This window comes from Dendropsophus ebraccatus, chromosome 5, assembly GCF_027789765.1.
Source record: "Dendropsophus ebraccatus isolate aDenEbr1 chromosome 5, aDenEbr1.pat, whole genome shotgun sequence".
In the NCBI taxonomy this organism is placed as follows: domain Eukaryota; kingdom Metazoa; phylum Chordata; class Amphibia; order Anura; family Hylidae; genus Dendropsophus; species Dendropsophus ebraccatus.
Genome location: NC_091458.1, coordinates 28101260 through 28245438, shown reverse-complemented (window position 1 = coordinate 28245438; position 144179 = coordinate 28101260). Strand labels below are relative to the sequence as shown.

General features: G+C 46.1%; 5 protein-coding genes across 10 annotated transcripts in view; 3 read left to right on the top strand and 2 right to left on the bottom strand.

The window, feature by feature from the left end:
- DYNC2H1 (dynein cytoplasmic 2 heavy chain 1) overlaps positions 1–19252 on the bottom strand; it is a 276780-nt gene extending 257528 nt beyond the window's left edge. For all 3 annotated transcript variants that reach the window (XM_069969745.1, XM_069969746.1, XM_069969747.1), the window contains exons 1-4: positions 18936–19252; positions 5294–5464; positions 3659–3797; positions 3425–3543 (exon numbers count right to left, since the gene is read on the bottom strand). In XM_069969745.1, the coding sequence (XP_069825846.1) occupies positions 3425–3543; positions 3659–3797; positions 5294–5464; positions 18936–19115 (609 nt within the window). In that variant the 5' untranslated portion in view covers positions 19116–19252. The remainder of the gene's footprint in view (positions 1–3424; positions 3544–3658; positions 3798–5293; positions 5465–18935) is intronic.
- Positions 19253–40934: 21682 nt separating this feature from the next.
- On the top strand, positions 40935–55460 carry KCTD14 (potassium channel tetramerization domain containing 14). 2 transcript variants are annotated; one of them, XM_069972018.1, is made up of 2 exons: positions 40935–41306; positions 54746–55460. In XM_069972018.1, the coding sequence occupies exons 1-2, from the start codon at positions 41247–41249 to the stop codon at positions 55415–55417; spliced, it is 732 nt and encodes a 243-aa protein (XP_069828119.1). In that variant the 5' UTR covers positions 40935–41246; the 3' UTR covers positions 55418–55460. The 2 variants fall into 2 exon arrangements, with proteins under 2 accessions (XP_069828119.1, XP_069828120.1); XM_069972019.1 differs by lacking the exon at positions 40935–41306 and adding an exon at positions 48087–48241.
- A 17199-nt stretch (positions 55461–72659) lies between these two features.
- On the top strand, positions 72660–102556 carry INTS4 (integrator complex subunit 4). Of its 3 annotated transcripts, XM_069969740.1 has the most exons (24): positions 72660–72790; positions 75039–75236; positions 75439–75556; positions 77316–77422; positions 77572–77757; positions 78056–78106; positions 78231–78319; positions 78422–78542; positions 78691–78762; positions 79351–79525; positions 79795–80000; positions 80903–81045; positions 81371–81486; positions 83146–83279; positions 83799–83956; positions 84393–84486; positions 84704–84784; positions 85373–85503; positions 86396–86455; positions 86603–86762; positions 87691–87834; positions 88147–88267; positions 89567–89787; positions 102053–102556. In XM_069969740.1, exons 1-23 carry the CDS (start codon positions 72737–72739, stop codon positions 89758–89760), a joined length of 2913 nt encoding a protein of 970 aa, XP_069825841.1. In that variant the 5' UTR covers positions 72660–72736; the 3' UTR covers positions 89761–89787; positions 102053–102556. The 3 variants fall into 3 exon arrangements, with proteins under 3 accessions (XP_069825841.1, XP_069825840.1, XP_069825842.1); XM_069969739.1 differs by lacking the exon at positions 102053–102556 and having other exon boundaries at positions 89567–90138; XM_069969741.1 differs by lacking the exon at positions 102053–102556 and having other exon boundaries at positions 75042–75236; positions 89567–90137.
- Positions 98072–115960, bottom strand: AAMDC (adipogenesis associated Mth938 domain containing). The gene is made up of 4 exons (XM_069969743.1): positions 115744–115960; positions 103162–103301; positions 99103–99198; positions 98072–98322 (listed from the first exon to the last, which is right to left on the bottom strand). Exons 2-4 carry the CDS (start codon positions 103285–103287, stop codon positions 98182–98184), a joined length of 363 nt encoding a protein of 120 aa, XP_069825844.1. The 5' UTR covers positions 103288–103301; positions 115744–115960; the 3' UTR covers positions 98072–98181.
- A 202-nt stretch (positions 115961–116162) lies between these two features.
- On the top strand, positions 116163–142088 carry RSF1 (remodeling and spacing factor 1). The gene is made up of 16 exons (XM_069969726.1): positions 116163–116585; positions 122811–122902; positions 127964–128056; positions 128572–128777; positions 129403–129545; positions 130275–132079; positions 135895–136098; positions 136914–137018; positions 137253–137332; positions 137468–137522; positions 137601–137707; positions 138000–138079; positions 138239–138452; positions 138537–138751; positions 139032–139226; positions 140689–142088. The coding sequence occupies exons 1-16, from the start codon at positions 116390–116392 to the stop codon at positions 141258–141260; spliced, it is 4362 nt and encodes a 1453-aa protein (XP_069825827.1). The 5' UTR covers positions 116163–116389; the 3' UTR covers positions 141261–142088.
- The last annotated feature ends 2091 nt before the right edge of the window (positions 142089–144179 follow it).

The window sequence follows — 144179 nt, the reverse complement described above, 5'->3', positions numbered from 1 at the left end:
GTCTTTTTTAGTAGTCATGGGCCCCCCAGGAGCTCAGGGCCCCGGGCTGCCGCCCGAAACGCCCCTATTGTAGTCCGCTACTGCTCCCAGCTATATTTTACACTGGGGTCTATGGCTAATTGGAGTGAGGGCACACCTGAATGTGTGGCATTCTAATTAAAATCAAGTGATGTTCATCTGGCCAATACTGCAGTATTGGCCAAGTAAACGTCAGACATCGGCCGTTGTTTGACACGGCCATGTCAAACAAGGGCCGATGTTCATACCCAGTATAAATATGGCCTTAAAGTGGACCCGTCATCAAAAATACTTTTGACATGTCACAGGAACACGTCAACGTGTTTATCAGAAAAACAAGCAGGAAGCTTCCCAGCTGTCAATCATCTCCATCCAGGCAGCCCCATAGACTTATAATAGAGATCCCCATGACATGTCAAAAGCTTTTTATTTTTTAATGACAGAGCTCATTGTAGGTAGTCCCTACAAAATTAGAAGATTGAAAAACCCCACTGCAAATCCACCGCATGTGGCCGTACTCTTAAGTGGCAGGCACATGTTTTTATGGATGTATGTGTTATTTCCGTCATTCTTATATTGAGAAATGATTAAATGATAGTACAGCAGCGTGCACAAAAACAGATTAGCAGATTCTCTCTATATATATTAGCACATAACGGCCATATAGTACTGCAGGTTGCTCGTATCTATGCACCAGGAGACAGGGTATCCCGTTTTTATTTGGCATTTGTTACCAGTTTTCTCCATTTCTAGTTTTTGGTTATCCTTGAGCTAGTGGGTATAGATTTCATCAATTTGCAGCACACACACTCAGAAGCAGCAGCACTGAGGACATTACAGAGCAGTACTGAGAAGTGTATGATGTGAATCCACCTTTGGGAAAAGATTTAATACTTATAGTAAGCTGGAGTACAGTCTATTTGTAGTCTCTTATCAGTTTCTGTCTCTCTCTCTCCAGCCAATTCCACTTCTTCTTCCTCTTTTTTTCCCAAAAGACTGTAACCCAATCCCTCGGTGAGGAGTAATTTTTCAGACTGAACAAAAGTTTTGGAAGAAGCAGAACTTACAGGAAAGTCTCTTTGAACAGACCACCCAAAATTTCAAAAGTGGGCTCTCCCCTAATCCTGAATGTCAGTATAATGGAGGTCACCCAGCTCTCCCCTAATCCTGAATGTCAGTATAATGGAGGTCACCCAGCTCTCCCCTAATCCTGAATGTCAGTATAATGGAGGTCACCCAGCTCTCCCATCATCCTGTATGTCAGTGTATAATGGAGGTCACCCAGCTCTCCCCTAATCCTGTATGTCAGTGTAATGGAGGTCACCCAGCTCTCCCCTAATCCTGTATGTCAGTGTATAATGGAGGTCACCCAGCTCTCCCCTAATCCTGTATGTCAGCATAATGGTGGTCACCCAGCTCTCCCCTAATCCTGTATGTCAGTGTAATGGAGGTCACCCAGCTCTCCCCTAATCCTGTATGTCAGTGTATAATGGAGGTCATCCAGCTCTCCCCTAATCCTGAATGTCAGTATAATGGAGATCACCCAGCTCTCCCCTAATCCTGTATGTCAGTGTATAATGGAGGTCACCCAGCTCTCCCCTAATCCTGTATGTCAGTGTATAATGGAGGTCATCCAGCTCTCCCCTAATCCTGAATGTCAGTATAATGGAGGTCACCCAGCTCTCCCCTAATCCTGTATGTCAGTATAATGGAGGTCACCTAGCTCTCCCCTAATCCTGTATGTCAGTATAATGGTGGTCACCCAGCTCTCCCCTAATCCTGTATGTCAGTGTGATGGAGGTCACCCAGCTTTCCCAGTATCCTGTATGTCAGTGTATAATGGAGGTCACACAGCTTTCCCAGCATCCTGTATGTCAGTATAATGGAGGTCACCTAGCGCTCCCCTAATCCTGTATGTCAGTGTATAATGGAGGTCACCCAGCTCTCCCCTAATTCTGTATGTCAGTGTAATAGAGGTCATCCAGCTCTCCCAGCATCCTGTATGTCAGTGTAATGGAGGTCACCCAGCTTTCCAAGCATCCTGTATGTCAGTATAATGGTGGTCACCCAGCTCTCCCCTAATCCTGTATGTCAGTGTGATGGAGGTCACCCAGCTTTCCCAGTATCCTGTATGTCAGTGTATAATGGAAGTCACCCAGCTTTCCCAGCATCCTGTATGTCAGTATAATGGAGGTCACCCAGCTCTCCCCTAATCCTGTATGTCAGTGTAATAGAGGTCATCCAGCTCTCCCAGCATCCTGTATGTCAGTGTAATGGAGGTCACCCAGCTTTCCAAGCATCCTGTATGTCAGTATAATGGTGGTCACCCAGCTCTCCCCTAATCCTGTATGTCAGTGTAATGGAGGTCACCCAGCTTTCCCAGCATCCTGTATGTCAGTATAATGGTGGTCACCCAGCTCTCCCCTAATCCTGTATGTCAGTGTATAATGGAGGTCACCCAGCTCTCCCCTAATCCTGTATGTCAGTATAATGGTGGTCACCCAGCTCTCCCCTAATCCTGTATGTCAGTGTGATGGAGGTCACCCAGCTTTCCCAGTATCCTGTATGTCAGTGTATAATGGAGGTCACCCAGCTCTCCCCTAATCCTGTATGTCAGTGTAATAGAGGTCATCCAGCTGCAATACACACACTGCTTCTCCCTAGTATCCTGAATAGTATACAGATGTATACATATCTGTGCTGCCTGTGCAGTTTTCAGGGTTGCACGAACAATACAAGGATTCTTCATGCAGCCCATCTGCTCGATTTCTTGTGCCATGTCAAGGTCCTCACAGATCAGTGCTTGTATGCGGCCGAGAATTCTCACGTAAAGAAACCCTCAGTCTGTCTCCCAATGCACAGATACTACAGAAACTACTGTGCACATTCCTGCACTATAAGCAATTCTCTAAGATAACTGATCATGATGGATCCTATTCATTGTGATGGGACTTAAACTCATGTGAAACAGACATCAATCCTGTCAAAACACTTTATGTATGGTTTTTATTTATTTATGTATATGAAGTATAATGATTTCTTGTTATTGCTTTTCAACTCTCAGAGGCAACTGGAGAAGAACTAAAAAATTGAAAATAGGTAATAACTTATATAATCATTATACAGACACTGGTAACATGTTTGGTCTCTATGGGGGGGGGGGGGGGAGATTTATGAAAACTGCCCACAGCAACCAATCACAGCTCCTCTTATATTTTACCAGAGATAAAAGCTGAGCTGTGAGTGGTTGCTGTGAGCAGTTCACACCAGGTGTATATTTACACCCTTTCATAAATCTCCCCCTATGCCTGTGCGTGGTCTTTTTCTTCTGATGCATGACTGATGTATTATTGGCTCTCCATGTGATTTCATGCATCCGGTGTTATAAAGAAGTAAGTATGCTCACTTTTTCAATAGCTTGAAACAAACTCGAGAAATGAGCCGCTCTCTCTCTGACTCCTTGCTTACTCCGGCTGTCGGCAACTTCAGCCCAGAACTGGAATTCATCAGAAGGAGTTAAGATTCCTGCAATATAAAATATTTGTATTCTTTATGTATCCGATTTTAAAAGGGAAAAAAAAAACAATCGCATTCCCAATCACTTTTTAATAATTGCACAATAGTCTATACAAATACACACCTTGCAAGTCATCCTCTGCTCCAGTCTTAGAGCCCCCCCTGCTGGCCGCAGTCCTCCGCAGCACACTGCCCAGACCAGCCTCCAGGTCACTAAGCAATGTTTGTAGTTTAGGGTCAAACTCCTTGCTCCATTTCTCATCCTTAATAGAACAGAAAGCAAGTCATTGGTAACATTACATTATCCATTATTTCGGAATTCTTGCAGAATTGCTAGCCAAAGGTTGTCTTGTGATAGCCATAAATAAAAGACATTCATAGGCCTGGTTCACATCACGATTTTGCTATCCCTTTAATGTTTTATGAAAACAAATGGCTGCAGCTGTATGCCATCTGTTTCGATAGGTTTTGCATTGACTTACATTATGAAAAAGACAGAACAAAACTGATTTGTTTTTTTCTTACATTATCTGTACGCTTAAATGAAACACTCCAAAAATGGATCCAAAAAAACATACATGAGGGCAATGGGACAAAAGTGCACAAAGAACTGCACAAACCCCCATCCCACCCCAGCGCATGAGCTGTGAACTAGCGCCTATCTGTGAGCTCATGTACACAGAACATCAGGACGTGTATAGGGCTTCAACATTAGAAAGTGAAGAATAATTCAGCCAGAGCACACTAAGGCTATAAGGCAATGTTCACACAGAACATTTTGAGGGTCAAAAAAAAATACACCTGTATTTGGGGGGGGGGATTGATATATATATATATATATATATATATATATATATATATATATATATATAAACATTTTTTAGCAAATTTAACCCTTTAAAGACTGGGCCAATTTTCATTTTGCGCTTTTGTTTATTCCTCCTCGTATTTAAAAAACCATAGCACTTGCATTTTTTCACCTACAGACCCACATGAGCCCTTATTATTTGTGACACCAATTGTACTTTGCAATGAGAGACTTAATTTTTCCATAAAAAAATTGCAAAACTGGGGGGAAAAATTATTTCTGCTTTGAAATTTGTCACTTTTTTTATTTCAAAAGGTTTCATATTTACGGCTTTCGTCCTATAATAAAAATGACATGCTGCGTATGTTTCTCAAGTCAGTACAATTATAATGATAGGCAACTTATATAACTTTTATTTCATTTAATGGCTTTTAAAAAAAAATAAAACCTTTAAAAAAAAAAATGTTCCTCAAATTGCTCTATTACCACCCTTATAAAGCTTTTGTTGTTTAGTTTATGGTTTTATTTGAGGTGTAATTTTTTGCGCTGTGTAAAACATAGTTATTGTCCAAAATAAGGACGTCACTTTTTATAGCTATACTCATTACAACATGTGAACTGTAAAATATTTTCCATTGAACACAGATAATTCTCCCTGTCAATCAAGCCGGTCTGGGCAGGAGGCAGCAAGGCTGGTAAATAGTGACTTTAGGTGAAGCACCCTTGCGGTCAGCTGAAGGACTATATTATCTCTGTGCCTGCTATTCTGTATACAGATCATAGTCAGGTCATAATGACTGCAGTGTATGAGCGTCCAGATTGCAGGAATGGTCCATCAGAATATAGTTAAAGGACCCGTATAGTAGAGGCCATGTAGGTGAGCATTTCATTTTGGGTTTCTAGTTTCTACTCTGTCAGTAGTAATTCAGCATCATTAGATTTCTTCCTTACCTTCAGTAACAATGGAGCAAATATCTGCCTGACCGCCTGGTACAGAGTATTGATAGGAGAGTCTAACATGGAGGAGACCAGGACGTTCTCATGGAGGTTTTCCTCAGTGATGACTTCTGGGCGGATTTTAAAGAACACAAGAACCTTCTCCTTAGTATCTCCAGGTTCAACCTACAAGGACAGAAATCAAAATCACAATGTCAAAGGATGCCAAAAGCCTTCTGACAGGGTAGAGTCCTATACCTTACAAAAGAGTAGTACCCTGGCCCCTATACTTTATTATACAGCAGCATCGGGGCCTCCGAACCCTGCAGTACCTTATAGGAGAGCAGTTCCGGGGGCCCTACACCCAGTATACCCTATACCTTATACAGCAGTACCAGGCCCTGCACCCTGTATATGCTATACCTTATTGTACAGCAGTACCCAGGCCCTGCACCCTGTATATGCTATACCTTATTATACAGCAGTACCCAGGCCCTGCACCCTGTATATGCTATACCTTATTATACAGCAGTACCCAGGCCCTGCACCCTGTATATACTATACCTTATTATACAGCAGTACCCAGGCCCTGCACCCTGTATATCCTACACCTAATTATACAGCAGTACCCGTGCCCTGCACCCTGTATATACTATACCTTATTATACAGCAGTACCCAGGCCCTGCACCCTGTATATCCTACACCTAATTATACAGCAGTACCCGTGCCCTGCACCCTGTATATGCTATACCTTATTGTACAGCAGTACCCAGGCCCTGCACCCTGTATATGCTATACCTTATTATACAGCAGTACCCAGGCCCTGCACCCTGTATATACTATACCTTATTATACAGCAGTACCCAGGCCCTGCACCCTGTATATCCTACACCTAATTATACAGCAGTACCCGTGCCCTGCATCCTGTATATACTATACCTTATTATACAGCAGTACCCAGGCCCTGCACCCTGTATATCCTACATCTAATCATACAGCAGTACCTGGTCACCAGTTTTACAATAAAGAGGAGGAGAATGAAATGCTGGAACCTGAGGATCCCTGGATGGTATGGAAGAGGTGTCAAACTCAAATACACTGGGGGCCAAAATTAAAAACTTAGACAAAGTTGCAGGCGAACCTTAATATTTATTGAAGTGTCTGGATCACTCTATGGGAGGAAGAACTTGCCCGCATGTCATATCTATAGTTCATCTTAGGCGCTGCATTTTTAAAACACCTCCTACCCTCCTATATACAAACTGCCCAAAATGTAAAAAATGTCCCCTTCTGTAGCCCATGAGGTATCATGTCCCACAACAGTACTCCCTAATACTGCCCCATAGAAAATTTGCCCCAACACTTTAATTACCCCACACTTTACCCCCAAAACAGCACCCCCCCCCCCCCCCCCCCCCCCCCCCCGTCCTCAGGTTGTGTGAGGTATTACAACTCAACTACCTTCATTTTAGTGGACCTGAGATACAAAAACCACATTCAAACTGAGGACAGGAGCGGTGCTGTCTCTGGCAGAAAACAGACACGTTTTTATAAGCCAGTATAACCCCTTTAAATACAGGGTAGTATGCCGATGAGGGGTGGGGGACCCGGCTCCCATTTCCACCCCTGAGCATCTTCTCATGTACACAGCAGCCTACACCATATACAGCATTCACATTGCCTGATCTCAGGTGTCCACAGCCCCTTATGACAGATTTTTCCTTCTTGCAGGATTTTTTTAGCAGACCCTATTGATGACCCATATGTCCCACCTGGTCACAGACGGACACGGGAGCGCTGCATTGGAGTAAAGCCCCTATTCCACGGAACGATTATCGTCTGTATTCGGACGATATCAGCCGCTACGGACGATAATCGTCCCATGGAATAGAGTGCAACGATCAGCTGACATCGTTCATGTCGGCTGATCGTTGCAGTCGCTTGTTTTTCAACATGTTGAAAAACAAGCGACTGATATAGCAGCGATCTGCTGCCGTCGTTCCGTTGAATAGGAGCATCGGCAGCAGACGCTGCTATATCCTATGGGCTGCCCGGACGATCAGCGATCCCCCGGGCAGCCCCCCCGCAGCTCCCCGCCGCCCCTCCCGCACTCACGAGGACGAGGAGCAAACGAGCGATGAGAGCGCTCATTTGCTCCTCTTAACGACCCGTATAATAGGCCTTTAAGTTAAGTTGTATATTTTATTTTAGATGCCTTTGCTTCTCTTTGCGATACATTCTACGTAAATTATTAGATCCTCTTTTAACCCTTGAAGCAACTGTGCAAGACCCTGTGAGAGCAGCCGATGTGCCCCATCCAATACCGCTGCCTGAAATCACAGCAACTGCGCAAGACCCTGTGAGAGCAGCCAATGTGCCCCAACCAATACCGCTGCCTGGAATCACAGCAACTGCGCAGGACCCTGTGAGAGCAGGTGATGTGCCCCAAACAATACCGCTGCCTGGAATCACAGCAACTGCGCAAGACCCTGTGAAAGCAGCCGATGTGCCCCAACCAATACCGCTGCCTGAAATCACAGCAACTGCGCAAGACCCTGTGAAAGCAGCCGATGTGCCCCAACCAATACCGCTGCCTGAAATCACAGCAACTGCGCAAGACCCTGTGAGAGCAGCCGATGTGCCCCAACCAATACCGCTGCCTGAAATCACAGCAACTGCGCAGGACCTTGTGAGAGCAGGCAATGTGCCCCAACCAATACCGCTGCCTGGAATCACAGCAACTGCGCAGGACCTTGTGAGAGCAGGCAATGTGCCCCAACCAATACCGCTGCCTGGAATCACAGCAACTGCGCAAGACCCTGTGAGATCAGGCAATGTGCCCCAACCAATACCGCTGCCTGAAATCACAGCAACTGCACAAGACCCTGTGAGATCAGGCAATGTGCCCCAACCAATACTGATGCCTGAAATCAAAACAGCCGAAGAAGAACAAAAGGCTGAGAGTCTGAAGGTTCCTGTAGAAACAAAGACCACCAACAGGTCCGTGCTCAAGGCACCCCCTGTCATAGGCGCTAAAAAAAAAAAAAAAAAATTTCGGGGGGCGTGACCAACTATGGCCGTGTGAGGACGCTTCAGCCTGAGCTCCTCCAAACCCAGACTACAATCTGCTGGCATCGGCCCTCTTCACCATGGGGAAGACCGCTAAAAAGAACAGGGGACACTCCTTAACCCGCTCTACACCCCCTCAGGGGGATATCGGGGCATATTTTGCCCGCCCGGAGACACCGGCACCCAAATCAGGCACAGAGCTGCAGGACGCAGAAGATGGCCGCCACCATGCGGACGAGGCGCCCGACCACCCCACAGCAGCCCGCACAAGGTCATCTGTGGCCGCACTGGAGCCCCGCCACCTACCGAGGTCCTCCGCTGGCACCGACGCATCCCTGCGGCTTCCGGAGACGACTGCCGCGGCCTCCTTGCAGCTGCACACGCGGCCCGGCGGGACCTCCGTCGGCCATCTTGATTCTGAGCCGAGCGGCGTGCAGCGGACCCGGAACGAGCCGGAGGAGCGGCGGCAGCAGGAGGACACTGACCAGAGTGCCCGGCAGGTACCCCCTCCCGCATCAGAGGCCCCGCACTGTGCCCCCCTATCTGTGGCACTACCGCAGCGCCGCTCCCAGGCCGACCCCCCCATCGGGCCTACTACTACTACTGCGGCCTTGCCGCCTACGGCCACACCAGGCCTCAACCCCCTGACAGCACCATGGGACGGCGGTGCGGTGCATAACCCATGGTTTGCACCCCCAACACCTGCCCAAGTCCAGATGGGGGACCCCCTGCTCTTACCCCAACCTGTGCAAGGGGGGCTTTCTCCGGCCTCCTCATCCCACTGGTCCACAGGATCCTCCTGGGGCAGCTCGCCTCCCCATACCACGGCAGCTGTAACCCACACGGTGGCCCTTATCCATGCACCGGCCACTGCTGTCTCACCTCACGGGCGAATGTTATCACCTAGGAGGCTACCGGACATTCCTTCCTCCCTAGAGGGCACCCCCCCTATTTTCAGGGTTTGCTCCCCATCTGCGACCTCTGGGGCCCCAGACTTGCCATTTCCACTGACTGCCAGCCGCCCCTCAGTATTGGATGACAATAGGCCGGTATCCCTGGCGGATCTCAGGGCTCTTACCCAGTCCCTTCCTACTAAAACCGACATTTCCACTCTGGCCAAGCAACTGCTAGATGAATGTAAACATGAATTTGCGCAATTTCGTGCTGAACTTACAACGGTCTCATCTAAAGTAGATGTATTGGAAACTGCGCAGGAGACTACCTCCACGACTCTGCTAGCCCTTCAACACGATGTGCAAGTACACTCTGATCAGCTGTTTGTCCTGCAACAACACATGGACGATATTGAGAACCGCAATAGGCGCAATAATCTCAGGATACGCGGCCTCCCAGAATCTGTGCCTTCCTCTGATTTATTTGCAGTGCTGTCTACCATCTTTAATGACCTCCTGGAACAACCACCTAATACGCACATCGAGATAGACAGGGCGCATAGGGCACTACGGCCCCCTAGCCGAGACAGTCAAAGACCTAGGGACGTCATATGCCGCATCCACTTTTACTCTACTAAAGAAGAGATCCTCCTGAGAGCCCGACGCCGACGCAATGTTTCCTACAGAGGTGTGCAACTGCTTATCCTACAGGACCTCTCCCGACACACCTTGGCCCAAAGGGCCGCTCTCCGCCCGGTGTTGGACATCCTACGTGACCGTAATATTCCCTTCCGCTGGGGATTCCCCTTCGCCCTCATTGTACGCTTGAATGGTCGGTCCCTCACCCTGCGCGCACCAGAAGACATCCCGGGATTTCTAAGAGATTTAAACATCACAAACATCTCTATACCTGAGTGGCCTTCACTACTGACCTCCTCTAGGAGCACCAAAAGGCCTTTCTCGCCCCGATCTCCCAACTCGACGCCCGTGGGGCCCCGATCCGCCAGGCGAGATGGCCCTCGACCTGCCCCGGCTTCTCCCGCGCACTCCCCAGCCCACGCTGACTCTCGAGCCCGCCTTCCCTGGGCCATGGACAGCATCTCGTCTCTAGCCCTGTAGCTACCCCCGTTATTGTTTAATCAGTTTCTATGATTTTCAGCCGAGTTATGCCTGTAATTTGTTTGCATTTCATCATCTGGGTCTAGGAGGGAGCCTTAGGTCTATGTCTTTACATGCTTAGCTGTCTCTTCCCCCCAATAGGTAGGAAACCCAGCCTGGATAGTTCCGGGTCTGGTAGTACTCAGTTTGAGGTTCTTAGAGTATACGCTGCAGTTTTGCCTTTACTGCTGTTGTTGTCTTTGTGTGCACCCCTGTTTGTCTGTGTCTCCCCCTCCCTAATTTTCTCTGTCTCATTTCACGTCCCAGTCCCGGACATTCCCAGGAGATCTTCGGCTGTGCCTACCTGCATCTTTCCTGAATGGCGGATTTACATGTAGCAACCTACAACGCGAGGGGATTGAACACGCCCCAGAAAAGATCACAGGTTCTCCACCATTTCCACCGCCGGAAGGTACATATACTCTGCTTACAGGAGACACACTTCAAAACAGGCCATGCACCCACGATCCGCGATAGACATTATACACAATGGTTCTTCGCCAATAACCCTGACTCTAGAACCAAGGGTGTGGCCATAGCTATACACAAGTCCCTGCCATGTCAAATATTATCCTGCACGACGGACCCAGCGGCGCGATATCTAATACTTACCCTATCCATTAGTGGCCATATCTTTACCATAATTAACACTTATGCCCCGAACCAAGACCAAATTGCTTTCCTCCTGAATCTAATTGATCTATCCCTCCCCTTGGTTAGGGGGACCGTACTTTTTTGCGGAGACCTGAATCTCACGTTAGACCCATCCTTGGACAATTCCACAGGCCGCTCTAGTTTCTCGTACCCAGCGATTAAAAAAGTTAAGAAAGCCCTGCTCCAACTACAACTTTATGATGCCTGGCGCTTGATGCATGCTGCGGACCGAGACTACACCTTTTTTTCTAATCCACATGGGACATACAGCCGTATCGACCATATCCTCATCCAACATAGTGCATTGCCGTGGTTGGCGACTGCCTCCATAGGCAACATACTATGGTCGGATCACGCCCCTGTCTTCTGCTCCCTTACCCTACCGTTCCTATCGAAGACTGCGGGGTCCTGGCGTTTAAATGAGTCTTTGCTTCTGGATACAGTATGTTTAGCTGACCTGAAGCAAACTATAGTGCATTTTCGCACGGACCATGCTGCAGACACAACCTCCCCCATTATTCAATGGGAGGCGCTTAAATGTGTGCTCCGGGGAGTGCTTATAAAGCACGGCTCCAGGCTTAAAAAAGCGAAGGCCATCTCCCTGCAAAAAGCACTTGCCAAGGTTTCTTCCCTGGAACTGGCCCATAAGCGTGCCCTGTCCCTACCCATATTGCGGGACTTGCAGGTTGCCCGCTCGGAAGTTAGACGCCTCCTTGAGGCGTCCTGGGGGCGACTTCTCCAAACTTGCCGTAGCAAATTTTATGAGTACGGCAATAAGTGTGGACGCATGTTGGCCAGAGCCTTGAAGAATCGGATGGCACAAATGCACATCGGATGCATCAGGAATTCCGCACACCACCTCACACATCATAGCGCGGAAATAGCATCCACCTTCCATGCATATTATTCCTCCCTGTATCACCTTCCGACCACTCGGGTCACGACTCCTGGGCCCTTCTCTCCTCCACCCCTCGCAACGCGTCTCCCCGCCGAGACCATTGGAAACTTGGAGGAACCGTTTACTGCGCATGAACTCGCCTATGTGATTTCACAATTACCCGGAGGGAAGAGCCCAGGACCGGATGGCCTGACTGCTCAGTTCTATAAAGCCCTCTCGGAATTCCTCTCCCCTATACTGCTCCTGGCCTTTAATTCTATCTCGGATTCTGTCCCCTTCCCGCCCCATGCCACCACCGCACACATCACTCTTATCCCAAAACCGGGCAAAGACCCCCAGCTCTGTGGCAGCTATCGCCCAATTTCCCTGCTGAACGTGGACTTAAAAATTTATTCCAAGCTACTAGCCAACAGATTGAATGCCCACTTACCCTCCCTCATCCACCCTGACCAAGTGGGCTTTGTGCCAGGGCGGGAGGCCCGCGACAACACCCTTAAAACTCTGGATATTATCCACTATGCGCGAACGCGCCACATTCCTCTAATGATCCTTTCCCTAGATGCCGAAAAGGCTTTCGATAGGATTTCGTGGCCCTCCCTGACACAAACCCTGCAACAGATTGGAATCGGCCCCTCCTTCCTTACTAAAATATTGGCCTTATACCAGAACCCCTCGGCTCAATTGAAGGTGAATGGGATGTTTTCAGCCCCCTTCTCCATTTTTAATGGCACCAGGCAAGGATGTCCTTTATCCCCCCTCCTGTACGCCTTAATCATGGAGAATTTACTAACCTTGATCAGTTCCGACCCAGATATCACGGGTATCTGCATCGGGAACCGGGAGTATAAATGCTCAGCCTTTGCGGATGACCTTCTTGTCTATATTACTAATCCGCATGTAGCCCTCCCCGCCCTGATGGCTCGGTTGGAACAGTTTGGAACCTGGTCCAATTTTAAAATCAATCTCTCCAAATCAGAAGCCCTGAACGTGTCCCTGGACCCCGCATTGGTGGGTACCATTCAATCCAACTTCCCATTTGCGTGGCCTAAATCTGGCATCACATGCCTGGGTATCCGCATTCCCCCCACTCTCTCTCAACTGTTTGAGGCAAATTTCCTCCCTTTGCTAACCCGCTTTACCAAGGATCTTGACACCTGGAACAAGAAAGAGTTTTCTTGGTTCGGGAGAATCAATATCTTGAAAATGACTCTAATGCCTCGGCTTCTGTACTTGCTGCAGACCATCCCCATCCACATCCCCATTTCCTTCTGGAAACGAGTTCAACGTTGCTTCACCTCTTTCGTGTGGTCCGGAGGACGGCCCAGGATTAGGCGAGAGACCTTATCTCGCTCTAAGGATGCGGGTGGGGTTGGTCTGCCGGATTGCCGCTTATATTACCTGGCCTGTGTACATGCTCGTATACTGGACATGGTCCATCATTCCAATTCTAAATTATGGGTTCAACTAGCGCAGGCACAGTGCCCCAGACCTCTCTCCACCCTCCCTTGGACTTGGTCACCTTCCCTGCGAGATGACACTGCCTTATCCTACGTTACTCGACATACGTTGGCCTCTCTACATTTGGCGGGCAAATCCCACCCCCTGCTCCGGAGACTCGGACCGTTGACCCCTATAACACACAACCCACAGTTTGCACCGGGACTTTCCTCATCCTTCTTAGGGCTCCCAGCCGACAAGGTCCTCCATTTTCACCAGGTACTTAAACAAGGCGCCTTATTAGCCCTATCAGTAATCCTGGACACGACCCCACCTACAGTAAAGCACTCGTTTGAATATGCTCAATTGCAACATTTTTACTCCACTACTAAACGTACCCACACTTTGCACCAGGAGCTGACAGATTTCGAACAATTATATATGTCCCCTTCCTGCCCTCCACACATCATCTCCGTGGTATACCAGCAGTTATTATCCTCCAGTTCTCGGCACTTACCGTCTTTCTGCTCGGCCTGGGAGACAGAGTTGGGAAAAAGCTTCACGCCACAGCAATGGTCCAAGGCCTTTTTCCTATCCCACAAGGCAGTACTGGCGTGCAAATCACAAGAAACTAGTTACAAAATAATCTCCCGATGGTATCGTGTCCCCTCTCTTCTCCATAAGTGGTATCCCACGGTACCTGATGTGTGTTGGCGATGTGAAGGGGCCGGGGGGACCATGTCGCACATATGGTATACATGCCCGCGGCTACGGGGATACTGGTCGACTATCCTACGTACCATACACACTGTCACAGGGTCCTCATCCCCAACACTCCGGAAGCTGTACTGTTATATATGTTTCCCACTGCCCAATCCCGTTTCAAGAAGTCTTTAGCTAGACATCTCCTGCAGGCAGCGAAAACAGTGCTACCCCGACGGTGGAGATCCCCGGAGCCCCCTACATTAGATGATTGGTTCGCTGAAATTGCCCAAATACATGATATGGAGAATCTTATTGCGGTCACCCCGTCAGCTGTAAAGAAATACACAGCCACTTGGAGCCCGTGGTTGCTCTTTCGTTCTACCGATTCTTATAGAACCGCGGCTGTCTGAACAATTCTGCCCTTTTCACCATGGGAGTTGTCCTCCCCCTCGCGTGGTCCATTTTCACCGCCCTATTGGTAGGCACGACCGAAAGGCTTGACATAATGAACGTCATTATAGACACCAGCCGTTCAACTAACACCACCCCCTTCCCCCCCCCCCCCCCCTAGTGTTTGTGTCTTCTTGTCCGTGTCTTTTATGTCACTAAGTCTCAACATTTATTGCTAAATTCATGCAATTGTCACTCTGTAGCCAGATTTTATGGCCCTGCCAGGTATCAATCATACTTGTTTGCCCACATGCTTTGCTTTGTACTGCCTGTATATTGCCTGGTTACTGTGTTTCTTTGTGCCTTATGTCTTAAGTGGGACTCAACGTCCTTTGTTTGTTGTTCTTATTGAAAATAAAATAAAAAACTTTAAATTTAAAAAAAAAAAAAAAAAAAATTCATGCCTCGCAAACAGCTGTCATTCAATAAGGTGGTGCATGTCCGGCTAATGCCTCCTGACCACCATGATTGTAAGGCTCGAATCTCTGAAGAACATCAAGAAAGAGAAATCAAATATGACCCCATGTCTGTAACCTATGACCTACCACCCCGACAGGACACTGTGACAGAAACCGATCTACAGACACGACCACCCCACTAGTCACCGGCCTGTCACATCGCCAGACGCTTTATACAATTCCTGCGGGTTATCTGGTGTGGCGCAAGGTATGGGGAAACTAATATAAGAGACGCGCTTTATCACATTACAATTAACATGTTAATAAGAATAAATTAAAAAATGATACGACGTCTAAGTGTGTGATTTAAAGGGTTTTAAAGAGAAACAGTTAATCTCTAGATGGCGGCCATCACATTTTCAGCTTGGTGTACCAAAATTCGGCAAAAAAAACTAACATAACTCGGGTGGTGTGTCACTTCAAAAACAAAACATAATTTTGCAATATTTATAGTTTAACCCTTTAGTGACCACCAGTATGCCCCTTCACAGCAGTCACTAACAGCATTTGTTTCGATACATACCTCTTTTTATGGCATTGCGGGGGATCAGCTGTCAGTATGACCGCTGATCTCTCTCTGTAACTACCCAGAGCGGAGAACCCTCTGCTGCAGGTAGTTTAACCCATTAAATTCCTGGGTCACCAGTTTTACAATGGAGAGGATGAGACACCTGAGGATCTCTGGACGGTAGGGAACAGGGGTGTCAAACTCACAGTGGGCCAAAGTTAAAAACTTGGACAAAGTCGCAGGCCAACCATAATATTTATTGATGCGTGCGTACAGCAGTAAGGGAGGTGCCGCCGCTTATGCACGTGCTGGTTTCCTATGGGGTATAGCTTGGCTGCAGCTTCCCTATGGCAGGAAGCATGCAGTGTCCTGGGCGGTACGTCTGACAGTGACATTGATGCCAGTGGCATATTCACTCTAGCATGGGCCCCAGACTGTTCACAGATCCGACTTCCCATTCCATAACTATAGTTCACCTTGCACTTTTACAACACCTCCTGCCCACCCACCCATGTACAAGCTCCCCATCCACACTGCCCGAAATGCAGTATTATGTACCTCAATAGTAACCCCCCCTCCAAATACTGCCCCATAGAGTAGCTGGCCCAACACAGTAGTTACCCCACTATTTCCACTACCCAGTAGGAAATCCCATAATAGTGTCTCATATAGTAGTCAGCCCCCCTCAATAGTGTCTCATATAGTAGTCAGCCCCCCTCAATAGTGTCTCATATAGTAGTCAGCCCCGCTCAATAGTGTCTCATATAGTAGTCAGCCCCCCTCAGTAGTGTCTCTGATAGTAATCATCTCTCCCTAGTGGGCAGCAGTACCTGGGCCCCACACCCTGTATATACTATTATACCTTATTGGACAGCAGTACCTGGGCCCTGCACCCTGTGTAAAATATTATACCTTACTGGACAGCAGAACCTGGGCCCCGAACCCTGTATATACTATTATACAATATTGGACAGCAGTACGCAGGCCCTGTACCCAGTATATCCTATAACTTATTGGACAGAAGTACCTGAGCCCCGCACACTGTATATACTATTATACCTTATTGGACAGCAGTACCCGGGCCCCGCACCCTGTATATCCTATACCTTGTTGAACCGCAGTACCCGGGCCCAGCACCCTGATATCCTATACCTTATTGGACAGCAGTACCCAGGCCCCGCACCCTGTATATAGTATTATATCTTATTGGACAGCAGTACCCGGGCCCCGCAGCCTTTATATCCTATACCTTATTGGACAGCAGTACCCGGGCCCCGCAGCCTTTATATCCTATACCTTGTTGGACAGCAGTACCCAGGCCCAGCACCCTGTATACACTATTATACCTTATTGGACAGCAGTATCCGGGCCCCGCAGCCTGTATATCCTATACCTTGTTGGACAGCAGTACCCGGGCCCCGCAGCCTTTATATCCTATACCTTGTTGGACAGCAGTACCCGGGCCCCGCACCCTGTATATCCTATACCTTGTTGGACAGCAGTACCCGGGCCCAGCACCCGTAACTATACTATACCTTATTGGACAGCAGTACCCGGGCCCCGCACCCTGTATATACTATACTATACCTTATTGGACAGCAGTACCCGGGCCCCGCACCCTGTATATCCTATACTTTATTGGACAGCAGTACCCGGGCCCCGCAGCCTTTATATCCTATACCTTGTTGGACAGCAGTACCCGGGCCCCGCACCCTGTATATCCTATACCTTGTTGGACAGCAGTACCCGGGCCCAGCACCCGTAACTATACTATACCTTATTGGACAGCAGTACCCGGGCCCCGCACCCTGTATATACTATACTATACCTTATTGGACAGCAGTACCCGGGCCCCGCACCCTGTATATCCTATACCTTATTGGACAGCAGTACCCGGACCAGCACCCTGTATATCCTATACCTTATTGGACAGCAGTACCCGGGCCCCGCACCCTGTATATACTATACTATACCTTATTGGACAGCAGTACCCGGGCCCCGCACCCTGTATATACTATACTATACCTTATTGGACAGCAGTACCCGGGCCCCGCACCCTGTATATCCTATACTTTATTGGACAGCAGTACCCGGGCCCCGCACCCTGTATATACTATACTATACCTTATTGGACAGCAGTACCCGGGCCCCGCACCCTGTATATCCTATACCTTATTGGACAGCAGAACCTGGGCCCCGCACCCTGTATATACTATACTATACCTTATTGGACAGCAGTACCCGGGCCCCGCACCCTGTATATCCTATACCTTATTGGACAGCAGTACCCGGGCCCCGCACCCTGTATATCCTATACCTTATTGGACAGCAGTACCCGGGCCCCGAACCTAGTATATACTATACTATACTATACTATACCTTATTGGACAGCAGTACCCGGGCCCCGCACCCTGTATATACTATACTATACCTTATTGGACAGCAGTACCCGGGCCCCGCACCCTGTATATACTATACTATACCTTATTGGACAGCAGAACCCGGGCCCCGCACCCTGTATATACTATACTATACCTTATTGGACAGCAGTACCCGGGCCCCGCACCCTGTATATACTATACCTTATTGGACAGCAGTACCCGGGCCCCGCACCCTGTATATCCTATACCTTATTGGACAGCAGTACCCGGGCCCCGCACCCTGTATATACTATACTATACCTTATTGGACAGCAGTACCCGGGCCCCGCACCCTGTATATACTATACTATACCTTATTGGACAGCAGTACCCGGGCCCCGCACCCTGTATATACTATACTATACCTTATTGGACAGCAGAACCCGGGCCCCGCACCCTGTATATACTATACTATACCTTATTGGACAGCAGTACCCGGGCCCCGCACCCTGTATATACTATACCTTATTGGACAGCAGTACCCGGGCCCCGCACCCTGTATATCCTATACCTTATTGGACAGCAGTACCCGGGCCCCGCACCCTGTATATACTATACTATACCTTATTGGACAGCAGTACCCGGGCCCCGCACCCTGTATATACTATACTATACCTTATTGGACAGCAGTACCCGGGCCCCGCACCCTGTATATACTATACTATACCTTATTGGACAGCAGTACCCGGGCCCCGCACCCTGTATATACTATACTATACCTTATTGGACAGCAGTACCCGGGCCCCACACCCTGTATATCCTATACCTTATTGGACAGCAGTACCCGGGCCCCGCACCCTGTATATACTATACTATACCTTATTGGACAGCAGTACCCGGGCCCCGCACCCTGTATATCCTATACCTTATTGGACAGCAGTACCCGGGCCCCGCACCCTGTATATCCTATACCTTATTGGACAGCAGTACCCGGGCCCCGCACCCTGTATATGCTATACCTTATTGGACAGCAGTACCCGGGCCCCGCACCCTGTATATACTATACCTTATTGGACAGCAGTACCCGGGCCCCCGCTCTTCTCCCGGACAGGAGGAACTCGTTGCCATCATCCAGAAAGCGGTCTAGCTCCGCGCAGTCACTGAGCCGCTCCCCGGCCGGCAGCCCGAAGTAGTTGTGCACGGTGCTGAGGATGAAGTCCTTCCTCCGGTCCTCTCCCGCCGGCATCTTCCCCGCTCCACAATCAGGCGTCCTGACACTTCTATGGGGCCGGAGGAGGTTGTTGAAGAGCCGCTACCATAGCAACGCGGGATCAGCCGCAACTGCCTCTCCAAACATGGCGGCGACGTACAGACGCGCGCGTGCGCAGAGGAGACGCCGGGTCCGACACGCAGAGCGCGCGCGTGGGACGAGGCCGGAGTGTAGCGGACGCCCCGCATTCACATCACTGCGATTCTATCACGTCTATCTGTATCTAGGAAAGCTGAGTGTCACCTAATATGGCTGCCAGTCCTGTACTGTTATAGTCAGAAAGAAGAGAGGAAGCCAAGTGCATAAGATCAAAGGGGCTGTGTGACCCCTCAAAATAAATAAAAATTGGAAAAAAAAATTCTGTGCCTTAAATTAAATTATTCATTGTTGCATTATAAGCGCTATTGTTTTTTGCTTTTTCTAGACACGTTGACAGGGGTTGATATAACTTTTTTTTTATTATGAGTTTTTTTAAATTCTTCAAATAAGAAAACATACAACAAGTGCCCAATAGTCGCTGACCAAAACACAGTGATCATAACAGATGAGGTGTGGCAAAAACCTATCCAAGGTATACTGATGAAATAACATAGGGCTAGCGTAAAGCATGGAATCAGGGGGGAGAAAAAGACAGTTAACACACGGTATTTGGTTGTACAACAATGGCCGTTGTAGGAGGTCGCAACAACGGCCATTGCTTATTAGCTCTGCTTAATTGCATAGCAGTAAATGGATCAACGGCCATAGTGCGTACACAGGTTAGGAGGGTTTGGGGGGGTTCATATAACTTTTACTCATCTTTGTGAGGGTGGTATAGCGGTATAAATGTGTCAGTCCTTTTTATCGTTTTATTGTCTGGGTCACAAAGACTTCAGTGCCATATGGTTGTAATTAGAGATGAGTGACTTTACAGTACAGTGGTACCTTGGTTTAAGAGTAACTTGGTTTAAGAGTGTTTTGGTTTAAGAGCTCACAGTTTTTCAAAATTGTAACTTGGTTTAAGAGCATTTCTTTGGATTAAGAGCTCCCTGTGCTAGGAGGCAGGGCGAGTGGAGGAGGGGCATGGTCTGCATAGCAGGGTCTACAGCCCTGTACTCCGACCAGGAAGTCTCCCTCACCTACCAAATCATAGCAGATCCACTTCAGGCTGGGGCTTGCATCAGGGGACAGGACGGTGGAGGTAATCTCTCCATAGCTGTAACCCCTCTATCCCCAGACAGAGAGCGCTGCTATACTGTGCCCACATCTGTCCTGCTCATTCCTTCATGCTCCCTGAATTCTCAGCAGTCTCTAGCGTGTGCTCAGCATGCAGGGCCATTCTGTGGCCTCCCTTTTCTGCTTGTGCACGCTTTGTGGGGTTAGCGGTCGCTGACCGACACAGTGGTGATTTAGTGTAGAGGCTCATGTGGGCCAGGGGACCTGCACACGGTACATGGGGCAATATGGTTTGATCAAATTATATACCAACATCCTGGCGTTGGTTTTTCAAATATAGCTGAGAGGAATTAGTGTCAGCCATAGGTGTGAGGGGCAGCAGCTCCTTTCTCTCCATGTCCAGAACGAATTATGCTCGTAATCCAAGACACCACTGTACAAGTGAATCACTTTGTTAGCCCGGCAATCGTCTTATCAGCCTGAAGTCTGTGCCGCTCCACCCTAGGTGGCTGGAAAAGCTGCATCCAGTCTAGGGAGAGATTTCCCAGAACTGGACCCAGCTTTTCCAGGCATCCGCTGTGGAGCGGCACGGACTTCAAAAGCAGCAGGCTGATAAGCTGATTGCCGGGCTAACAAAGCGATTAGTTTGTACTGTAAGTTCACTCATCTCTAATTGTAATGCTAGTAAATATGTGTAGCTTTTATTAATTTGTTTTCAGTGTTTTTAAGCTATGTAACCAATAATAATAATAATAATAATCCCAGCACTAATGGGTAAGAACAGGTGGCGCAATTGGAATCACGATCCCAATTCATATATGGAAACCCAGCCTTAGGCCAGAGTCACACATCTGTAATACGCAGTGTGTATAACCGTTGTATATTCCAGACTGATTCACTTTTTCCCATTCACAGGATAGGGGTAAAGTAGGAGATTGCGGGAGTCCGACCACCACACCCCCCGCCGACCCATGGAGTGACAGAAAGAGCCGAGTATCCCGGAAGAGCAATGTACTCGGCTCCATAGGAATGAATAGAGCCACAGGTCACACATTGTACACTTATCCTGTGGATAGAGGAAAAGTGATTTTTTTCCTGGAATACCCCTTTAACCCCTTAAGGTCAATGCCAATTTTCATTCTTGAGCTTTTGCTTTTTCCACTTTATGTTTAAAAGGCCATAGCACTTGCATTTTTCCACCTAGAAAACCACATGAGCCCTTATTTTTTGCGTCACTAATTGTACTTTGCAATGACAGGCTGAATTTTTGCATAAAGTACACTGGGAAACCAGAAAAAAATTCAATGTGTGGTGAAATTGAAAAAAAAAAAGGCATTTCATTTTATTTCTTTTATACCCTGGGGTAAAACTGACTTGTTATGCATGTTCCTCAAGTTGTTACGATTACAACGATATATAACATGTATAACTTATATTGTATCTAATGGCTTGCAAAAAAATCAAACCATTGTTAACAAATATATGTTCCTTAAAATCGCTCCATTCCCAGGCTTATAGCGCTTTTATCCTTTGGTCTATGGGGCTTTGTGAGGTGTCATTTTTTGCGTCATGACATGTACTTTCTATCGGTACCTTAATTGCGCTTATGCGACTTTTTGATCACTTTTTATTAAATTTTTTCTGGATTTGATGCAACCAAAAATGCGCAATTTTGCACTTTGGAATTTATTTGCGCTTACGCCGTTTACTGTGCGAGATCAGGAATGTGATTAATTAATAGTTCGGGCGATTACGCACGCGGCGATACCAAACATGTTCATTTATTTGTTTGTTTATTTATATTTATAAAATGGGAAAAGGGGGGTGATTTGGACTTTTATTAGGGGAGGGGATTTTTTATTAATAAAAACACTTTTTTACTTTTTTTTTTTTACAAGTCCGCTGGGGGACTTGTATATACACAGCACTGATCTCTCATAGAGAGATCATGATGCTGAGGCCCGGAACGGGCAGAAGAACGGATCTCCCCCCTGCCATTGCATCGCGGGGGGAGATCCGACCCACTAGACACCAGGGAGATTATGAATGAAGCACTTCGGTGCAGCTGTCAGGTTTGACAGCTGCATTGAAGTGCTTAATTAGAGGCACTGCCCTACCCGGCGGGACCCCTCTCTGAACACCCCCACGGCACCATGATGTACCAGGTACGTCATGGGTCGCTAAGGGGTTAAACACTAAACTATTAGGCTATCTTCACATGCTGTACAAACAATAGCCATTCTGCCGTGAATGGCTGTTAAGTCACACAACTTAAAGAAGCAGTTCACTTTTTTTTTTTTTTCGCCCCCCCTCGGGTAGCCGCTGTCAAGTATACTTACAGAAGATGATCGGTGTACTGGGGCGTAGCTCCGGTCCCGTCCCGCGGTGCCGTTCAAATCGGGCGCGCGCTCACTTCCGCCGGCGCTGTGACTCCTCTTCTCGGCCTTGTAATTTGAACGCCGAAAGTCACGCGCTTCCATAGAGAATGCAAGGAAGCGAGTGACTTCTGGCGTATAGTCACTGGTCAGAGAAGAGGACTCACAGCGCCGGCGGAAGTGCGCGCGCCCAATTTGAATGGCACCGCGGGACGGGAACTGACCTACGGGAACGGGACACCGATCATCTTCTGTAAGTATACATGACAGCGGCTACCCGGGGGGGCGAAAAAAAAAAAAAAGTGAACTGCTTCTTTAAGGCCAACATTAATGGTCATAGCGGAACAGTCGTTGTTTGTACAGCATGTGAACATAGCCTTAAACTGACAGAGCCATGTGGGTTCCGTATTGTAAAGCTGTAGCCTCATAATGATCTATATGATATATATATATATATATATATATATATATATATATATACACACACAGTGGTACCTTGGTTTAAGAGTAATTTGGTTTAAGAGGTCACAGTTTTTCAAAATTGTGACTTGGTTTAAGAGCAGTGCTGGGTGGGAGAGGGAGTGGGGGAGGGGGCATGGCCTGCATAGCGGGGTCTACAGCACTGTACTCCGACCCAGGAAGTCTCCCTCACCTTCCAAATCATAGCAGATCCACTTCAGGCTGGGGCTTACATCAGGGGACAGGACTGTGGAGGTAATCTCTCCATAGCTGTAACCCCTCTCTCTCCGGACAGTGCTGCATGTATGTGCCCCCATCTGTCCTGCTCATTCCTTCATACTCCCTGCAGTCCTTGTGTTTCCCATCCTCTCCATTACTGTACAGTAACTTATATAATCACATATTCTGCTGTTTCTGAATGTTTGTTTCATCTGTTCTACATGTTATCCTGCACTTTATATGTTTACCCCTGCACTTTATATGTTTACCCCTGCACTTTATATGTTTACCTGCATCAGACATTGGCGTTGTTACTGGCTCATCCTGTAATTCTAATTATGTACAATGGCTGGACCATGGACAAATAAAGCATTTATGCCTGGTGTCTATGAAAATTAGTCTGTAAGCTCCAACGAGCAGGTCTCGTCTATACTCTGTATTTTGTATTTTTTGTTATTTTTATTAACTATGTAATTATTTATTCCAATTTTACTGCGTATTATGTACCTCTGTACTGTATGCATAGAAAAAAAAGCGCTGCGGAATCTGTTGGCGCTATACAAATAAATTTATTATTATTATTATTATTATTATTATTATTATTATTCAGAATAATAAATCATTAGATTGGAATGTGGAACCAATTGTCTGCATTATTTCTTATGGGAAAATTTGCTTTGGATTACAAGCGCGGTCCCAGAACGAATTATGCTCGTACTGACCGCATATTACACAACTCCTGGCCAATGTGTGTGTGTTTGTACTGCACTTTCATGCTTACACAGACAATAGTGCTGATCTATTGATCGATTGGTCAGAACAAGCTTCTTAATATGTATACAGCTGAGCTGTTTATAGTCTGTGAGGTTGGATACTGCTTCTTGCTTTTTATGTATCTGTTTAAAGAAAGCGACAATCTTACACTGTAGTATAAAGAGATCAATGAACTAGTACAGAGAAATTGTACTGTGGCAACCTAGCCACTAGATGGCAGTCTACAGACTACAGACTTCAGACTACACACAACTACTGTTATTGATATGCTACCTATTAGATTAGTTGTAAAATGGTATTGTATAGCTCAGGTAGAAAGAATGTATTTTTTATCAAATAATATGCTTCTATTAAAACTGGTGTAACTTATTAGGCAATGTTCACACACAGTAAAAGAAAAGCAAAATAAGGCCATATTTTTTATGTAATATTGCACACCATTGAGGTCAGTGGGGAAATTGATGGCAGTGCATACAACGTATAAAGGAGGGGTGGGGATCCTTCGCCCCTCCAGCTGTTGCAAAACTACAACTCCCATCATGCCTGAACAGCCAAAGCTTTCTTAAGAGCTGTATGTTAACCCCTTATTATATATACAGTGCGCTGGGATCAAGGGAGCTTTAAAAATAAATAATAATTGTATACGTAACTATACTACAGTACTCTATTCTCATGTGTCAGCAGAGAGGACATCGTGGATAGTGTCAGCACTTTCTAATATAACTTCATTGAAATAAACATCATTTTGTAATTATTCACCATTTTATTTTGAGTGATAACAGGGGCGATAGGAGCCCCTCTGAGTCTCCAATGTTTGTGTCAGGAACTGCAGGGCTGTCCAAGCCTTGGTCCTCAGTTACTCCACCAGCAGAATAGTGAGTGCAGCTCTGGAGTATAATACAGGATGTAACTCAGGATCAGTACAGGATACGTAATGTAATGTATGTACACTGTGACCCCACCAGCAGAATAGTGAGTGCAGCTCTGGAGTATAATACAGGATGTAACTCAGGATCAGTACAGGATACGTAATGTAATGTATGTACACAGTGACCCCACCAGCAGAATACTGAGTGCAGCTCTGGAGTGGTGATCCAATTAGTTTTGGGTGTGGTCCTGCTGTGTGAGGCTGTGCGAGGCTGCTGCTCCTGAGCTCCAGGCAAGGAAGATCTGCCCCTGGGCCTGCTCTCTCCTCCCCAGGGAGGGAGCAGGTTTTCAGGCATGAGCGAGCCAAGGAGAGTCCCAACTCCTGCCCCCCGAACCAGGTCCGTGGGGGGCAGAGGAATCCAGCGACCAACAGAGGGAATACCATCAGAGGTCCCAGGGCTGAGGCGTTCTACTAGGAGGTGCAGCGATGCTTCTCCAGCCGCCCCTGAACCTGAGGTAACAAAGGGTAGCCGCAAGGCTACAGCAAGTTGTGGAACTACAAGTGCCAGAAGTTCTGGAATAACTGTGGAAACCAGCCAGGAAAATCTGTGCAGTGACACTCCTCCTGGAGCAAGGCTGTCTGCCCATGAAGGTGTGGAGGAAGATTGGGGGGTGCAGCGGTCCCAAGAGACGGGGCAGACCTATGGCCTCCGGATTGCTGCAAGCCTCTGTGGGTATGAGGAAGCCAGAAACCAGCTGTACAAGCTCCAGGAGGAGGTATGTGCTGTAAAAGCATTGATGGACACTGCTGCTAAGCAGCAAAAGGCTGAGCTAACAGCGAAAATGAAATGTCTGAAAGTTGACATCAAAAAGATTGTGAAAAAGAGAACTTTTATTTTGGAGAACAGTGGGCCGTTTAAAGAGAAACTTCAGAATGATGATCGTTTTGCTCAAACAGAGAGAGAAAGGCAGAGAAGGCTGAGAGGGCTCCAGCCAGAGAGCCGGGTGGAGGAGGAAGGAGACGCTGCGGAGGTACGTGATGTTGAGCCGAATCCACCCGGGGGTCCCCAACAACAGACCACCAAGCTTCAGGAGCAGGTAACATTTGTATATTCCCCCCTCCCTGTGCCCCCCGAACTGGCCTCAGGGTCAGCTCACTGTGTGAACCCCATATCTCAGCCCAGCCTGAGTTCTGTTGTGGACTCAGTGCAGGAGAATGGGGAGAGTATGGAGTCTAGTATGGCGGTAAGCTCCATCTCTGTTTGCAGTAGCAGAGGTGGAGCAGGTGAGGAACCGGCCGTAAGGTCGGACAGTGATATTGGCCCAGTGGCGGGCAGTGGCAGGAGAGGTGGCCCAGCGGTGGGCAGTGACGTTAAAGGCACTGGTACATCAGCTCGCTCCCTGACGGGAGGGGGGAGCGGGTGTGTGCCGGTGTCAGCTGCGGGAGCTCCGGTGGCGCTTGGCGCTGGCGCTGCTGTTCCTTTGGGGCAGCGGTGTCATCGTCGGGATGCTGCCGGGGCTAAGATGCCTTCGCCTCCCAAGAGAAAGACTGGACTTAAACCTTTATTTTGTATTGGTGTTGCTGGACCAGATCGTGCGGAGGAGTCTAGTACTGATGAGGCAGAGGGTACCAGCAGAAATAGGGCAGGGGCTGCCTCTAAACAGTCCAGGCAGGCTGTTCGGTCCTTTCTAAAGGGACCAGTGGCCTGTCCTGTGGAGGTGGCTCCGGTCCTGGTACCCAATGACGCTGATGGTACAAAATCTCTTTCTGTCCCAGAACACACCGGTCCACCCAGTGTGAATGGGGGAATTAATGTTGGGGGGAAGGCAGGAGTGAATGTGGGGAGGAATCTGTCTGGGGCTTTGGAGGGTGGTCGGGGCAGTGTGACATGTGGTATTGGTGTAGGTATGGATTATGTGGAGGAGGGTGGTGAAGGGGCACAGACTAGTGGTGGGAGCATAGGGCCTGGTCCAGTTGCACCCCCAGCGGCTGCAGCACCTGTACGCAGCTATGCAAATGTTGCCGCTGGGGGAAGTGGGGTGCTTTCCTCGTCCTCGGGCCCTGGGGATGGTGATTTGCATCGACGTGTTCTGCAGGCCTTAAAGAGAGGGGAGAGAACAATCAATGTAGAGGGTAGGGAGGTTGATCTGTCTTTCTTGATAGAAAGGCATGGCCTTGCAGCCTTCCGAGAGGAAAGGGGTAGGGAAACTGTGTGGTCTCTCCCAACAGCCGGGCCGGGTGGTGTCCGAAGGAATGTGGTCCGTCTGAGGTGGAGAGGCAGTGATACATGTCCCCCAAGATCTAAAGTTGTTGAGCTCCTGCTGAGGATGAGCTTCAAGGCAGCCGACATCTTTGCCTTGATACATCCCTTTGGTACCCCTGAATTCGATATCAGCTTTGTTCGGCCGGAGGGGCTTGAGCTTTTTTGGTCGAACTATGAGCTGGTAAAGGATGAGCCCGGCTGGCGAGACTTTGCCATTCAGGTGGTGTCTCGCCAAAATAACGTCAAGAGAGTGACCGTTTTAACCCGTAACGAATCACTCTCTTGTATTGACATCATGACGTGGCTTGGCCGGTATGGAGAGGTGGTGGAAGTCCCAAAAAAGAACAGGGACGAATATGGCATCTGGTCAGGGGCTTGGACCTTTATGGTCAAACTTAGGTATTCAGGAAACACCGTTACCCATATACCATTTGCCACCTTCCTAGGAAGGGATCGAATCCAGGTCTTCTACCAGGGTCAGCCTAAGCTCTGTCACAGGTGCGGTGACCCCACACATTTCAGTGCTAGGTGTACAGTGATGAAGTGCTCATTGTGTGGGGAAATAGGCCATCTCGCTGCATCCTGTGTGGAGATTAGGTGTCACCTGTGTGGTGACTTAGGTCACCCATTCAGTCGCTGCCCTCGTTCCTTTGCCAACGCAGTTGTTACCCCGGTGGAGAAAGGTCGTGAGGAGGAATCTACTGGGGGGGCAGCTGGCGGGGGTGAAGGAGTAAAAGAGCCAGGGAGGAAAAGTAAGCAAAAGACGCCAGCCCAACTGAGGCGTCGGGATAAGCGCCAAAGGGAGAGGGAGATGGGGGAGTCTCAGGAGCCTTGCGCAACTGTGGTGACCTCTGATCTCATCCCTGAGGCCAATCTTACTGCTGAGGCTCTGAGGGACAGTGATCTGGATGAGGAGATTTGGAGGATTCGGAAAGAAGAAGGTGCCATCTCTTCACTGTCCTCCCATGGTGAGAGCGCGGATGAGGATAGTGGGAGATGGGTGGAGCACAAGCGGGGTACTAAAAAGAATAAGAAAAGGGGGGATGTAAGATCTTCTCCCACCCCCCAGATGCCAAAGGAAGGTACAACCATCCTCCCTCTGATTGGTCTCTCAAACCGGTTCCAAACCCTCCAAGATGTTTCCTCCTCAGAGGTGCAGGAGGCACAGGGTGAGGTTCTGGTTGTTGCAGTGACGGAGGGGCCTGCAGGGGACGTCGAATCCTCTCTCCCTGGGGAACGTATTTCCTTTGGGGGGAGGATCTGCCCAGAGTCGGGGGACGAGGAAAATGTAAATAAAGGGGACATGGATACATCTGTTTCACTAAAGAGAGGTAAACCATCATCAGATGAGGAAGGTGGCGGGCAGGATGGAAAGGATAGTGGGAAAAAGAAAGCCGTCTAACTCAATCACCCATGATGGCGGCACCCTCTCCGTTGACGCTGGCTTCCATTAATGTAGCCAGCATTAAGTCAGATACGGCTAGATTTGCGGCCTATGATTATTTTGCCCACATTAATGCTGATATTTTCTTTTTGCAGGAGACCAGGCTAACAGACCTGTCATCTATATTTAAAGCCAGAAGGGAATGGAGGAATGGGCCCTCCTACTGGTCTCTTGCGGCCGAGCCGTATAGCGGGGTGGCGGTACTTTTTGCCGCACCGGTAGAATGCCGACGGGTTATTGAGTTAGAAATGGGGAGGTGCCTGATTCTAGATGTCCTCATGAAGGGACAAGAACTTCGCCTTATTAACATCTATGGTCCACAGTCCAAGTGGGATCGGAAGTGTCTCTTTATGAGGATCAAGCCCTATCTTTTTACAAGTCGGCAGGTGGTCTTTGGAGGGGACTTCAATGCTGTCACGAGGCCCCAGGATAGGGGAGGTTCCAGAGACAAGCTGACTTATGATAGCGTCGCCCTGAATAGTATAGCTAGTGAGGCTCGCCTGGTGGATGTTCACATCCGGCATACACCAGGCCACGCGGGATTCACCTATCATAGGGGTAGTTGTAGGTCCAGGATAGACAGGTTTTATTTAAAGGAGGAAGCCGTCTCTTCAGCGGTGTCCGTTGTTGAGGTGGAGTTCTCCGACCACTGTTTAATTTTGTTTTCTCTGAATGTTACAGAGACCCCCCGGATGGGTAGAGGCTACTGGAAGCTCAATTCATCTCTCTTGGAAGAAGCGGAAATAAGACAGTCCTTTGAGGATTTTCTTCAGAGCCAGGTACCATTGCTGGGCCTTTGTAGCAGTAAGTCAGAGTGGTGGGAGATGTTCAAAAAAAGGGTTGCGAGATTCTTCCGCCAGCTCTCGAGCCTCAGGAGTCTGGACAGGTATCGCCTGTACCAGGGCCTGAGGAAGAAACTTGAACGTCTTGTCTCGACTGGAGGTAGTCGTGATGATATCTCCAGAGTGAAAGCCTTGCTACTGAGGTGCCAGTACGATAGACACGCATCTTTGGTTTTTGAGAGGGACTACGGGAAGTACCGCTCGCCCGACCCTTACAGAAACTGCAAGATGTCAGTGAATAGTAAAATCGTCTCAGGACTGATTGATAGTACAGGATCCCTGAAAAGGTCCAGATCAGGGATCCTGGAGGTCGTCAGATCCTTTTACTCGCACCTCTTGGGGAGGAAGGATCTAGATCGGGATAAGGCCTCAGCTTTCTTGACTGAAACCGTCCCTGAACCAGGGGTAGACCCCTCTCTTGACGTTTTGACAGAGATGATCCAAGAAGAGGAAGTCAGGGTGGCTATTGATGGTCTTGCCCTCAAGAAGTCACCCGGTCCAGATGGCTTAACATCTGAGTTTTATAAGACCTTTAAGGACACTTTGGTACCCCTCTTGACTGAGGTATTTAATGAGTGTCTCTCCTCGGGCACTCTGCCGAGGTCAATGAGGAGGTCAGCCTTGATCATCTTGTCAAAGGGTAAAGACCCGACCCGCATTGAGAATTGGCGTCCCATAGCGCTTCTCAGTGTGGACAGAAAGATTCTGGCAAAAGTGCTGTTTAATCGGCTGGTGAAGTTTGCGCCCCAGCTCCTTTCGGGGGCCCAGCATTGCTCTGTTCCAGGCCGCAGTACCTTTAGTGCTGTGCTCGGTGTCCGGGAGGCTGTGGAGCAGGGTAGGGCAGGTCACTGGAAGGGGTACTTGCTGTCCTTGGATCAGGCAAAAGCGTTTGATCGGGTTAACCACGAGTACCTCTGGTCTGTTCTTCTGAGATATGGCCTGCCGGGGGGGTTTGTTGATTGGCTTAAGACCTTGTATGCAGGGGCAGAGAGTTTCCCGCTTGTGAATGGTTGGATTGGCCGCTCTTTTGAGGTTGGGTCTGGTGTCCGTCAGGGTTGCCCTTTGAGCCCACTGTTGTATGTGTTTGCAATTGATCCTTTCCTTAGGAGGATTGATTGTGGACCGTTGGCAGGGGTGAGAATGGACCCTGCGGTGCCGGATTCCACTCTGAGGGTGGTAGCGTACGCCGATGATGTCACCATATTCGTCTCCTCGCAAGAGGAGGTGCAGTGTGTGATGTCAGAGGTGGAGCGCTACTCAGAGGCATCTGGGTCCAAGATCAACCAGGGAAAGTGTGAGAGTCTCTGGCTGGGAGGTGGAGATCCTGGATTTGATCTCCCGGACACCCTTCCAGAGCCCCAGGAGTTTGCAAAAGTTCTCGGCATTGAATTTGGCCAAGGGGATTACCCCAAACAAAACTGGGACAGCAGGCTTAAGATCGCCGCTCAGAAGGTGGATCAGTGGAAGGGTTGGTCTTTGACCCTCAGGGAAAGGGTTAACCTGATCAAAACATTCCTGCTCCCTTTGCTGATATATCTGGGCAGTGTTTGCATTTTGCCAGAGCCTCTCTGGACTCGGGTCTACAGTGTGTTCTTCCAGCTGTTATGGGGGAATAGACTGAACCTAGTCAAGAGGGAGGTTACTTACCGTACGAGGAGACAAGGGGGGTTGTGTATGGTCAACCCCGTGGTGTTCCTGGTGAATACCTTTCTTAAGACCAACATTGCAAACCTCTGGAAAGAGAGGGCTCCTCCGTGGGTATTCTCCTGTAGGGGATGGTTTCGGCCTTTCTTCCAGGAATGGGAGACAGGAGGGCAAGTGAAGGATCTCCGCACACCACACGGGCATCTTCCGGCTTATGCTACCCTGGTTCTGAAGGTCATTCGTCGGTGGGGTTTGGGGATGTGGGAGATTAGGACACTGTCGAGGAAACTCCTTGACAATAGAGTCCTGTCATCCCATTTCCGAAAACCGCTGGCGCTCAAGGATTGCCCAAGCCGGGATCTGGAGGTTGGTTTGGGCCTATTGAATTCCATCAGGATCCCCTTGAAGTTTTGGGACTTGGCTTGGCGCTGCTTCCATGGGAAACTGTATGTGAGGGACAATCTGAAGTGCAGGAGCTCTGAGGATCGGGGATGTCCCCGGGAGGAGTGTGGAGGCATGCTGGAAAGCATGGAGCATTTTCTGCTTCATTGTCCCTTTAATACAGAGGTTTACAACAGGGTGGGCGCTTCCATCGGGTGGCCCAGGTTGGCCCGCCTCTCCTATGCGGAATGGGCCTATGGAGCATTCAGAAACCTTGGTGGCTGGGACCGGAGCACTTTATTCCTAGTCAGCATAGTGGTCAGGTACCACACGTGGAGTGCACGGTGTTTAGTGTCGACGCAGCGTAAAATCCTCCCTGTGGATGAGGTGGTTAGGGGCACACTCGGTGACCTGGTGAAGGTGCGCTCTCTGGAGTACGAGAGGCTGGGGGCTGGTAGGGCCTCTTGTCTTTGGAGGGGCTTTGCCTATAAGGTTCCTTAGCCTGCGTCTCCTCTCCTGGTGGTGGGCTGATGCTGGCACCGTAGTCTTTTGTTTTGTGCTGTAGAGATACTGGAGTATAGGGCTTGCAGGCGCTGAACTTGGGTTTTCGGGCTGTGTGTGGGGCTGAGAAGTCTCATTATTGTTGGGTTTAGTAAGTTATATATATTTTTTCAAAAGTTTGCGTATTTGTGTCTATTATATGTTTGTATAAATTGTATATACTGTATATATTATATATGTTTTGTTTGCACCTGGGGTTCGGGTTTAGTGATAGGTTGGGTGGTGGGTAAAAGGGGGGAGGGGGCTTCTGTGGGACTTTGTGGGGACTTTTATATATATAAAAAATCCTGGGCTGGTTCATGGACGTCCGTGATCATGTACTGGGGGCATGGGATGCGGGACCAGCTCAGGGCCAAAAAAAAAAAAAAAAAAAAAAAAATTATATGTATTGTTTAGTTGTAGGTTATTATTTTGTATCGTGTCTTGTTTAGTTTTAGTTTATTTGTGTAATGATGTCTTGTTTAGTTGGTGTTGGGTTGAGTAGAATTGTGTCTGTGGTATTAGGTTGTGCACAATGCAACTGGGCCAGGGGGTTCACATTTAGTTATTTATATAGGTGTATTGTATATAGTAGTGTATATAGGTGTGTTTATAGGTATAGTATATAGTGGTGTATTGTATATAGATGTGTTTATAAGTGTATTGTATATAGTAGTATATATAGGTTTGTAGTGTATATAGTTTATTAATATGTTTAGCTAAATAGTTTATATTGTGTATATATTGTATATAGGTATATAGGTTGTATGTGTGGAAGAATGAGTGTGGGGATGGACCGGTGCTTTATGTTATGGTTTCATTTTCTATTGTTTTGTTCTGGTCAGATATGGTGTGTTATTTCTGTATTTATTTATTGTTATGTTTAAAATTTTAATAAAAGAAATACAGGATGTAACTCAGGATCAGTACAGGATACGTAATGTAATGTATGTACACTGTGACCCCACCAGCAGAATACTGAGTGCAGCTCTGAAGGGTGTGGTTACTGGGTGTGTCTGTGTTTGCTCCTGAGTTCCACACTTCCAGACTTCCAGGAGGAGAGAGGCTGATTTACCACCTGCTTCCCCAGGAAGGTGGCAGCTTCCTGGGAGAGTCTTCAGCATGGATCCCCTGACCTCCACCTCCCGGTCAAGGCCGGCGGGGGGTGTAGAGCGTAAGCTACCGGCCAGCGCTCCGGCTGGAGGGGTAAGAAGATCTAGTAGGGTTCGCAGCAATGTGGACCCAGCCCTTCCAGCGACGGGTGGAAGCCGCAAGGTTGCTGATGCAGATACAGAGCCTACAAGCAAGGTGAGCGCAAGAAGGGGTGCAGGTGCAGCTGCACGGAGGGGCTCCCAGGAGAGTCAGGTGGTGGAGCAGTGGGGTCTCAGGGGGCCCAGGGAGTCTGCAGCCACCTATGGCACCAGGATAGCTGCAAAGCTAGCTGAATATGAGCAGCTGGGAAAGAGACTGAAGGGGTTAAGAGAAGACCTGAAGTTTGCAAAACACAGAGCCAGCTCAGCCCCAAAAAAGCAAAAACCTGGACTCACAGCCAAGGTGAAGTCTCTGCAGCAGGAGGTGAGAGAGCTGGAGCTGCAGAGGATGACCATCCTGGAGGGCAGCGATGTCTTCAGGGAAAAACTACTGAATGAGGACAGATTTACTAAAATGAAGTCCCCAAAAAAAGAGGAGGATGAGAGTGATTGCTCAGCGGATGAAGAGAGCAGTGGTGATGATGATGATGATGAGCAAGACATGGAAGCTGAATCAGCTGAAGTCTCTGTGGCAGCAAGTGGGGAAGCTGTGGAAGCTGAATCACAGCCAATACAGAGTGTGCAGAGTGTGAACATGTCCCAAGCCAGCATTCCTGCAGCACAGGTGGCACTACCATCATCAGATGAAAGTGCTGGTGAGGAGGAGGATGGCGGAGGTGCGCTGATGGCCCAAATTGTCAGCATGGAGTCACCGGTGCACTTGGATAATTTCAGCTTTGGAGACGACTTGGGAGAAGACAAAGTTGCTAAGAAGAAAAGACCAAGAAAACCATCACAGCAACTAAATCTTGTTTATGTCCCTTTTGTGCCCTCTGAGCCGACTGCAAAGTCAGTTCAGGGAGCAGCCCCCGGTGGTCTGCCCGTCCCTGCTTCTACAAATGTGGAGCGGGGCCAGAACACTGGGAAGAAAACAGTAAAGATGGCGGAGAGCGCCAGCCCCACTTGTCAAGGTAGTGAGGCTGGTGCAAGTGCAGGGACGGCCGAAAGGCCGGACAAGGTTGCGGACAAGGTGGCATGCCTCCAACCAGGGGGCTTTGGTGGTGTACGGCACTCCTCTGCAGGCAAGGGGGAGAGTGCCCAGGCACCAAGGGCTGGTGTGGAGCTCGGGCGGCCGGGCAGCAGTGGAGACAAAGGAGCGGGCGGCTCCCATAGCGGGTCTGGTGCTGAGAGATGCTCCTCTGCAGGCGGAGGGGGGAGTGTCCAGGCGTCTGGTGCGACACTCTCAGAAGCTTCATCCGCGGTGCCTGTCCCTGCTCAGTTGCAGCGCTGCGGTGGGGCTGTTGGGGGCGGAGCTAAAAACAAAGTAAAAACTGTTGGTGTTTCACAAGAAAACACCTCGGCAGCTACCAGACCGGTACAGCAGGAGCAGGGACTTGACAATAGTGCGGATGATACCAACCTAGCAATGCTGCTGGCTGTTAAAGAAATTGAAGCGGGGGTATTGGCTGAGGCTGAGGGCAAACACAGTGGCAAAGTAGCTTCCTCCCAAATTCCCAAAGGGAGGACTGCTGCAAAGTCCCATGAGCCCAAGGATGCCAGGGATGCCAGCGTGACAGCCAGCAGCAGCAGAAACATACTAAAACCAGCCAGATTACACCCGGGTCAGTCCAGTATAGCTAGTCAGGAGGAGATCACTTCTTATGTGTTTACTGATGGTTCTGATTCTGTAAATGTAAATATTATTTCTGCTAATGTTGCTGTGGGGGGTGGGAGTGGTCCGGCTGCCCCCCCAGCGGTGGCCGCTCCTTCCAGGAGCTATGCAAATGTCACTGCTGGGGGTCCTAGGGGATCCTCATCTCTAAACCTCGGGGAAGGTAACTTACGACGCCTCCTGGAGGCTTTGCGTAAAAGGGATAGAACGCTCCAAGTAGAGGGGCGGGAGGTCGACTTGTCCTTCTATATAGAAAGACATGGGCTTGGGGCTTTCCGAAAGCAAAATGGGGAGGTAACCTGGTCCCTCCCTACAAATGGGCAGGAGGTGGGCCGTAGGAATGTGGTCCGTCTGGTATGGAGAGGCAGTGATGCGTGCCCATCCAGGGCAAAGGTGGTGGAGCTTCTCTTCCAGATGAGATTCAGGGCGAATGACATCTTTGCCCTGATCCACCCCTACGGTACCTCTGAATTCGACATCAGCTTTGTGAAGCCAGAGGGACTTGAGCTCTTCTGGTCTAATCATGAGTTGGTGAAGGATGAGCCCATGTGGCGGGATTTCGCTGTAAAGGCGGTATCCCGTCAGAGTTCTGTCAAGAAGGTGACCGTTCTGACACGTAACGAGTCACTTTCTTGCTATGACATCATGACCTGGCTAGGCAGGTTTGGGGAAGTGACGGATGTCCCCAAGAAAAATCTGGATGAGCATGGCATATGGTCTGGGGCCTGGACGTTTTCCGTCCGTCTCCGACGTTCAGGGAACACTGTCACACACATACCATCGGCTGCTTTCTTGGGTCGCGACAGAATCCAAGTCTTTTACCAGGGGCAGCCGAAGCTGTGCCACAGGTGTGGTGATCCCACCCACTTTAGCGCAAATTGTACTAAACTGATTTGTGCATTGTGCGGAGGGTCATCTGGCTGCCAGCTGTGGCCGGATTCGCTGTAACCTGTGTGGTGACCTTGGTCACCCGTTTAGCCGGTGTCCCCGCTCATTTTCCAATGCTGTGGCCGCCCAGGATGGGGAGAGCCTTGAGATTGCCTCACCTGGGGAGGGAACCAGCAAAGGAGAAGGGGCACCAGGGCCAGTGAAGAAGGTGAAAAACAAAAGCCCCTCTAAGCTCAAACGAGAAGAGAAGCGCAGAAGGAGCAGGGACCTTGGAAGTTCCCTGGTGGCAGGAGTAGTCAGTGGTCCTGCTCCTGGCACTGGCTCAGAGAGAACAGCTGAGGCTCTGGGGGATACCGAGTTAGGCGAAGAGATGAGGAGACTTCGTAAGGAAGAAGCCAAGAGGGCCATTTCCTCAAGTTCCTCCCAATATGAAAGTTTGGATGAGGATGGTGGGAAAGGGCAAGATGAAAGACCTAAGTGTGACAAAAGAAGGCAGGGTCAAGGGAAGTCTGGTGCTTCCTCTAAATCCTCCTCTGGTGTTATGGGCCATGTGTCTAAGGAAGACCCGACTAACCCCCCTCTGATCGTTCTATCCAATAGGTACCAGACCCTTGGAGAAGGGGGTACGGAGTTGGAGGTGGAGGAGCTTCCAGGGGGCGCCGAGCCTGCTTCTCCAGAGGCAGCTTCCTCGGGAGGTCAGGTGGCCCCAGGGTCTGGAGATGAGGATCCAGGGATGGATTTGTCTACATCCTTAAAAAGGATTAAAGAAAAGTCTAAAGGGTCATCCTCTGATGGAGAGGGGGGTAAGAAGAAAGGGAAAAAGTAAATAAGTAAGGCTGTTTAACTCAATCACTCATGATGGCGGCACTCACCCCATTGACTCTGGCATCCATTAACTGTGCAAGCATTAAGTCGGATACGGCTAGATTTGCAGCCTTTGATTTTCTCGGTCGTATTAACGCCGACATTTTGTTTTTGCAGGAGACCAGGTTGACAAATCAAGTCTTGCTAGTAAAAGCCAAGCGAGAGTGGAGGCATGGGCCTTCACACTGGTCTCTTGCGGCTGAGCCGTATAGTGGGGTGGCGGTCCTTTTTACCGCTCCTGTAGAATGCAGACGGGTTATTGAGTTAGAAATGGGGAGGTGCCTGATCTTGGATGTCCTCATGAAGGGGCAAGAGCTCAGGCTCATTAACATCTATGCCCCACAAACTAAGTGGGACCGTAAAAGCCTCTTCATGAGGATTAAGCCCTTTCTTTCGGCAGGTGATCTTTGGTGGAGACTTCAACACTATCACGAGGTCTCAGGACAGGAGGGGCACCAAAGACAAGCTGGCTTATGATAGCATGGCCCTGATTAGTATAGTTAGGGAAGCTCACCTAGAGGATGCCCACATCCGGACCCCCTCAGGCCACGCGGGTTTCACCTATCATCGAGGTAGCTGCAGGTCTAGATTAGACAGGTTTTATTTAAAGGAGGAAGCCGTCTCTTCCGCAGTGTCCGTGGTTGAGGTGGAGTTCTCCGATCACTGTCTAATTTTGTTTTACCTGAATGTTTCAGAGACCCCCCCGGATGGGTAGAGGCTACTGGAGGCTGAATTCGTCCCTCCTGGAAGAAGCAAAGGTAAGACAATCCTTTGAGGATTTTCTTCAGAGTCAGGTACCTCTACTGGGCCTATGTAGTAGTAAGTCAGAGTGGTGGGAGATATTCAAGAAGCGGGTTGCGAGGTTCTTCCGCCAGCTCTCGAGCCTCAGGTCCCTGAATAGGTATCGTGTGTATCAGGGCCTGAGGAGGAAACTCGAGCATCTTGTCTCGACTGGAGGTAGTAGAGAGGAGATTTCCAGAGTGAAAGCCTTGCTCATGAGGTGTCAGTATGATAGGCACGCATCTTTAGTTTTTGAGAGGGATTTCGGGAGGTACCGCTCGCCCGACCCCTACAGAAACTGTAAGATGTCAGTGAGTAGTAAGATCGTGACTGGACTGGTTGATAGTACAGGATCTCTGAACCGGTCCAGATCAGGGATCCTGGAGGTCGTCAGATCCTTTTACTCACACCTCTTGGGGAGGAAGGATCTAGATCGAGATGTAGTGTCGGGTTTCCTGGCTGAAACCATTCCTGAGGCAGGGGTAGACCCCTCTCTTGATGTTTTGGCAGAAGAAATCAGGGAAGAGGAAGTTAGACTGGCGATTGAAGGGCTTGCCCTGAAGAAGTCGCCAGGTCCAGATGGCTTAACATCTGAGTGGTATAAGACCTTCAGGGACCTCTTGGATCCCCTCTTGACCGAGGTCTTCAATGAGTGTCTTTCCTCGGGCACTCTGCCGAGGTCAATGAGGAGGTCAGCCCTGATTCTTCTCTCAAAAGGAAAAGATTCGAGCCGTATTGAGAATTGGAGGCCCATAGCTCTTCTCAATGCGGACAGGAAGATTCTGGCCAAGATACTGTTTAATAGGCTGGTGAAGTTTGCACCCCGGCTCCTTTCTGGGGCTCAGCACTGCTCTGTTCCAGGCCGAAGCACCTTAAGTGCTGTGCTTAGTGTCAGGGAGGCAGTGGAGCGGAGTAGTGTGGGTCTTTGGAAGGGGTACTTGCTGTCCTTGGATCAGGCCAAAGCATTTGATCGGGTGAACCACGAGTACCTCTGGTCTGTCCTTCGGAGATATGGCCTACCAGCTACTTTTGTCAATTGGCTTAAGATCTTGTTTGCAGGGGCAGAGAGTTTCCCGCTGGTGAACGGTTGGTCTGGCCGCTCTTTTGAGGTTGGGTCTGGTGTTCGCCAGGGCTGTCCTTTGAGCCCACTGTTGTATGTGTTCGCGATCGACCCTTTCCTTAGGAGGGTTGGTTGTGGACCGTTGGCAGGGGTCGGGATGAGCCTGGAGGAACCAGAAGCCACCCTGAGAGTGGTGGCGTACGCTGATGATGTCACTGTTTTTGTATCCTCGAGAGGGGAGGCAGATATGGTGATGTCTGAAGTGGAGCGCTACTCGGAGGCGTCCGGGTCCAAGATCAACCAGGATAAGTGTGAGAGTCTCTGCCTGGGAGGGGGAGATCCCAGGTTTGATCTCCCGGACACCCTTCCAGAGCCCCAAGAGTCAGCAAAAGTATTGGGCATCACATTTGGCCAGGGTGATTACCCCACTAAAAACTGGGATGGTAGGCTCCTGGATGCCACTCGGAAGGTGGACCAGTGGAAAGGTTGGTCTTTAACCTTAAGGGAAAGGGTACACCTGTATAGTGTATGTGTGTGTTGTTGGATGGGAGTTATGTATCTGGAAGTGGGGCGCTTGGTGGGTGACTTATGCTGGGGTGTATGTGTGTGAGTGGGGGGGGGCTTTGTGTGTTGGGTTTGCAGGGTATGGTGTGTGTGTGTGTGTGTGTGTGTGTGTGTGTGTGCGCGCATTATAATTTAAAAAAAAATAATAATAATTTTTGGTTTTGGTCTAGACAGAGTGTCTTTACTATATTATTTCTGTGTGCTGTGGGGTGTGAGTGTGGGGTAGGTAGTAGCGGTGGTGGGGTAGTAATAGTAGTAGTAAGGGTAAGTTGGGGGGGTAGTGTTTTATTATGAAGCTGGACTGGCCGGGTGAGGCAGGTGTGAGGGATGTTTCCCTTATAGAAAATATGATTATTATTTCAGAATTTATTGATTTGTTGGTTTTGTTATAAGCAGAAAGCTTTGTATTTGTTTTTGTTCTGGCCGATGGAGCCGCGTTTATGTTTATGTAGTTATACCTGTTAAGTTTTATATTTTTCTAATAAAAAGAATTACAGGATAAGTGATGTAAAACAGTGCATATTGGAATCAAGTATGAAATAGGTGAAAATTGTGAAATATATAATATAGTATAGAAGTTCTTCTTGTTAAGACTTGGCTAAAATGGTCACTTTACCAGCGATACAAATCTCAGGAATGCCTAGAAATGTCCTTTAAGAATGTCTGGTATTTTATAACAATGGGTGTTGCGTCCCCACCCACCTCTACTCCACACATCCATCTGTGCATATCAGCTCTCAGGTATTATATCTCTGCACTTGTTATAGCAACCGATCAGATGTCCACCCTCAGTGTCACGGTGTATTTTTGTCTTGGGATTCACCTGCTTGTTACACGAGAGCATGGAAATCCTTCAAACCTACCTTGTACTCGTGTCACACAGCAGGGTGGGGTGATGGGCTGGACTGACACAAGAAGACAAATATACCTGGAGCCTTCAGCCATGGAGAAGATGCATTGCTGAGCCCCATATGTGTCTGTGACAGATCCAGCTATCATTCCCATACACCAGGGCAATAGTTCTGTCATTATTGCAACCCAGGATCAGTACAGGATAAGTAATGTAATGTATGTACACAGTGACCCCACCAGCAGAATAGTGAGTGCCGCTCTGGAGTATAATACAGGATGTAACTCAGGATCAGTACAGGATAAGTAATGTAATGTATGTACACAGTGACCTCACCTGCAGAATAGTGAGTGCAGCTCTGGAGTATAATACAGGATGTAACTCAGGATCAGTACAGGATAAGTAATGTAATGTATGTACACAGTGACCCCACCAGCAGAATAGTAAGTGCAGCTCTGGAGTATAATACGGGATGTAACTCAGGATCAGTACAGGATAAGTAATGTAATGTATGTACACAGTGACCTCACCTGCAGAATAGTGAGTGCAGCTCTGGAGTATAATACAGGATGTAACTCAGGATCAGTACAGGATAAGTAATGTAATGTATGTACACAGTGACCTCACCAGCAGAATAGTGAGTGCAGCTCTGGAGTATAATACAGGATGTAACTCAGGATCAGTACAGGATAAGTAATGTAATGTATGTACACAGTGACCCCACCAGCAGAATAGTGAGTGCAGCTCTGGAGTATAATACGGGAAGTAACTCAGGATCAGTACAGGATAAGTAATGTAATGTATGTACACAGTGACCCCACCAGCAGAATAGTGAGTGCAGCTCTGGAGTGTAATACAGGATGTAACTCAGGATCAGTACAGGATAAGTAATGTAATGTATGTACACAGTGACCCCACCAGCAGAATAGTGAGTGCAGCTCTGGAGTATTTCACAATAGGCAACCTAAGAGCAAAAGAGAAGATTTGTCTGAGCTTTAAAAATGTCTAAAGATATTTATTTTAAATTGTCTAAAATATCAGAATTTTTTTTGCAAATCACTGTTGGCTTTTCCGTATGACATAACCTCTAAAATTAGACGTGGCTATCTGTGTATACGTGTGCAGAGGTGCGATGGGCCCGGCCCTCCTTGTAAACACTGCAGATTCCTGAGACATTACAAGCTGACGTGACATCTTATCACTAAGAGGCTCCCTATGAAAATACCTGCGAAGACCCGCAATATGAATACTCCAAGAACAGAGAGTCCCGAACTGGTGAGTCAAAGTTAATGTTTCATTATGACACATCTAAAGGGTGTCAGAGGTCAGCAGGGACCTGGATAGACAGCAGCACATTACAGCAGAACATGCTGCTATAACCTGGGTCTATATATACAGCTGGTATAAGTTATACATCTCCTGTATATAGTGATATAAAGCATGTCTGTATAACCTGGGTATCTCCTGTATATAGTTATATATGTACAGCTGGTATAACCTGGGTATCTCCTGTATATAGTTATATATGTACCGCTGGTATAACCTGGGTATCTCCTGTATATAATTATATATGTACAGCTGGTATAACCTGGGTATCTCCTGTATATAGTTATATATGTACCGCTGGTATAACCTGGGTATCTCCTGTATATAGTTATATATGTACCGCTGGTATAACCTGGGTATCTCCTGTATATAGTTATATATGTACCGCTGGTATAACCTGGGTATCTCCTGTATATAGTTATATATGTACCGCTGGTATAACCTGGGTATCTCCTGTATATAATTATATAGGTACAGCTGGTATAACCTGGGTATCTCCTGTATATAATTATATAGGTACCGCTGGTATAACCTGGGTATCTCCTGTATATAATTATATAGGTACAGCTGGTATAACCTGGGTATCTCCTGTATATAATTATATAGGTACAGCTGGTATAACCTGGGTATCTCCTGTATATAATTATATATGTACAGCTGGTATAACCTGGGTATCTCCTGTATATAATTATATAGGTACAGCTGGTATAACCTGGGTATCTCCTGTATATAATTATATAGGTACAGCTGGTATAACCTGGGTATCTCCTGTATATAATTATATAGGTACAGCTGGTATAACCTGGGTGTCTCCTGTATATAATTATATAGGTACAGCTGGTATAACCTGGGTATCTCCTGTATATAATTATATAGGTACAGCTGGTATAACCTGGGTATCTCCTGTATATAATTATATAGGTACAGCTGGTATAACCTGGGTATCTCCTGTATATAATTATATAGGTACAGCTGGTATAACCTGGGTATCTCCTGTATATAATTATATAGGTACAGCTGGTATAACCTGGGTATCTCCTGTATATAATTATATAGGTACAGCTGGTATAACCTGGGTATCTCCTGTATATAATTATATAGGTACAGCTGGTATAACCTGGGTATCTCCTGTATATAATTATATAGGTACAGCTGGTATAACCTGGGTATCTCCTGTATATAATTATATAGGTACAGCTGGTATAACCTGGGTATCTCCTGTATATAATTATATAGGTACAGCTGGTATAACCTGGGTATCTCCTGTATATAATTATATATGTACAGCTGGTATAACCTGGGTATCTCCTGTATATAATTATATATGTACAGCTGGTATAACCTGGGTATCTCCTGTATATAATTATATATGTACAGCTGGTATAACCTAGGTATCTCCTGTATATAATTATATTATGTACAGCTGGTATATATCTCCTGTATATAGTAAAAAGGGCCATGTTGGTACCGTGATAAAAACATGACAACTGAAAAAGTCACTTATTGTATTGCTGAAATAATGTATCTTTTCCATTTATAAGAACATTTGGACAGTGACAGTGGGTTGGCAGCACCAAGGGCTAGCCAAAGTATTGCAACCCCCTCTCCCCACATACACACACCCCCAGCCACGAATGTAAGAGTTGCCATGCATACAGTGAGTGATTACAGCTTACTAGAGGCAAACACAGCATTTTCTAAAGTTTTGGGACTTTAAAATATTACCTCCGCACCAGAACAAGATATTACACTACTGCAGTAATGGGATAATACCACCATCGTGATACTGAACAAAATCTACCCTACACAGACCAATATCCCTTCTATACAATGTACATGTAGTGGTGATCGCAACTACACTGCAGTTACATCCAGTGACTCACAGGGGGGCGTCTTCTTAGAGTCATTTTCTTTTCTTCTCTATCACGGATCAAATGTTTAAATTTTTTTTAATTAAAGGAGAAGTCCGTTGTTTGCTAAAAGCCGGCAGCCTGCAGGGGTGTGTGTGTGTGTGGGGGGAATTGATGTCGAGTAACAACTTACCTCTTCCTGTGCCTGCCGGGGTGTCCATGTCACAACATGGCAGATGGACTGGCCACTCAGTCAGTCAGTGACTAGGGCGGGATGCAGCTTCAGTCACTGATTGGCTGAGCAGCCAGTCCATCAGCCAGGACAAGCATTATGAGGATGTCACAACTCAGGGGAAAATGACTTCCAGTGAGGGTCCTGCGGCTGCTCCAGGTGCTCACCTCAGGCACAGGAAAAGGTAAGTGCGTACTTTAAATCAATTTCCCCCCTCCCCCTGCAGGCTCCCCGGCCAAAAATTGCCCAGTACCACTGTGGCAGTGGATATTGGGGTAGTAAGAGGGGGAGTTAGCCACAAGTTAGAAATAAAATCCCTCATTAACCCTTTTATATATATAGAAAAATCTTTTTGATTGTTTTCTTTAAGTCCACATCATCTTGATAAAAGAAATAATATTCTTTTACTTCCCCGGCTCCAGCGCTGATGGCAGGTTACCGCCAATCTGGTCCCCGGGTCGGGAACGAAGCAGGTCCACGCTACGGCCACTGACTAGCTGTGCGGACCTGACACATCACGTCCCAGGTCCCCATGTCAGTTAACACAATGAAGCGAGCGGCTCGGGCCACTTGCTTCATTGTGTCCTATGGGGAATTCTGATGCGGGCGCGCGCTGATGCGCCCGCATCAGAACACTACGGCCATAAAGATCATCCGGCCGGTCTCTTACAAAGTGTGAACATTGACTACTAGCCTTATTTGGACATAGTCAGTAGTCAATGTGAATAATCATTTTTACACAAGTGTGACACTTGACTCTGAGTATTGACAACTAAGTTCTAAGAACTGACTTCTGACCTTGACTACTGACTGACTACTGACAACTGACCATTGACAACTGACTTTTGACTCCCTACTTCTGACTACTTATACCTGACTTCTGATGAATAATGTGTAATATCTGATCTCTGAAATGTCAGTAGTTAGGTATTACAAGTCCCCATTCAGTTTGAGTTCCATTTTCACTTCAATAGCCAGGCAGCCCCTAGCTTGCTTCAAATAACAAAAGTGAAGTGATATCTGATCTCTGACTTGTCAGGAGTGAGAAGTCAGACATTCTGTCTCCCTTGTTGATTACATAAAGAAATGAGTTTTGAAACATTGTATTTGTTTCAGTTTTGCACACAGCTAAGGCCACATTCACACACCCATAGTGCAGTCCGTTGCCGCGGACCGCACTACCGAATGTGCATCCGTAGTGCTCCGTTCTTCACGGAGCACTACGTTCACACATCATTACCCCAGCAATCCGTGCCGCAAGAAAACGGCCCACATTACATACGGACGTGTGAACGGGGCCATAGGATAACATTTGTTTCATGTTCTGTCCGCAATTGCGTGCACAACAATGGATGTGTGAATTAGGCCTTACACTGTATATAATTAGGGATGGTCTGAACCTGGTTCGGACGGGGTTCATACGAACCCGAACCCTTCGCAATGATTACCGATGTCTGCCCGCTCCGTGCAGCGGGCGAATCCAGCGGGAGGAACGCCTGGAAAACTGGGATACAGCCATAGCCATAGGCTGTATCCCAGTTTTCCAGGCAGTCCTCCCGCTGTATCCGCCCGCTGCACGGAGCGGGCAGACAGCGGGAATCCGATGCCGAGCGTTCGGGTTCAGCCGAACCCAAACCTCGACGGGTTCGGACCATCCCTATATATAATCAACAAGGGAGTAAGGGGGGGCATTTATCAAAGATTCCCCCCTTTTCACTGGCGTACGCCCGCTGTACGCCCACTCGCCCGATGGGCGGGCTGGGGGAGCTTGGGGGGGCATGACGAGACGGGGAGAAAGTGTGGGGTCCTCTCGCGCCTCATTAATCATGATTTACGCCAGCTCTGAGCAGGTGTAGATTTCGTATGCCTGGCGCAGATTCGGGCAGCCTGCCGGATTCACCAAGAGGCATGCGCCTCCTAGTGAATCCTGCCGGGGGAAAGGGGGCGGGGCCTAATATTAGAGCGGCGTTCTTGTACACCGGTCTTCGTAACCCACACACACACACACACACACACGATGTCTGACTTCTCACTCCTGACAAGTCAGGGATCAGATATCACTTCACTTTTGTTACCTGAATGATGCAAGCTAGGGGCTGCCTGGCAATTGAAGTGAAAGTGAAACTCAAACTGAATGGGGACTTGTAATACCTAACTACTGACATTTCAGAGATCAGATATCACACATTATTTTATCGGAAGTATAAGTAGTCAGAAGTAAGGAGTCAAAAGTCAGTTGTCAGGTGTCAATGGTCAGTAGTCAGTAATCAGTAGTCAAAGTCAGTAGTCAAAGTCGGTAATCAGTAGTCAAAGTCAGTAGTCAGTTATCAGAAGTTAGTTGTCAATACTCAGAGTCAATTGTCACACTTGTCTTAAAATGATTCTTCACTCTGACTTTTAATATGGACACTGTATAAATGGAAACACTCAAACAGATGCCAGAACAACACTCTCATGCCTCTGTCGGGTGATGGGGAATATAGATAGGTAGTGAACCACTGCTGTATGAATAGGGAAATTTGATGCATATGGAAACCTATGTGGTGTGCAAACAACCCTACACCGACATTCTCCATGCTGCCACAAGTATGGTGTCCTGCATTAGTTATACATACTACAGAGTAACACACATACTTTATACACTCCATTTCTTATATACACTAGAGAAAACAGCACATAAACTCTATATACTCCAGTATACACTACAGTGCAGCACATATACTCTATATACCCCAGTATACACTACAGTGCAGCACATATACTCTATATACTCCAGTATACACTACAGTGCAGCACATATACTCTATATACTCCATTATACACTACAGTGCAGCACATATACTCTATATACTCCAGTATACACTACAGTGCAGCACATATACTCTATATACTCCAGTATACACTACAGTGTAGCACATATACTCTATATACTCCAGTATACACTACAGTGCAGCACATATACTCTATATACTCCAGTATACACTACAGTGCAGCACATATACTCTATATACTCCAGTATACACTACAGTGCAGCACATATACTCTATATACTTCATGATACACTACAGTGCAGCACATATACTCCAGTATACACTACAGTGCAGTACATATACTCTATATACTACATGATACACTACAGTGCAGCACATATACTCTATATACTCCAGTATACACTACAGTGCAGCACATATACTCTATATACTCCAGTATACACTACAGTGCAGCACATATACTCTATATACTTCATGATACACTACAGTGCAGCACATATACTCCATTATACACTACAGTGCAGCACATATACTCTATATACTCCAGTATACACTACAGTGCAGCACATATACTCTATATACTCCAGTATACACTACAGTGCAGCACATATACTCTATATACTCCAGTATACACTACAGTGCAGCACATATACTCTATATACTCCAGTATACACTACAGTGCAGCACATATACTCTATATACTCCATGATACACTACAGTGCAGCACATATACTCTATATACTCCAGTATACACTACAGTGCAGCACATATACTCTATATACTCCAGTATACACTACAGTGCAGCACATATACTCTATACACTCCAGTATACACTACAGTGCAGCACATATACTCTATATACTTCATGATACACTACAGCGCAGCACATATACTCTATACACTCCATGATACACTACAGTGCAGCACATATACTCTATATACTCCATTATACACTACAGTGCAGCACATATACTCTATATACTCCAGTATACACTACAGTGCAGCACATATACTCTATATACTTCATGATACACTACAGTGCAGCACATATACTCTATACACTCCATTTTACACTACAGCGCAGCACATATACTCTATATACTCCAGTATACACTACAGTGCAGCATATATACTCTATATACTCCAGTATACACTACAGTGCAGCACATATACTCTATATACCTCTATATACACTACAGTGCAGCACATATACTCTATACACTCCATTATACACTACAGTGCAGCACATATACTCTATATACTCCAGTATACACTACAGTGCAGCACATATACTCTATATACTCCAGTATACACTACAGTGCAGCACATATACTCTATATACTCCAGTATACACTACAGTGCAGCACATATACTCTATATACTCCAGTATACACTACAGTGCAGCACATATACTCTATATACTCCAGTATACACTACAGTGCAGCACATATACTCTATATAATCCAGTATACACTACAGTGCAGCACATATACTCTATATACTCCAGTATACACTACAGTGCAGCACATATACTCCAGTATACACTACAGTGCAGCACATATACTCCAGTATACACTACAGTGCAGCACATATACTCTATATACTCCAGTATACACTACAGTGCAGCACATATACTCTATATACTCCATACATTAGTTATATATACAGCATCTTCACGTCCACAAGCTGTAAGGTCTGCAGGCCAGGCAGCACATCCAGGCTTCTAGTAACAGGCCGTATTATACACATTGGGCTGCAGCCTGTTATTCTGCAGCTAGTACACTACACCGCCGGGAATGCTGGGAGCTGTAGTCTCCCCATAGAGCCGCAGGTATCAGCAGGTCTGCACTGGGTGACGTCACACGGCCCCGCCCTCTTCCTCCTGTCACACGGGGAGGGCCCTGGAGGAGGCGGGGCTCCTGGGAAAAAGCACCTGCCGGCCCCAGCCACCCTCACACCGGGGCCACAGCCAACATGAGCGTCATCGAGCACCGGGGCACCGGCAAGCAGGTCTCCAGCCCCCTGCAGAGTGTGAGTACCGCCAGCACTACAACTCCCAGCATGCCTTGCCGAGCAGTGCAATAGCAGGATCACCTCTCTGCTACTGTGCTGGAAGTCCCATCATGTCAGATAGTGGGGGTGGTAGTCAGTGCAGCCGGTATGTGAGTGTCAGCTCTGCAGACAAACTATATCTGTCATATCTGTAACATCATAAGTCCTAGTTATTACACAGTGATCTGATCCTACAGGAAATGCTGGAACTTATACAGTATTACTTATATTATTATTATTACTTATACATTATTACTTATATTATTATTACTTATTATTACTTATACAGTATTACTTATATTATTATTATTACTTGTACATTATTACTTATATTATTATTACTTATATTAGTATTACTTATTATTACTTATACATTATTACACAGTGATCTGATCCTGCAGGAAATTCTGGGACTTATAGTCCCCCCAAGTGCTCTTCCTTTCAGATGTGGGGTGGGTGGGACAGGGCACCTGTGCTAAGGCCATACATCCCCTGCAAGATGCTGCTGCTCCTTTAAGACTGACTTTAGAACTGTATAATAACCAGCTGTACCATGAAGTGGACAGGACTATGATAGGAACATGGATATCAACTACCAACTACATTATACACCCGCCAAATGTCAACATGTCCAGATCTCCCCCACCCCACACCATGCAGTGCCCCTACTAACACCGCCATGTAGAGAGCCCCCCCCCACTAACACCGCCAAGTAGAGAGGCCCACCCACTAACACCGCCATGTAGAGAGGCCCCCCACTAACACTGCCATGTAGAGAGCCCCCCCCCACTAACACCGCCATGTAGAGAGGCCCCCCCCACTAACACCGCCATGTAGAGAGCCCCCCCCCACTAACACCGCCAAGTAGAGAGGCCCACCCACTAACACCGCCATGTAGAGAGGCCCCCCCCTAACACTGCCATGTAGAGAGCCCCCTCCCCACTAACACTGCCATGTAGAGAGCCCCCTCCCCACTAACACTGCCATGTAGAGAGGCCCCCCCCACTAACACTGCCATATATCAGGCTTCCTGCTAACACTACAATGTAGAGAGCCCCCACTAGCAGTGTTATCTGGGGCCCCTATCAATGGCTTTACCTACAGAGCCCCCTATAATGATGCCATCTACACAGACCTTCATCATCTCCAGGAGCCCCACCACCACCAGTGCCATCATTACCAGCTGATTGTTCTGTATATATATCACAGGACTCCTGCATTGCTGGTCTCATGATGGACCGTTTTTTTATTAGCGTACACAAAAATGTATTCGACCATGTTTTTGTGCACACTACAAAAAAGGAAGTTTTTTTTTTAATAATAGAAGTCCATGGAAAAACGGATGAACACATTTATGCATTTATTTATTTTTTCCATTAAACAGATCTGTCAGATAGCAAAAACGCAGTGTGATTATTGTGGTTTACGTTGCTTTTTTTTTTTTCTTTCCCCCCGTGCCCCACCCTGCAATTTCTACGCTCAATCCTCAGGGTATGTTCACACACATTGCAGTTTCATTGCATTAACAAAATGAATTACTGCAATAAAATGATTTTCCTTGCGTTAGGGTATGTTCACACTGAGCAAAAACGGCGGAATTCCGTGGCGGAGCTCTCCGCCGCGGAATCCCTTTGTGAGTGAATGAGAGGGCGCACACTCCACCGCTGCTGTCGCTCTCCACTCAGAGTCCACTCACACTCGTGCGCTCATTCAGTGAGTTGATATGACACACTGAGGCAGGCGTAATTCCACATTGGAGAGTTCCGCCACGGAATTACGCCTATGTTTCTCAGTGTGAACATACCCTTACTGCATGTGTGAACACAGTCTCAGGCTAATTGTTATGGTCCTTTTACACGAAGCGATAATTCGCCCAATCGATCATTTAAATATTTTGAGGCACCAATTTTGTTTTTATAACGTTCAGCGTTTAGCCGAAAAGATAAATCTTTAGGAAAAAATCATTATTGCGATCGTTTTAGGATCGCTTAGGCCTATCTCACACACAGGGTGAATAGGTGAAAGACTGTTTACACAAAGCCATCTGAGAATTTTCAGCGAATGACCAACAATGATTTGAGAACATGTTGAAAGACCAAGATGAACGATTTCTTGCTCATCACTTGATCGTCCGCTGTGTTTACATGATCATTATGCGATCGTTATCGTGTAAAAGGACTATTAGGGCACAGAACTCGCCTTGGCAACCCATCTCCCAGCATTAGGGGCCTATTCCACAAAGCGATAATTGGCCGAATCGATCGGGTCATTGGCTGATCGTTTATTTAGGCCCAAACCTAAAATCATCGGTCACCCACCGCGCATTGCTGCGTGAAATAACGGTGCGCGGCAGGTGACTGACGATTTGAGAAGCACCATACATTACCTAGCAGGGCTTCTCCTACGCTCCCTGCAGCCCTCCCTCAACGATCATCGGGCCGTGGAATAGGCCCAGTAAACGAGCGGCGATCTAGCAGATCGGCGCTCGTTTACATCGTTGATCGAGCCCTGCTTGGCCCGTGGAATAGGACTCAGCTGTAGAGCATACGGGCGGAAGCATCATTGTAGTGACCGGTTATGTCAGGGACTGAGTTATAGTACTATATGAGCACTATAAGGCACTGTTTCATGTCCACTGTCTGGCGGTATTATTTGAGCATAGTTGCCTGGTACTATGGTGTAGGCTCAGTATGGTGTGTATTGATTTGTGTTCACTATATAGCGTTTCCTAGGCTGTATGTAGCGGTGTTATGTAGGTACTCTATGTTGTTAGTAGACTCTGTATGGTAGTACTGTGTTTTATGAGGAATCCCATTGATCTCATTCCAGGCAGAATCACATTGGTTGGAGTCCCACCAGATACAGCTGGGTGTTTACTAGTCCTTATGGCACTGTTATTAGCCTCTGGGGATATTGTTAGTCACTAAACAACACTTACATGGCCATTATATGGCAATACTCTGCATACCCTATGGCGGTATAGTTTACATCCTTGTAGCACTGTATGTAAACACATACATTAGCGTATCCGGTCTGATTTCCCCTGAGAGAGTCTGTCCTCGCAATGTTTGCTGGTTGCTTTTCCCGTGTGTTCACTACAATAGTGAGTGTAATGAGGCGCTCATCCATTCACTGACAGCTGTGGGAGTGGAAACAACCTCAGACTCTTCTCAGCAAAGGTGGAAAAATCCTTTAAGTGAAAGTGATGTGTTGACTGACAGAGGGAGTGTGATCCCAGGATCCCCTCATTACTGTACAAGGATATGGCCGAGGTCACGGATAATTGACTGTAAGAACCCCTGAGAGTGGAAATACCCACATCTGCCATAGGGGGAGCCACAACATCCTGATTCCCAGGGAACGTCCCTCCTGTAGTATTATATTATTAGAACATACTGTGCCATACAGACCAGCCTCATCACCTCTATATCGCCGCACTGGTCAGCTGGTTTACCTGGATCTCTATGGACATTTATAGGAAACTGGAATGTAATAATCTTAATATAGAACAAGGTGAAACTAGAGAGCTGACATTACTGACTAATATATTGTACCGTAATATATAATTACACTGGCTGCATTATACCGCTGCCTGACACTATCTGATCAGGGACGGAATAAAAATCAGTGCAGTTATGTGAGTCATGACATGTATTAGTCATAGGGGTGTGCGGTACTATATATCGTCAGCTTATATCGTATTGTCAGCTTACAATGTGAAACTCGTCTCAGGTCCCTCTCAGTTAGGATCCTTTTCTAACCACAATTCTAACATTTGTGTTCCATGGCCATGTGTATTACACCACTGCTTGTAGACATGTTGAACAATCTACTGCAAAAAAACGCCAACAAATCTAGCAACTTTGCTCCCCGAATGGCCATGGGCACGGCCAAACATGATTGCCCCTTTTGGCCATTCTGTCCCATCCTTACATTTACCTTTTATGTACAGTTACCTCTTGAAACAAACTAACTGATCACTTCTGCCTTCTGATAACATAGCAGCGATGTATATGTGCAGTTGAACACTCGACCGCTTCCCCATCTGCACAGGCCTAGAGAGACTTTGTCAGTAGGTTTATGGTGTCCTATCTCAGGGTAGCATAAACTAGTGACAGAGAAGCTGGACAGAATGATGTATCACTTACACTGTTCTCTGCATATTTTTGTTCTCTGCATATAAGTGACATATTTGTCTGTGCTTGTGCACTGGGGTGACTAATTTTTTTGTTCAGTGAGCTTATATAGTAGTTATATTCTTGTTTATAGGGGCAGTATTATAGTAGTTATATTCTTGTATATAGGGGACAGTATTATAGTAGTTATGCGGTTCAGGGAAGAAAAAGAGTGCTGCACCTCACACCTATGGCTGATACTAGTGCCGCTAGGCTAAATAAAAAACACATCAGAATTTTGTGTATGAATTGATCAAGCCATACTGCCCCATGTACCTCGTGCCGGTATCTGATACACATGGGTCCCTACACTAAGTCCACACCGTGCCAGTCAGTGGCCACCAACCCCGCAGACACGCACAGTCAGGGAACGGGGGCCATGGGACGGCCCTGCGAGCCCCATGCCACAGGACCAGACCCAAAAACACCACACCAGAACCCGGCCAGCACCGCCGGAGGAGAAGGTCGCCCCCAAACAGCACAAGTCTGGATGAGGTATTGCACTCACCATAGCTGCTACAGACAGAATGGGGAAAAAACAGGAGGGATTAAAACCATGTGCACTCAGGTGTCTCCTGCTAATTGCGGTCATGTGGGTCTCACCAGGAGGAGTGCAAAACACGGAGAAAAGAGAGAAACAAAATGCGGTTCAGGGAAGAAAAAGAGTGCTGCACCTCACACCTATGGCTGATACTAGTGCCGCTTGGCTAAATAAAAAACACATCAGAATTTTGTGTATGAATTGATCAAGCCATACTGCCCCATGTACCTCGTGCCGGTATCTGATACACCTGCACGGTGGTACACGGGGCAATATGGCTTGATCAATTCATATACAGACACTCTGGTGTTGATTTTTAATATAGGCCTAGCGGCATTAGTATCAGCCATAGATGGGATGTGCAGCCGTTCCATTCTCTCCAGTTCGTGTTTCACAGTTCTCACTCTCTGAACAGCTCGCACTCCTTTATAAGACCCACATGACCAAAATTAGCATGATATATCTGTGCTCACATGTCTGGACCTTATGTCTTCCCCATTCTGTGAGAGCAGCAATGGTAAGTGTAATACCATATCCATACTTGTGTCGTTTGGGGGCAGCCTTCCCCGCCGGTGGTGCTGGCCGGGTTTTGGTGGGGCTTTTTGGGTCTGGTCCTGTGACATTGGGGTTGCAGGGCCGTTCCATGGCCTCCCTTCCCTTCATGTGCACGCTTCGCGGGGTTGGCGGTCGCTGACCGACACGTGTGGAGTTAGCGTAGGGACCCGTGTGGACCAGAGGACCTGCGCGGTGGTACACGGGGCAATATGGCTTGATCAATTCATATACAGACACTCTGGTGTTGATTTTTAATATAGGCCTAGCGGCATTAGTATCAGCCATAGATGGGATGTGCAGCCGTTCCACTCTCTCCAGTTCGTATTATAGTAGTTATATTCTTGTATATAGGAGCAGTATTATAGTAGTTATTCCTCTATAACTCCATATTTGTTTCTTTCTTCTCTAAGTGTTTTAGACACCTGAGTGCACATTCTTTAATCCCTCCTGTCTTTCCCATTCTGTCTGCAGCAGCTATGGTGAGCGCAATACCTCATCCAGACTTGTGCTGTTTGGGAGCAACCTCCTCCGCCGGTGGTGCCGGCTGGGTGTTTTTTGGGGGGGCTTTTTTTGGGTCTGGTCCTGTGACATGGGGGTTGCAGGGCCGTTCCATGGCCTCCCTTCCCTACCTGTGCACGCCTGCGGGGGTGGTGGCCACTGACCGACACAGTGTGGACTTGGGTGTTTTTTTTTGGGGGGGGGGCTTTTTTTGGGTCTGGTCCTGTGACATGGGGGTTGCAGGGCCGTTCCATGGCCTCCCTTCCCTACCTGTGCACGCCTGCGGGGGTGGTGGCCACTGACTGACACAGTGTGGACTTGGGTGTTTTTTTTTTTTGGGGGGGGGGGGGGGGGGCTTTTTTTGGGTCTGGTCCTGTGACATGGGGGTTGCAGGTTGCACAGCACCCTTGGACCTGTCTCTCTCTGTGAGTGCCGCTGGCTTTTATTTCCTTACTCAAAGGCTTGTGCTTATAGTAGTTATATTCTTGTACATAGGAGCAGTATAATGGTGCGTTCACACCTACAGGATCTGCAGCTGATTTTCTGCAGCAGATTTCATTTAAATAACTGAACACAGCATCAAATCTGCTGCAGATCCTGTAGGTGTGAACGCACCCTTATAGTAGTTGTATATGTGTACATAGGGGACAGTATTATAGTATGTAATATATCTATTAATGTATCTAATTCTGATACCCTACTTTTCTTCTGCAGGTATCACCCATTGTGCAGCTGAATATTGGTGGTAGTATGTATACCACGACTGTAGGAACTCTAAAGAAGTGTCAAGGGTCCAAGCTTTTTGACATGTTTAATGGACAGCCCAAGCTGCGCATAGACTCTGACGGGAGATACTTTATTGATCGGGAGGGAAAGTATTTTGGCTACATCTTGGAGTATCTCCGTTCTGGCCAAGTACCCTCTCAGTACATTCATGAAGTGTACAAGGAAGCCTTGTTCTATGAAATTGAGCCATTGGTGAAGAAATTGGAAGAGACCCCACAGATCTTTGGGGAACAAGTTGGAAGGAAGCAGTTTCTTGCCCGAGTACCTAACTACAGCGAAAACATTGAGGTGATGATCCGCATTGCCAGGGCAGAGGTGGTGGCCTCCCGATACTCCACCGTCATAGTTTGCATCGTGAGGACAGATGAGGATGCGTCCAAGTGTCACGACGCGCTTAACACTCTCGATATGGACAAGGAGTCTGTGGTCAAGTTTGGACCTTGGAAGGCGTCTCCGGGAATCTCTGACCTTCTTGACTGTATCAAAGCGGACATTGAGGACAAGGGCTACAAAGTATCGTATGCGCCTCATGTGGCCGATAAAGGCTTCAGATTTAAATCCTATGACTTTTTTTACAAGTTTGTATTTACATGGTGGTGATAATACAATGACATTTCCAGCACTGTGGTCGACACCAGTGATATATATGTGCCTGACATCCTTTACTACATTGCCAGTAACTTTACCATATCATATCTACCAATGAGGCAGGGAATATGACTTCTATGGGTCGCCTTGTGGGTTGGGACCCAGCACTGATCTGCTTTTTTTTGTTGTTCCTAAATGTCCTTCCCATTATACTTAAGCATTTGTTCCCTTTTACCCTGAAGTGGTAGGAAACGTAAGAACTGCCTTGACCACTTCTGACAAACCAATTATCTTTTCTACATCTGCAGTAATGTAATACTGCCCCCTAGTGTTAAACAATGGAACAATGCTATAATTGCTATGTAAGGTGGATAATAAACATTATTTAACACAAAAACTGTGAAATATTTATCAAGGCCCATGCTCATAATGTTACATGTACCTGAGATTTTTTCGTAGCATGTGAAAAGTGCAAAAGGCCAGAAATAATTGTGAAAATGATAACATTCCCCCCTATGAGTTTTCACAGGTATTCATTTTCTAGCCATAAAACTGATCCAAAACAAGTCAAACAGCTCAAACTGCGGCTCAAAAGAAAACGCCTATCTGTTTGGCTTTTGCTGTAGGCCGAAAACTGAGAAATGACCCAATAGCAAAAAAAAAAGCTGAAAAACTGACAAAAAAATCTCAGCCATTCAATTAAAAAAAAGGTTAAAATGAAAGTAATGTAAAAACATAAATATTAGAGACTGGTCCTGGCTTTTCTGTATCATGCACTTTACTGCATATCATGAGCTATGCTGAGGTAAAGTAGAAAGGAGAATTACCCAAACTGGGCTCACTTAGCTGATTGATTGCAGGAAGACCTGCCGCCTCTATCATTAGCTCTATTTAGTTGAAGGTTAAATAAAAAAAAAAAAAAAAAAAAAAAAAAATCTTGAAGAAAGTATTTGTGAGGAATAGTTTGCCCAAGTAGTGAAGGGTCCTAACCCCATCTCCTCGCTTACACTCTGCAGTTAGTATAGTATGTGGCCTTTAAGGAGGTTGCTTAAAGGGTTTGTCTTGTTCATAAATATCATTTTTAAATATCCCATTAGGGCTTTCTGAGGCTCCTCTCTTATTGGCCAGTAGAGAGCAGCTACAGAAGAAGTGTCACTTTGGAGGACCCAACGTGTTCATGCACTACACAGACAACACATTGGGGGAGATTTATCAAACATGGTGTAAAGTAAAACTGGCTCAGTCGCCCCTAGCAACCAATCAGATTCCACCTTTCACTCCTCACAGACTCTTTGGAAAATGAAAGGTGGAATCTGATTGGTTGCTAGGGGCAACTGAGCCAGTTTCACTTTACACCATGTTTGATAAATCTCCCCTGTTGATTTTAATGAGGAAGATGTAATTATTCATTCCTCCTGTGGTGGCACTGCAGAGAAATTGCACACTTCCTATAATTATTTGGTAAGGGAACCCATCTGACTTAAAGGCAATGTAAAATAGTGGAGCACCCTATTAGCTTAATTTCTGGTTACGTAGGTTCACACATGTCTTCTACAGTCATGGCCAAAAGTTTTGAGAATGATACAAATATTATTTTTTACAAAGTCTACGGCTTCAGTTTTTAAAATGGCAATTTACATAAACTCCAGAATGTTATAAAGAGTGATCAGCTTAACAGCAATTACTTGCAAAGTCAATATTTGCCTAGAAAATGAACTTTATTCCCCGAAACATTTCAAAATCATTGCAGCCCTGCCTTAAAAGGACCAGCTAACATCGTTTCAGTGATTGCTCCATTAACACAGGTGTGGGTGTTGATGAGGACAGGGCTGGAGATAAATCTGTCATGATTAAGTAAGAATGACACCACTGGACACTTTAAAAGGAGGCTGGTGCTTGGCATCATTGTTTCTCTTCTGTTCACCATGGTTATCTCTAAAGAAACACGTGCAGTCATCATTGCACTGCACAAAAATGGCCAAACAGGGAAGAGTATCACAGCTAGAAAGATTGCACCTCAGTCAACAATCTTATCGCATCATCAAGAACTTCAAGGAGTGAGGTTCCATTGTTGCCAAAAAGGCTCCAGGGCACCCGAGAGACCAGCAAGCGCCAGGACCGTCTCTTAAGTGTTTCAGCTGCGGGATTGGGCCACCAGCAGTGCAGAGCTTGCTCAGGAATGGCAGCAGGCAGGTGTGAGTGCATATGCACGCACTATGAGGCGGAGACTCTTGGAGCAAGGCCTGGTCTCAAGGAAGGCAGCAAAGAAGCCACTTCTCTCCAGAAAAAACATCAGGGACAGACTGATATCCTGCAAAAGGTACAGGGAGTGGACTGCTGAGGACTGGGGTAAAGTTATTTTCTCTGATGAATCCCCTTTCCGATTGTTTTTGACATCTGGAAAACAGCTTATTCGGAGAAGACGAGGTAAGTGCTACCACCAGTCTTGTCTCATGCTAACTGTAAAGCATCCTGAAACCATTCATGTGTGGGGTTGCTTCTCAGCCAAGGGAATCGGCTCTCTCACAGTCTTGCCTAAAAACACAGCCATGAATAAAGAATGGTACCAGAATGTCCTCCAAGAGCAACTTCTCCCAACCGTCCAAGAGGAGTTTGGCGATCAACAATGCTTTTTCCAGCATGATGGAGCACCTTGCCATAAAGCAAAGGTGATAACTAAATGGTTAAGGGAACAAAACATAGAGATTTTGGGTCCGTGGCCTGGAAACTCCCCAGATCTTAATCCCATTGAGAACTTGTGGTCAATCATCAAGACACGGGTGGACAAACAAAAACCAACAAATTCTGACAAAATGCAAGCATTGATTGTGCAAGAATGGACTGCTATCAGTCAGGATTTGGTCCAGAAGTTGATTGAGAGCATGCAAGGGAGAATTGCAGAGGTCCTGAAGAAGAAGGGTAAACACTGCAAATATTGACTTGCTGCAGTAACTCATTCTAACTGTCAATATAAGCTTTTGTTACTCATAATATGATTGCAATTATATTTCTGTATGTGATAAAAACATCTGACAAACACACATAAAAACCAGAGGGCAGCAGATCATGTGAAAATATAATATTTGTGTCATTCTCAAAACGTTTTACCCCCTGCTCTCTCAGTGCTGCTGTTCTTTAAGGACTATCCTTCTCTCTTACCCCAAAAATAAATAAATCGCTGTGATCAGTGGGGTCTGGATGCTGAGTCCCAATATAGGAGAAGTCTGGCCATTTTGAAAATCCGGCAGGGGGCAATTTGATAGCATGTATGAACTTACCTTTCCTGGTGCCGACAGTGAGCTACAGTCCCGGCCTCGGGACCCCCGCCGGGATCTCCGATGCTGTACACGTCACGACCTGGCCAATAGACTGGCAGGGGTGGGACACTGCTCCAGTCACTGAATAATGTATGGTGTGATTATTATGATTTTAGTGCCGATTTGCCAATAATAGTATTAAGTTTTAGGCAAGTTAATATAAAGTTAGAGCCCCCCTTTACTCTCTGGGAGAATCCTTTATCAAGCAGCATTTTATACATCTGATGTATATACTGATCTACCTCACAGAATCTATTCCACCCCCTATAGTTGATATCTTTTTATTTCAATCAGGGTATGCACAGTGTTCTACTACAATACACAGCATCATATGTACATATATTGATGGAAAAGAACATACTGGCATATTTGTTACTTGCGCCAGACATTAGTTGCGCCAGACAAATCCCACCAACCTCTTCTGTTTACCACTATACTGGCATATTTGTTACTTTATACTTTAATAAAGTTTTTTCATTTTTAATCAAATCCATGTAGTGTTTCTCTTGGTGGAAATCCCATATGTGGATTGGGCCATATGTGCTTATACTGTAGTGGGTCTTTGGGGGAAGAGGATTTGAATTGAACAGGATTTGTGAAGGCTCTGTAAACAATCGCTGATCAGAGATCGGAGATCACTATCCGCAGTTTATTGTCCTGTGTGAAAGGTCTTGTCATTTATTTTCTGACATGTAAAGGGGTGAGTAGGGGTAGTGGTTAAACTAGACCGGGTGTAGCACATACACTAGCCATGGGTCTCCAAACTGTGGCCCTCCAGCTGTTGCGAAACTACAACTCCCATCATGCCTGGGCAGCTAAAGCTTTGGATTTGGCTGTCCAGGCATGATGGGAAATGTTGTTTTGCAACAGCTGGAGGGCCGCAGCTTGGAGACCCATGCACTAGACGGTGCTCTGATCAGGATTAGCAGCAGCACTAGACTGTGCATTGACTGGGGCAGCGGTTATACTAGACACTGCACTGATCCTGCACTCTGAAATGGCCAGCTACAGTGTTAGTCTCTCTACGCTGGTAGCATGTTGACAGGGAGCAGAGTGGGACATTCAAGCTTACCTAACTCGTGTTGAGCTAACTTGCCGAACAATGTTCTCCTTAAGTTTGGCATTTGATGCCCGGTGGCTGGAGGAGTTGTATTCCGCCCTAAGAAGTCCGGAAAAACATGGACATATCATGTCACTGAAAACTACAGTTCCCACAATACACCAGTGTCTCACAGGGTAACAAATGTTTCTATAAGGTCTCTGATAGGTTATTGTAATCTAAAGAATCTCAGATACCCAGATACTGCTTCAGGCAATACAGCCCAATGCGGGTGTATGATCCACAACTGTGATCTCCAACTGTTGTGGAAATAAAGACAATTCTGTATATTCTATTGTTAAAGGTGGCCCCCATATCCTGGAACAATGCCTAAAGGAGAGGGTCTGTGTATGACTACATAATCCATGAGCTATGTAATACAACCCACTAGCAAAGACGGAACCTGTCCATGGCGAATAATAGCCTGGCATCTTATCTATATAACTCCCCTCTTTGTTCTGACTTCTTTCTGCTATATAACCTTCTGTAACACTTATAATAAACGAGTTCTACCTTGACCTGACGTCATAGTGGTTCTTCATACGCATTTAAATAAATATACACTACCGTTCAAAAGTTTGGGGTCACCCAAACAATTTTGTGTTTTCCATGAAAAGTCACACTTCTTCACCACCATACACTGTGAAATGAATATTTTTATTTGAAATAACATTGTTCTTACATCACACTTTGCTTTCGTCAAAGAATCCTCCTTTTGCAGCAATTCCAGCATTGCACACCTTTGGCATTCTAGCTATTAATCTGTTGAGGTAAGCTGGAGAAATTGCCCCCCACGCTTCTAGAAGCAGCTCCCACAAGTTGGATTGGTTGGATGGGCACTTCTGGCGTACCATACGGTCAAGCTGCTCCCACAACAGCTCAATGGGGTTCAGATCTGGTGACTGTGCTGGCAGTGCCCCCCCCCTCCCCGCTGGAGTACCCCTTTAAATGGGGTTTGTCTGTGCACATTGTAATGTAGACATTACTAAAGGAGTAAATGAGTACTCCTAGAGAGGATGGCTGGGTTCACACTGTATTTTTGCAGTCTGTTTAATGGAAAAAACAGATGCAATTGTGCGCAATCCATTTTTCCATTTACTTCCATTATAAACAAAAGGGACCAAAACAGGTCCGCATTTTTTTTAAACATACACAGAAATGTGGTTTAATACCTTTTTGTGTATGTTACAAATAACTATTTAAAAACTGATTGATTAAACAGCCTGCAAAAACGCAGTGTCTACTCGGCCTAACAAACTGGCTCCGTTTCCGCTTCTTAGCACTATTTAATACTAGCATCAGGAATTAGTTACAGTTTGATCAAAGTTTATGAACCCACAGAACACTTCAAGGTTCCTGATTTGTGTGGGTCCTTAAAGGGGAACTCCAGGTAGAGGTTAAAAAAATGAAGCATATAGCATTACTTACCTGCCTATCCCAGTTTTAAAACTACCAAAAATCCATTTGTTTGGGGGGGGGGGGGTATTGTTCTGTATTTTGTTTCTGTTCTTCCTGGTTGAGCTGTTCCCAGAAAGCAATGCTTTTCCTCAGCTGATCATCACAGTCCCCCACCCATCCCAATCAGTAAAATTAGTGCTGAATCTGTTTCTGGCCATTCAGAGATGGTGAATCACTCAGGGGATTGGGTGATCCAGCCAAGCCTCCTGTGACATCACGCTATGCCCCGTGTCTGCATCATCAGCCTGTCCTCAGCAAACACACACAATGTGAGACAGAGGCATGGAAGATTTGACTCCTGGGAGGGGAGGGGGGGGGGAGCAGAAGGAGCAGGAGACAATGTGAATTGGCACAGGGGCTTTTTCTTTTTTCACTTCCTGGATTTCTAACAGCTACCAGTGTGGCAGAACCGTACAGGTATGGTAATACATTGTATAGACACATCTATATAACTTTTAATGTGCTTTTAATAGAAAACAAGTTTTCCTTATCCGGAGTTCCCCTTTAACCTACAATGACACAATGCCACACGGCAGCCTCTATGGTCACAACAACAGTTCCCGAGGAGGGAGCGACCCAGTGATCCAGAAGCTCCACTGCTGCCAAACAACCCTCTGGGCCCCACCACCCTACAGACAGTGTGCTGAGGCAACAATGGCCGCTGCACGGCACCACACCACTTAGGAGGAGTGCTGGCTGTCAACGGTGATGGTAAATGTCGGAGGCACACACGCATGCATGGATCACGAAGATGGCCCAAGTGTGAAGGAGGTCAGACAGTACAGAATATCCATGCAAAACAGGAAGGAAGAAAAAGCGTGGCATGCTCACTACACCGTGATTCCTCTTTCGCTCTTCACTACAGTAGGAGAGCTTATATTGTGCAGCATCGTGAACTACCACCTACTGCACATTTTTCCTTTAAAAACAGCTCAGAAAAGATGGCTGCCCTCATAATAAAGTATAAAAAAAATTACAATAAAAAAACAGAAACAGATTAGAAAAAAGACCATTAAGATTTATCAAACATGGTGTAAAGTGAAACTGGCTCAGTCGCCCCTAGCAACCAATCAGATTCCACCTTTCATACCTCACAGACTCTTTGGAAAATGAAAGGTGGAATCTGATTGGTTGCTAGGGGCAACTGAGCCAGTCTCACTTTACGCCATGTTTGATAAATCCCCTATGTCTCAGTGTCCTGCTCTAATCTCGAGAAAAAATCTCTAGGCGACACAATCCCTTTAAAGGGGTTATCCAGTGAAAATCTCTTTCTTTCAAATCAACTGATATCCGAAAGTTATATAAATTTATAATTTACTTCTATTAAAAAATCTCAAGTCTTCCCATACTTATCAGCTGCTGTATGTCCTGTAGGAAATGTTGCTTTATTTTCAGTCTGACACAGTGCTCTCTGCTCTGTCCCAGACAGGAACTCTGTCTCGGTTTTCTATGAATCCCCATAGAAAACTTCTCCTGCTCGTGACAGTTCCTGTCTCGGCCAGAGGTGTCAGCAGAGAGCACTGTGTCAGACTGAAAATAAAACATTTCCTGCAGCATATACAGCAGCTAATAAATATGGGAAGACTTGAGATTTTTTTAATAGAAGTAAATTACAAATCTTTCTGACACCAGTTGATTAGAAAGGAAAAGATTTTCGCTTGACAACCCCTTAAATGATGCTGTAGCCAGTTTTGTTCTTGTCTTTTTTATACATTTTTGAGGGATATCCAGTTCCTGCTATTGTCAGTGTCAAATTCTATCCACTTCTCAAGGACGTCTTCAATGGGTATTCCCTAGGACAGGGGTACTCAACAACTTTTAGTGAAGGTCCACTTACTGGGGTCTATTGTCAGGTGAAGGTCTGAGCGGAACATCAGTAGGAAATGTGTTTTGTTACTTTTCACAAAAGTTGTTGAACTATTTACATACAGAATTGCTGCTTATTAGCGGGAAAACTGGCATTTTCTCTCCCACCGGCCCTTTGAAATTAGGTACAAAGGGGGTGACTGCCCCAGTAGTATATAGCCCCCCTGTTCGCTCTCCCCCAGTAGTATATAGCCCCCCTGTTCGCTCTCCCTCAGTAGTATATAGCCCCCCTGTGCGCTCTCCCCCAGTAGTATATAGCCCCCCTGTGCGCTCTCCCCCAGGAGTATATAGACCCTCTGTAGTATATAGCCCCCCTGTACGCTCTCCCCCAGCAGTATGTAGCCCCCCTGTGCGCTCTCCCCCAGTAGTATATAGCCCCCCTGTGCGCTCTCCCCCAGTAGTATATAGCCACCCTGTGCGCTCTGCACCTTCCCCCAGTAGTATATATCCCCCCAGTGTGTTCTCCCCAGTAGTATATAGCCCCACTGTGCGCTCTCCCCCTGTAGTATATAGCCCCGCTGTGCACTCTCCCCCAGTAGTATATAGCCCCCCTGTGAGCTCTCCCCCAGTAGTATATAGCCCCCCTGTGCGCTCTCCTCCTGTAGTATATAGCCCCCCTGTGCTCTCTCTTCCTCCCATATAGCCCCCGTGTGCTCTCCCCCAGTAGAATATAGCCCCCCTATGTGCTCTCTCTCTCCCAAATAGCCCCCCTGTGCACTCTCCCCCTGTAGTATATAGCCCCCCTGTGCACTCTCGCCCAGTAGAATATAGCCCCCCTGTGTGCTCTCTCTTCCTCTCATATAGCCCCCCTGTGTGCTCTCCTCCTCCCATATTGCCCCCCTGTGCGCTCTTCCCCTCCCATATAGCCCCACTATGCACTCTCCCCCTCCCATATATCCCCCCTGTGCGCTCTCTCTTCCTCCCATATAGCCCCTCTGTGTGCTCTCCCCCTCCCATATAGGCCCCCCAGTGTTCTCTCCCCTGCCATATAGCCCCTCTGCGCGCTCTCCCCCTCCCTTATAGCCCCCCTGTTTGCTCTCCCCCTCCCATATAGCCCCCCGTGCGCTCTCCCCCTCCCATATAGCCCCCCTGTGTGCTCTCCCCCTCCCATATAGCCCCACTATGCGCTCTCCCCCTCCCATATAGCCCCCCTGTTCGCTCTCTCTTCCTTCCATATAGCCCCTCTGTGTGCTCTCCCCCTCCCATATAGCCCCTCTGTGTGCTCTCCCCCTCCCATATAGCCCCTGTGTGCTCTCCCCCTCCCATATAGCCCTCCCCCAGTGTTCTCTCCTCCTCCCATATAGCCCCCCGTGTGCTCTCCCCCTCTGATACAGCATGTGACATAAAAAAAACAAAATCAACTTATACTCACCTGAGTCCGGCGCGTCCTCTTCTCTTCCCTCTTGTGGCCGCACTGCAGCGGTCACTAGAGGCCGCACGCCCCTGTCCTGGCGCCGGCGCAGTAACGTGACTCGAGCTCTGGAACCAGAAGGGGAGAGCGGCCTCTTGTGACCGCTGCAGCAACAAGCGTGACTGACAGGGAGGGAGACGATGGCTCTCTCTGACAGTGCTGTCCCCGCCGCACGGTAACGCTCGTTACGAGCGCTCATAATTACTTTGTAGGGAGCAGCGCCGCAGCAGGGCCCGGACAGCTGGCCTCCGCGGTCCGGGTTTGGACCGCAGTCCGCCAGTTGAGAACCCCTGCCCTAGGATATCTAATGCCTTGGAAATGTTTAGTATCCTTCTCCTAACTGATCCCTTTCTACAATGAGATCCCTGTGATGGGTGTTACACAGTTTATGGACCAGGTTTTTGCTGTAAAATCCTACAAGAAAAGCTGAACCTTATACAGGGTCAATCAGAATCCCAGTCATTGATGGAGGCCATGTACTGATAGATAGATAGATAGATAGATAGATAGATAGATAGATAGATAGATAGATAGATAGATAGATAGGAGATAGATAGATAGATAGATAGATAGATAGATAGATAGATAGATAGGAGATAGATAGATAGATAGATAGATAGATAGATAGATAGATAGATGATAGATGATAGATAGATAGATAGATAGATAGATAGATAGATAGGAGATAGATAGATAGATAGATAGATAGATAGATAGATAGATAGATAGATATCCAGCTGTCCCACAAAGGGCAGCCCATTACAAGGTATACCGACCAACAATGAATTCCCTTATTATTAGCAGCTGGAACATTCAGGGCCTGAATGCTTCAGCTTTTGGGTCAAAGATAAATGACCCAGATTTTATCCAAAAACTAAAAAACACAGACATACAGATCCTCCTGGAAACATGGACCAAGGCAGAGAAGGAATCCCTGGTGCCCACCGGATACAGGGAGATCTCTGTCCCTGCCCTAAAAAACAAAGCCATAAAGCAAGGCCGGAGCTCAGGAGGAATCTGTATCTGGTATAAAGAGGAGCTCCACAAGCATGTCAGCCCAGTGAGGAGAGGAGGCAGCCACATCTGGGTAAGAATAGGCCGCTCCATCATCTCCTCTCAAGCTGACCTCTATCTCTGTGCAGTATACATCACCCCACCAGAGTCTCCATACTTTAACCCAGACAGCTTTGAGACTCTACAGAGGGAAGCCGCCGACTTCCAGGCCCTGGGCAATGTCCTCATCTATGGAGACCTCAACGCAAGAACCGGGAGAGAAAGAGACTACTGCACCACTGATGGGAACATCTACATACTAGGAGCAGGCAGCGACTGTGACAGCCCAATCCAGACCGCAAGAAACAGCTATGACAGCACAGTCAATAAAAGCGGCAGAAAGCTGCTCAACCTATGTCGAAGCCTCGGACTTCGTATTCTTAATGGCCGGACAAAGGGAGACTCCTTAGGAAGACACAGCATGAACTCCCATGTAGGCAGCAGTGTGGTAGACTATTCCATCACTGACATGGATACTACAAACATTGGCGGCTTCACAGTCACCCTCCAATCTCACCTGTCAGATCACAATCAACTGCTCTTATACATCACATCTACAAACAAGCCACCCACACAGACCCCACAGACTGGACTCTACAGCCTACCCCCAACCCTCAAATGGTCAAAGATATTGGCCCCAAAATACATAAAGACCATCAAGAGAACAGAAATCAGAGAGATGCTCCACAGCTTCAATAATAATGTGTATGAGCCGAACCCAGAAGGAGTAAACCTAGCGGTAAAAGACCTCGCCGACATACTCCATACCATGGCAGAAATGGCCGAGCTGAAAAGATGTAACAACAAGAGGCCAAGAAGACAACATCCCAACAGCTGGTTCGACAAAGAATGCAAAACTGTAAGGAAGGCCCTAAGAACCGCCTCAAATAAAAAACACCGCGACCCAAACAACCCCGAGCTGAGGGAGGCCTACTATACCCTCCAACAACAATACAAAGCCATCCTCAGAAGGAAAAAGCAAGGCCACATCTCCACCAAACTCCTTCAACTCCAAGACGCCATTCAAGATAACTCATTCTGGGAATTATGGAACCAAACGGGCCCACAACGTAAAAACAACAACCTCCACATCCAAAATGGAGGTATCTGGCTCCAATACTTCAGTGACCTGTATAAAAACATCCCAAAGGAAGACCTAAGCTCAGAACAAAAGGAGATCGAGAAAAAGCTAAAAGACATGGAGAAGACAATCAAAGATTTCCAAAACCCACTTGATGCACCGATCACAGTGCAGGAGATAACTGAGAGGATCCCATCAATAAAGGGGAGAAAGTCCAGCGGCCCAGATGGGATCCTCCCAGAAATGATAAAATACAGCCCGCCAGTAATCCTGACAGCCATAGCCAAGCTCTTTAACATCGTGCTAAGGGCCGGATCCTTCCCCCAGAGCTGGAACAACGGCCTAATAACCCCCATACACAAGAGTGGAGACAGGTACGACCCGGCCAACTACAGAGGGATATGCGTCAGCAGCAACTTGGGGAAACTCTTTAATAGTGTCCTAAATAGGAGGATCCTCAGCTTCCTCACCGAACATGACGTTCTCAGCAAGAACCAAGCAGGGTTCATGCCAAATCACTGCACCACCGACCACATCTTCACCCTGCAACAACTCATCAAGAGCCACGTCCATGATACAAAGCACGGAAAGATCTACACCTGCTTTGTAGACTTCAAAAAGGCCTTTGACTCAGTGTGGCACCCGGGCCTATTCCTGAAACTTCTGGAGAGTGGAATAGGAGGGAAGACATACGATGTCATCAGAAGCTCGTACACCGATAACAGATGCAGCGTGAGGGTGAATGGAAAGAGAACGGCTTATTTCCAGCAGAGCCGAGGAGTCAGACAGGGCTGCAGCCTCAGTCCTACTCTTTTTAACATCTACATCAATGAGCTGGCAGCAGCCCTGGAGTCCTCCTCTGCACCAGGCCTTACCCTCCACGACACCCAGGTGAAATTTCTCTTGTATGCAGACGACCTTCTCCTCCTCTCACCAACAGAGAAAGGTCTCCAAGACCAGCTGCTCATCCTGGAGAAATTTAGCACTACGTGGGCTCTGCCCATCAACCCAAAGAAAACCAACGTCATGGTGTTCCAGAGGAGAAAACGGAAACCACCCGGGCATTCTACCTTCCTGCTGAACAACCGCCCACTCGCAGAAACAAACCAGTACACTTACCTGGGCCTAGAAATCAGCCAAACAGGGAGCTTTAAACAAGCCACAGAAATCCTGAAGGACAAAGCCTGCCGAACCTTCTATGCCATAAGAAGATGCTTCTACCATCTTAGACCACCAGTGACCGTGTGGCTGAAAATATTCGACACCATCATTGCCCCAATCCTTCTGTATGGTAGTGAAGTCTGGGGCCCCGAGATATACTCAGACTGGTCAAAATGGGACTCTGGACCCACAGAAGTCTTCCACCTAGAATTCTGTAAATACCTTTTCCAGGTCCATCGGAGCACTTCAAACAGCGCCTGTCGAGCAGAGCTGGGCAGGTTCCCACTACACATTGCTGTCCACAAGAAGGCGCTATCATTCAGGGTCCACCTACACAGCAGCAGCCCCAGCTCCTACCACCACAAGGCCTTGCTGCATCAAGAAACCCCAGGAAAACAAAGCCCTCGGGAACAAGTCTCCCAAACCCAACCTGACCAAGCCGCCAACCAGCACATCATTACGAAAAGCCAAATCTGTAAGATGATAGACAAGGAGAAGGAGGAATACATCAGCGTCTGGAGGAACGACATCACAGAATCCCAGAAACTGACCATATACCAAAATCTGCAGAGGGATTACAGACTGGCCCCATATCTGGAGAAACTGCCCAACTCCAGAGACTGGAAAACCCTGAGCCGCTACAGACTGAGCGCCCACAACCTGGCCATTGAAACAGGGCGTCACCGACAGACGTACAAGCCCAGGGAGAGCCGACTGTGCCAGCAGTGTGACCAGGAGGCCGTGGAGGATGAGGCCCACTTCCTACTACACTGCCCCAAATACTCAGCAGTGAGGGACACTCACTATAGGAGACTCTCCAATCTCCTTCCAAGCTTCTCCACCATGGAGGAGGAAGAGAAACTACCCATCCTGCTGGGGGAAGAAGAGACCACAGCAACTATAGCGGCACAATACGTCACTGCCTGCCATAAACTGAGAGGTGCGTGATACGTCATGGACTCCAACTACCTGACCTCGGTATCCCCCCCCATCCCGCCACCTACGATATACCACAGACTTCCGTCCCTACCCATCTTCCCTACCCATCCGCCCTACCCTTCCCCCAAAAATCTCCTGTTTGCTTTGGCAATGCTAATATGTTATTTAGACCTGCCAATAAAGCTGATTTGATTTGATTTGATAGATAGATAGATAGATAGATAGATAGAAGGTAGATAGATAGATAGATAGATAGATAGATAGATAGATAGATAGATAGGAGATAGATAGATAGATAGATAGATAGATAGATAGATAGATAGATAGATAGGAGATAGATAGATAGATAGATAGATGATAGATAGATAGATAGATAGATAGATGATAGATAGATAGGAGATAGATAGGAGATAGATAGATAGATAGGTAGGAGATAGATAGATAGATAGATAGATACAGGGCCGCAGATAGGGCAGTACAAGTGGTACTGCCGTATGGGGCCCGGACCCTAAGAGACCCGGGGGGGGGGGGGGGGGGGCGGCGTGCCCGTCGGCCGCCGCCCCCCGACCGCTACGCTAGGGGGGTCCGCACGGCCCCCCTTGCCACCTGTTTTTGAGCATCCCGAGAAGCTGCGGCCAGTATATGGGGGCACTTCTAGGGGCATTATTAGTATATGGGGGCACCTCTGGGGGCATTATTAGCTCATGGGGGCACCTCTGGGGGCATTATTAGTATATGGGGGCACCTCTGGGGGCATTATTAGTTCATGGGGGCACCTCTAAGGGCATTATTAACTCATGGGGGCATCTCTGGGGGCATTATTAGTGCATGGGGGTACCTATGGGGGCATTATTAGTTCATGGGGGCCACCTCTAGGGGCATTATTAGCTCATGGGGGCACAGCTGGGAATCCTACATACAGGGGGCACAGCAGGGGATCCTACATACAGGGGGCATCCCACACAGCGCAGTTACTATGGGGGCCTACAGGGGGGAGAAAGGAAAGGAAGTTGCTAGAAATGTGCGGAGCCTAAATTGTTTGTCTCGCAGGTTCTAAGGGGATGAAACGTATCTGGAAGGACTCATCATGGAGGTCTGGGCCGGATGGAGAGGAAAAGGGAAAATGACGCCTCAGATCAAAGAAGACGTCACCTGTGAGTCCCTGTATGACACTTTTCTTATTTTGTAGAACATCATTTAGTAGGGGCGCCCCGAGGTGACAGCTACTACATTATCTGTACTCAGAGATATCACTGTGTTATCTGTTGTGTTACATAGGACTGCAGGTGACTACTACATTATCTGTACTCAGAGATATCGCTGTGTTATCTGTGGTGTTACATAGGACTGCAGGTGACAGCTACTACATTATCTGTACTCAGAGATATCACTGTGTTATCTGTGGTGTTACATAGGACTGCAGGTGACATCTACATTATCTGTACTCAGAGGGATATCACTGTGTTATCTGTGCTGTTACATAGGACTGCAGGTGACATCTACTACATTATCTGTACTCAGAGATACCACTGTGTTATGTGGTGTTACATAGGACTGCAGGTGATATCAGGTGATTTCTCCAGGTTGCAGAAGTTCAAACTTCATCGTGCCCTGGTGTGCTGGTGTCTGTATGTCTGTATACATGTGTGCTGGTGTCTGTATGTCTGTATACATGTGTGCTGGTGTCTGTATGTCTGTATACATGTGTGCTGGTGTCTGTATACATGTGTGCTGGTGTCTGTGTGTGAGATCAATTCTAGAGAACTGGCTCATATACCCCATTTTCCCCAGTGGCTTAAAATGTAACCTCTGTTATACAGTTATAAAATTGTAGAACCTAAATGTGAACAAGGTGCAATTCAAATAGACACTCACTTGTATAGCTGTCTCTTGTGCTCTGTATGCAGTGCATTATATTCACCCTTGCAACGTACAATTTATAGCATGTCTACAAGCCCAGCGGGGCTCATTATGATGGAGACTAAAACTTATACAAGAGTGGGGTAGGGGGTTCCCCTGTATTCAGAATGCTGTTGAGTGCTAGGCAATGCCCCGTCTGGGATTATTGAATTTCGAGGGTCTATGCAGAGCAGGATAAAGACACCTCTGCTGCACAAACAGGATCTCCTAGAAAGCGTTCTCACCGCCATGTATTCGCTATCACTGGCTTGGGTGAGCTAAACTAGTCTGCCTGGGGGGGGGGGGATTTGTATATGCTCACTAACATGGAACAGCCTCATTATATTAGCCTTATCAACATATTCTATGTTAGTGAGCATACCGGGGGGGGGGGGGGGGGGGGGATATTGGTGAACATATACAAATCAAACAGCCCCCCCAGACCCTCGAAATTCAATAACCCCAAACGGGGCATTGCCTAGTACTCAACAGCATTCTGAATACAGGGGAACCCCTACCCCACTCTTGTATAAGTTTTAGTCTCCATCATAATGAGCCCCGCTGGGCTTGTAGACACGCTATAAATTGTACGTTGCAAGGGTGAATATAATGCACTGCATACAGAGCCCAAGAGGCAGCTATACAAGTAAGTGTCTATTTGAATTGCACCTTGTTCACATTTAATTTCTACAATTTTATAACTGTATAACAGAGGTTACATTTTAAGCCACTGGGGAAAATGGGGTATATGAGCCAGTTCTCTAGAATTGATCTGAACCAAATTATATCTCCCAGCAAGGCGTGGGGCCAACACACAATTTTTTATTTTTTTTTATTAATGTGGGGGGCCCAGACACTTTGGTTGTATGGGGCCCCGAAATTCCTGATGGCGGCCCTGGATAGATAGATAGATAGATAGATAGATAGATAGATAGGAGATAGATAGATAGATAGATAGATAGATAGATAGATATAGAGATAGATGATAGATAGATAGATAGATAGATAGATAGATGATAGATAGATAGATAGATAGATAGATAGATAGATAGATAGATAGATAGATAGATAGAAGATAGATAGATGGATGGATGGATAGATAGGAGATAGATAGATAGATAGATAGATAGATAGATAGATAGATAGAAGATAGATAGATAGATAGATAGATAGATAGAAGATAGATAGATGGATAGATAGATAGATAGATAGATAGATAGATAGAAGATAGATAGATGGATAGATAGATAGATAGATAGATAGAAGATAGATGGATGGATGGATGGATGGATAGATAGATAGATAGATAGATAGGAGATAGATAGATAGATAGATAGATAGATAGATAGATAGATAGAAGATAGATAGATAGATAGATGGATAGATAGATAGATAGATAGATAGATAGATAGATAGATAGGAGATAGATAGATAGATAGATAGATAGATAGATAGATAGATAGGAGTATGTAATCTAAATTTGCTCATCTCTAAGGGTATGTTCCCACTATGGAATAGGCAAGGAATTTCAAGCGCAATCCGCCCAAAGAATTTACATGTCAGTTGCATTTAAATGCAGATTCGCTTGAGAAATCCCATGGAATCAACAGGACAGGCGGAACTTCAAGGGGAATCCGCAGATTGGATTTCGCTTGAAATTCCTTGCCTATTCCGCAGTGTGGACATACCCTAATAGATAAATATGACACAGATTGGAGGAATAATGTGAGAATAATCTATCATGTTTCTAATTGACTGATTGATTGATTGATTAATTAATAGAAAGATACTATAGCAAAAAATTAAACCAGAATGCTGGCTCATGGTTGCTATGGAAACAAGGCTGGAGGATCGCAGCTAGCGCGCACAGGTATCCTCTTTCCTCTTTCCAAGTCGCATCTCTATGGTTTCCCTCACTCACGTGACACTGTCCATTTCGGCCTTGAATTTTTTTTTCCAACCAACTTTATTCATCACACTGCGGCATCTCCCGGCTTTAGCTTCCGAGTGTTGTACAGTAGCCGCAGAGGGCCAAGCCGTGTAAACCATGGCGGCCCACTTGAAGAAACGCGTTTATGAGGAGTTCACCAAAGTGGTTCAGGTGAGAGGAGGTTTTGTCTCCTATGGCGATAGGTCGGTCCTGTCACCTCGTTGTGCGCTTAGTCACTACACCCGGCTGTGGTGGTAGGAAAGTCCGTGGATGAGGTTGAGGCCTGCCGTGTCATGTTATTCATTGTCCCTGTAATACAGGTTCACTCCTATGTCTTGCTGGGACTTGTAGTTCTCCCCGATTTCTGTACAATAAGTACAAACAGCTCCCTGTCCCCATTATCACAGAAGCAGCCATGTTTGTCTAGTCCTGGACAGCCCCTTTAAGTGGTCACTCTTGTCTCTGTGTCCTTAGGGTCAGAGCTCAGGGATGTGACCTGAGATGCTCCCCTCACAGTCTGGATAAGCTGGGGATGAGGCCACTCTAGGTTGTCACCCAGCTTTTCTAGTCACTGGTTACTATGGCGATGTGCACATCTGTGGTTGAGGATTCATCCGGAGCTGCCGCCATAGATTTTGTGGGAAATTAGTTCTGTTTTTACCGTCACAATGATCGGCACCTCTGTGTAACCGGACATCTCCCCTACTAACACAGCCGATCAGTCATCTCTGGTCCTAAAAGTAACACAATGATGGCGGCAGCAGTGTTATGTCATTGTCACAACTAGCTCCCCATTAATTAGACTATAGCCCCCCTTAATGGCATCCATAGCATTGTCCCTTCCTTAAATATTAAATCTTCGCCCCTAACTTTCTTTCCCGGCGTCATGGCAGCACTGATCCCCCAAGAATTTCGGCAAGGCTTTTTATTGGTCCAGCAGGACGACTTCCCCGAGCCCCACACTAGTCATGGCAGTACTACTACCCCAAGTCCTTTATTAGTCCCAGCTGGACTCCTGCTAGTTATCGCAGTATTACTAATGCTGGGTTTACACAGAGCGATAATTCGCCCAATCGTACGATTAACGATTTCTAAGTAACGATTTTTCTTTTATAACGATCAGCGTTTAGATGGAACGATATATCGTACAGAAAAAATTTTTTCCGATCGTTTTGCGATCACTTAAGCCTATCTCGCACATAGGTAAAATCAGTGAACGACTGTTTACACGGAACGATCAGCGAATTTTTTGCGAACGATGATTTAAGAACCTGTTAAAAGATCAAAATGAACGATTTCTCGCTCGTCGTTCGATCGTTCGCTGCGTTTACACGTACGATTATCGTTCGAATTCGATCGTTATCGTGTAAGTTCGCACGATAATCGTTCCGTGTAAACCCAGCATTAGGGTTTGTTTACATACAGAGATTTATCTGACAGATTTTGGAAGCCAAAGCCCGGAATAGATTTGAAAAGAGGAGAAATCTCATTCTTTCCTTTATGACCTGTTCTCTGTTTATAGTCTGTTCCTGACTTTGGCTTAAAAAATCTGTCGGATAAATCTCTCTGTGTAAACGCACCATTATCCAGTAGTCACAGCAGGTCCCTATTTAGTCACATCAGTTCTGCTTCTGCAGTAGTCCCTGTAGGTCTCCTGCGAGTTATGGCTGTATCACCCAGTAGTCATACCAGGCCACCATTAGTCTAATCAATACTTCTCCACTAGTCACAGCATGCCGCCTGCTAGTCACCACAGCAGGCCCCTCTCTAGTTCCATCAGTAATACTTCTTCAGTGGTCCCAGCAGGTCCCCCACTACTCTTGGCAGTACCATTACCCCAGTAGTCACAGCAGTCCCACATTCTCAGTGTCCTCAGTAAAAAAAGTCTCGTAACTTTCTAATGTACTTTTCTTCAGTTCTTCCTCATAGTAATTAAACTTTTATCCTCTGCTCTTCTATCTTCCCCAGTTTTCAAAGAAGCCCCCTCTCATTCCCTGTAGTCATAGCAGGCCCTCTCATATGTTTCCCCATTTAGGGTGCATACTCACGTACAGGATCCGCAGCAGATTTGATAAAGAACTGAACACAGCATCAAATCTGCTGCGGATCTTGTACATGTGAACACACCCTTAGAAGGTGATATTGGTCTGACAAAGCTTTTATAAAATGAAAACTTTATAAAATCTTTAAAAAAATAAAATAAAAACTTTATCAGTTGTATTTTTTATTTCAGTTCTTTACTTTGTCCAACCCCTCTGCTTGATGTAAGTCATTGGAAACATATAGACAGGCTGGAAATCTTCTAGTTGTGACGTTTTTATTCACTTAAAGCAAAAAATTTTAAAAGCTCTGAAACTTGAATGATTTTAGCCGTATTGTAGGAATTGATGGGATTTGTGATGCGTCTCCTTCCACACAGCAGCAGCCGATTGAAGATCTTTCCGCAAAGAAACTACGTCTGACAAAGCCGAGCAAGTCCGCCGCTCTCCATATCGACCTCTGCAAGGCGACCTCACCGGCCGATGCCCTGCAATACCTCCTGCAATTTGCACGCAAACCCGTGGAGGCCGAGAGCGTGGAAGGAATGGTCCGCATCCTGCTAGAGCATTACTACAAGGTAGAGCACCCCGATAGAGCGACAGGGCTTGTCACCCAGCTTTTCTAGGCTTCTGAATAGGAAATGTTACTTATGCAGTGCTATGAGACATAGGCATGTTCAGTAGGCAAATCTAACCTCCAGTAAAAGTGGTTATCATACAACTTTCCCAGAAGCAAAAACTTGGCAGAATCTGAAAATTTGCATTTTTTTTGGGCTACAGGAAAATGAGACATCTGTAAGACTGAAGATCGCGTCTCTGCTTGGCTTACTCTGTAAGACATCAGGGTTCTGTCCAGACTCTATTGTGGATGATGTGATCGGTACACTTCAGAATGAAAGTAAGTGCCCACTCAGATTATGGTAATGAGGGAATTATACCTTGGAGGTGAAGACTGCATATTATATAGACATTGGCATTCATCAAATTAATGTTAAGTGGAAGAAGATGGCCGCTGTTTCCATAGGTGTCTTAAATGGAATCTGTCATCTGACCTGAGGAGCAGTGTGCAGCAGATGGTAGTACACTAGTGAACATGTTACCTTTTCCTATATGGTTTGTGGAGGGAATGCTGCATAATAAAAATTGGAGGAGTCGTAATGTAGCACTCATGCTGCGCTCCGGTACGCCTCGCCACTCCTCTCTCTCTTCTGTATATATATTCTGTGCTGCCTTACCTCCTGAGCACCATCGCCTCCATGGACAATAGCCAAAGGTAACCTGCTCACTAGTGTACTAGCACCTACCCCACACTGTCAGCACCTAGGGTCCGGTTTGGGTGATGACAGATTCCCTTTACGGAGAGGCTGATGCAGCTTCCATCATTCTCCATAGATGTCTGTGTATGGAGCAGAAATAGCATCTGTCTCTTCCCACTTTGATTTAGGGCCACAAAGCAAAACATAGGACCACTGCTGGTGGGGTCTGACTGATCAGACATCCTGTGGATACCTCTTTGTTAATCTAGGGCAGGTGCTTGGATGTCTAATGCATGCTTTGGCGTTGGGGAAACCTCTAGTCTTGGATTTGTAACCCTCAAATGTAACCACAGCATGGTCAAAGTAGGTTTTCACCCTAGTTGGATTACTGTGCAGTCAGTCATGAAGCATAGAAAGCACCTCATGCTGTCTGTTCACTCATCCTACTATTAGAGGCCACCAGATGTTGCCCTAATATTAGTCCTGGGTCATAGTGACACAGAACATAATGTATTATAGAGGCATATGCTCATACATTGTACATATAAAAATAAAGATGTACAACAATAGGTGCTTAATTGGATAAAAACAATAAAAAAAAAGTGATAAAGAATGTACATATATTACTTATAAACAAAATCCTACACCTATTAGAAGTCTGTATGGCTGACGTCATTGTAGCAGGCATGGGAGGGGATGCGTTGGGACAGATTTCGGCGTGTAGAGTTATAGGGCTACCCCACCACTATATTGGAAATCGCATCAGTATGTGTATATGTTTGTGACAGGTTCTCTATAATGGGAACAGTATTGTAGAGGGGCCTCCACCTGTTAGTGGCATTCACATGTCTTTAGCCTGTTACATTGCCCGCCAGTTATCTGTATTACATTAGGTGATTGTAAATGTAAGACAGAAGGAAAGGGAGATGGCAGACGGCACTGCTCTTGTTCCAACCTGCGGATGACACCATCCAGACTATGTGTTCTCAAGCCTTTGTGGTGCCCAGTCCGGAACAACAGTATGCATAACACGATGACATCAGAAAGAGGAACGGCACTCACCAGCTTGCATTGTCAAAAATGATCTGGCTGTATTGGGACATCAGAGTAGCGGGGGAGGAAGGAATTCTGTAACTGCAGTTTCGTGGCACAACGCTGCTTTGTCAGACCCTTAGGTTCATTATGCATTGCATAAGTTGCATATATAAGGGGTGACATAGGAGTCACATGAAGCGGTGTTGTGTCGTGAAACTGTGGTCACCCGATTTCCTCCTCCCCCACTGCTCTGATTTCTTAGTAAAGCTGGATCATTTTTGAGAATGCAGGCTGGTGAGTGCTGTTCCTCTTTCTGATGTCGTTGTATTGTGACTATAAGACTTTCATGGTGGTTCTTCTTTTTAGAGTCTCACCAGGTTCTTGCACAGCTGCTGGACACTTTGTTAGAGATTGGGATCAAACTTGTGGACAGTACACCCATACGGATTAGACTGGTTGACGTGGCATACAAGGTAACTAGATGACGCACAACTGATAGCAGAGGATTAATGACAACCTTATACAAGTCTATAGATGCCTTATTACAACGCCATACATCTTGAAGGTTAAATGGAGATTCTTCAGCTGTCACAATATAAATGGCATACCCTTTTGTTGTCAGTATCTCACAGACACGTCCCATGGAGTCAGGAACAAGTGTCTGCAGCTTCTTGGCTGCCTCGGAGCTGTAGATAAAACACCTTTAAAAGATACGGAAGGAGCAGTGACCAAAGATGTACAGAAGATTATTGGGGAATATTTCAATGATCAGGACCCTCGCGTCAGGACGGCTGCTATAAAAGCCATGGTAACTCATCTATCGACATTAATATTCAGCTTTCTTCATAGTCTCGAACAGCTGGTTGACAACCAATATGAGCACGAGTTCATTTTGTTGTCACTCAGCCTTCTCAGGCCCCTGAATGGTAAATTTACTTCTGTATTGACACTGGATAAATCACTTCATAATCAATCAGATAAGCCCTTGGGGTATTTAGGCTGCATTGACAGCCATATTAGTTGTTTCCAAGCTTTAAAAGAAGCAAATACATTGAGAGAATTGTACCTTATAGGTCATCATCATTCACATATTCTGTGTCTTGTAGTTGCAGCTGCACGAGAGAGGCCTAAAGCTGCAGCAAGTCCTGTACAGTCAGGTACTAAATCTTAGACTGTATCACTTATACATGTCACATTTCTTAGAATTTTCCTTCCCTCTAAGCCCTTGCTCTATGCCACAAATAATCTGTGATTACTATATTTGGGTTCTCCCATATACAGGCCTGTAAGCTGCTGACCGACGATTATGAGCAAGTGCGGAGTGCGGCCGTGGAGCTGGTCTGGGTTCTCAGTCAGCTGTATCCAGAAAGGTAAATCCATAAATTCTTATAATAACTGCAGAAAATAGCTCCTCCAGTAGGGGGCATCTTGCACATAGGTGAGCATGACCACTTAATTCTTCCCATTTTCAGCATTGTTCCTATCCCATCCTCCAACGAGGAGATCCGTCTGGTGGATGAAGCCTTTGGGAAGGTCTGTCACATGGTCAGCGATGGATCTTGGATGGTTAGAGTTCAGGCTTGTAAGCTGCTGGTAAGTCATCAGAGTGATATATTACACAGACATCCTGCACTGTAACTCATTCATTTGAGCTGTGTCATGTTTTCCTAGTCTCATACTGTCCCTTAGTATAGAATCTAAACAGATTATAGCTGATTGCTTGTTTTATATTGTAATTTAGGGGTCCATGCAGCAAGTTAGCCCCCACTTCTTGGAGCAGACATTGGATAAGAAGCTAATGTCAGATCTGAGGGTAAGTTATAAATACTTTAAGGTGAATACTTGCAGATGTCATAGACTTACATGGTAACATTCTGTGTGTATCGACTACTAGGGGTTTTTTATTATTATTCGCTATCGGCTATATAAATCCATTTGAATATAGCTTCCTGTAGTGTTGGCTGCATGTTGTTGCAATTTTATGGTACAGATCTGCATTGTATCTGTGAAATTAATTACACCTTACATACACCCTAGACTTACGTTGGCTGAACTTTCCACTCACAGCGAACTCAGACACTAGTCTAGTGTGTATGGTGCCGTATAGAACCACCACTGCTAGGGATCGGGTATCGTAGTCTTGGTCGTCCTCTTTGTTCAGAGAGAGATAAATCGCTGCTAGAGCGCCCTTGCTGCAGCTTACCCCTCCCCATAGAGAATACAGGAACGATTGGCTGTGTAAACTTTCCTGTGTATGGGGGGTGGGAGGGGAGATAGGTGGGAGAGAACTGACAGCTGTAGGATCATTCGGCCATCAGTTATTGAAAGTGTGTGTGGGGGCCTTTACTGTAATCATCATTAGAACTTTGTCAACTTATGTTTTTTTCTTCTTGTTACACAGAGAAAGAGAACGGCTCATGAACGTGCAAAAGAGCTGTACAGCTCTGGGGAGTTCTCTAGCGGCAGGAAGTGGGGAGACGATGCCCCCCGGGAGGAGCTGGATACAGAAGCTGTGAACCTCATAGAGTCTGGAGCTTGTGGGGCTTTTGTCCATGGTCTGGAGGATGAGATGTATGGTGAGAGGATTGATTAGTATCTAATGCCTTATTACATAGAAGAATATGAATTGGTTAATACTATACATTCATAATTACTAACTTCACTGGGGTCATAGGGCATTGTACCCTAAAATTCTGATAGTTCTATGTTTAGTTGTTAGAAAGCATCAATCAGTTCAGAACACTTATATATAGACATGTAGATGTTCAAAGCTGGTGTTGGATTGGGTGTGTGGGGCGGGCTGATTATGTATATGCCTCCACAGTCTACTTGTGTTCTCCTTCAGAGGTGAGGATCGCAGCGGTGGAATCCCTGTGCCTCTTGGCCCGCTCCTCCCGCCCCTTTGCAGAGAAATGCTTAGATTTCCTGGTGGACATGTTCAACGATGAGATAGAAGAAGTCCGTCTGCAGTCTATACACACCATGCGCAAGATCTCTAACAACATAACCCTCCGGGAGGATCAGCTAGACACCATCCTGGCTGTGCTAGAGGTGAACTATAACAGCTGGGTTTTCTGCATTTCCATCTGAAAAAATTACAGATGTGTGAAACAGCCCCCTTGGCCACCATTACATATGTGGGATTACATTCTAGCATGGTGTATTAAGGGAAGGTGTCATCTGTACAAGCCACAGTTACATCCATTAAATGGTGTCACAGTCACCAGCTGGCGAACTTATGTCTGCCTATTTAAAGGGTTATCCAAGTTTAGAAAAACAAGTGCTCTCCTGTCCTCGGTTTGGGTGTAGGTTTTGCAGTTCAGTCCTGTTGAAGTGAATGGGGCTGAGTTGTAATACCACACACAACTTGAGGAAATATTTGATGCTATTTCTGGAACAAAGCAGTCATGTTTAATCCTGGACATCCCCTTTAAGGGTTGGTTCACACGTAACAGATCCTCAGTGGATTTCACACTACGAGTTTGCAGCGAAATCCGCTGCCGATCATTCCTTGTCACTTTCAGTGAGATTACATACTCTCAGCGGGATTGTCATACCACTGCAAATATGTAAAAGTTAGCCCCCTTAACCCGCGCGCTACCTGGTACATCTCGCTACAGACTGCTACACATACATCACCAGTCCGCACCTGATGGTACATCCTCTTTAAGTCGTGTCATAGACCAGGAAGCGGCCAGGTACTGGAGCAGCATGATGCAGCACCCAGCGCTGGAATCGGGGAGGTAAGTGGACACCGTTGCTTTCATCCACCCTCTCCTCGGCCAAAGTGAAGAAAGCCCTCCTGCACTGAGTACCCCTTTAATGGCTGCTGTTAGTAATTAAATTCTGGTGGGGGCAGGGGTGAGTTCTCTCCCCATTTTGGAGACTCTGATGGTGATCAGGTCCCTTATAACTCCCCTACTACTATGTATCTATCTCTGTGTCTTCTCCAGGACTCTTCCCGCGACATTCGAGAGGCTTTACATGAGTTACTGTGCTGTACAAATGTCTCCACAAAGGAATGCATCCATCTGGCTCTGGTGGAGCTCCTGAAGAACCTTACTAAGTACCCTACAGACCGGGACTCCATCTGGAAGTAACTAATACATATCTTATATTGACTTTTCTTTTCCATCAGTCAGATAACTCTGCTGATATATTGAAATTATTTTATTCCGCCATCTGTGAGTTATGTAGATTGCACATGATGGCCAGCCCAGCTGTCTTTGGCTTCCTGGCCACTGCTGACGGCTTCAAACAGGCTGGAGGGGTCCAAAGGTTATCGTCTATAGAGATAAGAGTACCCCTTTTAAGATTTGCATGTAACAGGAAAATCATTTTCTGCTTACAATTTGACATTATGTTGTATTATGATAGAATCCTCCCCTCTGTTTTATGCTCATATTATCCCTATTCTGCAGATGTCTGAAGTTCCTGGGCAGCAGACACCCCACCCTGGTCCTGTCCCTGGTACCAGAGCTCCTGAGCACACACCCGTTCTTCGATACGCCAGAACCGGACATGGATGATCCAGCATGTATCCATTATAAGTGTTTATCTGTATTTATAGTGATGTCTCAATACTTGGGGATGGGAATCATGTCTTATAAAGTATTGAGAGAGATGTAGGTGCAGCTCACAATCTACTGTACAAGCCGAGGTAAAACTAAACAATGCCCCTACCTAGAGGTGGGCAAAAGGAAACAGATACAGCGTAAAGAGAAAATTTAGTCCTCTAGACCAGGGATGTCAAACTCAGGCCCTCCAGCTGTTGCAAAACTACAATTCCCATCATGCCTGGACAGCCAAAGCTTTAGCTTTGGCTGTCCAGGCATGATGGGAATTGTAGTTTTGAAACAGCTGGAGGGCCTGAGTTTGACACGTCTGCTCTAGACCATGACAGCCCTATACTTCAAACATAACTGTTTAACAGTTGGAGGGTGGCAAGTTCCCCACACAGAAGTAGCGAGAGGGAGCAACCACCAGCTATCAGCCTCCTGGATGAGAGGCGTTACAAACGCGGATACACATACATGTTTACAAGTAGCAACTTATTGTGGCCAAATATTGCTGCTACAAATTGACTTATCCCACTACACATCGGGATGTTTGTTTAACTCACATATAACTCTGCAATGAATTAAACAGATTGCGCATCTGTATTGTGTAAGGACTACAAGTCCAAGACTGACCGAAGTAAAGCTCTCATTCGTGACAAGATCGCCTCCATTTATGTGGTATAAATTTAATCTAACTTGCTGCCCTGGAATCATTGGGATATATGCAACAATATACGGGTTCAATTACCACCATATTGTATCTGGCCAGGATATAGCGGTACCACAGTGACTACTAATCTATTTTTATAATTTTTTTTAATATATTTTTTAAATCATGAGTATGAATATTAGAGACTTTTAGAATTTTAGTTATGCTTATGAATTTCTGAGATCAACTGTGTCATCTCACCTGCTTTGCATAACGTGCACGCTCAGATTCGGGCTGTGATTTCTCTGCCCAGGGATCGGATTCAGCAGCGGGACTTCTAGGGAGGGTTACGTACGCCGGGCTCCACTGGGGAGGTCAGGTAGTTTACACCACAGCATCCCGGCTGACAGGTTCCCTTTAAGCTGGAAGTTGTAGTTTTGGAAAGCCGCAGGTTTGAAAAAATTGTTAGCAACCAGATGAAAATCACTAGGACCAACTAGTCCTGAAAATGAGGGGGTGCAGTATTGGTATACTGCTGTGTCCCCTTCTAAGTCTTCCTTGTACAGCTGAGTTCCCAGTCACCAAAGCTGTGCAGGGACCTGTTTGTTCATTATAAGTTTTTTTTTTCTTCCTCTCAGCCAGACAATACCAGTGTCACTCTTCAGCATCTGGGGTGTAAACAGGAATATTCCCTAGTATTCTCAGCAGAGACCTTAAACTCGCAACAAAATGATATTTGTAGAAATTTTCATACCATGATAAAAGTAGCATTCAGGCTAAGCTGACAAGGTGTGGTGCCTGGTGCAGGTGCCAGAGTGTGACACAGGGATTCAAATAAACCAAAGCGAGAATTCAGGTGTCCGGATCTGGCCTTGCATTCGGCATTAGACAGTGCTTCAGTTCTGCCTGGAGTGTTCCTTTAAGTTGCTGATTATTATTTTTCATTTTCATGTCTAATTAATCCCTGGACCTTAATATTGTCTATCAGATATAGCCGTTCTAGTTTTGATTTTCAACGCAGCAAAGACCTGCCCCACCATGCCAGCTTTGTTCTCCGATCACACGTTCCGCCACTATGCCTACCTGCGAGACAGCCTCTCTCATCTGGTTCCAGCTCTTACTGTGAGTCACCCCTGGAAGAAGATTGCATCAGGGGGTCCTGGATTATGTAATGTGATATGTCCTAGAGAAAACTTAAAAGTTCTGATCCGTCACTTCTGGGTGTTCAGACTCTCAATAATGGTTAGATAGAGCTGGGAGAAGAGCTCAGTGAATTGCTTCACTCCATGGCTTGTTGCGATCTCTGGCTCGCTGCTGTGAGATAGAAACAGCAGCTATCCAGGGAATTAAATGCTATGCTGTGTGCTTCTTTCTGCTTGTTTTAGCAATGAATGGGGCCTGAACAAACAATACCCAGGCTAAAACTAAAACATTTTAGGAAAGAGCTGATTTATTATTTCTAGTACCAACAGAGTCTATTAATAAACCCCTCATCATACAACATCTGTGGTTCAAAGATAATAGTTATAACTTTAAGAGGAGTGACTGCCATTTACTGCAGGGCCTTCTGGGTATTTTGGTTATGGAGAGTACACTGTCGTGTCACTTGATTCCATCTATACATGGTCTTCTTTCCCATAGCTGCCCGGAGTGAAGTGGTCCTGGATTCCAGATCTGGAGCGTCAGTCTCCTCCTGAGGACCCTTCCCAGCAGTTTTTACAGAACAGCCTGGAGAGAATCCACAACCTTCAAAATCTGGATATCCAGGGGACACAGGAACTTCTTGAGTTTACTATCAGGTAAATGGCTCTTGCTTAGAGATTGAAGAAATCCTAAAGGCCCTATTACACCAAGCGATTATCCGCCGTTAAGGCAAACAATTAGCCAACATGTGCAATGTTGGCTGATGGTTGCCTTTCCTGCTAGCAACAGTCTTCTGGCCGTTGTTCCATGTAATAGTAGCTGTGTCAGCAGACCGCAGCTATCTCTTATAGACTACCTGAACAATCTAAAGATTATCCAGGCAGCCCCTCCTGCAGCCTCCCCGCTCTTACCCTTTTGCTGTCGGTCCATGCAATTGTGCCAACAGTGAGCGGGGAACGAGGTGCAAGCGAGCACTGACTTGACAGGCCAGTGCTCGCTCCTAATATTGAGCCGTGTAATGAGGCCTTATGGATGGGTGTGGACGAGAATCAGGTCCTTCTTACAGGTTTTATGAGATTTCTTCCTCTCCAGGGACCTGCAAAGAATTGGGGAGCTCCAGTCCGAGCTGGCCGGAATGGCAGATTTCTCAGCTACCTATCTGCGCTGTCACCTGCTGCTTATCAAGGTTTGTCTTGCTGTCTTCTTCAATCATTCTTGCAGTAATACAAAAATTTTCATCATCCACTGTTACAGTAGCAGATTGCCATTTTGCTTTGGCCTTTACTTTTTCAGTTTTATGCTTTTCTATGACCATCCAATAGTCCATAATTTTTGATGATCATCAGATTCTGTTAGAGAATGAAGCAATTTACTGTGCTTTAATGCTTTCAATGATTTTTCAGGCATTGAATGAGAAGATGTGGAGTCTCGCTGCGCCCCTCTACGTGAAGCAGAACTCCCTGGCTGCTACAGCCGTCAAACAAGTAAGTCAAGCAGGTTCCTGTGGGGAGTATTATGCTGGAGAAGTACACATGGCTATAGACTATCACTGAGGCTAGGTCCACAGGTAGGGAGGACTGTGCCAATTAACCCCTTTGCTTCCCTCAGTCGTGGGTCAATACTACCTTGGATCAAAGGGCCTTATTCCACCGGACGATTATCGTTCGCATAATCGTTAACGATCTCAAACGACCGCTATTGTGAAAGACCTGAAAACGTTCACTCATTTCCCTGGAACGATAATCGTTAGTTATGATCGTATTTGCGATCGTTTATTCTTCGCTATTGCGTTCGTATCTACTGCAAACGACCGAACAACGTCTTATTCAATGTGAACGTTTTGCGAACGAGCAACGATAAAAATAGGTCCAGGTCTTATAAAGCGATCAACGATTTCTCGTTAACTGCATTTCAACCGAACAATTATCGTTTAGATACGAACGATTTAACGATAATCTGAACGATAATTGTCCGGTGGAATAGGGCCCAAAGACATGAGACTGTGGACTCCAGGGACTCTGATAACATCATTAAAAAGACTATCTTTTCTTCCGATTCTTGTTTTGCTCCAGATCTTAGAAGACACCTACAAGATGGAGTTCATGTATAGCGGGCTGGAGAACAGACAAGTGGCCATCATTCATCACATGAGGTTACAGGCAAACGCCCTCCAGCTTCTTGTAACAGCTAGGACCACCAAAGGGTGAGTGAGATCACAACACTGAATCCTCTAAGCTTTATTGAAGAGGGTTAAAAGGAAACCAATATTAAAGTGAATCTAGCATCACTGCTACAAAATTTTGCCAGTTCCTGCACTCTGCACTATTTTCTGCATAAGCACCGGCCTGGCTCGGAGGACTGGGGACAGGCCCGGAGTAACGATAACCCCTCTTCTCAGTGACACATCTCCATTAGAATCAAGCAGGGCCGTGTCACTGATGGGACGGGGTCACCAGGTCCCTAGTGCTCCAGGCTGGTGCTCATGCAAAAAAACTGCATCGAGCGCAGGAACCGGGCAGCGTTTTGAAAAAAGGACTGTGCTACGGGGGACGTCAGCACCAAGCTGATACTGCAAAGAAAATATTTTAGTAGCGGGAACAGTGCATTCACTTTATACAGACAGCAATTGCATTTCTATTGGTCTGTCTGCAGGGAGACATAGAAACTTTCCTCTTTGGATTTCTTAATGTTGTAGCTGGTTTGAAGGGGTTAGACAGGGTTAGAAAAACATTGCTGCTTTCTTCGCGTAATATCACCGCTCTTGTCCTCAGTTGACCAAATGGTAATACCACATACAACCTGAGGATGGGGGGGGGGGGATATCTGTTTATGCAAGAAAGCAGCTGTGTTTTTTTCTAAGTCTGGATAACCCCTTTAACAAAAGTGAGGGGCTTGCACATGTACAGAATGCAATGTCCAGTAACAAGCCATTCTCCTGTGTGTCCATCACATGACCAGGACAGGATTTCACTTATTGACAAAAAAAAACAAACAAACAAAGTTCTTAATGAATTACAGCAAGCAGAGATGGAAATCTGTCAGAAATTGATACTAAAATTATATTGTAAACTGTCCTGACCTTTCCCCCTCTGCAGGGAGGAGCCGCTGTTCAGCATGTGTAAGCAGTTTTTGCAGGAGGTGGATTTTTTCCAGAGGTCAGTGCACACTCATCTACTTGTGCTCAGCTGAGGGTTTGCCACAGTTGTGTGTGATCTGTTGGATGCCATATTATGCGAATCTTTATTTGTACATATAATGCCACCTACCTAACCCTATTGAGCTCCGGGCTGTCATCCCCACAGATGCTTCATCTCGGAGCTTCCCCATATGCAGGACAGTTTCGTAGACAAACTGCTGGATCTTATGCCCCGACTTGTGAACTCGAAACCCTTAGAGATGGTGAAGATCCTGCAGACCTCCTTGCGCCAAAGCAGCTTCCTGCGGTTGACTCTTCCTGAACAGGTGATGAATTCAATATACATATAACTTTTTGTTGTCCCGTATATTATATAGTCTAGGAACAGGGGGTCAGCTATAAGGCCTTAGTACACATCAAATCATCTACCACCTTATGCACAGGTGTGATGGTAGATTTAGTGGAGGATGAACCCACTTTTATATTAAGTTATAATCTCACTAACAGCTCTGTGTACACACACTATATTACTGACCCTGAGTTACATCCTGTATTATACTCCAGAGCTGCACTCACTACTCTGCTGGTGGAGTCACTGTGTACATACATTACGTTACTGATTCTGAGTTACATCCTGTATTATACTCCAGAGCTGCACTCACTATTCTTCTGATGGGGTCACTGTGTACATACATTTCTTATTCTGTACTGATCCTGAGTTACAACCTGTATTATACTCCAGAGCTGCACTCACTACTCTGCTGGTGGAGTCACTGTGTACATACATTACTTATCCTGTATTGATCCTGAGTTACATCCTGTATTATACTCCAGAGCTGCACTCACTATTCTTCTGATGGGGTCACTGTGTACATACATTTCTTATTCTGTACTGATCCTGAGTTACAACCTACATGTATTATACTCCAGAGCTGTAATCACTACTCTGCTGGTGGAGTCACTGTGTACATACATTACTTATCCTGTACTGATCCTGAGTTACATCCTGTATTATACTCCAGAGCTGCACTTAGTATTCTGCTGGTGGGGTCACTGTGTACATACATTACTAATCTTGAGGTAAATCTTATCCTCCATAGTCTTAGACTATGATCAGACCCTAGACTCTTGTACACAATGTATCGTAGTTGGTAATCAGTAGATTTAGATGATCGCTTGACATCTGCTTTACATTTGATTCTGTATACCTTTCTATAACTCTTCAGACCACTATATTATTCTGTCACTTTGCAGATACACAGGGCCTCAGCACACATCATTGAGCCAGCCGCAGAGTCCGATAACCCCATCCGCTTCACCTCTGGTCTAGTTGTTGCCCTGGATGTTGATGCTACATTGGAACACGTGCAGGATCCGCAGAGTGCTGTTAAGGTCCAGGTACATCCAGACGTTAAGAGAATGGACTTTGATAGAGATTGTGGAAGACCTGAGATTAGGAATGCAGTTTGTCCAGAATAGTGATTTATCACTCCACATGGTGATATCTACATATTATCATGGATCCTAAATTGATCAAACTCTTTATGAAATTTTCAAGTATTCTTATGGCGCAGCAGTGATAAATCTGGCCCAATGCCCTGTTCATCTCTGCTACATCTGTAAATTTTAGACATAGAAATAGTGTAGAAATAATAGGATCAGACACTGGTTATAATGGACAATATATGTCAAATTTATATCCCCTCCCAGGTTGTATATCCAGATGGGCAGGTTCAGATCATTCACCCTAAACCAGCAGACTTCCGCAACCCTGGCCCTGGACGACATCGGCTCATAACACAGGTCTATCTGTCTCATACAGCCTGGACGGGTAAGTAGATAATACATGAAAAATGCCAGGCAAGCAAGGGGGTGTGAGGAAATAAAAAACTAACCCTTCGCTTTCGGGTACCATTCATAGCAGCAGCTGTCATCTTCTGCTGGAAACTGGTCTAGCTTAACGACTGCCTGCTCAGCCAGTCAGTGACTGCAGTGGTGTCCCACCCCAGTCACTGATTGGCTGAGCGAGCAACTAGGAGAGCTGCAGGATGCTGGCTGCTGTGAACGGGACCCAGGAGCAGCACTGCGGAGGCACGAGGAGGGGGGAGTTTAGTTGTTTATTAGTTTCCTGTCCCCCAGCCCCCCCCCCCCCCCCCGGCTGACTTTTTTTTTTTTTTTTTTTTTGCGCCTGTTCTTCCCATCGAGCCTCAGGGTCAGCTTTTTGTTGAGCTCATTGTCACCCCCATACTATAAGCTCCCAGGAGGAGGAAAGGAAGTGATCATTGCTCTGTAGAGATGAGTGCAACTCAAGAATGCTTTGATCTGACCAAACCAGAGCGTGCGGCTTTAGATGGTTTACTGGTGGCTGAAGAGTCCGGGAAATATGGATGCAGCCTATGGCTATGGTCACACGTCACACATAGTAAGAGACTGGCCGTTCCGTGACCCAGCTGAGTCACGGAATGGCTGGTCTCAGAAAAGATCATCCCCCCCCCCCCCCCCCCGGTAGCGCTGCTGAGTTCTGATGCAGGCGCATCCGTGCGTGCCCGCATCAGAACCCTCCACTGCACACAATGGAGCCGCTCGCTCCACAGTTTGCATTGACAGGGTTTCCTGCGACCGCTATTAACTGAAAACTGACATGTCGGTTGTTTGCTGCGCCGCTAGGGATCCCGGCTGGCGTGTTTACCATGTGTATACACTCTGGCCGGGACTCCCTCAGCCTGCAGCACAAAGTAAATACGGCAGAAATTACCGCGGAACTTACGTTGTGTGAACATAGCCTATGGCTGTATCCATGTTTTTCAGGCAGTCTTAGGGCTGCATCCAACTTCTTCAGCCACCGGTAATCAAATACCGCACACTCAGGTTTGAACGAACCCAAGTTGTGCTCGTCTCTACTGTGCTGAGAACGTTTCTGCTTCACAATAGAGAGAGTCTCTGTCTCTTCTCCAGCTCATGAACTTTTAATCATGCAAAGCTGCAGTGGGGGAGGCAAAGAGCAGCAGCATTATTTTAGAAAGAGATAGACAACAGACCTTGTTCTACGTTACTCGGTGCCAGATTATTGCACTACTGCTGAGTATATACAGGATGGTACTCCTCAATGTGACCTGTGTTTGTTCTGCAGAGCCCTGCCAGATAGAAGTCAGCCTCCTGCTCGCCTACAGCTCCAACAGAAGCAGAGTCATCACCCATTCCTCCAAGACTGCCTGGGGGGAGAGCATGGATTCCCTGCCTCCCCCAGAGAACAATATAGAAGGGACTCTGCCGTTCAGTAAACCTGTCAAAGTCTTCCTGATGCCCAAACCTGCAAGACGGTGACCCCCCTCAAAGATACAGAACAGAAGGGTAACCACCAGGGGTAAACGTTATCATCCCAGGAGTCACTGCACATGTACTCTGCAATCATGGCAGCCATGTTGGTAAAAGTTGCACAAAGAGTCCACTGATCACTCGAATGAGGGGGTCAGGTCACAGGTCATCTCAAGTTTACTTTGTTTTAATTTATCCAGCAGGAGCCCCTTATTTCCTGTAGATATTGGAGCTACTTATCATGGTCATACTTTTCTTTTGTGGATGATAGAAGCTTTATATGTACAGAATTAATTTTAGTGTTGTTTTCTAGTAAAATGCTACTTTTTTTTCTTTCCAAGTTCTGTCTTGTGTCAGTGTGTACAGTGAGACATTAGACCAGGCTCTCCAGCTGTTGAAAAACTACAATTCCCATCATGCCTGGACATCCAAAGCTTCAGCTCTCCAGGCATAATGGGAATTGTAGTTTTGTAACAGCTGGAGGGCCTGAGTTTGACACCTGTTTGCATTGTCTTTATTTCTGTGCCTTCCTTCTCTATAGACATGGACACCGGGCTGAGTGGTTTACAATAGTGACAGCTCTGGTGCTGCTTATCTCACAGGAGAACAAATACTGTATTGCATTTCTGCCATTTAAGGACAACGGGGGGGATTTATAAACATTAAAGTAAACTAGTGACCTGTAGTGTATGGGGGCTCACTGACGTCAGGGAAAATTGAGATCGGTCATGTTGGATTTTATTACATGCCGCGCTTTGATTTCTTAGATTTCGGGCACCGGGTTTTCTCCTCTCCTCGTTGCATTCATGTTTGTCAGAATGAAGTGTAGGTAGATGTTCCCTTGCGTCCCATTGGCATCACAACGATAGGGGTATTTTCGCCCCTGCGAGCCCCTGGGACGAAGGAATATTTAATGAACATATAAACTTTAATAAATTTTTTCCCAATAAACCCCTCCCACAGGAAGTATAAGTAGGTTCTCCTCCCCACAATCCTCAGTCTTTTTTACTTCGTCTCCTCTTAGCCCCAGGGGACCTTGCTCCCTCCCTCTTTATTCTAGTTGTTTCCTGGGGATTTTTTCCCCTGGAGACTGGTCTATCCCCGAGTTGGGACTCCCGGCTCCTGGGGATAGATGTAGGTTATTACCTTCTCTTATTTTCTTCTATCTCTAGCGTCCTCGTGCGGGCGCCATCTTGGTGACGCGATTCGCGTCATCATTGGGGGCGGCGCTTCTATGACGCGGTTCGCGTCGTCTTTGCGGGCAGCGCACTGCGATGACGCGATTTGCGTCATCGCCTCGAAACCAGCCCCCGGATTGTGATTGGTCGGCTGAATCACGTGGCCGACATCTTGACGTCACACCCGGAAGTACGCAGGGGTGCCGAAGGCCGGGACCCAGGATCCATATTTAAAGGACTGCAGACGAGGTAAGACCAGGTCTGACTTCTCTGAGGTCCACATACCTAATTCCTAAGTGACTGCTGTATTTCTAGTGGTATACAGCTGTGTTTGGGAGACTTTATCATCCACCTTACAAGTAAGTGTTTTGCTGCCATCTAGTGGTTTAATTGTATTATTACAGTCTCTCATTCAGGCTAGGCCTGTTACATTCAGACTGCTTATCGACATATATATATGGATATGTTACAGATGTCTGCTATGGAAACCAGCCCATCCGGGAAAAGAGCGGCTAAACGCAAACACTTTATCTGTGCAGAGTGTGAAACTCCACTTCCAGATGGATATGAATATCGTAGGATGTTTTTTTCTTCTAGCAACATTAAGGTTCCGTTGTTTATGTCAGAATTTTTACTATATGGTGTATATATTACAGTACGTTGTGCTTCCTGCCGTCCTAAGAATACTGGGGAACCAGATACTCAGGATGTGGTGATATGGGTAAAAGACTATGTGGAGAAATCTCTGGCAACCAAAGTATGTCAACATGCCGGACATAAAAAGAGAACTAAACGTAGTATTTCTCCCTCCGTTTCCCATCATGTGAGTATCTGTAGAATAGGGCCTCCTGGCTCTATATTCTCTATGCTAAAATATAGTTCTTTTTTAACCCTAGGGGTCTGAATACAAAGTGATTGATGAGGTGGGATCTTCTTCTGATTCTGACTCATCTTCTACTTCCGACGATGATAATGAAGTGTTTAAAGGCTATTTTCCTGTGGATAGCATTAATAAGTTACGCAAAGCTGTCCAAGCCGAGATTCATCCGGAAGAAGTAGAAGATGGTCCCTCTGCTAAAAAGCCTAGGGCTTTTTCAGTGGGAGAAACATCTATGTCTATGCTTCAGATAGAATGGAAGAAACCGGAAAAAGCCCCGGTATTAAGCAAAAGATTTAAGACCTTGTATGTCCTCAAGGAGGAACAATCCAAGGATTGGGCTGAGCCGCCAAAAGTAGACACGGCCATAGGGAAAATATCCAAGAATACTGTTCTTCCTGCTGAGGATGGGTCTAATTTAAAAGACCCCATGGATAGAAGAATAGAGGTTGCATTTAAAAGATCTTATGCGGCAGCAGCAGCAGCAGCCCAAGGGGCAGTTGCCATATCTTCCTTTGAGGTCGCTAGGAGTCTTAGAAGATGGCTGGCGAAAGCTCAGGAAAACCTTGAATCAGGAATGGACAGGGACAAGGTCCTACGTTCTTTCAAGAAAATTAACATGGGCATTGATTTTCTTTGTGACGCAGCATCCCAAGAGACTAGACTTGCTTCCAAATCTATGGCTTTGTCGACAGCAGGTCGTCGTGCTCTATGGCTAAAACCTTGGGCTGGGGATGCTAATTCTAAATTCCAACTGTGCAATATGGAATTTCAGCCGGGTAGACTATTCGGCTCAGAATTAGATAAGCTAATGGAGGAAGTTTCTGACAAAAAAGGGAAGTCGCTGCCTTTAACTTCTGCCAGTGGGTCCTATACAAGGAATCGTGGATCCTTTCGTAGAGGAAGATCTCCTCAACGAGGTAAAGCCAGATACCACTTTAAAGGGAGAGGCAAATATTATAATAAAAGAGGATCTGGAAAACAGCAAAAAGATACGAATAAAAAACCAGACTTTTGACGCCAGAAGTACTCCAGTAGGAGGACGTCTTACCGATTTTCTCCCTGCCTGGATAAGATTAATAAAGGACCCATGGGTCATAAGCATTATCCAAAATGGGTACGCACTTCCTTTTTTCAACGCTTCCTCCCCCAAAATTTCTTCTCTCCCGTCTACTAGGTTCAGCAAAACAAACTATCCTAGAAGGAGAAGTCCTCCACCTCCTAAAGATCAAGGCTCTAGAAGAGGTTCCTCCCGAAGAAGTCGGATTAGGGATCTACTCTCCGATATTTCTCGTACCCAAGCCATCAGGAAAGTGGTGGACTATTATAGATCTGCGATACTTAAACAAGTATATGGTAAAGAAAAAATTCCGGATGGAAAATATAAAGTCCGTAAAGAACATCCTCCAGGAGGAAGACTTTATGGTCTCAATAGATCTGCAGGACGCCTATTTTCATATTCCCATTCTGCCGGCACACAGAAGGTATTTGAGGATTGCGGTCCACCTACAAGGAAGGGTAAGTCACCTTCAATTCAAAGTTCTTCCGTTCGGAATAACATCAGCCCCCTTTGTATTCACAAAGGTGGTAACGTCTATGATGGTCCTATTCAGACTACAGGGAATAAAGATCATTCCCTATCTAGACGATTGGTTGATTATGGCCCAGACTCAGATTCTTCTGAGCTCTCAACTGAACTATGTCTTGGACATCCTTCAGCAGTTGGGTTGGATAATCAATCCGGAGAAATCAGATCTGACACCATCCAAGAGAAAGATTTTTTTGGGCTTCATCATAGACTCATCACAAATGAAGTTGTTCCTCTCTCCACCCAGAGTAATGCGCATACAGAGAGGCGCTCAATTCCTGATCCCTCCACGTCAAGTATCGATTCGGACTCTGATGAGATATTTAGGTCTTCTCTCTTCAGCCGCAGACGCTGTTCCATGGGCACTATGGCACATGCGATATCTCCAGAGGGAAGTACTGACAGTCTGGAATCGACAGACAGAACATCTAGACACTTTTCACATACTGTCCACAAGAACCCGCCAATCTTTAACCTGGTGGAGACAGGTCAAGCATGGAGCGGATATACTAGAACCTCAATGGATAACGATTACCACAGACGCGTCAGGCTCAGGGTGGGGAGCGCATCTGGAGGAGATGACCGTATCAGGCACTTGGAACAACCAAGAGGCGGCTCTCCCATCCAATGCACGGGAACTGAGGGCTATATTTCTAGCCCTTCTTCATTTTTCGCAGAAACTAATACGGATGGCGGTCAGAATTCGTATGGACAACATTGCCTGTGTTGCATACATAAACAAGCAGGGAGGCACCAGGTCTCCCCTACTTCTCAAGGAGGTAGAACAAATATTCAATTGGGCGGAACCCAGAATAACGAAACTGACCGCACTACACATAAGAGGTATCCACAACACATTGGCGGACCGTCTAAGCCGAGGTATGACGATACCAGGGGAGTGGTCGCTTTCAAGGAAAGTGTTTATCCAGCTAACCCAAAGATGGGGATACCCTCAGATAGATCTTATGGCAACGAAAAGCAATGCCAAACTGAGGAATTTTTGTTCCCTATACTCGGCGGACAACCCGACGGTAGTGGATGCGATGTCTATCCAGTGGAAGTTTCAGCTGGCATACATCTTCCCTCCGATCTCCATGATTTCCAGGGTCCTAATGAAGATCAGGCAGGACCAAGCGTCAGTAATCATGATCACGCCCTTTTGGCCCAAAAGATCATGGTTTGCCCTACTCATGATGATGAGCAGGGGAGAATTTTGGAGGCTGCCAATAGTACCAGATCTAATATCACAGGATCACCATCTTTGCCAGGACCTGTCCAGCCTCAGCCTAACAGCCTGGAGGCTGAAGGGTCTTTATTAAGACCTGAAGAGTTCTCGGACAGAGTCCTACAGACCTTATCTCATGCCCGCAGCCATGCAACTAACCTATCATATGCCGAATATGGAGAATTTTCCAATCCTGGTGCAATTCTAAAGGCTTAGATGGAAATAGACCCTCTACTCCCCAACTCCTGGAATTTTTCCAGGAAGGTTTTGATAAGGGTCTGTCTCCTAGTTCCATCAAGGTTCAGATTGCGGCCTTATCAGCCCATCTGAAGTGCAGACTGTTCCAGAGATCGGAAGTAAAAAGCTTTGTTAAAGCTATTATGAGATTAAGACCAAGAATAAATAAACAAATTGACTCCTGGGATCTTTCTTTGGTCCTACAGCGGTTGTGTCTTCCACCATTTGAGCCACTAGAATCAGTGGATTTAAAATTCCTCACTCTGAAGTGTGTTCTTCTTCTGGCGGTGACTTCAGCTAAGCGTGTGAGCGAGCTTCAAGCTCTAGGATCAACACCTCCATACATTATATTTGCAGAAGACAAAGTCACACTGAGATTTTTGCCAGGGTTTATCCCAAAAGTGGCTTCATTTAGGAACATTAATGAGCCCATTATTCTTCCAACATACTCACCTGCAGATCCAACGCAGGAGAGAGATTTTTCTCTTTTAGACGTGCTTAGAGCCCTAAGAATATATTTGAACAGGATGGATCCTTTCAGAAGGGAAGAAAACCTGCTGATACTTTTCTCGGGGAAGAACAAGGGGAAGAAGGCCTCTAAACCATCTATTTCCAGGTGGATCTGTGAAGCTATTGAATCATGCTACTCTGCAGTCGGTAAATTTCCACCATCTTTCACTAACGCACACTCGACTAGAGCTGTAGCTTCTACCTGGGCAGAAAGATCTTCGGTCTCCTTGGAAGACATCTGCCAGGCTGCGTCGTGGTCGTCTACCTCTACATTTGTCAAGCATTACAGGCTGGATGCTAGACTTTTTGCTAGAACAGCGTTTGCCAGATCGGTACTTGATGCTGCTGTTCCAGATGTCCCGCCCTAGGGGATGATACTTGCTAGTTTCCCTATCGTTGTGATGCCAATGGGATGCAAGGGAAGCAAAAATTATGATGTTAATTTGTTTTCCCTAAGACCCATTGGCATCACAAGACTCCCTACCCTTGATTTATACTTGTTGATTGACTGAGGATTGTGGGGAGGAGAACCTACTTATACTTCCTGTGGGAGGGGTTTATTGGGAAAAAATTTATTAAAGTTTATATGTTCATTAAATATTCCTTCGTCCCAGGGGCGAAAATACCCCTATCGTTGTGATGCCAATGGGTCTTAGGGAAAACAAATTAACATCATAATTTTTGCTTCTCTGCTGCTTAGAATCCATGGCGTCCACGGAGTTTTGGGCTCCAGGAAGGCTGATCCATTCCCCTGAGGATACACAAGTTGCTTGTAGTCTCTACTTATCAGCAATCAAGACTCCTTCCATTAGAACCAATTCCCTACATCATCCCAGCTTCACTGGATGTAGATATGGTATGAACAATTCTCCATAGATCCATCCTATTCTAAGGGGGCAAAAATCTTTTTCTTTCAAATTAACTATTTTTAGAAAGATATATAGATTTGTAATTTCCTTCTATTTAAAAGATCTCAAGTTTTTCCATACTTATCAGCTGCTGTATATCCTGCAGGAAGTGATGTATTTTTTCCAGCCTGACACAGTGCTCTCTGCTACCACTTCTATCCATGTCAGGAACTGTCCAGAGCAGGAGAGGTTTTCTATGGCGATTTGCTGCTGCTCTGGACAGTTCCTGACATGGACAGAGGTGGCAGCAGAAAGCAATATGTCACACTTTCAAGAATACACCACTTCCAGCAGCTGATAAGTACTGGAAGACTAGATTTTTAAATAGAAGTAAATTGCATTATCTGTATAACATTCTGACACCAACTGATTTCAAAGAAATAAAAATTCACTGGATAAACCCTTTAAACCCTTTTGCCTTATACAAGTTTTGTGATGGGTTTGGATAGGGGAGTTTACTAAAGCTGCAAAAGTCACAAATTGTTGTACAACCCAGAGTTTTTGCTGCTCCTCATTGTGAAACGTTGCTGTGCTTCAGAGTGAATCATGTACCACTGTAATAAGGGAACCTGTCAGTGTTTCATACTAGCCATAGTTTATGCAGCATAAAACTGATGATAGGTTTCTGACAAATGGAGCTGAGCTCATATGAGAAGAAAAAAAAGTATCATGGCCTGGTTATGTGCAGTATCTCAGAGAAAGGAGCCATGTTTCCTAATCGTGGACAACCCCTTTAAAGGGGTTATCCAGCGCTACAAAAACATGGCCACTTTCCCCCCTTCTGTTGTCTCCAGATTGGGTGGGGTTTTGAAACTCAGTTCCATTGAAGAAAATGGAGCTTAATTGCAAACTGCACCTAAACTGGAGACAACAGTAGGGGAAAAAGTGGCCATGTTTTTGTAGCGCTGGATAACCCCTTTAATATGGTACTCTGCAGCGTTACCATATGGCACACCCATGGCTCTCTGCTACAGGAACTAAGGGCCTGGGCACCTGCACTGTTCTTGGGGTCTGAAAAAATATATATATATATATCTATTTAAGGGATATTCAGGACTTTACTTTCATGCAAAAACAGTGCCGCCTCAGGTTATGTGTGCTATTACAATTCAGCTCCATTCACTTTAATGGAACTGAACGCAGCCATGGTTTTCTAATCCTGGATAACTCCTTTCATACAAGTACAATAGATTTTACCACAGAATACCATCGGTAAACTGTGGTGTAATGGTTTCTTTTATTGATCAAAAAAAAAAAAAAAAAAAGACCAAGAAGTGATTGTCATATGATGTTACTGCAGGGACTCCTGTGTCTGGCCTAGTAGGGACTGCTTAAAAAAAAAAAAAAAAAAAAAAAAAAAAAAAAGCATTGTAAATCTCAAATACATCACCATTAGGGGGCAGTATACCATCCATCAGTTTCTTAGTGGAGGAACATGCATCCTATATTATAACACCACAAATGACAGTATGGCATTGATCAGCGCTTGGTGCAGGACCTTCTAACTGAGACGATTACTGGCTACAAGTCTCCCATGTTGGCTGAGGTGCGCAGGTGCTACAGGGTGCTTCCACAGAAGATTGAGGGACCCGATTGAGCCAAAAGAGAGCGGATATATATATATATATATATTTTTTTTTTTACAAGCTCCATTTTATATGAATATTTATGCAAATGCTAAAATACCCCCCCCCCCCCAATAAAAATAAAGTTGTCAGGGCCGTCTTATGTGTATGCAGATTTACCCATTATCCTCTGACAGATGAGGTTGGGGAAAAGAAGGATGTCAGCACCTGGTTCTTAGCCAATAGTTTGTGTATTGGGAAAGACAGACGCTATATTCCACAGGTGGCAGCAGGAGGGTCCAGGTTGTGGCTTTGCATATTCTGCTCCAGTGTTGCGCAGATTTAGCAGGTGGAGTGAAAAACTCCCCCAACCTTAGCTCCTTTTGAGACCAGGCTGTTATATTCCTGCACTGCTTTCTCTGTCTGAAAGACCAGAACGTCAATGCCTTGAGATCTGATGTAATCCAGAGTGGAGTCCGGGACCTGCGAAAGAGGATCGAGAATATAGGAAGCTATCAAATGTGAACATTGTGTTTACTTACAGTTAGATAAAATTCACATTTCTGACAGTTATCTGTTAGAGCAAGGAGACACGTGGTACCTTTCATACATAGAAAAATGAGAGCTGTAATGTCTCCTAAGAAGTTACCTTAGGGTACAAACACACACGGCATATATGCTGCGTATTTACTGCTGCGATACACAGCAGATAAGATGTAAATAACTGAACACTGTATCAAATCTGCTGCGTATCTGCTGTGTGTGTTTATACCCTTAAAGGGGAACTATCAGCATGTTAGACAACCCCTATTGCACAGAGGATAAAAGGTATGTGTCTTACCTTCATCCTCACCGCCGTTTCAGTGCGCTAGTAGTTTACTCCTCGGTTTAGGAGCATTGCCCCACCCCCATAGTGATTATCCAGACGGCTCTATTGATCATCATTAGGAGGAGATAAATGTAAGTTACATACCTTCATCCTCGGCGTCTCCTCCACAATAGGGAGCTATCAGTAGATTAGATTCATCTAACCTGCTGATAGTTCCCCTTCAAAGAGATTGTATAGGCTACAAAACCATGGCTACAGCACCACTCTTGTCCTCAGTTTGAGTGTGGAGTTTGCAGCTCAGTTCCATCAACGTAAATGAATAGCACACACAACCTGAGGACAGTGGTGGTGCCGTTTCTAGTCCTATATAACCCCTTTAACTTTTTTTGAGCAGTGTATGTAGGAGAAAGACTTGTAGCTATACTCAATCTTACCTGCAAAGCTTCAGTCATACCACGGCCGATGACCAGTGTCTTCGTTCCCTTCTTCAACACCTCCTCCACATCAGCAGGCTGGACACCAGGATGGTGCTGAGCAACACAAGACATAAAGGATCATTAGAAAGGTGGATGTGTGGACAGCCCCCAAGCAACATATAGCAGTACGCCATCATCAGTACTGTAACAACCAGCCAGACTGCTTAAAGGGGTTATCCAGGATTAGAAAACATGGCTGCTTTCTCCCAAAAATAGCACCACATTTTTCCTCAGTTTGGATGCGGTATTGCAGCTTAGTTTATGGAAGTAAATGGAGCCAATTTGTAGTACCACACACAACCTAAGCACAGAGGTGGTGCAGTTTTTTAAGAAAAACACCAAGTTTTCTAATTCTGGATAAGCCCAGGAGATATAACATTAAAGCGTAACTGTCATTACAGGGTCATTTTTCTGAAAACATTAAATATCAACAGTACAAGCGATTTTAAGAAACTCTGTAATAGGTTTTATGTACTAAAAAAGTTTCCTTCTGCACTGAAAAAGCAATCTCCCAGCCTCCCCCCTCACATCAGATGAAGCAGGATTTCTGTCTCCATTATGTGGCTATGGAGAGGGGAGGGGCTGTTAGGAGTAACTGAGCACGGAGGATTTCTGCAAAGAACAACACCCTGCAATCTTCTCTCAGTAAGTTCATAGATAAGCATGGACCTCTCTGACCCCTGACTTTAGCGTTTTAGGTGCCCAGAGAGTCTACAAACAGCTGACCTTCATGTCACCTCTTCCTGCTCCCTCATCTCCCTCAGCCCCTCCCCCCTCCATAAGGATAGAATGGAGAGAGCAGAACCAGTCTTCACTGGCTTCTCTGTAATGAAGACGTGTTTGCCTGATAATGCACAGATAAGAAGTCAGGGGGGGAGGCTGGGAAATTGCTTCTTGAGTACAGAAGGAGGCTTTTTTGACTGATAAAACCTATTACAGAGTTTCTTAAAATCGCTTATACTACTGATTTCTGCAATAAAAAACAAAACAAAAACATGACAGTTACACTTTAAGGATGCGTTCACACCTACAGGATCCGCAGCAGATTTGATGGTGCAGAGTTATTTAAATGAAATCTGCTAAAGATCCGCAGCAGAAAATACGCTGCGGATCCGGTAAGTGTGAATGTACCCTTAAAACAATTCTGTACCCACAGTCTGACCCCCCCAAACCGCTTGTACCCTCGGATAGCTGCTTTTAATCCAAGATCTGTCCTGGGGTCAGTTTGGCAGGTGATACAGTTATTGTCCTAAAAAACAACTTTTAAACTTGCAGCCCTGTGCCCTATCGCCGGGGCTTAGATTGTGTATGCATTAGGCTGGCACAATCTCTCCGTCCCTCCTCATCATTAGGAATGCTCCAGGCAGATTGTCTCCTATTTCTCACCTGTGTCAGCACAGCACATGGGCTGGATTGTTAAGGCACCTGTGCAATGTTCAGACAGGAGAAAATGTTCCACTGGCATTCCTAATGATGAAGAGGGTGGGGAGGAGGGACGGAGGGGTGGTGCTGAGTTAGGGCACAGATACTCTAGGCCACAGCAGTTTGACACAGGGCTGCAAGTTGTTTTTTAGGGCAATAACTGCATCACCTGCTGAACGGACCCCAGGACAGATCTTGGATTAAAAGCAGATATACGAAGGTACAAGTGGTTTGGGGGGGGGGGGGGGGGGGTCAGATTGTGGGTACAGAGTCGCTTTAAGCGAATAGTCTGGGCTGCAAATGATGCTAGACACAACCTATACTCGTAGGTATAAAGCTACGCCTGGTAAACTATGAAGATGATGCAGAACTCACTTGATCGTCATGAACCCTTATCAGAGCCAGCCCCAGGGGGAGATCTACCGCTACAAGGCCTGCAATGTTAAGAGTATTTCAGAAAAAAATAAATCTTTCAAACCAACTGGTGTCAGGTTAATTTACTTCTATTAAAAAATCTCAAGTCTTCCAGTACTTCTCAGCTGCCGTATGTCCTGCAGGAAGCAGAGCATTCTTTCCAGTCTGACAGTGCTCTCTGCTGCTACCTCTGTCCATGTCAGAAACGTGTCCGTGTCATGAGCAGTTGAAGATCCCCATAGAAAACCTCTCCTGCTCTGGACAGTTCCTGACATGGACAGAGGTGACAGCAGAGAGCACTGTGTCAGACTGGAAAGAATACACCACTTCCTGCAGGGCATACAGCAGCTACTGGTAGACTTTTTAATAGAAGTAAATTACAAATCTCTGCCATTTTCTGATACCAGCTGATTTGAAATATATATTTTTTTCACAGAGTACCCCTTTAAGGGGGCAACAAACACTTATCTGTGAGGAGGGGGGGGCTGCGCACAGGTGGAAATGTGAGAAAGTGGGGGCAATGAATAGAGGTCTCAGAGAAGGGGGAAATGAGAAGTAAAATATGTATAAGGAGGGGTCTCCAGGTCTGACCTGAGGTCTGGTATGGAAAGCAGCTGTGGTTTTACATTTTTTACAATCTACATTTGCCCCTGCTGTAAGCCCCATCCCCGGGGTCCATTATATCCACAGCATGGTATCTGGAGATATTGTAGGGACAGTAATGGGGGCACATCGGGCAGCATCATTATTGGCTGTCCCAGCAGGATGGAAGATGGGGGCTGTGCTGCTATAGAGGAGGAGAGGCCATAGAGATCTTTGTACACACTGCAGCCTGAGAGATGTCACCACAGGGGTCCGGTCCAGAGGAAGAAAGGGGAACAGAACATCCACAGTCAGAAATAATATATAGTAATAAGCCGCTCATCCGCTGATTATGGGCTGTCGGAAGCATTATCAGCCCTATACTACTGTATAATACTATAACGGACTGGATTACCAGATATTACGCTGTGTTTGGTCGGTGTTCTCATCTATCCCCCTAACCTGGTGTCATTGCTCCTATCTCTTCTAGATGCCGTGTTGCTGTTCTGTCTGCAGTTTTCAGCACAACACGAGAAGATTTATGGTAGATGCAGTGACTCTTCTATTGATCCAGGCGGCTGCTATAACACAGCAGAGAGGAGGCAGGAAATAGGCCACATCTCCAGCTCTGCAGAACATACAGAGCCTGACAGAGCGGAGCCTTGCTGCTCATTACCTCCTCCTGCCAAGCCTGGGAGAGATGGAGCCCCCGGCAGCAGATCACAGGCCTGGCTGAGGCAGCTGGCCGTGCCTCTAGTGTGGTCAGCACTGCGCACAGCATTACCCTCCAAGATCAAGGCGTTAGACATCTATTCTGTATTACTTTACTTGCACTTTTGTGCAGGGGTCACCAACTGCCGGTCTGGGGCATCATGGGAGGGGTAACTACACTTCTATGGGATCATGGGGGTTAACTATACCAGGAGCATCATTGAGGGTCAATTGCACTACTAGGGGCGCCATATGGGTCAACTGCACTTCAAGGGGCATGAGGGAGGGGGTGTGTGCATGTAATACTTTGCCCACATTTACCCAAAAATTCCAAGGATTTCTATTTAAAAAAAAAAATCTCAAGTCTTCCAGTACTTATCAGCTGCTGTATGTCCGTCAGGAAGTGCTATTCTTTCTAGTCTGGAGAGCGGGAGAGATTTTCTATGAGGATTTGCTACTGCTCTGGACAGTTCCTGACATAGACAAGAGGTGTCAGCAGAGAGCACCGTCTCAGACTGGATAGAATATACCACTTTCTGCAGGACATGCAGAAGCTGATAAGTACTAGAAGACTGGAGATTTTTTTTCTATTAGAAATAAACTACAAGTCTTTAACACCAGTTTATTTGAAAGAATTATTTTTTTGTGTGTGAACAATCCCTTTAAAAAGGTCATATTTAAGTGATGCAGGATGCAATAAACACCAACCCGCTCCATAACCCCACCGCCATTTAACCCACCATGATTTCTTGTTACTCTCTCAGCACTGATGGTTAAGCACATAAGCCCAGCACACTGCCTCCCTCTAGTGGTGGATAAAAGAAGCTGCTATTCATATCCCAGCACACACTGTCTGTATGCTGGTAGCAATGGACGCCCATATCTTACATTGGTTCCAGTTTCTCTCCAGTCCCAGGTTCTGCTTCCTCCGGGCCACACCTTGCAGTCTTTATACACCTGACCTGATACAGTCATACTGCCCCAGGAGATCTTGGAGATTTCAGGAGACGACATTGTGATCAACCCCCCTGAAAAGGAACATACAGGTTTACAGGATAACACTCAAGCAACTTCCCTCATGTGATCGCATGACGGCCATAAAACCTTGGCCACTGTGTGTCTCCCTACCCTGTAATCTGCTGTCCACTGCCTGTTTTCAGGATAAATTCTCTCTAGTAACAGCTAGATCAGGACAAATTACAAGAGGGGGTGGGGCTTAGCATGTGCTATGTGCAGGGGAGAGCTGCAGCGTATTCTTCCCCTACCTTTAGCTGCTGCTTTTTGTTTCATTGCAGCCACATAGCCCTTTCTACCTCTATATGGCACCTATACTAGTGAACTGTGTCAGCCTGTCTAACCCAGAACACTTACTCCAGCATTGCCATAAGATAGCAGAGTGGAGTGTTTGCACTATGCTGAGATTTGCTAGTAAAGTAATGGGCTAGGTCCCTGTTTGTACTAGTGACAGACAACCCAGCTCCACAATGGAGATTCAATACCAGCAGGAAAAACACTAAAATCCCCCTTGGCGCCACAATCTTTGGAGCCAGGTACACTTCAGACCAACTCTATATAGTTCTATTTCTATCTACAGAAATCTGTAGTACATAGGGGGCAGTATTATAGTAGTTATATTCTTGTATATAGGGGGCAGTATTATAGCAGTTATATTCCTGTATATAGGAGGTAGTATTATAGTAGTTATATTCCTGTATATAGGAGCAGTATTATAGTAGTTATATTCTTGTATATAGGAGGCTGTATTATAGTAGTTATATTCTTGTACATAGGAGGCAGTATTATAGTAGTTATATTCTTGTACATAGGAGGCAGTATTATAGTAGTTATATTCTTGTATATAGGAGGCAGTATTATAGTAGTTATATTCTTGTATATAGGAGCATTATAGTAGTTCTATTCCTGTATATAGGAGCAGTATTATAGTAGTTATGAATAATGGTAGAGAAGAAATTCCAGCACTCACCAGTTGGCGTCTTTCAAACTTTATTCCATAGGACCTGGCTAGAGGAAGGGAGGAGTCCCGAAATAGCTATCCCAGGTGATGCGCCTGCACCTACACTGATCCACCATCCCCTCCCTGCGATGTTCTATATGGAATAAAGTTTGAAAGACACCAACTGGTGAGTGCTGGAATTTCTTCTCTACCATTATTCACATCTGCCTTTTCATCCAAGCACCCCATTGTCTTCATCCATCCACATCATATGCCCGATACTCATCTCAGTAGGGGGATACTTCTGGCAGCAGTGCGGGCTAGCTATATCTGCAGCACTCCATTATAGTAGTTATATTCTTGTATATAGGAGCATTATAGTAGTTCTATTCCTGTATATAAGGGACAGTATTATAGTAGTTATATTCTTGTATATAGCAGCAGTATTATAGTAGGTATCAGGGCCGGCCTTTGGGGTGTGCGAGCTGTGCGGTTGCACAGGGCGCATCACTCCTGGCCAGCTGGGGGGGCGTTCTGGCAAACAGTCAGCTGCACACTTAACTGGTCTGGCAGACAGACGTTCTGTCTGTCTGCCAGAGCGCCCCCCTAGCTGGCCACCTGCCCCCCTTGCATAGGGGTTGGTTTGGGGCGCTCCAGAAGATAGAGGGGCCAGGGACCTGGCAAAGTAATGTTCCGGGTTGATCCCGGTAAGCCCCCCCCCCCCCGACAAGCCCCGCCCCCGGCACCCACCACGGATGGGATGCTGACTTTTTACTTGCCACATTGCATCCTGCTGTGTGCTCCCATCAGTGTGCTGACCTGTGACCTCTGCCCAGCCATATGCGTCCTCCCTCCTCCTCCTCAGCAATTCGTGCAGCCTCCAGGATCCTGTGCCCCTGCTGTAAGTCTGATGCTTCTCTCTCCTCTCTCTCTCTAGCTCTTTATCCTCTCTCCCATCTACCTCTTTCCCTTCTATCTATCTATGTATCTATCTCCCATCTATCTCCCATCTATCAGCTGAAACAGTGCATAACTACTGCCCCCTGCACGGTAAACAGTGTAATCACCAAAATAGGCCAAGTCCAAATTTGCTGTTTTTTAATGAAGTCACATCTCAGAGAAAAATTCAAAAAGTGATGAAAAGGTCACATATATAACAGTTGGGGGGGGGGGTAGATGATTGATAGATACATAGATAGTACTTCTATCGGGGGTCGGGTGGTTTGGGGGGCTGGGGTTTAGGGGTGGAGCTTGTTGTAGTAGGATTTAGTATATCGTATCTAAATACTACAGCCTCCCATCCCGTTTGTGGTTTTATTGTGGGGGTTGTCTGGAGGGATGGGAGGCTGTAAGATTTAGTCTATGTCACCATTAGGGGGTATCAACAGAGGCGGGGGGGGGGGGGGTTTGGCGCCAAAAGAAAGTTTCGCACAGGGCGCCATCTACCCTAAGGCCGGCCCTGGTAGGTATATTCTTGTATATAGGAGGCAGTATTATAGTAGTTATATTCTTGTATATAGGAGGCAGTATTATAGTAGTTATATTCTTGTATATAGGAGCAGTATTATAGTAGTTATATGCACAAGCCAAAGAGACAGAAATAGCTGCACATCGCAACCATGGCTGACACGAAAGCTTATTCAGCTACATTTAAAACCAACATCAGAAGTTAGTATATAATTTGGCCAAACCATATTGCCTCATGTACCACCTGCAGGTCTTCTGATACACATGAGTCCCTAATCAAAAAACATCACTGTGCCGGTCAGCGACCACAATCCCCGCAAAACGTGCGCAAGCAGAGAAGGGGGCCACGGAATGGCCCTGCAACCCCATTGTCACAGGACCAGAGCCTATAGGGCCTCCCCAGACCCCACAGGCATGGCTAGCACTCGTGCTTTGTAAGACCCATGTGATCCAAATTAGCAGGAAGCACCTGTGTACATAAGGGGAGGATCTCCCAGTATTCTCCCATTCTACCTGCAGAGGGATGGAGAGAGGTAAGAGCTTGTTCACACTTGTGTTGCTTGGTGTCCACTTGTTCTGCCGGTGGCGCCTGCGGGGTCTGGTCCTGTGACAATGGGGTTGCAGGGCCATTCCGTGGCCCCCCCCCTTCTCTGCTTGCGCACGTTTTGCGGGGATTGTGGTCGCTGACCGGCACAGTGATGTTTTTTGATTAGGGACTCATGTGTATCAGAAGACCTGCACGTGGTACATGAGGCAATATGGTTTGGCCAAATTATATACTTCTGATGTTGGTTTTAAATGTAGCTGAATAAGCTTTTGTGTCAGCCATGGGTGCGATGTGCAGCCATTTCTGTCTTTTTGACTTGTGCATATTATAGTAGTTATATATTTTTGTATATAGGGGCAGTATTATAGTAGTTATGCAATACAGGAGAGAAAAGAGCGCTGTGCCACACACCTATGGCTGACACTAGTGCCTCTCGGCTGCACAAAAAACATCAGAATTTTGTGTATGAATTGATCAAGCCACACTGCTCCATGTACCACGTGCAGGTATCTGATACACATGGGTCCCTACACTAAGTCCACACTGTGCCGGTCAGTGACCACCACCCCCGCAGGCGTGCACAGTCAGGGAAGGGAGGCCATGGAACGGCCCTGCGACCCCCATATCACAGGACCAGATCCAAAAATGCCACGCCAGAACCCGGCCAGCACTGTATTATAGTAGATATATTCTTGTATATAGGGGACAGTATTATAGTAATTATACACTTGTATATAGGAGCAGTATTATAGTAGTTATATTCCTGTATATAGGAGCAGTATTATAGTAATTATATACTTGTATATAGGAGCAGTATTATAGCAGTTATGTCCAGGAGAGGGAGAGTTACAAACAGACAGAGAAAATGGTCGGGTCCGTCAGCCCAAAATGGGTGTGACCCAGTGGTATTATATAGTTTATAGTCACCGAGGAGAAGAGACCATCGTAGGTCAAATGAACTCTAAAACATAACGTTTATTAATTTATTTAAAAGGCGCATGCTTCAACAATGGTCCAATCACATCAAATTACTACAAAATATTGTGCTAAATTACATAGAGTAGGGAAATATATGGCCCAATTATGGATGAATGGGTCATGTGGGAAGGACAGGACACAGGGGATGTGCACCCTGCTCTCATTGGACTGTGGTCTTCCCCTGCCTTTTGGGGTGCCCCAACCACGGTGTCAATCCCTACTCTAGATAAGGTGCAGGAGAGGGAGAGGTCGGCATCACTGCTATAGCAGCATAATAAATGCACTGGGCTTGACAAAGCGCACCTGTAGCACGAAACTGTTGCCTTTTTTGACGTGCCCGCTTGCCATCTTCCCGCTTCCTTGCTTGCACTTCGTGTCCATGAATAAATAGAAGACCCCACTACTTTTGGTTGAGTGCCATACGTCTCTTTCTTTTTACTATTATAGCAGTTATTATATTCTTGTATATAGGGAGCAGCATTATAGCAGTTATAGTCTTGTATATAGGAGCAGTATTATAGTAGTTATGTTCTTGTATATAGGGGGCAGTATTATAGTAGTTATATTCTTGTATATAGGGGGCAGTATTATAGTAGTTATAACTCGTGGAGCAGGTCTGAGTTAGCACCAGAGTCCGTGTAGTCTCAGCTGTATACCCATGAGCTAGGATCCTGCGTGAGGAATCTAGGCAATGGAGGGCAGCATGGGGGTGCAAAAAGCTAATAGAGTAAATATATTGAAACCATAGAAAAGAGAGCTTGCACTCACCCAAAAAATAACTGCAAATCAATCCATTTATTCAGTCTTGGTAGACGTGAGTGGGGAGGGGAAGTGAAAGCAGAGGCGTCCTGATGGCTACAGACTGTTTCCCGTGGCTAACCCTGCATCTTTCGGCCTGAGGACCTAGTAGTTATATTCTTGTATATAGGAGCAGTATTATAGTAGTTATTGTGGGTGGTGAGATGTAGGGACCTGCACCGCTCCAGATATGCACTATGTGGAATGGGTCTGTGGAACGGTCTTGAGCCAGACAATGGGTGTGAATGTGGCTGCTGGGTGGGGGTGCAAACTACAGAGGCAAGATGTACCAAAGTTCAAGAAGAGAAACACGTAGTAGCACTCACCCTTTCTTCAGCTTAGCGGCTTTATTGCATTCACAAGTTGCGGGGAGGGGAAAGATTCAGGTGTGTGCACCTCCTGGATATAGTAGTTATATTCTTGTACATAGGAGCAGTATTATAGTAGTTATATTCTTGTATATAGGAGCAGTATTATAGTAGTTATATTCTTGTATATACGAGCAGGGGCGTAGCTAAAGGCTGATGGGCCCTGGTGCAAAATTTTAGCTTGGGGCCCCCCCATCTCCCCCCGATCAGGCAAAGTCCTATCTAACGTTATATCCAATTACTCTAATGTGCCACCAATGTGTCACTGCCTCCACCTCATGTACTGCACTACTGCCCCCTATAATTAATGGACTGTACTGTGTCATTGTCTAATCATTGTATTCCAATCTTTGACTCTACAGCTGAAAAACTACAACTCTCATCATGAACTGCCAGTTGGAAACGATGGGGGTTGTAGTGCTGCAACCTGAAGAGCCACATGCTGCAAAACTACAACTCCCATTATAAACTGTCAGCAGGGCATGATGAAGTTTGAACTTCTGCAACCTGGAGAAGTCACCTGATATCACCTGCAGTCCTATGTAACACCACAGATAACAGTGATATCCCTCTGAGTACAGATAATGTAGTAGTCATCTGCAGTCCTATGTAACACCACAGATAACGCAGTGATATCTCTGAGTACAGATAATGTAGTAGATGTCCCCTGCAGTCCTATGTAACACCACAGATAACACAGTGATATCTCTGGAGTACAGATAATGTAGATGCAGCACAAGCTGGAGCTCAACGCGGTAAAGATACGGCCATAGGACATAGCTTGGGCCGCCAAGGCAGATGTCTGGAGGAGGGGGCGCTGGTACCTGCTGTCATCTGATTAGGTAAGAGGCCCAATCAGATGACAGCATGTGCCAGCGGGCGCAGCGGGACAGATTAGCGCAGTGCTTCCCAACCTTTTCCACCTCGGGGAACCTCTACTAAATAATGTTCTACAAAATAAGAAAACCGTCATACAGTGACTCACCGGTGACGTCTTCTTTGATCTGAGGCGTCACTTTCCCTTTTCCTCTCCATCCAGTCCAGTCCTCCATGATGATTCCTTCCAGATACGTTTCATCCCCTTAGAACCTGCGAGACAAACAATTTAGGCTCCGCACATTTCTAGCAACTTCCTTCCCTTCCTCCCTCCTGTCGGCTCCCATAGTAACTGCACTGTTTGGTGTAATGTGCAGTAAAGTGAGTAGGAATGTGGGATGCCCCCTGTATGTAGGATTCCCTGCTGTGCCCGCATGAGCTAATAATGCCCCCAGAGGTGCCCCCATACAATAATAATGCCCCCAGAGGTGCCCTCATGAGCTAATAATGCCCCCAGAGGTGCCCTCATGGACTAATAATGCCCCCATGAGCTAATAGTGCCCCCAGAGGTGCCCCCATGAACTAATAATGCCCCCAGAGGTGCCCTCATGAGCTAATAATGCCCCCAGAGGTGCCCCCATGGACTAATAATGCCCCCATGAGCTAATAGTGCCCCCAGAGGTGCCCCAATGAACTAATAATGCCCCCAGAGGTGCCCCCATATACTAATAATGCCCCCAGAGGTGCCCCCATGAGCTAATAATGCCCCCAGAGGTGCCCCCATGAGCTAATAACGCCCCCAGAGGTTGCCCCCATGAGCTAATAACGCCCACAGAGTTGCCCCCATGAACTAATAACGCCCACAGAGTTGCCCCCATGAACTAATAATGCCCCCAGAGGTGCCCCCATACAATAATAATGCCCCCAGAGGTGCTCCCATATACTAATAATGCCCCCAGAGGTGCCCACATGAGCTAATAGTGCCCCCAAGAACTAATAATGCCCCCAGAGGTGCCCCCATGAGCTAATAATGCCCCCAGAGGTGCCCCCATGAGCTAATAATGCCCCCAGAGGTGCCCCCATGAGCTAATAATGCCCCCAGAGGTGGCCCCCATGAACTAATAATGCCTCCAGAGTTGCCCCCTATGAACTAACAACGCCCCCAGAGGTGCCCCCATGAGCTAATAGTGCCCCCAGAGGTGCCCCCATGAACTAATAATGCCCCCAGGAGGTGCCCCCATCAACTAATCATGCCCCCAGAGGTGCCCCCATGTACTAATAATGCCCCCAGAGGTGCCCCCATATACTAACGCCCCCAGAGGTGCCCCCATACACTAATAATGCCCCCAGAGGTGCCCCCATACACTAATAATGCCCCCAGAGGTGCCCCCATACACTAATAATGCCCCCAGAGGTGCCCCCATACACTAATAATGCCCCCAGAGGTGCCCCCATACACTAATAATGCCCCCAGAGGTGCCCCCATACACTAATAATGCCCCCAGAGGTGCCCCCATACACTAATAATGCCCCCAGAGGTGCCCCCATACACTAATAATGCCCCCAGAGGTGCCCCTAAAAAAACAAACATCCTACTCACCTAATCCACGCTGTGCAGGCAGCAGCTCTTCCTCCTCTTCGGGCTCCATCTTGCGAGCCGCAGGGACGGGACTTCCGGCAGGCGTGATGACGTCACATGATCACGCCTGCCGGAGAGGTCACGGCCCGGCCTCCCATAGGATGCTGGTATGAAGTGCCGGCAGCCTATGGGAGAGAATACAGGAGGAGGACGCTGCCAGGTCCTTCTCCTGTATTCTGATCGCTTTGATGTTCCGCCCGCTCAATGTGCGGGCGGAACATCAAAGCGATCTGTGCATCCTGAGAAGCTGCGCGGCCGCAGCTTCTCTGGATGCTCAAAAACAAGTGGCAAGGGGGGCCGTGCGGACCCCCCTAGCGTAGGGGCCCGGTCGCCATGGCGACCCCTATAGCTACGCCACTGTATACGAGCAGTATTATAGTAGTTATATTCTTGTACATAGGGGGCAGCATTATAGTAGTTATATTCTTGTATATACGAGCAGTATTATAGCAGTTATATTCTTGTGTATAGGAGCAGTATTATAGTCGTTATATTCTTGTATATAGGAGCAGTATTATAGTAGTTATATTCTTGTGTATAGGAGCAGTATTATAGCAGTTATATTCTTGTATATAGGGGGAAGTATTATAGTAGTTATATTCTTGTATATAGGAGCAGTATTATAGTAGTTATATTCTTGCATATAGGGGCAGTGTTATAGTAGTTATATTCTTGTATATAGGGGGCAGTATTATAGTAGTTATATTCTTGTATATAGAAGCAGTATTATAGTAGTTATATTCTTGTATATAGAGGACAGTATTAAAGTACAGTGGTACCTTGGATTACGAGCATAATTCATTCCGGGACTGTACTTGCAATCCAAATCCACTCTTAAACCAAAGCAAATTTTCCCATAAGAAGTCATAGAAATACAGACAATTAGTTCCACACCCCAAAATAATGATTTATTATTCTGAACATGTAAAACAGATGACAAAATGAGAAACAGCAGAATATGTGATATTATAAGTTACTGTACAGTAATGGAGAGGATGGGAAACACAAGGACTGACAGAGATTGCAGGGAGCATGAAGGAATGAGCAGGACAGATGTGGGCACATACATGCAGCGCTCTGTCCGGGGAGAGAAGGTTACAGCTATGAAGCGATTACCTCCACAGTCTTGTCCTCTAATGCAAGCCCCAGCCTGAAGTGGATATGCTATGATTTGGAAGGTGAGGGAGACTTCCGAATCAGAGTACAGGGCTGTAGACCCCGCTATGCAGACCACTCCCCTCCCACCCAGTACAGGGAGCTCTTAAACCAAGTCACAAGTTTAAAAAACTGAGCTCTTAAACCAAAACGCTTTTAAACCAAGTTACTCTTAAACCAAGGTACCACTGTAGTCAAATGGTACTGTAGTTTGGGAATTAACCCAATTGTGATCTACAGCACTTATTGTACTTCTAGTTCTCAACCTGAAGAGGCAGAGCTGCAGCTTAAAGCATGGGGGAGAGAAGCAGTCAGAGTCTATGATAAAACAGAAGGTGGAATTCAGACTCTTAGGAGAAAAAAACAGCAGAATTCCACCACACTTCGTGTCTGAATGGGAGGGTGCGGGCGCCTCCGCTTTCTCTCCTCTTTGCTCAAAGAATTGACAAGTCAATTGTTTGAGCAGAGGGGACGAAGCGGAGACGCACACGCCCTCCTATTCAGACACTGCAGGACACAGAGCATGGCGGGATTCCTCGGCGGAGGGCTCCGCAGTTTTTGCTTCGTGTGAACTGGATCTTATACATGACGTAGCCAAGTGTACTAATCAACCTCAAAGGCAGCCAACACTGAAGGAACAAAGAGGGAAGCACCCTGGCATAGTGCTCACACCTGGACGAGTTTAAGACAGGCAGGAAAGCCTATAAAACAGCAACCCAGTACCCATAAATAGCCCCCCACCGTGCAGAGCAGCGGGTCTGGGGAGAGTGCCAGGTCTATTCACAACCACAGCCGGCAGACACAAGAGTACACCGATATAGACCTGCCCAGAAACCGGGTGGGCAAATATGGAAATGAAACCCTTAATATTCCCCATTAAAGGGGGGCACTAATAGGAAAGAGACTACCACCGACGCTATAGACAGCCAACATAATGCATACTGGCTACTTTTTAAATTCATTGGAAGTAAAAAATAAAGTTTATACAGTTTGTAAACTATTAGCACACTTATAATTTGAGTACTTGTGTATTGTTGTGGATTACTTGGCTCTGATTGGCTAATTCACACATAACGTATCTTGGCATCCTGCAGGAGTCTCTGAATTACAAACCTATAGGCACTAGGTATAAGGCAGCCTCCTTAAATTCATTTTGTCAGGATTCATTTGACTCAGCCTTTGGAGTCAGGACACCTGTCACAAGTCATGAGTCCCCGCTTATGTAGGTACTGACTGGGTGCAGAGTGTCTGACCAAGTGAATGTAAAGTGTAGGCAGTGATGTATATAGCCTTGCTGCTTACCTCCTGGATCACCGCACACATTTGCTAGGCCAGGTGCAGACCCCAGCATACCACATACTGTACAGGAGCAGGGTCTCCTTTCTTTAAAAGGAACCTGTCACACAGGCGCAGAGCCCGGCCGACCCCCTGGTAAAGCCTGGGATAGTTACCCTTTCCTGCAAGTCCCGCTCCTAGAACCAGTCCCAGGATGAAGATGTTGCGCATGCTGCAGAAATGAGTCCAATGCCCATAGAGAATGAATGGAGCAGTCATGCTCTAAGGGCATCGGACCCCGCTTCCGACGGGGATATCTTTGTCCCAGGATTGGTTCCAGGAGGGGGACTTGCAGGAAAGAGTAAATATCCAGGGCTGCACTGGGGGTGTCGGGCGGCTCTGCGCCATAATGCCGGGTGACAGGTTCCCTTTAACAGGAGTCTCAGGCACTTAGAAGCAAACATCAGTTAAAGGGATACTCCAATGAACTTTTTTTTCTTTGAAACCAACAGGTGTCAGAAAGTTATATAGATTTGTTGTTTACTTTTTAAATATCTTAAATCTTTCAGTACTTATCTGCTGCTGTATGTCCTGCTTGAAGTGGTGTATTCCTTGCAGTCTGAGATCAGAAAGCTTATACTTGAAGTCCCCCAGGGGGAATAACCCTAACCCCAGGGGGGCTTCTAGTATAAGTGAAAAAAAAAAAAAAAAAAGGTTAATAAAAAGCCCCCTCCCCTAATAAAAGTTCGAATCACCCCCTTCTCCCATGTTATAAATAATAATAAACATGGTTGCTATCGTGAGTGTAATCACCCGAAACGGCCCCATAGACCAAAGGATAAAAGCGCTATAAGCCTGGGAATGGAGCGGTTTTAAGGAACGTATATTTGTTAACAATGGTTTGAATTTTTTACAGGCCATCAGATACAATAAAAGTCGGCATACGATGAAACTGGAATGTATTCATCGTATGCCGACAATACAGGCACTTAAAGGGGTAGTCCACCCAAAAAAAATTTTCTTTCAAATCAACTGGTGCCATAAAGTGCCAGAGATTTGTAATTCACTTCTATTAAAAAAATCTTAAGTCTTCCAGTACTTATTAGCTGCTGTATGTCCAGCAGGAAGTAGTGTTTTCTTTCCTGTCTGACCCAGTGCTCTCTGTTGCCTCCTCTGTCCATGTCAGGAACTGTCCAAAGCAGGAGCAAACCCCATAGAAAACCCCTCCTGCTCTCCAGACTGGAAATAATACAACTTCCTGTTGGGCATACAGCAGCTGATAAGTACTGGAAGGCTTGAGATTTTTTAATAGAAGTAAATTACAAATCTCTGTCACTTCATGGCAGCAGTTGATTTGAAAGAAAAAAAAATTGGGTGGACTACCCCTTTAAGTACATCTTTAAAGGATTGAATTCACCATACTGGGACAATCGACAACCGGCATCACGGACAACACTACAAATAAGAACAATCACTGCTAACCAACAGGTAATAGAGTCCATTGACTCCACTTACTCTTACATCTTGTAATCATTTAGCATCTATCAGCACTATATTCACCATACTTCCACCGTACTTCCATATTCCCACTGTCAGCATCATACATCGGGTAGCCTATTCTTGCGCTGAACGTCACCTTTGTATATTTTTTATCGCCATATTCTAGTGAACTCGCGGTGTTCACTGTTACGTTCGGCAGCACAACAGTGCAGCGCTAGTGAGGGGTTGTTATAAATTGTTACAAATTGATACAACCTCAATACATTTTATACGTATATTCTTTATACTGTTTACATAATTGATATTGTGTTCTGTTTTTTGTATTTTTAATATTACATACACAAAATATATAACTTCTGAAGAGCCTACCATCATTATTATTAATACTTGTTGGTATCAGCTGTCTCAGAAGGGAGGGGGGAGGAGGGGAGACAGGAAAAAAAAAAAAACTTACACTCAGATTGTTGTGTCTTTAGCAGAAAGCAGCAGCTCAGAACAGGGGGAAGGAGACTGCATAGATAATAACATGTATGGAAGGAATTGTTAGTCTCAACATGGGCAGCAACATATCAAAAGTTATGAGTGTAATACCCCTTTAAGACACTGCATACAGCATTTGATGGACACATATACATTGATGGACACATCCATTTAGGGGCCCACACCAATCTATAGACGTCATGTTACACAGCCAGCTCTACCAATCTGCACTGTGATGTAGAGATCCTGTACCACAACCCCCACCTACCATTTATATGACTGGTTCAGCCCCTACCACCCTATAGTTACACCTTGCTATGATCCCTCCAGTACTGCTTGTCTAAGTTTGCTGTATACAGATAACAGGTCAGGGACTCCACTGCTGCAGATTGATGACACTAAAATAGCTTAAAAAACCTTAAAGGGCAGCTCTAAATTTCACCACCTAATCAGTAAACAACACATAGGCGCAAACTACAGCCACACAACTCACCTCCACCCCACACACTCAGCTCAACTATGACACTGCTGCCGCTGCCACTTCTATTTATACCCCACGCCTCTGTCTCCTATTGGTTGGCAGACTCCTGGCTCCGCCCCCGGCCATACCAGCTAGGAGGCGGGAGGGAAGCGCGCTTCAAATGTGACACTAGAGAGCAGTACAGTGAGCGGTGCGAGCGCTGCTATAGGCTTCGGTGTCAGCATGGCGCCGTCACACCGCTAAAGGACGGACGGTAACGGCCAGCCGCTTCCGTCGGTCTGGTGACCGTGAATTGTAGGCTTACTGACTCGCTGAAGAAGCAATAAAGTTTAATTGAAAAAAAAAAAAGAAAAAAAAAAGGATGCGAGTCCCTTTGTTGTGTTGAGCGCTCTCATCAGCTGGGGGAGTGGCCATAGAGAGGAAGGGGACGGGACCAGAGGGGGTCCCCCGGCGCGGTGTATTGTGGGATATGGGCTCCAGGCAGGAGGAGGAGGAGTGATAGAACTGAGGGGCGCCGCATCGTTCTGTGCTTGTACTCCCAGCCGCCTGTGGCCGCCGCTCCCCGGGAGGCTGAGCCCGTCCTAGTAGCGGGGGGAGGGTGCTCCTCTCTCCTCCGCTCCCGCCCCTTTCCTCCGCTCCCTCCCCTCCATACTCCAAGATGGCGGAGGCTGGTGCGGAGGAGGCTCCGGCGGCGCCAGAGGACTTGGCTCCGGCTCCCAGCACGAGCTCCTCGGTCGGCTCATGGCCGGATTTCGCGGTGGTGTGCTCGTTTCTGGAGCGGTACGGGGCCGTGCTGGATCTACCCGAGCTAACGTTCCCGGAGCTGGAAGAAGCGCTGGAGGAGACCGGAGCAGGTGAGGGGGAGGAGCGGGGGGCCGGGGAGAAGGCGGGGGGCACCGGGATGGTGGTGCGGGCACCGTGTGTGCAGGGGGAAGCCCTGTCCCTGCTCCGTGCACAGCCGGAGCCCCACCGTGCTGGCCGCCATACTGATCACATGGTCCTGTGTCCATCCTCAGCCCAGCAGCAGCCATCTCATGCTCCATCACTGGCCTGATACCTAGAACCCAGCAGCATCACCACCAGAGCCTGATACCTAGAACCCAGCAGCATCACTGACCTGGTACCTAGAACCCAGCAGCATCACCACCCCCAGAGCCTGATACCTAGAACCCAGCAGCATCACCACCCCCAGAGCCTGATACCTAGAACCCAGCAGCATCACCACCCCCAGAGCCTGATACCTAGAACCCAGCAGCATCACCACCAGAGCCTGATACCTAGAACCCAGCAGCATCACCACTGACCTGGTACCTAGAACCCAGCAGCATCACCACCAGAGCCTGATGCCTAGAACCCTAGCGGCATCACCACCAGAGCCTGATACCTAGAACCCTAGCGGCATCACCACCAGAGCCTGATACGTAGAACTCAGCAGCATCACCCCCAGAGCCTGATACCTAGAACTCAGCAGCATCACCACCAGAGCCTGATACCTAGAACCCAGCAGCATCACCACCAGAGCCTGATACCTAGAACCCTAGCGGCATCACCACCAGAGCCTGATACCTAGAACCCTAGCGGCATCACCACCAGAGCCTGATACCTAGAACCCAGCGGCATCACCACCAGAGCCTGATACCTAGAACCCAGCATCACCACCAGAGCCTGATACCTAGAACCCAGCATCACCACCAGAACCTGATACCTAGAACCCAGCAGCATCCCCACCAGAGCCTGATACCTAGAACTCAGCAGCATCACCACCAGAGCCTGATACCTAGAACCCTAGCGGCATCACCACCAGAGCCTGATACCTAGAACCCAGCGTCATCACCACCAGAGCCTGATACCTAGAACCCAGCAGCATCACCACCAGAGCCTGATACCTAGAACCCAGCAGCATCACCACCAATACATAGAACCCAGCAGCATCACCACCAGAGCCTGATGCCTAGAACCCAGCAGCATCACCACCCCCAGAGCCTGATACCTAGAACCCAGCAGCATCACCACCACCAGAGCCTGATATCTAGAACCTAGCAACATCACCACTAACAGAGCCAGATACCTAGATCCCAGCATCATCACTAGCGGAACCTGATACCTAGAACCCAGCATCATCACCAGCAGAGCCTGATACCTAAAGCCCAGCATCATGACTACCAGAGCCTTATACCTAGAACCCAGTATCACCACTACTGTAGTCTGATACTTGGAACCCAACGCCACTAGTGGAGCCTGATACCTAAAATCCAGCATCATCACTAGCGGAACCTGATACCTAAAACCCAGCATCATCACTACCAGATCCTGATACCTAGAACCCAGCATAATCACTACCAGAGCCTGATACCTAGAACCCAGTTGCTGCTCCATCACTAGTGGAGCCTGATACTTAGAACTCAGCATCACTACCAGAGCCAGATACCTAGAACTCGGCTTCTCCTCTTTCAATATCCATAGTTGGGACATTATGATGCAGGAGTGGATGTTACAGCACCTTCCACTCCTGCCGTAACGTCAGCACGAATCTGGAACCACACACATCACCAATGACACAATTATATTCAGTACTACATACAATATTCAAGTGGTGAATACATATTAAATCCCCGTCCTTTTTGCCTAGATCTCCTCCTTTTAAAGTAAATCTAATGAAGGTTACTTTATAAACAATGCAAAGCAAAAGGGCAGTATTAGAAGTTATTTTAAGGATACCTAGAACTCAGCTCCTCCTTTATCACTACCAGAACCTGATACCTAGAACACAGCATCACTACCAGAGCCTGATGCCTATAACCCATAACTATTGGAGCCTGATATCTAGAACTCTGCATCACAATGTGAATCTAGAACCCATCTCCTGCTCCAATCTCTGCCACACATTGATACCTAGAACAACGTGAATCTAGAACCCACCTTCTGCTCCCATCTCTACCACACATTGATACCTAGAACCCATCCCCCACTCTACTACGGTGACATACCTAGAACCCATTTCCACCTGTGCCTGATACTTAGAACCCAGCTCCTTCTCCATCACTAGGATGGCCTGATATCTAGAATCCAGCATCACTGACAGCGCCTGATATCTAGAACCCAGCTCCTGCTCCATCGGTACCGGAGCCTGATTCCTAGAACCCAGCATCCCTACCAGAGCCTGAAACCTAGAACCCAGTTCCACTGGAGCCTAATACCTTAAACCCAGCTCCTGCTCCATCACCGCCAGAGCCTGATACCTAGGACCCAGCATCACTGCCAGAGCCTGATACCTAGGACCTAGCATCACTGCCAGAGCCTGATAACCTAGAACCCACCTGTTGCTCCATCACTACCAGAGCCTTATGCCTAGAACCCGTGCCGTCCATCACTACCAAAACCCATCGCTACCAGAGCCTGATACCTAGAACTCCTCTCCTGCCCCATCACCTCCAGCACCTGATGCCTGGAGCCCATATCCTCCATCAATACCAGTCTTATACCTAGAACCAGTCTCTTGCTTCATAACTAATATAGCCTGATAAATAGAATTTATCCTCTCCATCACTGCCAGGGGCTGATACCTAGAACCCATTTTCTACCTTCATCACTAACCCATAGCACACTCACCTGATGCAGATTTTAGGCTTTTTATCCCTTCAAAAATGTGACAGGAGGAGGGGAGGTGGCTCCCAGTGTGGGTGGGGGGTCTCCGGGGCACATGGTGGGAGGGCAGCCCGCCATCTATAGCAGACCTTGGATTCTTTTTATGTCGGCAATAGAAGATCCTAAAATAAGTAAATCTAAGGAGCAAAGTGTGTGTGCTGGTTACTGAGGTGTGAGGAGATCGAGGGGTCCGACCCCCTGTGATGCTGCACATAGAGGAGGGGTCCGACCCCCTGTGATGCTGCACATAGAGGAGGGGTCCGACCCCCCCCTGTGATGCTGCACATAGATTATTGAGGTGTGAGGAGATAGAGGAGGGGTCCGACCCCCTGTGATGCTGCACATAGATTATTGAGGTGTGAGGAGATAGAGGAGGGGTCCGACCCCCTGTGATGCTGCACATAGAGGAGGGGTCCGACCCCCTGTGATGCTGCACATAGAGGAGGGGTCCGACCCCCTGTGATGCTGCACATAGAGGAGGGGTCCGACCCCCTGTGATGCTGCACATAGAGGAGGGGTCCGACCCCCTGTGATGCTGCACATAGAGGAGGGGTCCGACCCCCTGTGATGCTGCACATAGAGGAGGGGTCCGACCCCCTGTGATGCTGCACATAGAGGAGGGGTCCGACCCCCCCCTGTGATGCTGCACATAGAGGAGGGGTCCGACCCCCCCCCCTGTGATGCTGCACATAGAGGAGGGGTCCGACCCCCCCCTGTGATGCTGCACATAGAGGAGGGGTCCGACCCCCTGTGATGCTGCACATAGAGGAGGGGTCCGACCCCCCCCTGTGATGCTGCACATAGAGGAGGGGTCCGACCCCCCCCCCCCCGTGATGCTGCACATAGAGGAGGGGTCCGACCCCCCCCTGTGATGCTGCACATAGAGGAGGGGTCCGACCCCCCCCCCTGTGATGCTGCACATAGAGGAGGGGTCCGACCCCCCCCTGTGATGCTGCACATAGAGGAGGGGTCCGACCCCCCCCTGTGATGCTGCACATAAAGGAGGGGTCCGACCCCCCCCTGTGATGCTGCACATAGAGGAGGGGTCCGACCCCCCCCCCCCCGTGATGCTGCACATAGAGGAGGGGTCCGACCCCCCCCTGTGATGCTGCACATAGAGGAGGGGTCCGACCCCCCCCCCCTGTGATGCTGCACATAGAGGAGGGGTCCGACCCCCCCCCCTGTGATGCTGCACATAGAGGAGGGGTCCGACCCCCCCCTGTGATGCTGCACATAAAGGAGGGGTCCGACCCCCCCTGTGATGCTGCACATAGAGGAGGGGTCCGACCCCCCCCTGTGATGCTGCACATAGAGGAGGGGTCCGACCCCCCCCTGTGATGCTGCACATAGATTATTGAGGTGTGAGGAGATAGAGGAGGACCCCCTGTGAGGCTGCAGGTACAGGGAGAGATCCGGGGGGGAGCGGGGCGGAGGTTTATGGATCGCCATACATTGCTATTGCTTCTATACACTTGTTGCCATCGCTCCCCCGTACTACTGGGGGTCTCCATAAGTGTTGGGGCTCTTGATCACCTAGTTTATTTGTGAAGAGCGTTTAGTGTAATGTCCATAGAGCCCTGTCTACTAGCGCCGGTAATAACAAGAGTCGGGGTTCCTCCTAGAACGACATGTGCAGGGAAGGGTGCCTGTACACAGATTTATCTGAGATTTTTGAAGCCAAAGCCAGGAATGGATTTGAGAAGAGGAGGAATCTCTTTCCTTTATGACATGTTCCCTATTTATAGTCTGTTCCTGGCTTTGGCTCCAAAAATCTGTCAGATAATCTGTCTGTGTAAAGGCACCCCTAGGAGTCCGGAGAGCCTTGTCTTTAGACGTTTCCTTCAGTCTGTGACTTCTGTTTAATTTCTGATCATTTTTATGAGCCCTGCTTGCTGTCAGTGACTGTAAGCCTCCAGAGGCTGAACGTGCATACAGACGCTCACAGCTGAGGCTTTGCTACAGTTGCATCCAGTCTAGACCATTGTCTGAGGCAAACAGATCTCACTCCAGTCTGTTCCATATACGACATTGCATTGGCACAGTTGTAAGTTTTGTTTTTTTTCCCTGCGTGTTGTCCTGGTTCTGGTCACAGATTCGCCACACAGTGATATAATCTGTGTACGAGATTTCCATGTTGAATAACAGGCACAGATCATACAGTGTAAGGGTCCAATTACACAGATTATCTGCCAAAGATTTGAAGCCAAAGCCAGAAACAGACTATAAAACAGAGATCATGTCATAAAGGAAAGCCTGAGATTTCTCCTCTTTTCAAATCCATTCCTGGCTTTGGCTTCAAGTCTTTGGCACCTGATGTGTCTGAAGGATTTGGTCAGGACCTTACTTTTATATACTTTCTTTTAGTTCTTAGCTAGCAGACATCTTGAAAGTGTTGTCCATTGGTTGTGAATGAGATTGTTTGTACTCACGGACGGCAAGCAGAGAGCCTTAAAGGGCTACTCCCGCCCCCCCCAAAAAATCTTTCAGATTAACTGTTGTCAAAGATATTTAGATTTGTAAATTTTTTTAAAAAAATCCTAACTCTTCCAGTACTCATCAGCTGCTGTATGTCCATCAGGAAGTGGTGTATTTTTTCCAGTCTGACACAGTGCTCTCTGCTGCCACCTCTGTCCATGTCAGGAACTGTCCAAAGCAGTAGCAAAACACCTTAAAAAACCTCTCCTGCTCTGGACAGTTCCTGACATGCACAGAGGTGGCAGCAGAGAGCACTTTGTCATACTGGAAAAATACACCACTTCCTGCAGGACATACAGCAGCTGATGAGTACTGGAAGACTGCATTTTTTAAAAAAAAAGAAGTAACAAATTTGTATAACTTTGACACCAGTTGATCTGAAAGAAAAAAAAATCATCAAGGTGCCCCTATAAAGTGTTAGAAAGTGAAACAAAGTATATAAAAGTGCAAAACTAATAGGAAGGAAGCATCACAAGGGTCCCTGTCACTAAATCAGAATGGGAAAGTGATGTAAGCCTCCCAATACACCAGTGGTGGGGAACCTTCAGCCCTCCAGCTGTGGCAAAACTACAATTCCCATCATACCTGGACAGCCGAAGCTAAAGCCTTCACTGCCCAGGCATGATGGGAGTTGTAGTTTTGCCACAGCTGGAGGGCTGAAGGTTCCCCATCCCTGAAATACACCCCAGAGTTCCTGAAGAACAGTGAAGTTTGGCAGCTGATGGATGCGGTGCAGGCTGTAACATGTAATACAAGGCTGAACTTATAAAGCTCTTGTCTTGCGAGGTTCTGCAGCAGCTGAAACCTGTTTCCTGAGCTGTAGCACGTGTAATAGCCATAGTTTCAGAACCATGGATGTCCTGACACAATGGTCGGACTTGTTGCTGTATCAGAGTTTTATGGAGTTCTAAGCTTCTTGATGTTCCTGACTCCTTGTTCTTCGGTCTCTTCTCCCGCAGTGTCCCGGGCGCTGGTGGAGCTCCACTTGAAGCTCATGAGGAAGATTGGAAAGTCGGTCACGTTCGACAGATGGGAGAAATACCTGATCAGGGTAGGAGGCCTTACTATATCATGGAGCTAGGACTGGAGAGAAGCTTATAGGAGTAGTAGTGATAAGGAACTCCTGGTAACGTCTTCCCACATGGTCCCAGATGATATCTGTAGTGGACAGCTGGCATAGAGATGCTACAGACTGGGGCTGAGGAGAAGCTGGGAAGCACTTGCTTATACAGTACACTGCAGACAAAGTACATAATCGCAGACGCTTGGTAACGTCCAATCCAGAATTTTCTTTTGTTTTTATAAAAGTGATAAAGTTGCAAGGTGCGATAGAAAGTGCAGATCATGTCACAATAAGTGTTAGAAGGGTGGCACTAGAGCTGATTTAAATACATTTGTGTAATCTTACTGACCCAGGGAACATAGATAACATGTGTTTTACAACAGGGTGAACAGTTTAAACACAAATCCCCTCAAAGAGAAAGTATATGTATATATATATATATATATATATATATATATATATATATATTTATTTTTTTTATTTTATTTTTTCAAATTCTCTGCATACACTTATTTCCGGTTTTGCAGCATATTTTATTGGATAATTAAGTCTGTAATTGCAAAGTATAGTTAGTGTTGCAAAAAAATTAGAGCTCATATCAGTCTGTAGGTGAGGAAGGGCAAGCGCTATGGCTTTATAAACACGAGGAGGACAAAAGAAAAGTGCAAAAACGAAAAGTGCCTCGGGAGGGAAGGGGTTAATATTGCAAAGTGCTGTCAGGTGGGTGATCTACCATTTACAGGGAAGCCTCCAGAAGGCCACTGCCTGCTTGTTACCCTTCAATTATATCATAGGGACGCTGATGACCACCTGTCAAATAACCATATGGAGGCTGTGGTGACTATGAACCTCAGCAATATAGAGAAGTAACCGGCAACAGAGAGATCTGCTGGTCATTGATGATGATGAGTGTTGCATAGAGTGCGGTCAGCACCTACTTACCCAACCCCATCTATGACATACACATTCATCATACCTTGAGAAGGGGTTAAGGGGGTTGTCCAGCGAAAATCTTTTTCTTTCAAATCAACTGGTATCAGAAAAATATATAGATTTGTAATTTACTTCTATTAAAAATCTTAAAGGGGTTGTCCGGCGATAAAAAATTCTTCACAGAATAACACACATTACAAAGTTATACAACTTTGTAATGTATGTTATGTCTGTGAATGGCCCCCTTCCCCGTGTCCCACCCCCCCCCCACCCGTGTACCCGGAAGTGTGGTGCGCTATACATTATCTGTCACGTGCCGACCACGGTCTCCGATCCTCAGCAGTGACGTCTTCTTCGGGAGCCCAGCGGATCTTCCCGAGTGCCAGCCGCCCTCTGCAGCGTCATCCGAAGCTCAGCCGCGATTGGCTGAGCATAACTGTGCTCAGCCAATCGCGGCTGAGCTGCTGATGACGTGGCCGCGTCATCAGCCGCTCAGCCGCGATTGGCTGAGCACAGTTATGCTCAGCCAATCGCAGCTGAGCTTCGGATGACGCTGCAGAGGGTGGCCGGCACTCGGGAAGATCCGCCGGCCTCCCGAAGAAGACGTCACTGCTGAGGATCGGAGACCGTGGACGACACGAGATGCGGTGAGTATAATGCACCACACTTCTGGGTCTAGCGTGGGTGGGGGGAAACACGGGGAAGGGGGCCATTCACAGACATAACATACATTACAAAGTTGTATAACTTTGTAATGTGTGTTATTCTGTGAATAATTTTTTATCGCCGGACAACCCCTTTAAGGGCAGGAGAGGTTTTCTATGGGGATACAGCAGCTAATAAGTATTGGAAGACTTGAGATTTTTTAATAGAATTACAGTGGTGCCTTGGATTACGAGCATAATTCCTTCCGGGACTGTGCTTGTAATCCAAATCCACTCTTAAACCAAAGCAAATTTTCCCCTAAATCACTGATATACAGACAAATAGATCTGCTCCCTCCGACCCCCCCCCCCCCCCCCCCCTTCACCAATGTGTCTGGGCTGCTATGGATGAGACTGATCAGGGACCTGATCTATGAATGAGCTGTCAGATTCTGACAGCTCATTCATTCTCAATAATACATGATCAGCGCTGTAATGTATTATAGAGGTACCTGTAAAGTGAAAGTAAAACACAAACACATACATACACAAATAATAAAAAATTATACAAATAAATAAATAAATTAAATAGACACATTCCCCATCCCCCTTTATAAATGATCCCCTGATGCCGATGTTAGGCGTATTGTTTATGTTTCTGTTCAATGGTTGTTGGTATTGGAAAACTGCATAAATAAAACCTTTTTAAAAAAGAAAAAAAATCCCCTATAAATAAGATACATAAATTTGGTATTGCAGCGTCCGTAATGACCCCGTCTATTAACCCGTAAAATTAATTATCCCGCCCGATTACTGCCGCTAAAAAATTAACACAAAAATAATCAAAATTACAATTTTTTGTTAATCCCACCCCATAAAAAATATAGATAAAAGCTATCAAAACATCACATGTACCCAAAAGGCGTACCACAAAAACCGTCAGCTTATGCCACAAAAAAAAGCCCTCACATAACTCCATTGGCGAAAAAATAATTATTAATTAAATAATAAATAATAATTAAATATTACTGCTCTTACGATATGCAAGACACAAACAGTATTTATAGTATAAATGCCATAAACTATAACAAAAGCTATATAAAATGGATATAACTGTAATCGTACCGACCTGACAAATAATAACGTGTCATATGTGATGCATAGTAAATGGCGTACAAAAAAAAGGTGAAAAACTGCTGCTAACTTGTGTTTTTTATTCATACCACCTAATAAAAAATGTTTTAAAAAATGATGAGGGTGTCACATGTCCCCCAAATGGTACCGATGGAAACGTCAACCCTCTTACACAAATATTTTGGCACCGCAAGGATATAATGGCTAAAAAATAACCTGAAATAAAAAAAGGCCCCAAAATTCACCAGGTCTCTGTCATGTCTGCGGCCTGTGGTTGAGTCAGGTGACGCACTGCGGCCACATATGGGGGATTTCTAGAAACATTAGAATAAGGGGAATAAATAGTGAGTGGTATTTTTCAGTTAGTATTTGCTGTGTATGAGGAAAAAAAATTATCAAAATAGAATATCTGCCAAAATAATAAGTGTTAAATTTCCCCTCCAACTTAAAAGCTTAAATTTCTGCGAAACACCTAAAGGGTTAATAAACTTTTGAAATGATACTTTGAGGGGTGCAGTTTTTACAGTGGAGGGATTTATGGGGGTAAAAAACATACAGGCCTCACAAATCCACTTCAGAACTGAACTGGTCCCGAATAAAATTAGAGCTGAAATTTTCATGAAAATTTGAAAAATCACTGCAAAATTTTGAAGCCCTCTAACATCCTAACAAGTAAAAAGGACGTTCACCAAATGACGTCACCATAAAGCAGACATGTTGTAGATGTTGCAGTAATAATTAGCTCATGTGGCATGACTATCTTGGGAAAAAAGAGTTTTGAATATAAAGAAATTTTGCGCAAATGTTGTGATTTGTACAAAAAAAAACTACTGAGTGTATCAACCAAACATAAAGAGGAATATGTCACGAAAAAACAATCTCAGAATAACTGCGATAGTTAAAAGCATCGCAGAGTTATCACTACATAAAGAGATACAGGTCAGATTTGAAAAATAGGCCCCGGGCATTAAAGGACAACTCCGGCGAAAAAATTTTTGGGCTTATTTAACACACATTACAAAGTTATATAACTTTGTAATGTGGTTAAATACCCGGTCTGGCCCCCTTCCCCCACTTTCCGACCCCCCACCCCGGAAGTTAAAGAATATATACATTACCTATAACGGTCGTCACGGTCCTCTTCTCTGGTGTCGGGTGATGTCAGAGCTGGGGGCGGTCCGGGTCTTCTTCCTCCTCGGCGTCTTCATTGAGAGTGAATGGGAGAGAAAAGGCTGCTGGTGCACATGCGCACCAGCAGCCTTTTCATTGGCTGGAGCGCATCACATGGCTTCCAGCTTGCTCAGCCCTGATTGGCTGAGCTTGCTGGAAGCCATGTGATGCACTCCAGCCAATGAAAAGGCTGCCGGTGCGCAAGCGCACTGGCGGCCTTTTCTCTCTCATGGACCCGGAAGCAAGAGACATCGCTGGACGGCGGAGGCAGGTGACGGTGAGGCGGACGGCGGGCGAATGGAGTGGCGATCGTCACCGGAGGGATGGTGAGTATGGTGTCTGTGTTTTTTTTTTTGGGGGGGGGGGTCCCGCCGGAGTTGTCCTTTAAGGCCAAAACAGGCTAAAGAGGCAAGGGGTTAAACCAAGTCACAATTTAGAAAAACTGTGAGCTCTTAAACCAAGGTGCCACTGTAAATTACAAATCTATATATCTTTCTGACACCAGTTGTTTTGAAAGAAAAAGAATTTCGCTGGACAACCCCTTTAATATATATTCTTTAATAATAAACGATGTGAAAAAAAATTATATATATATTTTTTTTAAAGCCCCTATAAAAGTTACTGTTCTAGGATTGCAGCCACATAATGTGTTCCATAAAATAATAAAGTATAACAATATAAACTGCAAAAAACTGTGAAAAGTTTTGTCAGTTAAAGAAAACAAATAAACTTGGTCAAAAGGGCAGATCTTAAAAAGGCAGTGATTCCTAGCTGGGGAGGGGGGCAGGGGGGTTAACTGCAGTTGTGGTGCGTTTACACAGAACGATTATCGTTTGAATTTTCGCAAAAAAGATCACATTTGAGCGATAATCATTCTGTGTAAACACAGCAAGGTATTAGTCTCCAGGGTCGCCTGGACCTAAAGCTTTTGGTGTTTCTGTGCATTAAAGGGGACCTCCGGATAGCAAAACAAGGCAGCACAGCGCCACCCCTATCCATCGGTTGTGTCTTGTATTGCACTGAATTGAGCTGAAATATCACACAGCCCATGGACAGGTGTGGTTCCGTTTCTGAAGACAGCAGCCATGTTTCTCTAGGCCTGGACAACCCCTACTAGGAGGATTCTCAGATCAGTGATTGACTGCTTCTGTCTGTGATGTCTGTGCAGATATGTCAGGACTACAACAGCACATGGGCCTGGGAGATGGAGAAGAAGGGGTACCTGGAGATGGGCGTGGAGTGTAAAGTGGGGTTACTTAAGGTAAATATACTGCCACCTGATCATACTATGGTTTTTTCGGTATCCCCAATAATGTCATATGGCTGTTATCTTAAAGGGAACCTGTCACGCTGAGGACTGGGTCAAAACCCACCCTACTCTGTAATAAAGAAATACTCACCTAGCTTGGTACCCTGCAGCTCCCCATACGGCATCATGCGATCCCCCACTTGTTGCTCTTCCTGTTTCTGAACCGAACACTCGTGAGCAGTGGTGGTCTACTCAGCCACAGCTGTATGTCAGTATGTGAGTGGCTGAGCCGAGTCCCTCTTGGAAGTAGGAAGAAGAGTGACAGCACCACAATGGGAGCTGTGGGGGACCAGGTAGGTAAGTATGTCAGCTTTTGTATAGTGGCCCATAAAGCAAGTAAACATTTCTGTCTGGTTAAACCATTTAAGGATATTTCTCTTGAATGTAGCCATCATGTTTTGTATAAGGAGAGTGCTAGGTCTTTGCATAGTGGAGCCCTATACTTACACATCCTCTCCTCGTTCCAGCACTTATGCGAGTGTCAGTTTGACGACAATCTGAAGTTTAAGAATGCCATCAATGAAGAGGATTCTGACGCCATGCGTATCCAGCCCATAGGGCGGGATAAAGACGGCCTAATGTACTGGTATCAACTGGATCAGGACCATAACATCCGGGTGTACATCGAGGAGCAGGATGACCAGGATGGCTCCACATGGAAGTGCATAGTCAGGTCAGTACAGTGGGGGGCTCTGGTTTAAACAAGGTATTTAATGTGGCCCCTTATTCCCCAAAGGGTGCGTGTAATTTGGTCTGATATATTAACTGTGCAAACTTTAGAGCTAAAATTTCCCAGCTTTCCCTACTTGGTCAGTGTCTTTACACAGTTTTCTATATTTTTTTTTTCTTTTTGACTGTGCTGTCTGTACCCTGCACAATTTAGGGTACTTCCCCCTGTGATATAATACCTCAGTTGTTAGGGATCTAACAACAGGCATGCTGATTCTATAACAACCTTCAGAATAGTGAGTGCAGCTCTGAAGTACAATACAGGATATAACTCTGGATCAGTACCGGATAAGTAATGTATGTACACAGTGACCCCACCAGCAGAAAAGTGAGTGCAGCTCTGAAGTACAATACAGGATATAACTCAGGATCAGTAGCGGATAAGTAATGTATATACACAGTGACCCCACCAGCAGAATAGTGAGTGCAGCTTTGGTGTATAATGTGGTAATTGATTTAGTCTTCTAATCTGTAATATTAACCCCTGAAAGGCTTGCGCCTGTGTGTGATATTGTAGATTCGGCTGCTGCTTTCGAAGTGTAATCAGTTCGGTTTCTTTAATTTTTTAGGTCCAGGAATGAATTGGCTGAGATCCTGGAGCTTTTGAAAGCACAAATAGATCCTGCATTACTGAAGAAATCTGAGCCGGAAGAAAATTCATCTCAAAATCCCAATGCAGATGACGAAGATGTTAAGAAGGAAGAGAATGGCGGTATGCGTCTTCAAAATAAATACCCAACAATACTTAGGAAAACTTTTGTCTGTAACAAAATTGACTGAACATGGAACAAGCTTAACCTCAATCACTTTCATTTACTTGCATTATATGAAATATACATAGAAGCCCCAAACTGTTAGCATGTATGTATGCAATAAAAACAACTCATACAATACAATGTATTACATTGACTGTAGCACATTACTTTTAATCAGTATTGCTGCAAAAAGTGCTTGCGTAGCCATATTATTATACAACATATCCATTTCTTATAAACACAGCCATATCCTTATACAGCATATCCATTTGTTATATATCCATATCCATAAGTTATATACATAGCCATATCCTTATACAGCATATCCATTTGTTATATATACATATCCATTTGTTATATACATAGCCATATCCTTTTTCAGCATATCCATTTGTTATATATCCATATCCAAAAGTTATATACATAGCCCTATCCTTTTTTAGCATATCTATTTGTTATATATCCATATCCAAAAGTTATATACATAGCCATATCCTTATACAACAGTGGAGTGGCAGAGGAGAATGCACTCTGTGGATATCATAGTTCTCCATAATGGGAGACTTTGTATACATTGTTCTTAGGAAAGAGTCTTCCACCCATCCCTCCATCCGTAACACAGAATTCCCCTTGAAAATGACAGGCCATTTAATATCATAGTCCTTTTTTCTCTCTTTGGCCTTTAGAGAAACCTACAGAAGATGATGAAATGAAAGAGAATAAGCCAGATGTGAATAAGGAAGCGAGTGAGTCCACAACTGAGAACAGCAGTAGCTGCAAAACCGATGGCGAAAGACCTCGCGAAATAAAAACCGAACCACTGTCCGACACAGAAGAAGGGATACCATCTGCCAAAGAAAAAGACTCCTTCAAGGAGAACATAAAGCCTGTGAAAACAGAGACTAAGAGTGAGAAAACTGAAATAAAAGACTTGAAGGAATCCAAAGGGAGCTCTGAAAAGACCCCATCGCCGCATGAACATGAGCGTGCTGAGGTTTCTGTCATCGTCAAGCGTACGGAAGAACATGTGGAAAAACCTGTGGAGGATACGGAGAAAATGAAGAACGACCAGCAGGCTAAGATCCCATTGAAGAAACGGGAACTAAAACTAACCGATGACCTGCAAGTTGCGATCTGCAAGTCGAAAACACCCACAAAAGAGCTGCTTCAGAAGGAAGAGGGGAAATCAGAAGATAACGGTACGAAAGCTGCTACTGATGGGAAACAACTGGTCAACGGAGAAGTGAACAGTGAAAAAGTACATAAAGCAAAAGCAGACCATACGGAGGAGGCCACCGCCGCCACTGCTCCAAGAGAGTCCGTTATTGAGTGCATAAAGGATGAAAATGGTATTGCCAACGAGAAGAGAAATTCTAGTGTCATTAAGAGTTTACAAGAACTGAAGGAGAACGGCAAATCTAAAATTGTAGATGGGTTGGAGAAAAACGCGACTGACCTCAGCAATGACCGCACTACACCCCCTGTGCAAGAACCCTCTCAGAAAGTGATCCCCGCCAGCGAAAAAGCTGAAGATGACTCAAACAAAGGCAGCACAGAAATGAAAGCTGATAAGAAACTGGAGGCCGAGAAAGAAAAGCCACCCCAAGAAGAAGAAAAGGAAGAGGTAAAGAAGGACGCAAGTCACTCAGAGACCACCAAGGAGCCTGAGGCTGTGGCTGAGGTCCCACTGGCTGAGACCAAAGAAGTGTCACAGATACCAGAGGAAAGTGTTTCCAATGAAAAGGCAGAGGAGGTCAAAGACGATGCCAGCAGGCAAGAGCCAGAGTCAACTGTGAAAGATAAAGTCCCTAAAGTAAAGTTATCAGTATCGAAAAGATCTGCCACTAGAAATTCTGCCGCCAAGAAGGATAAACCCAGCGAAGAGCCAGAGAAATCGGAAAATGATGTAAGAGAGGAGCCAAAGCCGACTGAGAAAATCGAGACTGAAGAGAAGCTCCCAGCTTCAGTAAAAGAGAAGAAAACATTCCCTTTAAGGAGCAAACGTAAGATGGGTGCTAAGGAGAGTGAGGCTTCAGAGTCAAAAGATGCAGATGAAGAAGAGAAAGCAGAGGAAGCCGAGCAGGAGAAGACTACAGAGAAGCCATCACTGTTGTCCAGAAGTAAAAATAAGCTAAAGGCCGTTACTGAAGAGGAGAACAGCGGCTCAGAGGGTAAGGAGATGACTTCAGAGAGGCAGAAGGATGGCATAAAACTCACTATCCGCATCTCCAACAAGAGGAGGCGGCCGGAGCTGCCAGTGGAGAACGTGGTTGTGGAAGACCCAGAGGAGGCAGACATGGAGGAAAACATTGGCAGGAGGCTAAGGCGGTCTCCTCGGATTTCCCGACCGTCTGCCAAGGTGACGCAGGTAAAAGCCCGCAAGCCTGAAAAGAAAGAGAGCGATGAAGAAGAATTGCCTGCCCCTGCGAAACCCGAAAAGGAGGAGGAAGAGAAGAAATCTGAAAAAGAATCGAGTCAGAGAACAAAGAAGGTGAGTTACCTGGAAAAGGCTTAAAGGGGTTGTCCAGCGAAAATCTTTTTCTTTTAAATCAACTGGTCTCAGAAAGTTATATAGAAACATAGAAGATTGTCGGTGGCAGAAAAAGACCACTGGGTCCATCTAGTCTGCCCTTTTAGTATTTTCTTTCTTATCTTAGGATAGATGTATGTTTATCCCAGGCGTGTTTAAATTCTGTTATTGTAGATTTACCAACCACCTCTGCTGGAAGTTTGTTCCAGGTATCTACTACTCTTCCAGTAAAATAATATTTTCTCACATTGCTTCTGATCTTTCCCCCAACTAACCTCTCACTGTGTCCTCTTCATTTTGAGCTCAGTTTTTTACTAAAAACACTTCCCTCCTGAACCTTGTTTAGTCCTTTAAAGCGACTCTGTACCCACAATCTGACCCCCCCCCCCCCCCCAACCACTTATACCTTCGGATAGCTGCTTTTAATCCAAGATCTGTCCTGGGGTCCGTTCGGCAGGGGATGCAGTTATCGTAACAAAAACAACTTTTAATCCTGCAGCGCTGTGTCTAACAGCCGGGGCTTACAATTGTATATGCATTAGGCTGGCACACCCTCTCTGTATTTCATCCCCATCCTCCTCCTCATTAGGAATGATCCAGGAACATTTACTGCTGTTTGAGCTTTGCACATGTGTCTTAGTGATCCAGCCCATGTTCATTATGCACACAGGTGGGGAATAGGAAGCAATCTGCCTGGAGCATTCCTAATGATGAGGAGGGTGGGGAGGAAGGACAGAGAGGGTGTGCCAGCCTAATGCATATACAAATGTAAGCCCCGGCCGTTAGACACAGCGCTGCTCGATTAAAAGTTGTTTTTATGACAATAACTGCATCCCCTGCCGAACGGACCCCAGGACAGATCTTGGATTAAAAGCAGCTATCTGAAGGTACAAGTGGTTTTAGGGGGTGGGTGGGGGGGGGTCAGATTGTGGGTACAGACTCGCTTCAACATACTTAAAGGTTTCAATCATGTCCCCCCTTTTCCCTTCTTTCCTCCATTCCTCACACCCTCCACTATTTTTGTAGCCCGTCTTTGGACCCGTTCTATTTTATCAATGTCCTTTTTTAGATGAGGTCTCCAGAACTGGACACAGTATTCCAGATGTGGCCTCATCAGAGCTCTATACAGCGGGATCACTATATAGATTTGTAATTTACTTCTTTTAAAAAATCTCAAGTCTTCCCATACTTATCAGCTGCTGTATGTCATGCATGAAATGTTTTTTTATTTTTAGCCTGACACAGTGCTCTCTGCTGACATCTCTGGCTGAGACAGGAACTGTCCAGAGCAGGAGAGGTTTTTTTATGGGGTTGAGATGTCAGCAGAGATCACTGTGTCAGACTGAAAATAAAACACAATTTCCTACAGAACATACAGCAGCTTACAAGTATGGGAAGACTTGAGTTTTTTTTTAATAGAAGTACACTACAAATCTATATAACTTTCTGATATCAGTTGATTTGAAAGAGATTTTCTCTGGATAACCCCTTTAAGGATCTGTTCACTTCTGCAACCTATTATTGCTTATTAAAAATAAAGAAGCATCTTTGGCTTCCAATGAAGAGAAGGGGTAAAATTCCTTCTTTTTGTATAGGAACTAAATACACAGAGGTTTGCGTCCTTGAAGGGGTCATCCAGGATTACAAAAAGCACAGCTACTTTCTGGCAAAAACAGCGCCACCCCTGTCCCCAAGTTGTGTGTGGTATTACAGTTCAGCTCCATTCACTTCAGAGGATCTGTGCTGCAAAATCCACACCCAATCTGAGGACAGGAGCAGTGCTGTTTCTGTATAAAAGTTGCCATGTTTTTATAAGCCTGAACAACCCATTAAAACCCTGTGTAGTCTTATCTTGAAGTCATGTTCGTCTGGGTTTACACTGTGTTAATGCCGTGCACCCTTGCTATACATCAGCGCTGTGTCAAAAAAGGATGCAGGCACATACCATGGGCCCCATTCACTTTAATAACTATTGATTACATCTGGGCCACTTTCACATGTACTGTATACATTTGTTCAGTGGGACTCTGTCACACAGCAGACCACTCAATTAATGCGTACCTATCATTTTCAGAAAACTTTTGATGTATCACATCGACATGTCAACAGGTTTGATCGGTCAGGGTCTTAGTGTTCAGAGCGTGACTGAACTGTGGTGCGTTCCTCTCCCCTTCTCTATCTGTGTGAGCAGGACGGCTTCATAGACTAGCATTAGGCGGCCATATAGGTCACGTGACACTGAGTCGGGAAAGATCTTGCTGAGCGTAGACTTTTAGCTATGTCTCCTGGTCGGTCTTCGTTTTGAACACTCACTCCCCAGCCATTAAAAACTTTTGACATGTGTCTGTGATGGATCAAAAGTTTTTGTCCTAACAGGTACTCCTTAAGTCCCACTAAATAAAAGCTAATGTGTAGAGACATAGTCAAATAGCCCTTATAGCGTAGTGGTCACCAAAACTAACTTTTGACATGTCATCGGATCATACTGATGAGAGCGGCTCTCACTGCTGAGACTCTCTCTGATATAACTGGGGAAAGATTAATGCAATCCCTGGCCAGCCCTGCAGTCCGCCAGTATTCCTCATAGAAGTCTATGAAAAATGATAGACAGAATACAGGGCTAAGCGGGGATTGTATCGTGCTGCCGCAATCTTTCCCCAGCTATATCTTCTGACCTCCTCAGTAAGACTCGCTCTGATCAATAATTGACATGACATGCCAATAGTTAGTGTTAGTGACTGTGTCCATTTAGGATAAATGGGGCCTGCTGGGGTATAGGTCAGCATCCTTTTCATGGGATGCCAACATATAGCTGGGGTGTATTGTATTAAAGGGGTACCTCCATCACTGACTGGCTAAGCGGACTTAAAAACGTCACGCCTCAAGCCCGCGTTAGAGACCAGGAAGCGGACAGGCAGCGGGGACCGGAACGCCGCGATACAGGACCCGCCGCTGGACCCGGGGAGGTGAGTGGACGTCGCTGCCCTCTGCCACCTCCTCCCCGACCAGATTGAAGAAAACAAGCCCCCCCCGGAGTACCCCTTGAAGGCAGCCTCCTTCTTGATAATCTCCACACGGCAACACGTCTGCAGGTTTGACTACACAGGGTTTGTTTAAAGTCTGTAACCATGGAGACACGTTGCTGCTGTATAAACAAAACAAAGGAGATTTTTAACCAAGCATTTTTTATTTGTTTTTGGGTACCCTGAAACAATAAAATACATCCCCCTCCTGGAGACTAACAACTTGTTCCATACTTGTTATTATCTATTCAGTCTGCTTCTCCCAGTTCTGAGCTGCTGGTTTATGCTGAAGATACAACTCATGTAAACAGTGTCCCTGGTGGCTGTATCTGCACTCTGTAATGCTGGGGGGTGGGGAGGGTGTTTAATATGAGGTCAAGTTGCTGGTGACCTCACTGTGATTAACCCTCCCAAAGTGGAGAGACAGTTTTTTGTGTCATCAGCAGAAAGAAGCAGCTCTGAACTGGGGGAAGGAGACTGAATAGATAATAACAAATATGAAACAAGTTGTTAGTCTCCAGGAGGGGGGTTGTTTCAACATGTATTTTACCTCTGCAGATAATCCCTTTAAGAATCTGAGTGATGCATTTGCTGGTTTTAGTCTTGTAGTTAAACAAAAGGGCCATTAAAGCCTTTTTCCTATGTAAATGAAGCCTGGTAGGTTGTGTTCATAGATGTCTACAAACCACACTGTAAATTAAACTGTAGAGACTTGTTCCTACTACTTGGTAACTCTGATTTAAAATGACACAGAAATCCAGACCAAGGAGACGGACACGCTGGACCAACTCACGATCCCGACGCAAACGTAAATCCTCAAGTGAAGAAGAATCTGAGGAGTCTGATAGCGAGGAGGATTCAGAAGGAGGATCAGAAGATGAGAAGAAGGAGGAAGGTGTCCCAGGGGAAGACGATGAGCCGTGTAAGAAATGTGGCCTTCCCAACCACCCCGAGCTGGTAAGCAAGTCACTCCCAACCAGACATGATGGGAATAGTAGTAAGGCTTATTGCAGGGAGCAGGAGATTACCCACAATCTTTGGCTAATATATTACGTTTCAGAATAGCAGTCCTTTGAGCCCTGTTGATCCACAGTGGATGCAGTCCCCATACTTTTCATAGGAGTGGTCACCGCCCTTGTGCAGGTCCCTCTGCATTGATGGATGCAGGTCTGTACTTTGGGATGCACACCTATCTCTGAACAAGAGTCGCGGACAGAGGTGGCTGTTCATACAGGGTTTACATAACTCCCAGACAGTAATGGGATTCAGTTACAGAGACAGTGTATTTTACAATGCTTACACAACTTCTATAAACATCATCTGTAAAAGTAGCATAAACTGTGTAAATGCGGTTTGTTCAGCTCTTTTCAGAATCCTGTCCGGATAGAGATGGAGGCATTCATTATAGAGACAGGTGAGATCCATATCTTATCCTGTGTAGAGATGAGCGATCCTCGGGCATGCTGTGGTTTGTCTAAACCCGAGAGTACAGTATCTGATTATCGTTGGATACAGCCCTAGGGCGGCCTGGAAAACATGGATACAGCCATAGGGTTTAATTAGCATAAAGCTTGAACTAATAGCGTAGAAATGGCACTGAGGATAAAGGTAAGAAACTTACCTACATCCTGAGCGTCCCATGTGCTATAGGGAGATACTTCTAACCTGCTTATAGTTTCCCTTTAAACGTTGCCCTCCATCAGACATACGCTGGGTGGTCTATTCCTATGTCCTTTAGTTGCATTGATACAAATGTGTTTCTTTTTCTTCAGATTCTGCTTTGTGACTCTTGTGATAGTGGATACCATACAGCCTGTCTCCGTCCGCCACTAATGCTGATTCCTGATGGGGAATGGTTCTGCCCACCGTGCCAACATGTAAGAAGCAGCCTATACTTATCACACGTGCCAATACTAATTGGATGCGTTTGACATGTCTAAAAAACATCCACCTTTTCTTATGGTTTTCATTGTCATATGTTGAGGCCATTTAACACGTTCACATTATAGGAAACACTGCTGAAAAGGTGGCATCACTTTACAGTCAGACTCCTAGCAGAGCTCACTAATCTATCAATGTTTCTTTTTTTTTTTTTCTGGAAATTTCTTCAGAAATTACTTTGTGAGAAACTTGAGGAACAGTTACAGAATCTAGATGTCGTCCTTAAGAAGAAAGAGCGAGCAGAGAGAAGGTAAAAAGCCTCCTTTTTTTCAATGATACATTTGAAGGGGAGGTAGAAAAGGATCCTGTTGCTGAATCTCATAACTATATAATGGCCATCTCATCTAGTTTTCTTCCTGGCTGAAAGTTGTCTCTTGTTTGGCAGGAAAGAGCGCTTGGTTTACGTCGGAATCAGTATTGAGAACATTATTCCTAGTCAGGTAAGCTGCTGCTTCTTGACATTGTGCTGTCTATGGTTTTGTGTTGGATTAGTTGGCATAATAGCCTTTATATTTCAGGAAACAGAGGAAGTAGCAGAGGTACAGGAGAAGGAGGAAAAGAAGAAGAAAAAGTCCAAGCCCCTGGAGAGGAGATCAACGAGAGCCAGGAAATTCATCAGTTACAGGTGAGATTAACCGTACCGAAAATGGTCGCTCCACTTGGGCCAAAGGGCTAGACCCCCCAACCCCTTGGGATCTGACATTCTGGACATTCTCTTCCCAGCACTGTGCACGTGACCAACTCCTAGTTGAGGCTGTCCCATGTCATACATTCAGAGAGCAGGGAGAGAAGTGCTCAGCTGTGTGTTTCTCCCCACTAATTCTCAGTCAGGGTCTGAGCGCCTAGACGCTGATCAAAGTTGTTTTTTTTTGTAAGTGACAAGTACACTTAAAGACTTCTGATCTGTGCTTTCACAGGTTTGATGAATTTGATGAAGCAATTGATGAGGCGATAGAAGACGACATCCGGGATGGGGACGGAGGAGGTGGTGGTGGTGGTGAGTCATTTCCAGTCTCTCCTGATGGTGGTCGCCCCTTTTAGTAATTGGGTACAAAAGCAGATATAATAATGGCCTCATCTGGCTTATTTCTGATCGGAGATTCATGTTCCTTTCAGTAGTTCAGTATTATATTATTTTTCTTTTATCTCTATAAAGCTATTGGCAGGGGAAAGGACATGTCTAATATTACTGGTCACCGTGGCAAAGACATCTCCACCATCTTGGAAGGAGAAAGGAGTGAAAGGGAAGAAGGGAAACGTCCTCAAAGGACTGTCACACGGCGCAAGAAGCGGCGGCGATTAAATGACCTAGACAGTGACAGCAACATGGACGAAGAGGAGAGTGAGGACGAGTTCCGCATTAGTGAAGGGTGAGTTGGTCTTCTGCACATGGTTGACCACTGCCATGGGGAAGGGAGGAGTATGTAACTCAGAAGCCCACATTCTGTTTGCAGCTCTCAAGACGAGTTTGTTGTCTCTGATGAAAACGTAGAAGAAAGCGATGACCTGCAGTCTAATGACAGTGACTTTGGTACTCGCCGACCACGCCGACACTACAGCCGACCCATAAGGCAAAGCAGTCGGATAAAGAGGCGTAGTGTCCGGAGGAGGTACTCTGATGATGACGGGGATGATGATGATGAATCTGGCGATGAAAGCCAAGCATCTGGTAATACTTTCTTTATTACTACTTTATTATTTTACATCTGATGTTATATTTCCCTCCAAGGCTGCGATCATAATTCTGCTTGAAAGCTTTTGATATTAGATAACATATGGGGGACAGTTATTACTATGACTTTTGTGAAGTGTTAGGTACACTTGTTGTATGGCTTTTCGTATGTACCCAGCAGTAAAGTTAGTGTTATCCGAATAGATCAGTTGACCTTTGCCTTTAGATCTTTGGCTCGATAAGCCAATTTTTTATTGCGTCTTTTATGTCGCTGTAGAGACTGACAACAGTAGTGACTACAGCGATGACTACCTGGACACCCGGAGGAGGCGATCGCGGCGGAACCAAAAGCGGCAGGTCAACTACAGGGAAGATTCAGAGAGCGATGGCTCACAGAAGAGAGCTCGCCATGGACGAGGAAAAGAAATGAGAAGAGTCCTTAAGAGACGTTTCTCTAGCTCTGAAAGCAATGGTTAGTCTCCTACACGCGGGGATACAGTTAGTCTAAATTTTGTTTAGATGTCTATAGTACAGGTGTCAAACTCAAGGCCCTCAAGCTGTTGCAAAACTACAATTTTCATCATGCCTGGCTGTCCAGGCATGATGGGAATTGTAGTTTTGCAACCGCTGGAGGGCTGCAAGTCTGACACTCATTGTCTATAGAATAGTATACAGAAAAATGCAACAGCTCACTGCAATGGCAAGATACAGGCCCACTATAGACATGAAAAATAGTAAAAAGCAGCCCCCCCCCCCCCCAACTGCTAGCTTTTAACCATTTTCATGTCTATAGTGGGTCTGTATCTTGCCATTGCGGTGAGCTGTTGCATTTTTCTGTGTTTTTGTGTTTGCAATTTCAGCCATAGCAACGTGCTCCTGCCTAGTGTGAATGGTGTTCTAGGAGAGCTGACCAAACTTGTCTTTTTTTCTGTTATAGAATAGTATAAACCAGGGCTTGAGTATTTATTTGCAGCCAGAGCTCATGGTCAAACAGGACAATGCGATATGAGTGATTCTCCAATATGAATGTTTTTTTTTTTTTTCCAGTACACTTTAGCTTTCTGCCTTGCCCACCCTCTTAGAATACAGCATTTAGCCATATGTTTTTCATGTCTTCTGATATGTGAATCTTCATTGTTCGGTGTCAAGTGATGTCAAGATTTACCAAATCTAATAAATCTGTGCTGAGAAAAACACGACTGCTTTATTCCAGAAACAGCCCCCTACTGTCCTCAGTTTGGAAGTGAATGGAGCTAAATTGTAATACCACACACAACCTGAGGACAGGGGGGCACTGTCTTTGCAAGAAAGTAGCTGTGTTTTTTCTAATCTAGGATAAGCCCTTTAATTTAGTCTTGTAAAAGTCTTTCTGATCTACCTAGAAAATGCTGGACTGTCTAATTTCAGACTTCTAGGGAATTGTATTTTTTACTAGACTAAATGAACTGATGACTGATTTATTTGATTCTGTAAATGTTACTGTAGATTACAGGGAATCTGTCACTAGGTTTATGCTGCCATAAATGAGGGCAGCATAAACTAGTGACAGAAATACAGAACAGATCGGTGTATTACTTACATCATTCTATTCAGTGGTTCTCCTGATATGCAGGAAAATGGGCTTTGTGCTGCGGTATTCCCTCCAGATATTGAGTATAGATAGATAACTGCCAATCAGCAGCTGGAGGGCAGTGTGCAGGTGCTCATTAATATCCAAGACTACTGATTACACATATATTGGAGAGGGCTAGTGTGCAGTGCTCACAGACTTTGTTATTCAGGGGAATATCTTACAGAACAGTGTAAGTGATACGTCTCTCTGTTCAGCTTCTCTCACTAGTTTATGCTACCCTTAGATGGGGCAACATAAACTTACTGACAGTCTCTTTAAGTTCCAAAAATTAGTGACTGATTTTTGCTATTATGTGTTCTAGGAAGTGACTTTTCCTCGGATGAAGAGAAACCTCGAAATGTGCGGAAGAACCTACTAAGGAAACGCCTCCGAAGCTCAAATGATGAACTTTCAGATGAAGAAGAAGAGGAGGAGGAAAGACCGGTGAGAAAGCGGTTAAACCGCATCGAGACGGACGACGAGGATGAAGAGGAAGGAGACGCCAAGGTCTGCAGCAGTGACAAGCCACCACCGGCAGAGGAGAAGCCACCTGCGTCCAGCACTGTCCCAGAAGGCACCAAGAAGCCCTGTTACCGGATAGAGAGCGACGACGAGGATGACTTTGAAAATGTTACAAAAGACGGCAGCCCGTTGGACTACAGCTTGGTGGATTTACCTTCCGCTAATGGACAAAGCCCGGAAAAAACTATCGAGACTTTAATCGGGAAACCCAGTGAAAAAATGGAAACCACGAAGGACATTTCAGCCCCCGTCAGCCAGGCTTCCAATGGGACGGGGGGCGGTCAGGAGGCTGCAGGGGCCGAGGAGGATGAGGATGAACTCTTGAGAGTAACTGATCTTGTGGATTATGTCTGTAACAGTGAACAGTTATAAGATTTTTTTCCACCTCTTCCATTTTTGTGCTAATTTATTCCACCGTAGCTCATACCAGCCGGGCCAGTGACGAAACACGGTTTTATTCCGACCCCCCTCTTCACTACAGATTTTACTCTTTTTCTAGAAGCGAACACTTGACCAGTTCTGCAGTCTTTCTGTGAAGTGACCAGTTTATGAACTTTAAAAAAAAAAAAAATTCTGTACATTATTTTTATTTTTTATTTTTTTTCCATTTTCTCTCATTGCATTTGTTGTGGTCATGGGTAAATTTCACTGACTGAAAACCATTGGGAAACGACAGCAAGAGAGAGAAAAAAAAAAAATGACGGCAACTTGTGGTACCTGGAGGGAAAGGATGTGAATAGGGGAGGGAGGGTAGGGCGATATGCATTCCAGATGTCCCCCAAAAAATTATTTTTGTTTAGGGAGGAGAATCCAGAGAAAAAAAAAGAGGGCAGAGAAGCGGGGGGAGGGGGGACGGGAAGAAGCACTTGATGCTTTTAGCTTTTTTCATATGAGATATATATTATATTTAATTACTCAGTACTTAGGTTACGATACAGGCAGTTATAAATAAAAATTACCAACTACTTTACCGTTGCTTTGTCTTAGCTATATGGTTGGTTACCCCCATTTTTTTTTTTTTTTTTGTATACCTAGTCTAGATTCCACAGTGACCACAAGATGTATATTTAACCACTTCTGTGTCAGAAGGCCCTTATATAACAAGTTATGTCGAAAACAATTTGCTGCTGTCATTTCTAAAGTTGAACCACAAAAAAAAAATGAATTTTTTTAAGACATAGAAAAAGAGAAATGTGCTGGTTCCTAGTGTCCTCTTTCTTTTTCCTGCCACCTACTATGTGATAATAAGAGTTTATTGCCTTCTGTTCTCCGTTAGAAATGTTATACTGGCACCGAGCTGTGTTCCTATGCGTCATCTACAATTACTCAAACTATGAACTTTTTTTCTTTTTTTTTTTTAACACATATTATGTTGTGTAACTTTGCAAATACTTTGCTGTAGCGCGCTGCAGGAGATGTAGTGTTTTTCTATTAAAGCACGCTGCCTGCACTGAATACTACACCTCCCGTATGGCAGAGCCTATACTAATGCAGAACTTGTGTGGGGGGGGGGGGGGGGGAGATGTATAGTTGGCCATAGACTATTGTATGTTAGTGGCTCTGTCCTCTTGCCATACTTCTGTAGCATTACACAAAGTCAGAGGGTTCTGGCTGCCAAAGTTTGAAGTCATTGGGCGATCACCAATGGGTCCCTTATATACCTAAGTAATAAGTATTTGCAAAGTTTTAGAACTCTTACAGCAAAATTATGCCTAAATGTAAGTTCTGGATAGTTAATAATTGTCAGTATTGATGGTAAACGGAACACGTTATTTTGCAGGATGATCTCCTGTGTCATATATAAATGTCTGTCATAGCTGAGAATGTAATCTGATGGCCATAGTACTGAGGAATAGATCATGGCTGGTGGACAAAGTGCAGGGATAATGGCATCCTTCAGGATACTTATCTGTTAGCTAGGTAAGAGCTAACAAAGGGCGCCCCCTTCTCAGATGGACCTTTCCTGTTCTGCATAGCACAAATAGCCTATTAAAGGGTGTACTCCAAAGGAAAAAAAGGTTTTAAATTATCTGCTGCCATTAACTTAAATAGATAAATAGATACTTAAATTAATTAAATAGATATGTAAATTACTTCTATTTAAAAAAAAAACTAGTCTTCCAGAACTTATGAGCTACTGTATGTCCTGCAGGAAGTGGTAGCAAATCCCCATAGAAAACTTCTGCTCTGGACAGTTCTCTTAACATAGGCAGAGGTGTCAGACTGGAAAGAATACACCACTTCCTGTAGAACATACAGCAGCTGATAAGTACTGGAAGACTGTATAACTTTCTGACACTAGCTGACTTAAAAAAATGGTTTTCTCTCCTATGGTTGTACTACAGATAAAGTGAACTACTACCAGGTCTCACTAAAGATTGCAGCTGATCTCTGCGGCCCCCAGTATGACAATAGTTTGATCATCTGTTTTTGAAGGGATTGTTTCAAGTCAGATGTTTTCCAAGACTGGAGGAGAAAATAGAGTACTACTAAATTTGCCCCGATCTCTGCTTTATGTAACCTTATAGCTTTGGTGCCATGTTCATATGGTCAGCCTTTCACTACAGATGTATTTATGTCATAGACTTTTAGTAGTGGGGGACTGATGACCTGACCCACAACAATGAGCTTTAATGCCATGGATCTGTCATGCTGGAAGCCTCAAGATCAGGTGGTATCACTGGGAAAAGTATTACAGAGGTCTTATTCAATTAAATGGGCATCGGACAAATACATGGTTAAGCTGAGTAAAGGCTACTTGTAGCAGACTCCATTCTGTCTTATGCTGTTTACACAGATTTATCCGACAGATTTTTGAAGCCAAAGTTGGGAATGGATTTGAAAAGAGGAGAAATCTGTCTTTTCTTTACGACCTGTTTCCTGTTTATTGTCTGTTCCTGGCTTTGGCTTCATTAATCTGTCAGATAAATCTCTGTGTAAATGCACCCTAAGGCCATGTTCACACAATGTAACTTTTGTATTAATCACGGCAGTTGTTGGCGATTTGTAGCAATGGCCGTGATTAATACAAAGGTTACGTTGCACTGCAGTCTAAGGGGAATTCCAGCTGCTGTGTATACACATAATATACACTCTGGCTGGGATCCCTTGTGTCTGCACGAAAAACTGACATGTCAGTTTTGTGTGGCTGCCATTCATTGAACAGCAGGCGCACACCCCTGACAGCTCACACAATGGAGAGTGCGGCTCCGGCTGCACTCTCCATTGTTGGCTATGGTGAATTGGGATGTGCCCGCATCCCAATTTCACACAAATGAAGATCATCTGCCC

What these genes read in the sequence shown, in the direction of transcription:
- INTS4 (XM_069969740.1), top strand. Translation starts at nt 72,737, where the DNA reads ATGGCGGCCCACTTGAAGAAACGCGTTTATGAGGAGTTCACCAAAGTG. An exon ending in AGTCAGCTGTATCCAGAAAG is followed by an intron (nt 78,320 to 78,421) that starts GTAAATCCATAA and finishes TCCCATTTTCAG; the next exon opens with CATTGTTCCTATCCCATCCT. An exon ending in ACAGCTAGGACCACCAAAGG is followed by an intron (nt 85,504 to 86,395) that starts GTGAGTGAGATC and finishes CCCCCTCTGCAG; the next exon opens with GGAGGAGCCGCTGTTCAGCA.
- RSF1 (XM_069969726.1), top strand. Translation starts at nt 116,390, where the DNA reads ATGGCGGAGGCTGGTGCGGAGGAGGCTCCGGCGGCGCCAGAGGACTTG. An exon ending in AAAGAGCGAGCAGAGAGAAG is followed by an intron (nt 137,333 to 137,467) that starts GTAAAAAGCCTC and finishes CTTGTTTGGCAG; the next exon opens with GAAAGAGCGCTTGGTTTACG. An exon ending in CTCTAGCTCTGAAAGCAATG is followed by an intron (nt 139,227 to 140,688) that starts GTTAGTCTCCTA and finishes TATGTGTTCTAG; the next exon opens with GAAGTGACTTTTCCTCGGAT.
- AAMDC (XM_069969743.1), bottom strand. Translation starts at nt 103,287, where the DNA reads ATGTCGTCTCCTGAAATCTCCAAGATCTCCTGGGGCAGTATGACTGTA. An exon ending in GGAGAGAAACTGGAACCAAT is followed by an intron (nt 99,199 to 103,161) that starts GTAAGATATGGG and finishes TGTGTTGCTCAG; the next exon opens with CACCATCCTGGTGTCCAGCC. An exon ending in GTATGACTGAAGCTTTGCAG is followed by an intron (nt 98,323 to 99,102) that starts GTAAGATTGAGT and finishes CCTCTTTCGCAG; the next exon opens with GTCCCGGACTCCACTCTGGA.
- KCTD14 (XM_069972018.1), top strand. Translation starts at nt 41,247, where the DNA reads ATGAAAATACCTGCGAAGACCCGCAATATGAATACTCCAAGAACAGAG. An exon ending in GAACAGAGAGTCCCGAACTG is followed by an intron (nt 41,307 to 54,745) that starts GTGAGTCAAAGT and finishes TTTCTTCTGCAG; the next exon opens with GTATCACCCATTGTGCAGCT.